This window comes from Myxine glutinosa, chromosome 2 (assembly GCF_964187855.1).
Source record: "Myxine glutinosa chromosome 2, kmMyxGlut1.1, whole genome shotgun sequence".
NCBI classification, from domain to species: domain Eukaryota; kingdom Metazoa; phylum Chordata; class Myxini; order Myxiniformes; family Myxinidae; genus Myxine; species Myxine glutinosa.
The window spans coordinates 237,803,148-237,947,326 of record NC_136262.1 but is presented as its reverse complement, the minus strand read 5'-3'; the positions used below and the strand labels follow the sequence as shown (position 1 = coordinate 237,947,326).

The window sequence follows — 144,179 nt, the reverse complement described above, 5'->3', positions numbered from 1 at the left end:
ATCTAGAACTTAAAATAAAAAGGATACAGGATACAGTGGAGGAGACAAATGCACAACTGCCCTCGAAATTAGGAATGAAAGGGACAGTTGTCCCATCTGATTTCCAGTTGTCTCCCCAAAAAGGACGGTACAGAGAATTTTTTCGTGTTTCGGGAGATAACGAGAGATTGCAGTGGCAACTCAGGGATGTAGAGATGCAGCCCAGCAATACAAGTGCACAGGTGCACAGACCAGGCAACGACAGAAACCGGTGTTTCAAGTGTGGACGGATGGGACATTGGAAAAGAGGATGTCCGTATACCAAAAGGAAGACAAGTTCATAGGGTAAACTAAGATCAAGGGTACCAGTGCTGACCGATACCTCAGACAATGATTAGGCCTTCATTGCGACAAATCCCAAATGACGATTGGCCTCAACAAATTAGATTACTGGACAAACATGAATAACTGTCGATGATTCTTGGGTCTGAAAAGTTTTCGGAGCAAGAATTATTCATTTTTTCTTTTGCTTGTAAGCAAATTGATAATTAATTGATCAAATGCCGAAATTGGATCTTTTATGTTGGGCACAAAATTTTAAATTTACAAAGTTTGGAACAATTGCTTTGCAATTTTTTTTGACAAACCAAGTGACAAGAGTCACATCATGATCAGGTGGGAATTTCGGACTATTGTTCCACACGATTGATAGGTCAGTGGTCGACTGACATACAAATGGGTGGGTAGTCAAATTTGGATAAATTATTGTGGGAACTGAAAGGGTAATGTCAATGTGACGTCATAGGGGTTTTCTAAGAATAAACTTTTTGGTCCATTTGTGTATTAGCGCTTATAAAATTGAAGGACAAATTTTGAGAAATTGAAATAAAGTTGACACCCATCCGGATCTGTAAATAAGGGTTCCAACGCAAACAAATACGCAATATGCATGTGTGTGTGGGTATTTTGTGATGTCAGTGTTTTTTTGTTTTTGTGTATCAATCCTACAAGATTGTTGACACCGACAGTGTGCCTTGTCTGAAAAATAGATAGTTCCATGGGGATGGGATCGCATATCGAGAGAATTCATAAAATAAAATAAAAAAAATAGAAATATAATTTGATTATGAAAATTATCACTTTTGTCAAGGGAGATGGAGAATAAAGATTTGATTTGCTGAGTTATGAGCAGCTATTCATTAATAGTAAAAAAATTGGAAGTAATCTTGGGATTCCATTGTGATCGAATTTATATGAGAATCAAAGCTATTTATGGATATGAGCTTCATAAAAATGTGGGAGTACAAAATTAGCCAAATTTTGGAGAGGTCTTACACTGACTTCCCAGAGTACTCTGCTCATGGATTTTTATATATATAAACTTGAATTTTATCAGCATATAAATTGTGCTGTATGTATGGATGTGGTTTAGGCATAGATGATATGGGAAAATAGTAAAGAAAATTTTGCTGGTTTGAACTATTGTGGGTTTTCAGTTCTGGAGTTCAAACAAAGTCACTGGTTAACAGATGAGAAAGGATAGTAAATAAATTATTCGATGCTGGGCAAATTAAGTACGATATTATTAAGACTTATGAGAGCTATTGTTCTTCCTTACAGCAGTGGAAAATTATTGGAAAAAATTAGATCCAACATAATGAATCTATAAAAGCATGTGATAGGGATAATATCCTCAATTTGTACTAATTATTTGATTGTGGGTAAAGGAATTAATTTATCGTAGTGGATTGTTAACAGCAGCCTGAAAATGTCCTGAGAGTGTGCATCCATGTAATCAGAAATCCCAGATTTGTTTTTACAAACAACATTTTGGTAGAGGTCTTGTGTGGACGAGCACTTCCTTGGTAGATAAAGAACGGTACTGCATGCTGGCAGCCACTTTTGCGGCCAGCTAGGCCAAACAAATTGAGAGGAAATTGTAGTTAAATACGTAAGTTACACATGGCTATTTGTAAAAAGGAAATTTGTTGAGATGGGAAACATTTTTCGAAGGTTTATTAAAGTGTTATAATATGACATGTGGCAAGGCAAACTATTGGATGGGAAAATTAGATCTGGCTATAGAATAAATTTATTGACCCCTTGAAGTTAATTCTTCGAATCATTGTTTCACTGGTATTTTTTGTTCAAATTGGAAATAGTTTGGTAGAGCTTTGGTTAAAACCTTTGGTTGCGGTATCTTGGAACGAATTGATAAACCATAGGAGATTGATAAGAATAGAAACAAATATGGACCCAAAATAGAAAGTTAGATTCATGCCTCTCATTGCAAGCAAGCACATGGGGCTAAGGTGGACGATCCCACAGAAAATGAGGCTGCACCTAGCAGCCCAGCAGAACATTCAGTGGCAGATAAATGATAGTCGTGATTTACAGTCATTTGAATTACATTTTAACACCCCTTGCATTGATAAACATTACATTTTCAACATGTGATATTCCTACTTGGGATAGTGACATTTATTTGCCTACATGACATACAATTACCTGCTGATATTAATACAACATGAGTGAAAAATGTATCACAACTACACTCATGATCAGGGGATTGAGTTCAACCCCGGGAGATAGGGGGATCAGGGTAAGACAAATAATCTGATTTATGTTACATATTAAGGGATTTTCTTTATTTACCTTTTAGGAAGCTTGTTAGTTTGGTATATAATGTTGAATGTCATCGACATATAATTATGTCATAGGTATGAATATATACAAGGAGTAGCAGACTTGTTTGTTGGTTTAGTAGTTATATTGGCAATTGTTTTAGTGGTGGCTTGCTTGAAAGCCTTAGTGATGGTGTGTTTGAATAAGGTAACCAACAACACGATGATAACGCATGAAGTGACAAATGAGGAAAGAAATGTGGAACCAGAAAAGGAAGACTTTTATGGCGACATAAATACTGAGATTAAAAGATTAAATCAAGTGATGTTGCAAATGAATACAGTAGAATTAAGATAATGGCATAACGACAATGTTATGAGTTGTGTCAATTACAATATCAGTGAACTCATATCACCACGAGTGACACACTGTTAAAAAAAAAAAAAAAAAAAAAAAAAAGGGGAAAAGAAAAAGTGGAGAGGAATTATGGTAATAATACATTATGCTTAATTTGTTGGTTTGGGAAAATTTTTGTTGGGAATTAGATATTCCTGTTTGTGATTGTAATCATATACAATTTATTTTCTTAGAGTAGTGCTAAAATACCTGCACAAGTTAATTTTTGAACTATATTAACCTGAAAGCAATTGTGGATGCTATTCTTAGGTTAGTAGTAAAATACATACCTGATTGAATATTATTTGTGTGACGCATATAAATGAATATAACTTTTTGAATGTTGTAAGGGAAAACAACAAATTGTTGAATGTGAAACTGTCGGAAGATATACATGATTATGCTGATTTCATGGTAAGATGTACCCTATCTGATTCAGTGTGTGTGGAAAGCAGATTCAGATGTGACTGAGCATAAGGATAAGACGAGATCACATTTTGAAGGGAGTGCTAACGGAATTGGGAAGAAGTTCGAGAAAGAAAATTTGTGGCTAAAAAATGAAGTTAATCGTGGCATACACCCTCTTTCTCAAAGAATGATGAAGACATTCTCCCGTGTAACTTGGAGATGAATGCTTACCTTCACCAAGGAAATTTATGTGACCATTTGCCTGGATCACACTGCAACATATGAAAGAAAGGCGATCACTTACTCTTGTTCGAAGGCTTCGAACATTCATCACATCAGAAGTTGCAGGACAACGACATTTTACCTGCAACCTCTGTGAAATGCGGGGACATATGTTATTACTTCACCAACGTCCGGGGAACCAGCATGGAGCTGCAAAAAACGGCTGTGCCCTTGTCACAACAGCTGTGCACGATTCTGCTGGTTGCTCCTGGTAAGGACCATGAATGACCTGAACACCATGGTCCCAACATCATTGTGGATGCATCCGGCATCCCTGTTCCACATCTTGCTGGCCAATCAACATTACACCAACACTTGCTGCCCACTCATAATGAGGGAGGAGGCAAGTCGACTACAACTGGGCGAAGGCCTTGTTCAAGGAATCATTATGGTTCACAGCAAGAGTGGCAAGAATGCTACATGGAGAGCAGGGTCAGTCTATGACTCCGCACCGTTACCACAACAGCGAAATCCTACACGAAGTAGTGCAGGTGTTCATAAAGACTGAAGAAAATGTTTCATACCTGAATTCAAACACAAGTGATCAGCCCTTCCTTTCAAACAAAGTCAACATTTGTGTGGAGGCAAACGTTTTTGCCAGATGGTGCAGATGCTTTACAAAACTTGAAAATGAAGTGAAATTGTTGTATCTTGGTGATGGTGAAGTGTTGTTTTGAAAAGATATTTGTGATGCAAATGCAATAGATTGAACAATATGGAAGGAGTCAATGACCAACGAAATGTTTTGTGATTCTTGCAGGCTGACGGTGTATGCCTAAGGGAATTTGATTACCAAAGTTATGATTATTTACTTATACTTGTAATGATGTTTACTTGCAGTGATTGATTATTTACTTATACTTGTATTGATGTTTACTTGTAGTGATTGATTGTTTACTTATATTGATGTTTAGATTAATGGTTAATATAAACAAAAACAAAAAGATGAGGGAATTGTGGAAGTGTAACTCAGTGTAACTTATTGGTTGGAACTGGTAACTAACCAAGGTACGAGCAGGTGGTCGTAAGAATGTCAGGAATGCATCTCGCCCTGTCGAAGCTGGGAGTCCTGTTGTGTAGCTTTAGCACGACCCCGGGCTAACACACATTCCCAAGCCCGTACTATTGTCTTTCATCGGGATGCAAAGTGGATGAAGCAAATTCCCAGCAGGGAGGAGAGCGAGCTGGTGCCAGTGAGGCGACCAGTAACGTTTGCGGAGAACGGATTAGAAGCAGCGGAGAAGGGATTACGATTTCAGCGGACAGAGGATTAACTGAAGTTTGCCGATATAAGCAGAAGAGACTTGGAGTCAAGGAGCACTTGCCACGAGAAGCCCTGCCCGGCGGAATGAACGCGTACCACGGGTTCGGCGCTGCAGCCACGAAAGAGGGACTATGCGGATAGAGTTAACCTGGTCCATTGAGTTAAACGGTATTATTTGGTAATGGAATGAAGTGAATAACCAGTTAATAAAGTTGTGACCTTTTGTAAAACCTGTTTCCGACCATTGGCGTCTTGAGTCTCACCACTTCCCCGACATATCCATAGAAATCGCCACGCATGGCTGGTGGACTTCCTCTCTAGTCGTAGTCAACGTGTGGCCCTGAATGGGTTTCTCTCATCTCCTCTTCCTGTTCAGGCTGGAGATCCCCAAGGCAGTGTTCTGGGCCCTGTGCTTTTTCTGGTCTTCATCAATGATCTCTCTGACTCTCTTGAAAACCCTCTCTATCTCTTTGCTGATGACTCTACTCTCTGCCGCTCCATTCCTCATCCCTCAGATCGGCAGTCTGCAGCCTCCTCACTCTCTGCAGACCAGGACAAAATCACAGACTGGGCAAACAAGTGGAACATGTCTTTCAATCCTGACAAAACTCACACTCTTACGACGTCTCTCCGAAAAGACCGACTGGACAACCCTCCCATCCACTTTCTGAATAATCCTCTCCAAGAAGTTCTGTCACTCAGGCTTTTGGGTCTCACTATCTGCCATGATCTTTCCTGGGAAAACCACATTTCAAATCTGGCCTCCAAAGCCAGTCGCCGACTGGGCATCTTCCGTCGTGCGAAGTCCTTCATTTGCACACCTGAGCTCCTCACCACATACAAGGCTTTCATCCGCAGCTCAATGGAATACTGCTCTCCCCAGCTTCTAAAGGTGGTTCTGTTCTTCCTCTGGGCTGGTGCTCCTGCCTCACACCTAGCTCGTCTTCACGCTGTTCAAACCAAAGCGTTCGGAATCATTGGAATCTCCCGTGATGAAGCTACCTCCGAGGACCTTTCACTTACTCACTGCAGACAGGTTGGTGGTCTTTCTGTCTTCTTCCGACTCCTCTCCGGCCTTGCTCCTCCAGCTCTCTCTGGGCTCTGTCCCCCAAATATTCCTACAGGTCGCACAAGATCTGCCTGCAACCCTCTTATGGTTAAACTGCCAAAATCAAGACTTTCTGCTCACCTTCACTCCTTCATTCCTCTTTTCTCCCGCCTCTGGAACAAACTCCCTCACTCTCTTCAATCCCACTCCTCCCTCCAGGTCTTTAAAACAGCTGTTCACCACCATCTCTTATCTTCCCCCATCCAAAACCTTGATCTTTTCTACCCCTGCTAATTTCACCCCAAATCCACTTTTTTGAAATACCAACTTCTTTCCTGGAAGTTCTTGGTGTCCTTTTGTTTACACTTCTCTCAACCCCCCCCCCCCTCCCCTTCCCACGCCGCCTCCCCCCAAGCCCTCTCCCTCCCACACATTCCCGATGTCCCTGTTCTCAAATGTTGTGTTTATGTGTTTCCCCTTCTCTCCCCATCTTGTCTACCGCTCCCCTTTTGATATACTTTGTTTGTTTGTCTGTTTGATTTGTTTGTGTGATAAATGTTAGCTCTTTCACGAGCCTCGATTATGTATACAAAAAAAAAAAAAAAAAAAAATCACTGTGAACTGTGAACACTGTCCCTGTGAACTTCTGTTGTTCTTCCTCATGCCATTGCCGTTGTTTCTGAAGCCGAAGTTTTACTTTTGGCAACTTGATCGAAACGTTTTCGAGATCCTCTGAAAGGACCTTGTTTTTCACTGTGAACTGATTGACTTGTTATTGTTAATCCTTCACATCCAATCGTTGTGAAAGCACCTCGACCTGTGCAGTAGAAACATTGCGCCCATGAAGAGATGGAAATAACATAATGAAGAAACATCAATAAAGGCTGAACAGTTTACGTTTTGTATGGCAGTGATATGCCGGATCTGGATTCGAAACTGAACCAAAATCTAATCGGCTTGTTCTTGTCACTAAACCAACTCGTCCACCATGTTTAGTCACAACTCGTCCATACCGTTTATATCGCTTTGTTATGTTATATATCGCCCCTGGCGACCAACCAGGAATCGGTGGGCATGGCTTGATGGGGCGTGGCAAGGAACATCTGGCAAGTTCGAGAAAGTTCCACGGGCGTGGTTATAATATCAAATAGGGGCAAATATCATGTTATATATCGCTTTTCACTCGAACTCTCAATGGTGAAGATTCAATTAATAATTAAAGAATTACCATATCCGAATGCCTATTCATATCTTCACCAAAATAGAATCGATTCGTCCTTGTCACACACCCAACCGGTCCACCAAGTTTCGTCCAAATCCGTCCACAACTTTTTGAGATATCCTGCTAGTTACAAACCCATTGCTTTTGCCAGCAAGACCCTCTCCGACGCCGAGCAACAATATGCCTGTATTGAGAGAGAACTGCTTGCGATCGTTTTTGGTGTGGAACGATTTCATACCTACCTGTATGGGCGCAATTTCCATGCAATAACGGATCACAAACCACTCATAATTATCGTGGAAAGGCCTCTTGCCATGGAACCTCTGCATCTTTCAAAGGATGTTGGTTCGTCTGCAATGCAGGGATATACAGTCACGTGAAAAAGTAAGTACACCCCATGTAAAGTTTTGACTTTTTCAACATATTTCAACATACAGCTATTTCATCTACATTTCAACAATATTGATAGATAAAGGTGATATAATATAACAAATATCATGAAACATTTACATTTTGTAGTTCATTGTATAATTTAAATAAACATAAATGCAAATTTCACATGTAGAAAAAGTAAGTACACCCTTACATTTATCACTACTTCAAATACCTAAAATTAGAATCAGGTGCACCAGCTCAGGTGCAAATGATTAGAACATCGTTAGAGAGGATCTTGGAGGAACCTGTCTTATTTAAACCTCAGACATTTAGTTTGGTTTGCTCTTTGTTGTTGAAGTGTGCGGCGTCACCATGCCTAGATAAAAAGAGGTCATTGAGGCCTTCAGAAAGAATGTTATAGATGCCTACGAGTCTGGGAAGGGATTTAAAAAGATCTCCAAACAATTTGAAATCAATCATTCGACTGTCCGGAAGATCATCTACAAGTGGAGAAGATTCCAAACAACTGCCACTTGTTCAGGCCAGGCCGCCCCAGCAAGTTCAGCCCAAAGCAGACCGCAAGATGCTGAAAGAAGTCTCTAAGAACCCCAGAATGTCATCACGGGACCTACAAGTAGCTCTTGCCACTGTTGATGTCAAAGTGCACGAGACTACCATTAGAAAGAGGCTGCACAAATTTGATCTACATGGGAGGTGTGCCAGGAGGAAACCTTTGCTGTCCAGAAAGAACATCAGGGCAAGACTAAAGTTTGCCAATGAACACCTCGGCAAAGACCAGCACTTCTGGAACAATGTGCTCTGGGAAGATGAGTCAAAGGTAGAGCTATTTGGCCACAGTACCAGAAGACATGTTTGGCGAAAACCAAAGACAGCATTTGACCACAAGAACCTGATACCAACTGTAAAGCATGGTGGTGGAAATATTATGGTTTGGGGCAGCTTTGCTGCATCACGGCCTGGGCAGCTCACCATCATAGAATCCACTATGAATTCTTCATTGTACCAGAGGGTGCTTGAGGATAATGTGAGGCCATCTGTCGGGAAGTTGAAGCTCAACTGAAGGTGGACCTTGCAACATGACAATGACCCTAAACATACCAGTAAATCCACCAAGGAATGGCTGAAAAGAAAGAAATGGAGGGTTCTGGAATGGCCAAGTCAAAGCCCGGATCTAAATCCCATCGAGATGTTGTGGGGGGATTTGAAACGAGCTGTGCATACAATAAACCCCTCAAACATTGCACAGCTGAAATAATTCTGCATGGAGGAGTGGGCAAACATTTCTCCCAGTCGATGTCAGTGACTGGTGGACAGTTATAAGAAACAACTACTTGAGGTTGTTTCTGCCAAAGGGGGCAATACCACCTATTAGAGCCAAGGGTGTACTTACTTTTTCCACATGCGAAATTTGCATTTATGTTTATTTAAATTATACAATGGACTACAAAATGTAAATGTTTCATGATATTTGTTATATTATATCACCTTTATCTATCAATATTGTTGAAATATGTTGAAAAAGTCAAAACTTTACATGGGGTGTACTTACTTTTTCACGTGACTGTAACTTCACCTTTGAACATCGCAAGGGCATCAAAAATCAACTTCTGGATGGATTCTCTTGTTTACCTTGTCCGAACAACACCTGCGCAATCGAGCCTGATCTACATGTTGACTTTGTCCGATTTTCCTCAGAAAAATTTCAAATTATACAGCAATAAATGCTCCGTGACCCACATCATTGTCGACTTTGTGATGTCATCATCAATGGCTGGCCTGCTCTCATGAAGGACACACCAGTGCCCCTTCTAGGCTTCTGGAGCTATCGGTTGAAAATGGCATAATTCCAAGGGAGAGCGAGTTGTTATCCCGAAATGTTTACAGCAGGAAATTCTCCAAAAACTCCACTCGGGGCATTTCGGTCACGAGAAGACCAAACTTCTCACGAAAGACACTGTGTTCTGGCCTAACAACAACCAGGATATTGAGCGCATAGTGAGCAGTTGCCAAACCTGCCAGAGGTACCAGCAGTCACGGAGTTCAGAACCATTGCTTCAGGTTGAGGTTCCGTTAAGGCCGTGGAGGAAGTTCGCAGTCGATCTATACCAAGCTGATGGCGCCCAATGGTTCATCTTGTGTGGTTCCTATTCAAAGTTTCCTGTTGTTCGACGACTTCCTGATCCTTACCCGAGCCATGTTGAATTACCGCCAGGCGGGGTTGACTCGCTTTGAATTAACGCCAGGCGGGGTTGACTCGGCGTTGAATTAACGCCAGGCGGGGTTGACTCGGCGTTGAATTAACGCCACCCTGAGTTGACTCGGCGTGGAATTAACGCCACGTGGGGTTGACTCGACGTTGAATTAACGTCAGGCGGGATTGACTCGGCGTTGAATTAATGCAAGGAGGAGTTGACTCAGCGTTGAACAAGTGTTACACCTAGGTCCCCCGTCGGTGAAGTGATGTGAGTTGACAAAGTGGAAGACGCAAGGCGGCCATCTTGGATTTTGACATGGCGACCCAATTTTCAAAAGCGTTCTTCCTTATGCCTAGATACACCCACACACCAGATGAGAAGTTGGTACTTCGCCTATTTTTCAAGATATTCCGCTCACAAGGTTCAGACATACATGGTGGCGGCCATCTTGGATTTTGACGTGGGTTGCACCCACACACCAAATTAGAATTCGGTCCTTCGCTTACGCATGCACGCAAGCATGGACAGACGCACACACGGACGGAGGGGAAAACCATAGTCCCCCTTTCGCTCCGCGGTGCGACAGGGGACAAAAAGCGCAAGGGGGGTTGACTCGCTATTAAATTAACGCCAGTCGGGATTGACTCGGCGTTGAATTGACGCCAGGCGGGGTTGACTGGGCATTGAATTAACGCCAGGTGGGGTTGACTCGGCGTTGAATTAACGCCAGGCAGGGTTGACTCGGCATTGAATTAATGCCAAGCGGAGTTGACTCGGTGTTGAATTACTGAATTGATTTGGGGCAGAGTGGCCAGACGGAAGCCTCTCCTCAGTGAAAGACACATGAAAGCCCGCTTGAAGTTTGCAAAAAAGCACCTAAAGGACTCTCAGACTGTGAGAAACAAAATTCTGTGGTCTGATGAATCCTAGATTGAACTGTTTGGCTTCCGTCTGGCCACACTGCCATAAAGCCCAGATCGGTGGAGTGTTGCAGTGATGGTTGTCCTTCTGGAAGTTTCTCCCATCTCCACACAGGATCTCTGGAGCTCAGCCAGAGTGACCACAGGGTTCTTGGTCCCCTCTATTACCAAGGCCCTTCCCCCCCCCCCCCCCCCCGGTTGCTCAGTTTGGCTGGGCGGCCAGCTCCAGGAAGAGTCCTGGTTGTTCCAAACTTCTTCCATTTAAGAATTATGGAGGCCACTGTGCTCTTGGGAACCTTCAACGCAGCAGACATTTTTTTGTAGGCTTCCCCAAATCTATGCCTCGACACAATCCTGTCTCTGAGCTCTGCAGACAGTTCCTTCGACCTCACGGCTTGATTTTTGCTCTGATATGCATTGTCAGCTGTGAGACCTTATACGAGTATAGACAGGTGTGTGCCTTTCCAAATCATGTCCAATCAATTGAATTTACCACAGGTGGACTCCAATCAAGGTGTAGAAATATCTCAAAGATGATCAAGAGAAATTGGAGGCACCTGAGCTAAATTTCAAGTGTCATAGCAAAGGGTCTGAATACTTATGTAAATGTGATATTTCAGTTTTTTATTTTTAATGAATTTGCAAAACTTTCTAAAATCCTGTTTTCTCTTTGTCATTATGGGGTATTGAGTGTAGATTGATGAGGGAAAAAATGAATTTAAACGATTTCAGCATGAGGCTGCAACATAACAAAATGTGACAAAAGTGAAGGGGTCTGAATACTTTCTGAATGCACTGTAGTAAGAGTGTGAGATTTGTCAGGATTGAAAGACATGTTCCACTTGTTTGACCAGTCTGTGATTTTGTCCAGGTCTGCAGAGATTGAGGAGGCTGCAGACTGTCGATCTGAGGGATGAGGAATGGAGCGGCAGAGAGTGGAGTCATCAGCAAGAGATAGAGAGGATTTTCCAGAGAGTCGGAGAGATCATTGATGAAGACCAGAAAAAGCACAGGGCCCAGAACACTACCTTGGGGAACTCCAGCCAGAACAGGAGGGGAGATGAGAGAAATCCATTCAGGGCCACACATTGACTACGACCAGAGAGGAAGTCCACAAGCCATGCGTGGAGATTTCCATAGATACCATAGGAGGAGAGTTTGGTGAGCAGAGCTGGGTGCCAGACCATATCGAAGGCACGTGAGTAGGTGATAAATGTTGCTTCTGGGACACCTCCATTTAACATGGGAAATCCCTATCTAATGTCATTTACCCCCTTGTCTTTTTCAAAAATCATAAACACCTCTATTTCTCCCTCTATGAACCTATAATCCTTCTCACCTTATGAACCTATAATCCTTCTCGCCTTATGAACCTATAATCCTTCTCACCTTATGAACCTATAATCCTTCTAGCCTTATGAACCTATGATTTTCTTCCTTTATGGATCTATAATCCTTCTAGCCTTATGAACCTGTGATCCTTCTCACTTACATGTAATTTTTACCCTATTCCCCCCACTAGCCCCTTAATGTAGTTCCTTAGACCACTCTACTAATGAGCCTATAAATATATTATCTCTTTCTAACTTTTTAAAGAGTTCCATTCTCCTATAGAACTCATCCCCATCAAGTATATTTATAAAGTATACAGGTTCCTTAACCTTTTGTTGTGAAAGTATAAAGTGGTATGTTTCACAGAGGGTTCTTGTTTGACCTCCTCCTCTCCCACATACCATTTTAAAATTATAATATTTATTATCCGATTGATAACCATTAAAGTTCTCACTCCACTCTAATATATTTTTCTTCCCGCCCTCCATTACCCCACTTAACAAATGAATACGTTTATCCGTCTTGAGAACCTTCTGACCAGTGATTCTCTCAACCTCTTGAATCTGATATTTTTCACATTCGTTGTGTTTTCCATTTATATACCAAGGTTGATTACACCTCCACTCTTTAGTCTGGTTGATACTTGGTTCTATCATTTATGGCGAAACATTGCATCATCTTTTGTTGAGCCAGTTGCCAACGTGGCACAGGAAATGACAGCCTTGCCAATGACTCAGCCTTGCCTATAAAGGCTCTAACCACACCTTGCTTTTTTAAACACACGTTATGTTTCTCTGGAGGATGGAGGATGAAGCTTTATCAGAAGACAGGTAAGTTTTTTTTGTTCTCACGATTAATTATTCATTGTCTTATATGGAACATCATTAACAGCCTCTCAATAATTATTGTTTTTTCTCTTTTACAGTTTATCTTTATCAAAGCTTGTGATTGATGTTGAAAATGAAGTCAATGATTTTCACCAACAAAGGAAGGAGTTGAATGAAACGCTTACAGAATTCACTGAAGTTCGGAGGGGTCTTCATAATGAGATGGTTGAGTGTTTAGAAAGCCTCTCTCACCCGTTAATATTCTCCAAGGTTGTCTCAACAACAGAACCAATGACTGACAACGAATTAAACACCTTGTTTGAAATTCTATGTGAGAGGTAAGAGATATAATTAATTATTCACAAACTTCAATCCATTAATTTTCTCCTTTTTATCAAAGTTGGTGGGTGAATAACTGTGTGTTAAAGGAGCAGCTGGTTGCAAAGTGAGCTGTGTGTTATTTCCTTTAACTAACTGTTTGTTTTATTCCAGCATGAAAAACCAACCAAGCAACATGAAGTTTGATGAAACCCAGGGATTTCACAACTTCGACGACCGGAGGAGTGTCAACCAATTTCCTGCTCATGTGAGTTGTTTGGAGAAATGGAGTTTCTCATTTATGGTCCTAGACTGCCCTCATGTGGTTTTGGGATGACACGGCAGGCAAATACTGTGTTTGGTGAATTTAATTTAAAATCCATTTTGTGCCTTGCAGACACAAAAGAAATTGGTGAAGCCAACATGGGAGACAACATTATGTTGGATTGCCTTGGAAGAAACTGAATTTATGGAAGAAACTGAATTTATACCTCGTGAAAAATGTTTTATTATAATTTTTATGTTTTTAATGTTATTTAATAATTTTGATTTTATTACTGTATTTATACCACATGATACCTTGGAAGAAACTGAATTTATGGAAGAAACTGAATTTATACCTCGTGAAAAATGTTTTATTATAATTTTTATGTTTTTAATGTTATTTAATAATTTTGATTTTATTACTGTCTTTATACCACATGATACCTTGGAAGAAACTGAATTTATGGAAGAAACTGAATTTATACCTCGTGAAAAATGTTTTATTATAATTTTTATGTTTTTAATGTTATTTAATAATTTTGATTTTATTCGCTTTGTCCAGAATTATTTAATTCTTAATTACAAAAAGAGAATAAAGGAAAAAAAGATGGGAAGGTGCACCCCCACCCTTGATCCCCCCTCATCCCACCCCTCCCCTCCCCTTGTGTGTGTGGGGAAGGTGGGGGTGGGATGAGGGGGGATCAAGGGTGGGGGCGCACAGGGGTGGGGGATGATGGGTGTGGTCTGTGTGGGTGTGGTCTGTGTGGGTGTGGTCTGTGTGGGTGTGGTCTGTGTGGGCAGGGTCTGTGTGGGTGTGGTCTGTGTGGGCGGGGTCTGTGTGGGTGTGGTCTGTGTGGGCGGGGTCTGTGTGGGCGGGGTTTGTGGGTGGGGTCTGTGTGGGTGTGGCTTATGATTTTTATTTATTTATTTAATTTTTTTAATTACTACTAATTAAATTAGCTAATCTGGGTGGATGAAAGTATGGATGGTTGTTGTTTAATGAATTATCAGTTTTGTTTTTTGTAATTCTTGTGAGTAAAATGAACCCAAGATTTCTTCCCAATTCATATCATATAATTTGTAAGTCCAAGGCATAGTATCCATTACATCAACGATTTTGAATAATTCATTAGTCCATCTCTTTGTATAACCTTTCTCAAAATGACTTTTCCATCTGTATGTTCTTACAATATCACCAACTTTGAACTTGGGCTTTCTCAAATTAATCTCCTTTTCATATTCTAATTTTGTAAATGTTTCTGATGGTTTTGATTTTGTTGATGAATGAACTGTATTATTGTAATTATCTACAATATCCTGAATAAAATACACCCATTTTTGGGAACCGAGTTGTGTGAATTTTTAATATAATTTCTCTTTTAAAATACGATTAAAACGCTCAATAACAACTGTTTTTCCTTCATTAAAGGTGCTGTATAATTTAATACCCTCCCCCTTAAGAAATTTCATAAATATTTTGTTATAGAACTCTGTTCCCTCATCGGTCCACAGTTTCTTTGGTTTTCTTTTACTTTTATTAAATATCTGTTGGAAGGCTAACATCAGAGTATAACCTCTCTTGTTTTTCAAAGGAACAACCCAAGCAAATCTACTCCTCAAATCAATAACGGTTAAAGCATACTTGTATCCCTTATCATTTTTTAGTTCGATTAAATCAGCGGACCATATGTGGTCGGTGTATTTGGAATAAACTTTCCTTCTTTTAAACTTTGTGATTATAGGTTTATGTAATTCATCAGCCAAAAGCTCCTCAGTCTTGATGACATCATTAGAGCCTAATAGTTTTTTGAGGGTGAATAACCAAGGCCAAGTTTCAATTTAGCATTTATCAAATTTCTCACAATAAACCTATCAACCTTCTCTCTCAATGTTGGATTTTGTATCAAAGACAAATTATACAACATTTCTCTGTCGGCTTTATGTTTTTCAGTCAACGTAGTGGTTTTCCCATAAGCAATATCATGCTTCATACACACTTCGTCAACCCTATTTGTAGGTTTAGACCAAGGTTTAGGATTGTCAGCCTCATCTAATCTTTTATCCAGGTTTGTTCCAGGACCACAGAAAGAATATCCAGGTAGATGTAGTTCCCCTGGAATTCCAGTTGTTGTAAATTTACTTCCTGACAAAAATTTTGTATGTCTCCTCCACTTTTAGGAGAGATGAATTGGCACTTTTTACAGCCACACACTTGACATATTCCTTTTTGATAAACTCTATTATTTTTAGCTTTAACAAAGGAGATATTTTTAGATTTAGTTTTCTTTTTACATTTGAGACAATAACTCATATTTATTTATGAGAAAAAGTCCTACATAGTGCCAAAGCCTTTTGGGTTTTCAACATATACATTTCTATCTTGATTTTTAAAACATAAAGAATCCTTAGGAATGCCTTCACTCTCTCCTCCATTTATTTACAAATAAAACTAACTAAAGTCAATAACACCAACATCATCAACTATATGTTGTATATCTGCTCTCTGAATTTATTATAGCAAATTTAAAAACCAATATCTTCATAAGAGTCATGAGTTCTTTATTTTCCTCTTCGGTGCGTTGAGATTGATTTATTTGTCGTAATAACTTCAATCTTTCATTAATCTCAGGAATGGTCATATTTTTATATTTTTCCCCCCTCTCTCTTTCCTCCCTCTCCTCCTCCTCCTTTTTCTCCCTTTCCTCCCTCTCCTCCTTCTCCTTTTTCTCCCTTTCATCCTTCTCCTCCTTCTCCCTTTTCTCCCTCTCCTCCTTCTCCCTTTCCTCCTTCTCCTCCTTCTCTCTTTCCTCCTTCTCTTCTTCAACTCCTTCCTCCTTCTCTTCTTCAACTCCTTCCTCATCCCTTGCTACCCTTGAGCTTGAGCCCCAAAGAATATTATACATATACTCATCTGGATTTTGAGATATTCTTGTATCTATAATTATTTTTCTCATAATAGGATACCAATAAGATTTGATGACGATTTCTAAAAGAGTTTTATATTTCATAACTTTGAGAAGTTCATTTTTATTTAATATTTTAAACAAGTCTCTATTTGTGGGTTTAGCAATATCAGTATAAGGCCACTTTTTAATGACAAAATTTCCATGTATATGCTCCAAATCATAAGGTATGTAATACCGAGCACCCTTTTCTTGTAGGTATCCCTGAATACAAAAATTATAATTCTCTTGTAGTCTTTTTCCTGCCATTTATGTATCAGAAATATATGTGAGATTAATATTATAACAGGTAATACCACCCCATCTTCCCACTACCAAATCGGTTTGTATTCCTCGGCTTTCTATCCTCATCTCATTACCTTCCTTCTTTGTCATGCTAACCATCGCTATACTATCATATATTTTTCTTTTCTTAAAACCATGTATTTGTTGTTTACTAATTGTACTTCCACATAAATCCTTATCCTCACCAAGCGGATAATATTCTTCTTTACGAGACTGATTCAAATCATGTAGGTCTTCTAAGTTTATTGAAAAATACCAATTATACCCTAAATCAGGCATATCATACCTCCATTTATTGATTCGCATATTAACTATATGTCCTTCTTTATAAAATTCAATTGTAAGCAGATAGTTAAATTGAATGAGGAAAGGTGTATGGTCAGTATAACCGGGTGTTGTGGTTGTAAATTTTACTTGTTTAACAAAACGTGCTGTTTTCTTTAAAAATATATATTGTGATAAATCACTAAATCTAATTAAGTCATTCGCATCTGTCGGGTTTGGATAATTGATTAATTTATAAGTATTCTTCATATTAATATTTTTACTTATACTATATTTTTGTCGTTCAGCCTGTGCCTTTGTATAATAATTTGATAAATCAATATCCTGAGAGGATTTTCCAAAGATAGAACCATCTTTTCCAACATGTCATTTATATTAGATTAAAAATGATATCATAAAAATTTTCATTATTGTTGAGTTGAAATAATACATATAAACATAATTGACCACAACATTTAGAATTAATTTCTTGAACTTGAAATGTTTGATAAACACCATTCTGTAAGAATTGTATTACTTCAACAGGCGGTGGCATACCATAACTATCAAAATAATATTTATCCTGACTATTATGAATACAAACCCAATGAGAACCATTCTGTGTGTCTAAATTCATAATAATATATATTCATTGTATTCTTGGACAACTTTTTAAATTCATCTCTCATACAAATAACCACATTATCAATTTTTAGTTTTTTACAATATTTAGTAAGTTCTATATTTGACGTTGTATTCTTTCCAAATTGTTTAAACCATTTATCCATTTATTTATGAGAAAGATATAACCCATTACCCCTTTTAGTTAGTTTAACACCCGCTTGAGCGATAGAGGAAAGCATATCTCCAACTAACAATCTAGCTTTATCAGGTAGACTTTCAAGTTTTTGAGCAAAATCCACAATTACACCACTTCCACTAATTTGTTTCTCCAACTCCTTGTTATGTCTTTCCAATTCTTTTTGAGCTTTTAGTTGTGCCTTCCTTTCGTTAGCAGTTTTTACCGCTGCTGAAATACCACCAGTCAATGCTCCCGCCGCACTTAAACCAGCAAATAAAGGAATTAGAAACGGGAGAAATCCTCCCTCTTGTATTGAATATTTCTTTAACATAGGTTTTGTCATTTTAATTTTAAGTGAACCAGCATCATTTAGTGTTTTTACCTGCTCTCTTGTGAGTAAAACATCAATTCTTACTGCTCCTTTTCTTTGAATTGTATTAACGTTCATAATACAAGGCTTTTGATTTTGAATACAAGATGTTAATTTATTAAGATTGATTTGATTAACATATACCAGTTCTTTCCTACTCATTTATTTATGAGAAAAAACCTATGTGATATTAATCATAACACCATTATCTGTATTAATCTGTAATTCTGTTTCCTCCAAAAGCAAACAATAAGCATCAACTTCTTCATTCTCTCCTCTTTCAATGTATAGAGAAATATCCACTCTATTAGACTTTATAGTTTCCTTTTGAGAACTCAGGTCAATTGCGTAGATGGTATAAAGTTTTTGAAACGCAACCATATCCAAAATAGGTTCATTATTACCGTTGCTTTCACACACCTTTTGGTAAGACTTGTAGGCTTCCGCATAATCCTTTTTTTCCCAATCAATTTCCAATCTATCTCGCGGATAAAATGTTCCATCAAGAGAAACCCGAAGTTGTTTCACCTTAGCATTATCACTCAGCGCATTATTCTTATCAGTACCCTCCTCTCCATCTGGTTTCTTAAAAATGAGCCATAGGTATCGTGGCTTTCCTTCAAGAACACCCAAATTCCAAGTGTAGGTAGTGTGTTCCAGTTTAACGTGTTGACATCTTCTTTTAAGGTATGATACATTTAGCGGTTTCTTTGAGTTAAGTCTTCTATTTAACATCTCTTCCGTTTTAAGATTAGGAGTATATTCACTAATATACCAACACAAATCATTAATAACAAATTTATTATTGTCGCCAAAAGCATTTTCAACCCCAAAAAGCAACCTATTTACATTATCATTCCTTTGTAGTTGAAATCTAATTTTAAGACCATACAAAACTTTATCATAATCACAAAATCCAAATATACCTTTCAGAGGTACTGCTACGGTAAAACTATTCTCTGCTTTTGTATCATCATTATACATTGACTTCCTTTGACTATAACCAGGGTCAGCATTTGTTCCCGTTGACATATCAGGAATAAAACCTTCAACAGCTCCCTTACCCATTCTATCACGAAACGAATATAGTGTAAATTTCATCATTTCAGATATAGCAGAGACATAATCAACCGCTTCAACCTCTTGTGTTCCAATATACAGGCGGACACTATCAAACATTTTCCAGAAGAAATCATTTACGAGTGTAGCATTAGTATTATTCGCAGCCTTAGTGAATTTAAATTTACACAGCAAGAAACTATCAGCTATATTCAAGTAAGTTTGTTGATTATTTATTTCAAAACTTTTTGTTCCATTTGAATTCCAGTCTGTTCCTCTTATAGCATTTACCTTAAAATAGTCTTCCTTTTTAGTAGAGTTTGAAATGATAATCATATCATCCAAATCATAGATACTATCAATCGCTTCCATACTTGTATTTATATAGCATTAAAATCGTTGAAACCCTGACCCAAGTATTTTAATGATTTTTTGTCGTTCTTGTGAAGATAGTTGAGTTTTACCTTTTTTAATTTATTTGATTGCTTGTAATTTATGAGACTCCTTTTGAGCATCTTTTATACTCTTTATAGCACCCGCAACTGAGCCCACGGCTGAAGCAGTTGAACCAATTAGGTCTTCATGTTTAAGGATGGTTGAACCAATACCCATTAGAGTATCAATTATCCCATCTCCTTTATTTCTAAATTGATGTCCCACACCCCGTTGTCTCTTTGGTTTATAGTATCCTCTACCAAGAAACATACCTTCACCCTTATAGTATGGTGAAAGGAACATCCCATCCCCTGTAATTATTTTATATTTTCCCAACTCGTGTTTTCTCACAATAACCATTATTTATTTATTGAAAAACTTCACGTAGGTGAATTCTGATGGATATAATTTCATCATTAAAGGATATCATACGATTATCTTGGTCGGTTATCCTAAAATTTACTCTGTATATGGTTTTTCCTGACACAGGTAAATACATAAGATTTTTTGGTTCCATATTAAATTTATAACCAATCGGGGTTGAGTATGCACTGAATGAAAATATTGTATTTGTTCTTATTCCATCGTTATAAGCACCATCAATCAAATCACAATGAATTAATACTGAATTTATACCGGAGGATATTTGAATGACATTATCACTGTAAGACGTCCCGTTAGTTTCAATCTTTTTAGAAGAGAAACCCAATAGCTCTCTGAACGAATTTTCAATCGTGAAATCAACTTTATAATTATTTTTAAGTTTAATAGTTGATTTTGAAGTGTGTTTTTGAATATCTATTACAATATTTTTTGGTTCATCACCTTTTTCTTTCATAAGGCGAGAGACTTCTGAAGATATTTGAGAAATCTCGTAAGCACCGGGTGAAACGGTTATAGTTTTATATCCACTTCCTGGATTATAACTAAACTTGTTGTTTTTCTCTGTGATATTAAAAAGGGTATTGTAAGTCTCCATTGACAACAAAGAAGCCTCATATTCTTTTGTGGGGTCAAGTTGTAGTTGATAAGGGAATGAAGCTGTGTAATCACTCGTTGTGAAATTAAAACTAAGAATTGTGCTTCTCATCTTATTTAATAGCTAATAAAATATCTTTGTATTGACATTTATTAATTATTTTCATATTCATCAACTGATCTAAAATGGCGGATGCTTCATTAAAACAATTGTTGTTTCCAGCCTTCTTACTACCTAACAACAATAATAACCTATTAACTAATTGTGATGGGTCATTTGGAAGAAAACTAACACCCGAACCAAGCTTACTTAAAGCATCAATAATATGTTTCTCCTTCTCATTCTTCTTACTTTTACCAGCAACAGAAACTCCATAATCAAGTGCGTTTAGCAACTCAATATACTCTCTATCTTCCTCTCTTTCCATATCAAGCGGTTCATCAAAATAAGGTGAATTAGCATGTCCATCTTTTGTTTGAAGAAACATTAATCTTGGGGTTAATTCAACATTTGGTTGGTCAGAACTTAAGAACACCAATTTATCATTAAATATCAATAACTTTTCTTTCACAAGATGGAACTGTGCTGGTTCTTCTGTTGGAATGAGACCTGCTCTGGTTTTTGAACCCTTCAAATATTCATTGTTTTGAAGAGCTTCTACAATATAATTGGAAAGTTTATTTACCTTCTCAAGATGCCGGAATAATCCTTCATCATCATATTCTAATTCTCCAAGTTCTTGCTCTGTCATTTGACTAAAATCTTTGAGCATTTGAAATTTTTTCGGAGTAAATTCTACCGTGGGAACTGTAGGTGAAATCGTTTGTTGAGTTTTTAAAAGTGGTTTAAAAAATTTCTCTTGTTTTCTTTCAAAGGCTTCTTCACCAGTTAGTTTCTGTCTCCTTTTCTTCTTTATGTCTTCCTGTTGCTTTACAACTTTTGAAACCAACTCTTGATGTTCTTTAAACTTTCTTACTCTTTCTTCGGTATTCATTTTCTGTATTTATTTGTTGAAAAATATCATTTAGTATCTCATCTTGTTTCACAACAATATATTTATATTTTCCAATCGTGTGTTTCATATTATTTTCAAATTCCTTCTTACTACATAATGTAGAACAATTATCTCCAAAAATTATTTGTATCTATTGAATTTAACTTAAATAAAATAAAAGTATTAGCATTGTTTCTTATTGAGCGCCGAGGGAGTTGAAAATATGACTGACTAAGATAAATACAATTACAAGAAGAATGTCTCCCTCTTGTATAGTAGCTATCCATTACTGTTTGGTTTCTCTCATTAACACAATCATCAAAGATAACCGGGTTCTTTTTTGATTTATCTAAATCTTGAGGTGAAGGTATATCATCCGTATTATCACTGAGAATACAAGTTATGGGTTTTGGTTTTGATTTTGATTTCTGTGTATCACAAAATAATTGTATTATATCATCAATATTATAATCATTTAGTTTGTTTTGAAGTTTAAATAAACCGATAATGTCTTCCTTTTTAAGACCCGCATTAAAACCCTGTGAGAGTAGTTGATACTCGGGTTGAAAACTTGACTTTGTAAAAATTATTAAATTATCATAATCTAAAAAATTAGGACTAAGGAGCATCTTTAAAAGTAAACAGGTTTTTCCACATCCGCTTGAACCGACTATTAGACATCTCAATGAATTTGGAAGATTTTTATGGTTATTAAATTTTATCTTTTTTTCCCAAACGGGTAAAAAATCATTCATTTATATATTTGGAAAACAAGTCATCTAACTTTTTTTGAGTTTTTTGAGAAAATCTATATTTTATCCTAAGTTCAGGTTTAATTTCAAAATAAGCCATTATTTTGTTTATATAGTATCTTGTATTAACATTTCCATTAAAATTATTTTGAATAATAAATATCATTAAACCCTTATACATTTCCTCAATACAAATAGTCTCTTCCCTTGTAAGAAATGGTGTATTATCACCATAATACTTAACATTCATCTCTCTTATTAATCTTGTAAAGTAATTCATTTGTGGTTCTAATTTAAAAGAGTTATATATTTTTCTATATTTTTTATTTTCATTAATTAAAATTAAATCACAGAAAATACATTGTTTATATGAACCCTCATTATTAAGCCCTATTCTACCACAATGGTGGCAGATTTCTAATTTATCATATGGAGAATCTGGAAATTCTAAATATCCTTCAGAATTTATCATATTTATATAGTAAAATTATACTTAAAACAAAGTGCCTTTTTTAGAGGCTTTTTTAAAGATGAAACTGTGCTTAAAGTAAAACACAAAAGACAAATTTCAATCAATCTCTACTTCGGTGGAAGATATAGAAAAATATGTCAAAGATGTTAAATTGAACAAAGATAAATACGGAAATTTTTGGATTAAACCCATAATGGAGAATAACAAGTGTCCTTTTATTAAATTTATGGGACAAGCTATGTTAATTAATAACTCTATTAAAGTAAATTTGACAAAAGTTTCTCCACTACTACTAACAATTTACTCAAAGCTTGAAAAGGTCATTGATAAAGAAGCTTTGAAAATGAATGATAAGACCATCAACGATTCTAGAGGAAACATTTGTATATTCTTTAATAGACTCAAAGATGTGGGTGAAATTAATAATATGAATATTAGTGGTGAACTATCATTCCGTACTCTGATTATTAGAGATTATTTGAAAATAACATTTAATGTAAAAAATATTGTGGTTATTAGTTCTAATGAAAGAAAATATATAGATATTGATGGAAGTTTAATGGTATGTAAATGAGTGATATTAACAGTCAATACTCTGAGAGTTATTATACTGAGAGTCTAGGATCTGAAGATAGTTATGATACTAATAGTTTGTGTTCAAATGATAGTTATGAGAGTAGCTTTATTGATGACTCAGATAGTGAAATTGAAATTGATGAACTAGAGTATCTAAACTTTCTGGCTAATACATAGACGCTTTACTTAAAGTTATATACATAAAACGAGTTGAAAAGCTCAAAGGTGTTTTACTTTAAGTAAAGTTATATACATAAAACGAGTTGAAAAGCTCAAAGGTGTTTTACTTTAAGTAAAGTTATATACATAAAACGAGTTGAAAAGCTCAAAGGTGTTTTACTTCAAGTAAAGTTATATACATAAAACGAGTTGAAAAGCTCAAAGGTAAACGTTTTACTTTAAGCACAGTTTCATCTTTTAAAAAGCCTCTAAAAAAGGCACTTTGTTTTAAGTATAATTTTACTATATAAATAAATATGATCAAAGCAACGTATTGCGATGTTTGTGAACAAGAATATAAACAATACAAAAGACACCTTAAAACTAACAAACACACATTTAATCTACTTCACCTACTATCTCCTATTCAGAAGGAAACAAAACACTGTTCTGCATGTAATAAAAATATCCTCAAGAAAGGCTTCGAAATACATCTTAAAACAATTCTACATTTATCAAATTTTATCACAACTAAAAACTCTGATGGCACATTCAAAGGACATATTAAAATAAGAGTCTTTAACTTCAAACCTCCTGAACCAGAGTCTATAGTTGATGCTGTAGAAATAGTTAAACCTGCTGTTCAAACGTTGATTGAAAAAACACGAAAATAAATGAAACCACTTAAATTTTATATGGGAGTAAAATTAGAAATGACAAAGGACGAAGGAGTTATAGATACACCATACATGAGAACTGAGCCACACTTTATATCTTCATATCAAGATTTTAAAACATCAGGAGTCTATGATGAACTTATTAAACAAGAGCAAGATGTGGATAATTCAATTGTAGGAAGTGGATTCAATATAGGAAAAATTATTTACATAGACATTCATATTCTTAAATCAGATCCTCTAAAAGCTTCTTCTTACATTGATTTACCCAGTGTTATCAAAAATAGAAAAGCAGTTATCAATATCAAAAATAAAGACAATAAATGTTTTCTTTGGTCTATTCTAGCACACTTACATCCTCCACATTTTCATGATGAAAGAGTATCTCATTATAAAAAATATGAGAATACATTAAATACGAAAGATCTAAAGTTTCCGATGGCTTTAAATGATATTCCTAAATTTGAAAAGATAAATAATTTATCAATTAATGTTTATGGTCTAACAGAAACAAACAGCATTCAGGTTTTAAAGCTTTCTGACAATTGTAAACAAACTCATATTAATCTTCTATATTTTAATTCAGAGGAAAATTCACATTATACATACATTAAAGATATTGCTAAATTAATAAAACCACAAGTATGTAAAAGAACAAATAAAATATATATTTGTTTGTGTTGTCTTAACTTCTTCCATACACAAGAAAGATTAGATAAACATTCAAATTATTGTGGTGAACATAAATCAACGGTAATCAATATGCCTAAAGAAGGCTCAAATATCACATTCAAAGATGAAAATAAAAAGATCAAACATCCATTTGTTATATATGCTGATTTTGAAAGTATTCTAGAAAAAATAGATACTGCTTCTCCAGATCCAAAAGAATCATACACAAATAAATATCAAAAACATACTCCTTGCGGTTTTTGTTATTATATCAAATCATCCGTTGGTGATAAATATAACAAGTTAGAGGAGTATAGAGGCTCAAATACCCCAGAGGAGTTTGTGAAACGACTAGAAAAAGACTGTGTCCGATTAACCAAGATAATGACAGAAACTAATAAACCAATGTCCTTGACGAGTGAACAGAAAAGGGAATTTAGAAAAAACAATGTTTGTCATATTTGTGAGGAAAAAATTGGTGAAGGTCTAAAGGTTAGAGATCATTGTCATCTCACTGGTAAATATAGAGGTCCAGCTCATCAAAGTTGTAATATTAATTATCAACTCCCCTCTTTCATTCCTGTCTTTCTTCATAACAATGCTCATTATGATACGCATCTATTTATTAATGAACTTTCAAAGACATCTGGACACATTTCAGCAATTCCTAACACAGATGAGAAATACATTTCATTCACAAAAACAATTCACACATCTCCTATTACTCATATCAGATTTCTTGATACATTTAAATTCATCGCAAGTTCATTGGCTAACTTGGTTCAAAATCTAAAAGAGTTTCCATGTCTTTCAGAGTATTTTTCAGATAAAGATTTTCTAACACAAAAGGGAATTTACCCCTATGACTATATGGACTCATTTGAGAGATTCAATGAAACACAACTTCCTTTAAAAGAAAATTTCGATAACAAATTAAACAACAGTCATATATCTGATAAAGATTATGTACACGCACAAAATGTTTGGGAAAAATATAACATCAAGAATCTTGGTGAGTATCACGATTTGTATCTCAAAACTGATGTGCTTTTATTGGCCGATGTATTTGAAGCCTTTAGATCTGTTTGTCGCACTGGATATGGATTGGATCCTGCTCACTACTACACAGCACCTGGATTGGCTTGGAGCGCGATGTTGAAAATGACAAAACAAGGTTTGGATTTGATAACCGATGTCGATATGCTTTTGATGATTGAAAAGGCAAAAAGAGGTGGAATTTCACAAGTATGCTCGAGCAGATACGCAAAAGCAAATAACAAATATCTTCCAAATTATGATTCAACGAAAGAGAGTTCTTACTTGATGTACTATGACGCAAACAACTTGTTTGGCTGGGCAATGTCTCAAGCTCTTCCTTATGGGAAACTAAGATGGGTAAAGGAAAAAGACTACACAAAGGTTTTACAAGATGTATGTATCTCTACACAAAAAGAATTGGATGATTCAAAGGTTGGTTATTATTTTGAGGTCGATTTAAAATATCCTGAAGAACTTCATATCAAACATAAAGATCTTCCATTTGCTTGTGAGAAAGAAAGTCCAAAGAAAGAATGGTTGAGTGATTATCAACGATCGTTTGATATCGGTGAATCAACAGAAAAATTACTTACTACATTATATAACAAGAAAAATTATGTACAAGAAAAATTCGGAACGCTTCAGTAGCTCACGAACAACTGCGTTGTCTGTGATCGGTTGGTGGATAGGCGTGCAGTAGTCGACTGTTGATTTGCTGGGTGGGGGAGAACCAGTTGCAGAGGTGAAACCCCCTAGCCCAGGCACAGGCTGCAGGCCATTGCCATGCCATGCAGGCACCAGGCACAGACCGATCACAGACAACGCAGTTGTTCGTGAGCTACTGAAGCGTTCCGAGGCAGCAACTGCTGAGGTGGGTCAGAGATGGGTCCTGAATACATTTGATCTGGGTGTCTGCATGAAAGCCCTTCCCATCATCTGGCGCTGGCCAAATGAATTTGCTAGTCATGTAGTAACGATTGGACCCTTCCACACATCCATGAACTACATCGGGATGCTCACTGGACACAAGATGCGTGGTTCTGGATATGCAGAGATTCTCTTTGAGGCACAACTAGTAACAAGTGGATCTCTCAAAGGTGTTCTCAGTGGAAAGGCCTACGCAAAGTCCCTCTTTTGCCTCAAAACAGTGTGTGAGGCAATGGAGAGGCTGTTGATGGAGAGATTCACTGAGGAGGAGAACATCATGATCTCTGACCCTGCTGTGCTTCTCAGAATGACCCAGTCTTGCAACCGAGAGCACCTCGATGAAGCCCTCAAAGACCCCTCAACTCTACTCCTCATCAAAAATTTGCATAAAATTTGCATAATTTTGCATAAAATTTGCAGCAGTAATTTGCATAAAAATGGTATGTGGGACATTTTTTCAGCTTGGGGCCATAGCTAGTCATTTTCTACACATTTTTTCCAATCTAGAAACACTGATTAGAAGTATATCTCCGGGGGGTGCAGGGGGACCTAGTCTTCCTACTAGACTAACTACACCAAAGAAATTTGCGACAATATTTATCAAAAGGTCTAAGAGTAGAGAAGATCCGCAGGGTTCTAAAGTTCAATCAAAGTCATTGGTGAAAGGGGTACATTGATTTTAATACACAAAGAAGAACAGAGTCAAAAACAGATTTTGAGAAAGACTTTTATAAATTGATGAATAATGCGGTCTTTGGTAAGACCATGGAGAATGTGAGGAAAAGACAAAATATCAGACTAGCAACATCTTGGGAACAAGCATCAAAATTAATTAATAGACCGAGTTTTACTAGAGCTGAGGTCTTTACTGAGAACTTTTGTGCGATCCATTTGGTTAAAGAGAGTATTGAAATGGACAAACCTATTTACATTGGAACATCAATTCTTGACTTGTCAAAGTCATTAATGTATGATTACTTTTATATTAATCTAAAATCAAAGTATAAGGATAATGTGTCATTGTTGTATATGGATACTGATAGTTTTATTTTGAAAATTAATACTGATGATGTTTATTCAGACATGAAAAAGGACATTAATATCTATGATACAAGTAATTACAGTCCAGAGAGTGAGTTGTTCTCTTCTAAAAATAAAAAGGTGATTGGAAAGTTCAAGGATGAATTGGGAGGAAATGTTATGAGTGAATTTGTGGGATTGAGGTCGAAGGCTTATGCTTATAAATACATTGTGAATAACGTTGAAAAGACTGATAAGAAGTTAAAAGGTGTAAAGAAAAATGTCATTAAAGAAACAATAAACTTTAAGGATTATTATAACTGTTTAACAACAAAGAAAGAAGAGTTTAGAAAGATTAATGGAATAAGAAGTTATAAACATCAATTATATTCAGAAGAGGTGAATAAGAAAGCATTGGGGGCTTTTGATGATAAGAGGTTTATTTTAGAAAATGGAATTGATAGTCTCCCTTATGGTTATATATGTATATAAGTGATAAGATATATATAAGTGATAAGATATAAGTGATAAGATATATAAGTGATAAGATATATAAGTGATAAGATATATATAAGTGATAAGATATATATAAGTGATAAGTTTAAAAGGGGGGTTAGGGATTTTAACGGGCTACCGCCACCTTTTTTCTATTATATAAATGATAGAACCAAGTATCAACCAGACTAAAGAGTGGAGGTGTAATCAACCTTGGTATATAAATGGAAAACACAACGAATGTGAAAAATATCAGATTCAAGAGGTTGAGAGAATCACTGGTCAGAAGATTCTCAAGACGGATAAACGTATTCATTTGTTAAGTGGGGTAATGGAGGGCGGGAAGAAAAATATATTAGAGTGGAGTGAGAACTTTAATGGTTATCAATCGGATAATAAATATTATAATTTTAAAATGGTATGTGGGAGAGGAGGAGGTCAAACAAGAACCCTCCGTGAAACATACCACTTTATACTTTCACAACAAAAGGTTAAGGAACCTGTATACTTTATAAATATACTTGATGGGGATGAGTTCTATAGGAGAATGGAACTCTTAAAAAAGTTAGAAAGAGATAATATATTTATAGGCTCATTAGTAGAGTGGTCTAAGGAACTACATTAAGGGGCTCGTGGGGGGAATAGGGTAAAAATTACATGTAAGTGAGAAGGATCATAGGTTCATAAGGCTAGAAGGATTATAGATTCATAAAGGAAGAAAATCATAGGTTCATAAGGTTAGAAGGATTATAGGTTCATCAGGTGAGAAGGATTATAGGTTCATAAGGCGAGAAGGATTATAGGTTCATAGAGGGAGAAATAGAGGTGTTTATGATTTTTGAAAAAGACAAGGGGGTAAATGACATTAGATAGGGATTTCCCATGTTAAACGGGGGTGTCCCAGAAGCAACATTTATCACCTACTCACGTGGTATGTCAAGGGAGACAGCTCTGATTTCCTGTTTGGCATTGAGGACCTCCATCCATTGTTGAGACAGCAGAAGCAACATGTCCAGTCCAGAGTAGCATGACCTGGTCTAAATCCAAATTGATGATCGGAGATCAAGCCATTGGAGAAGAGGAAGGATTTGATATCCAAAGCAATGATGGATTCCATGACTTTGCTGATAATTGGGAGCAGGCTGATTGGTCTGTAGATGCAAGGATCTGTTTTTTCACCTTTTGTGTGTAAAGCGGTAATGTTTGTTGATTTCCAAGATGCTGGCAGGTGACCTTGAGCAAAAGAGAGGGTGAAAAGAACAGAGGGAGGGTGAGATAGAGCGGCAGAGCAGGATTTTAGGACTTGTGGGCTGATGCCGTCTGGTCCAGTTGCAGAATCAGAGTGGAGGTTTTACAAAAACTTCTCCACCTTGTCAGGAGAGAAGGACACAGAGTCCAGGAGCAGTTGGGTTCGACTGGGTAAGGTGGGAACAGAGAGAGATGGGTTTGGGACACAAGATTTTGAGTCAAACACAGATTTGAGGACAATGACCCCAAGCATACAGTGAAAGCAACACTGGAATGGCTTCAGAACAAGAAGAAAGTTATTGATTGGCCCAGCCAAAGCCCAGACTTGAATCCCATTGAGAATATGTGGAGAGACTTGAAGATTTCTGTTCACTGATGCTCCCCATCCAACTTGACGGAGCTTGAGCAAATCTGCAAGGAGGAAGGGGAGAAAGTCCCCAAATCCAGATGTGCAAAGCTGATACAGACACACCCAAGAAGACTCTAAGCTGCAATCACTGCCAAAGGCTGCCAAATGTTCCCCCCAAATCAGTAGAGGTCTGTCTGAACTACAATCTCAAGAGATGACCGTCGACCCATTTGGGGGCTATTTTTATTATTACAGTGGTTTATTTCATTTCAATTATAATATTTAAGACCCACCTGGCAATAATTCCTTCTCCAGAAGTGGCAGGTCCTCATTTGAGAGCTCCTCCCAGTACGAGTCCAGCAACTCCTCTACATCACCCTCCTCCATATTAATCTATCTATAATTCCAGTAATCTCTGTGTGTATGTTTGTATGTTTGTATGTATGTTTGTATGTTTGTATGTCTGTATGTCTGTGACCGCTGTTTCTCGACAACCACGGGTCCGATATACTTTAAACTTGCCAGGTATATTGCTGGGGACCCGAGGATGTGCCTTTTCAAGGTTTCATATTAATCGGAGAAGTAGTTACCGAGCTATGTCCAAAAAACGATTCAACCAATCAGAGAGCAGCGAGCTATCACGTGTGCCGAACGTGGCGAACAGACTCTGCCTCGGACGGCACATTTGAGAGCGTATTCATTTATTTCACGTTGGCAAACTATGTTGCCGTTAAACTATGTTTTAAAACTAATTAAAACTAATTTGCGATTCATTCGCTTTCCTGCGCGTTTGTGCACGCGATGGCGATTTCTTTACCAAACTCCGCAAGCCGTTCGCTTTGGACCAAACCATTTCATGTAAATAGAGAGGGGGGATTGTCACCGTACTCGCAAGCCGTTCGCTTTGGACCAAACCATTTCATGTAAATAGAGGGGGGGGGGGGGGGGGGGGGGATTGTCACCGTACTCGCAAGCCGTTCGCTTTGGACCAAACCATTTCATGTAAATAGAGGGGGGGGATTGTCACCGTACTCGCAAGCCGTTCGCTTTGGCTTTGCGAATGGACCAAACCATTTCATGTAAATAGAGGGGGGGGGATATAATTTTAGATATATATATAGTACGGGCATGCCCTAGTTATTATTAAAGCCGTTAGTCTTGGCCATTTCGACGATGTTACGTGTACAAAGCCGTGTACAAACTGAAGGCATCACCCATCTATTTATTCATACACAAGCTAACCACATGTCCTGCTTATATCGGGATATATAAAATCCTTCCTTATATTCTTCACACTGTGTTCAAGGCTTTTCTATATTGCGCGGCGAATGATGGCCCCAGCAGAAGAGTCAACTGTAGTGACGCTGGTTTTGGATTTTGGGATTCATCACAATTTCTTTCTAACTTTTCACTCGTTGTGCAAGGTACATGATATTAATATTTTTGAACATATCAAATATTAAAATGTAATTTTTAAGTTGAAAGGGGAAAAGGAAGGCAAAGTATATGTGTGTTACAAAAATAAAATGTATGGGCGTCATGATGATAGTCGTCATTAATTTTGGGGAATACTATTCTAAAACTTAAAAATAAGGCGATGGAGGAAAAGGTGATGGAGCGTCGAATCATCGAGTTACGACTGGCTTCCAAGTTCCAAGACGTAGCCCGTCGTGATGACGTAATTACGTTGCTTCCGGGTGGTCGGGCGTAATTTTTTTCAAGTAGAGTAACTACTTGTTGATCTTTCACAATTGGTGTCACTCTACATGTAATAGTAATACTAGATAAAAGGATATATAGTAATCAGTCGTGATCATGCCGTTTCTGAATTGGCATTAATTGACGCTTTAATCGGTGCTTCATATTTCGCATCGGGCAATTTAATCCTCAGTCTCAGTGCTGTGAGTGTGAGTCCTCAACGCGATGTGTCTCGCGTGCTGTATCGCGCAGGTAAGTACTAGTAGTGCTGGTGTGACGATGTTTTGGGGTTGTGGTGATAAGCATGACCACGATTGTGTTGGAATGGAGTCGTAAAAATGAATTAAATGATGAGTAACCAGGAAGTTGGTGGCCTTACAATTTACATCGAAATGTATTGTTCTGTTGTGGTTCTGGCTCCTAGGGGGTTAAAGTGTCTTTTTCGTTTCAAAGCGTCAAAAGTATGAGGAAAACTTGGTGAAGAAGATGAGCATTAACCTGAAGTAAAGGTGTTTTGGAAGTATTCAAATAGCAAGATGAAGACTAGGACAGGGGTGGATTATATAAATAATAATGGATGCTCACTGAAATCAAGTAGAAAACTAGAACGGCACTCGGTAGAGAGCATATACCTCCACCAATGGTGAAGAATAACTTTTTAAAAAATTCTACGAGACGGATCCGGTTCCGGATCTTCAACAAAATTGAATAGATTCTTCCTCGTCACACACACACATGTCCAACAAGTTTCGTCCAAATCCATCCATAACGTTTTGAGATATCCTGCTATGTATCGTTTTTGGCCCTCTCTCCCAATGGTGAAGAATCACATTAAAAAATTAAATAATTTTCATATCCGAATCCATATTCAGATATTCACCAAAATCGAATCTATTTGTCCTTGTCAGACACCCAACCGGTCCACCAAGCTTCGTCCAAATCCGTCCATAACTTTTTGAGATATCCTGCTGTGTATCGTTTTTGGCCCTCTCTCCCAATGGTGAAGAATCACATTAAAAAATTAAATAATTCTCATATCCGAATCCATATTCAGATATTCACCAAAATCGAATCTATTTGTCCTTGTCAGACACCCAACCGGTCCACCAAGCTTCGTCCAAATCCGTCTACAACTTTTTGAGATATCCTGCTACGTATCGTTTTTGGCCCTCTCTCCCAATGGTGAAGAATCACATAAAAAAATTAAATAATTCTCATATCCGAATCCATATTCAGATATTCACCAAAATCGAATCTATTTGTCCTTGTCAGACACACAACCGGTCCACCAAGTTTCGTCCAAATCCGTCCATAACTTTTTGAGATATCCTGCTGTGTATCGTTTTTGGCCCTCTCTCCCAATGGTGAAGAATCACATTAAAAAATTAAATAATTCTCATATCCGAATCCATATTCAGATATTCACCAAAATCGAATCTATTTGTCCTTGTCAGACACCCAACCGGTCCACCAAGCTTCGTCCAAATCCGTCTACAACTTTTTGAGATATCCTGCTACGTATCGTTTTTGGCCCTCTCTCCCAATGGTGAAGAATCACATAAAAAATTAAATAATTCTCATATCCGAATCCATATTCAGATATTCACCAAAATCGAATCTATTTGTCCTTGTCAGACACACAACCGGTCCACCAAGTTTCGTCCAAATCCGTCTACAACTTTTTGAGATATCCTGTTATGTATCGTTTTTGGTCCTATCTTCCAATGGTGAAGAATCACTTTAAAAATTCTAGTAGCCGAATCCGGATCTTCACCAAAATTAATCATTTCGTCCTTGTCACATATGCTACATCTCTGCCAAATTTTGTCTGCATCCGTCCACAACCTTTTGAGATATTTTGTTCACAAACGGACAGACAAACGGACAAACCGACAGACAGGGGTGAAACCATAACATCCACCCACCTTTGGTGGTGGAGGTAATGATCAAGTGAATGCTGAACTTTTCATGAATTTCTTCAGCAGTGTTTTCGCATTTGAGGACCTGCCCAACCTGCCAGAAATTGATCACAAGTTCAATGGCCCAGCTTTAGAGGATGTTCAAATTAGAGGCCAGAGTTCCAAAAAAAACTCATGAACTTGAAGGGATGCAAGTCTGCAGGGCCGGACTTCATACATTCACGTTCCCTGAAGGAGACCTTTCAGGCTACCGCCACTGCCATCGCCAAACTGGTACACGTCTTTGGAAGAAGGGAGATTGCCACAAGACTAGACGATAGCAAACATTACTCCCATCCATAATAAAGGTTGTACAGAACTACCGCCCAATTAGTTTGACATCAGTAATAGGCAAGCCGATGGAAGGTCTCCTGCGTGATGTGTTAACAGACCATATGATGATGCATAACCTATTCGCTGATAGTCAACATGGGTTTACGCCCAATAGATCATGCAACACCCAACTATTGCGTGCGCTGGAGGAGATGACTTCACTGCTCGACAAAGGGAATCCGGTAGATATTCTCGATCTGAATTTTCTTAAAGCGTTTGATGTAGTCTCTCAAAGATGACTTATTGACAAGGTATCAGCATATGGCGTAGACGGGAAGTTCATCAGATGCATTACAGCATTCTTGACAGGGAGACAGCAGAAAGTAACCATCAAATTTTAACCAAAAGTACAAGCTGGATAATGTCTGGTCTCAATATAGATTCCAGACCGCTAGTCTTTAGCTCATGCACAGTTAAAAGTTAACACTGTAGTAGAGACCAAGATATTACAGGATACTGAAGGAGCTGGGGCTCCCACGTCGATCGGAAGAATGGACGCGACAAAAAGCTGGAATTCATCCGAGTTGCTTTAATCAAACCAAACACTCAGGCACTCTGAAAAGCCCGTTTATCGGGCAGCAATATATATACATATTATCACGGAGCGTTTGCCCAGGAAAGGCGAGAGGGGGCGTGGCCCAGCATCCTGGCTGCGGCCTGGCAAGTTGAGGGCGAGCCTGCCCGGGCATGCCCGGGCGTCCCGACCGAGGCCTGGCAAGTTGAGCGCGGGCCTGCCCGGGCGTCCTGGACGAGCCCGGCATGGTGATCGCTCCGCGTCCTTGATAGGTGCAAGGCGATTGTGAAAACCCAGCGGCAGCCGCTACACACGTCCCCCCAGAATCGACTTGCACCGGCAGGGTCAATTTGAGGGGGGTCCTGATGACCCAGCCGAAGCGACCCCTGGCGGGTCGTGGGAGGGGGTCCGGTGTGGTGGTGGGCGGTCGAGTGGGGGGCACCGTGGACAGGGGGCGGCCTCGCCGCGGCGGAAGGGCCACCCGTGGTGGGTGGTCGACGTACACGTGCGCCGGCTTGAGGCGTTTCACCGCAATCCGGTCCGACCTGCCGCCGATGTCGATGACGAACGACTTGTCGTCCCGTCGCAGCACCCGGAAGGGCCCGTCGTACGGCGGCCGGAGTGGCCCCCGATGTGCGTCGTGACGCACAAAAACATACTCCGCTGTGCGAAGTGCTGGGGGGACGTAGGACTAGGGGTCACCGTGGTGGGATGTTGGCACGGGGGCAAACCGTCGGGCGGCCTCCTGGAGGTCCGAGCGCTGGTGAGCTGCGGACCAGGGACTGGTAGCGTCGGGCATGAATTCGCCCGGGACGCGTAGCGCCTGGCCATAGACAAGCTCGGCGGTGGATGCCTGGAGGTCCTCCTTGGGGGCCGTGCAGAGGCCCAAAAGGACCCACGGCAGCCGGTCGGCCCAACCGCCGTCTTGAAGGCCGGCCATGAGCGCGGCCTTCATGGAGCGGTGGAATCGCTCGCACAACCCGTTTGCTTGGGGGTGGTAGGCCGTAGTACGGTGGAGCTTGACCCTCAGGTTGCGGGCGACCGCGCCCCACAGCTCGGAGGTGAACTGTGGTCCGCGGTCTGACGAGATGTCCGCCGGTGCGCCGAAGCGGGCGACCCAGGTGGCGATGAAAGCCTGCGCCACGTCGGCGGTGGTGGTGGAGACGAGGGGAACGGCCTCCGGCCACCTGGTGGTCCTGTCCACCATGATGAGCAGGTGTGTGAACCCCCGTGACGGGGGGAGGGGGCCCACCAGATCCACGTTGACGTGGTCGAAACGTCGTTCGGGCACGGTGAAAGGTGCCAGCGGGGCCTGGGTGTGTCGGTGGACCTTGGCCCGTTGGCAGGCCGTGCAGGTGCTGGTCCAATCGCGGACGTCCCGACGAAGGCCGTGCCAGACGAATCGCGCCGACACCAGCTTCTGGGAAGCTTTCCGGCCCGGGTGGGAAAGGCCGTGGAGGGAGGCGAAGATGCGGCGTTGCCAGGTGACGGGCACGATGGGGCGAGGCTGGCCTTGGGAGACGTCGCAGAGCAGGACAGTGTCCGCGAAGGGGATGTCGGCCAGGCGGAGGCCCGTGGCCGCCGCCCAGAGGGCTTGCACCGTGGTGTCGGTGGTTTGGTCCGCCGCCATAAGCGCAAAGTCCACGCCCAGGTGGACCGCGTTCGCGCTGGCCCGGGAAAGACAGTCGGCCACGGCGTTGTTTTTGCCGGCGACATGCCGGATGTCCGTGGTAAACTCCGACACGGCGGAGAGGTGCCGCTATTGGCGGGCCGACCACGGCTCTGTGACCTTGGCCATGGCGTAAACCAACGGCTTGTGGTCGACGAACGCCGTGAAACGTCGGCCCTCCAGGAGGTGGCGGAAATGGCGGATGGCCAGGTGTAGGCCGAGGAGCTCCTGGTCAAACGTGCTGTATTTGAGCTCGTTCGGCCGGAGCTGCCGGCTGAAAAAAGCGGGTGGCTGCCAAACCCCGTTCACCCATTGCTCATGTACGGCGCCCACCGCGTAGTCGGAGGCATCCGTGGTGAGGGCGATGGGAGCGTTGAGCACCGGGTGAGCGAGCAGTGTTGCGTCGGCGAGGGCCCGCTTTGAGCTTTGGAAGGCCGCATCCATTGCTGCGGACCAGGCGATGTCGTGCTTGGCCGGCTTGCCCCGGAGGGCTTCGTAGAGGGGCCGCATGAGTTGAGCAGCGCGGGGCACGAAGCGGTGATAAAAATTCACCATTCCCAGGAATTCCTGCAGGGCCTTTATGGTGCGGGGACGCGGGAACGTGGTGATGGCCTCGACCTTGGTTGGCAGTGGCACGGCCCCGTTCTTGGTGATGTGGTGGCCCAAAAAATCAACGGCCATCGTGCTGAAGTGGCATTTGGCCGGGTTGACGATGAGGCCGTGCTCGCTGAGGCGCCCGAACAGTGTTCGGAGGTGGAGGAGGTGCTCGGCCCGGGACGTGCTGGTGACGAGGATGTCGTGCAGGTAAACGAAAAGGAACGGCAGGTCACGCAGCACGCCGTCCATCAAGCGCTGGAACGCCTGAGCCGCGTTCTTGAGACCAAACGGCATCCGCAAGAATTCGAATAAGCCGAACGGCGTGATGACTGCCGTTTTAGGGACGTCGGCCGCCCTGACAGGTACCTGGTGATATCCCCGTATGAGATCAATTTTCGAAAAAATGACCCGTCCCGCCAGACGGGCGGAGAAGTCTTGGATATGCGGGATCGGGTACCTGTCGGGGGTGGTAGCGTCATTGAGACGGCGGTAGTCGCCACACGGGCGCCATCCACCCCCCGGCTTTGGCACGATGTGCAGTGGCGAGGCCCACGCGCTATCGGAGCGCCGCATGATGCCGAGGTGCTCCAACGCGTCAAATTCGGCCTTCGCCACGGCGAGCTTGGCTGGGTCGAGGCGGCGGGCCCTGGCGTAGACCGGCGGGCCCGTGGTTGGTATGTGGTGCTCGATCCCATGCCGTACTGCGGCGGCCGAAAACGTCGGCCGCGTGAGGGCCGGGAACTCCGTGAGCAGGCGAGCAAACTCGTTCGCCGCCGGGACGGCGCATGCCAGCTCGGTCGGCGCGGAGCTGCTCAATGTGCATACCAGGGAGCTGAAGGTTTCGGCGTTGATTAAACGACGCCGTTGGACGTCCACCAGCAGTCCGTGTGCGCAGAGGAAGTCGGCGCCTAGCAGAGCCATGGGCACGTTTGCGGTTACAAACGTCCAAGCAAAGCGTTGGCCGCCGAAGCAGAGGGTGACGTTGCGCGGGCCGAAGGTGCGGATGGTCGATCCGTTGGCCGCAACCAAGGAGGGGCCGCAAACCGCGGATTGCCTGTCCTGGTCAGAGGCGGGTATGACGCTCAGTTGTTGGGCGCCGGTGTCGCACAGGAAGCGCCGTCCGGACGCTTTATCCATGATGAACAGTAAGTTGCCCGTGTGGCTGGCGCTCATGGCTGGTAATGAATGCCGGCCCGGCCGTTTCCCGGCCTGCCGAAGGTGCACGGGGGTCCGCATGTCCGGGCCTTCTGTCCGAACCTGGCATGATAGTAACACCACGCTTGGTCAGGTGGAGGCCCCGGTCGTCGTGCTGGAGGTGGTCGGCTCGGTGTAGCGGCCGCCAATTGCGTCGGCAGTTCGGTCGTCGACCGTGCCGGGTGCTCGGGCGCCATGGGTGTTGCGTCGGACGGCGGTGGGTCCCATGTCGCCGCTGCGATGCGCTGTCCTGCGGCGGAGATCTTGTCGGCTTCTCTGGCAAGGGCCCGGGGATCTGTGATCGTCGTGCTTGCCAGGGCGAGGCGTACCGGGTTAGGCAGCTGACGGAGGAACAGCTCCCGGAACAGGAATGCCGGAGAGTGCTCGCCGAGCAGTGAAAGCATGTAGTCCATTCGCTCGGAAGGGTGCGTGTCGCCGAGCTCGGGCAGGTCGAGCAGGCGCCGTGCGCGTTCCGCCGATGGGAGGGCGAACGCGTCGAGGAGAAGCTTCTTAATCGCGCCGTATTTGTCAGCAGCTGGCGGGCTCTCGAGGAGGCTCAGGGCGCGGGCCGCGGTGGCCGAACCGAGCGCTGTTACCACATGGTGGAAGCGGGTGTCGTCGGCTGTGATGCCTCGCAGGGCGAACAGGGAATCCGCCTGTGCGAACCAAACCGCCGCGTGAGCCTCCCAGAAGGTAGGCAGTTTAAGGGCGACTGCCGTGTCCATGTCGGTAGGTCACCAATGAAGGAGCTGGGGCTCCCACGTCGATCGGAAGAATGGACGCGACAAAAAGCTGGAATTCATCCGAGTTGCTTTAATCAAACCAAACACTCAGGCACTCTGAAAAGCCCGTTTATCGGGCAGCAATATATATACATATTATCCCGGAGCGTTTGCCCAGGAAAGGCGAGAGGGGGCGTGGCCCAGCGGCCTGGCAAGTTGAGGGCGAGCCTGCCCGGGCGTCCCGACCGAGGCCTGGCAAGTTGAGCGCGGGCCTGCCCGGGCGTCCTGGACGAGCCCGGCATGGTGATCGCTCCGCGTCCTTGATAGGTGCAAGGCGATTGTGAAAACCCAGCGGTAGCCGCTACAATACCACCTACTTTCCCATAAACTGATATGTGATTATGGTATTGTACCACATGTGCATACATATATGTTGCATATGTATTAGATAGATCGGCTTTCCCACCCATAGTATTTCTTTTCCATATCGCATTTTACTCGCATCTTTCTTCCTTCCTGAACCGGTTCAAACCGGCTGCTTCACATCCTGTCGAGTTTTGCTCGCCTTCTTCTCTCTCCTTGACCTGGTTAAAACCAGCCGATCACCTCTGCCATGTCACTGTGGTTTCACGTGGTTCACGAAACAGTTTCGGATCAAGAACGGTACACCCAGCCCACTCCTCCCTCCCCACCCACCCCCTGCCTTTCCTGCCCTCCCCATTGAGCAGGACGAGAGAGAGAGAGAGAGAGAGAGAGAGAGAGAGAGAGAGAGAGAGAGAGAGAGAGAGAGAGAGAGAGAGAGAGAGAGAGAGAGAGAGAGAGAGAGAGAGAGATAGATAGATAGATAGATAGATAGAGATATATAGATGTCTAGATGTCCACGAGATTTACCACACGCAATCACGTTACAGTAGGTAAGGACATGCGTCAAACATCCAGCCAATGGGATCTGGGTAATATGTAGATTTTTGAGATCAAAGGGAGAAGGGGTGGAGTTGCAGGTGATGCGAGGAGGATAAAAGACTGTGGAATTACGCAGTTTGGAGCTGTCCGTAAGTCTGTCTTGGATCATCCTCGTCTCTGGTCTTTTCCTGTCTTGGATAGTCGTCTCTGGTCGTCGGTCTGTCTTGGATCATCATCGTCCTCGTCTCTGGTCTTCGTTACCAGCACGATACTCGCTCGTACCAGGAACTTCCATCTGTACGGTAACACAGCTCTGGATGTGGGATCCGGCGGGAAGTTCCGGGGACGACTGACTTTCATGATCAGTTAGCATCCTTACAAACCCGTCCCAAGTTTTTAAGATGCGGCTACCGTCGCTGTATGTTATGTATGTATGTATGTATGCATGTACGTATACACTCTGTCAAAATCACAAAGTGAGACAATTGTACGACTTGAGCACATGATTCTGGAAGCACTAAAACTACTGTAGTCCTGCCTTACCTGTCATCTATTTTTTTCAGATTGCCTGTTGCTTCAGCTCTGCAGCATGCTCGCTATGCTGTGCCTGCTGCCCGAGCATCAAGGAGTCGACTGGCACTCGCATTATGTACACAGGCCTGCATATCCTGGGGACCATTGTCTGTTGCCTAATGCTAACAACAAGCATCTCATCATCTTTGGAGAAAAATGTGAGTGATGTGATTATTTTTTTTGCCTTTAACTTAGTCGATTTTTCACGACACAGGTTGGCTTGACTAATGAGGACACGATTAGGATTTGCTTCTTTTGAAGAGCTGTGGGCATCACAAGTTGTCGATTTTGACACTTTTTTTTGGAGGCATTTTATCAGTGGGTGAATCTTCTGTTGAAAATTGTCCAATAGCATCTTCTTCTTCTTCTCCTTCTCTTCCCTTTATAAGGGGTGGAGGTCCAATGGCACCGAGCTTCTGCCTGGCCTTGACCACTATACTCCTCCACTTCCCCTTGTCCTCGGCCAACTCTCCACTCTCCAACCACCCTCACATTACTGACATCCCTCCTCACACAATCTTCCCATCTCAACCGTGCTCTACCTCTTTTCCTCCTACCTTGCTCCTTCAACCTATCTTCTCTCTTTGCCATTCTCTTTTCCCCCACCCGCATCAAATGTCCAGCCCATCTTAGCCGGCATTTGACCAATCTCCCCATCAAGCACATCTGCACATCAATCTCTGCCCTCACTTCATCCATCCTCCTATCCACCCTCTTCACTCCCACAATCTTCTTGATCCTGTTGTTCTTGCAAAACTGCAGCCTCTGTTGTTGTCTCTCTGTCAGTGCCATCATTTCCAGTCCGTAAAGGTAGGTCGGCGTTAAACATGACAGCAGAAGCTTCCTCTTCAAGTTCCTTGATATCTTTCTGTCTGCCATTACTCCAACCACCCTTCTCCAGGCATTCACGCTCTCCTGAATCATTCTCCGCACTCAAACCTATTTCCCTGTCTGATCTCCTTCCACAATTGTTGCGGATTCGGAGTACAGCACTCCCGTTACCAAGGGGGGGTTAATCCCCTTGTCCTTTAAGCTGGCCGTCTCCGATCCTAGAAATTACACGCTCCTTTGCGGGGTTGAGATTGACCAGGGTGACTGGTCAACGGGTTCCCAGATACCTTTGCCAATCTCTCCGCAAAGCAGGGATATAATTCCCAGCTCGGACCCAGACAAGATGGAGTTTGCCGAGCGGTTAGCAGTCCGAAATCCGAGCCGTTAGCAATAAAACTAACCCGATCCCGAGCGTTGGCCAAATCGTGCCACGTATACTCAATTGGGGACAGGACGAAAGCGATCGGATGAGAAGAAATCAGATGGGTGAAGGAAGAACAAATATGATTTATTAATTACACTAAATTACAATTGAGTACCAGTTCACTGGTAATTCCCTGCTTGTCGTAAAAGGCGACAAAAAGGGTTGGCGGCAGGAAGGGCATCCGGCCGTAAAACATTGCTTCAAAAAGGGGACCGAAAAACAACAACAACCACGGTCCCCGAAAAAGGCCAACCCCCGCTTTGCGGGGAAAAATGGCCTCTAAATGTGGTTATTTATTTATTTATTTTTTAATTACACTAAAAGAGGAAATGAAAGGCAAGAATATACAAAATAATGAAATAAAAGGACATAGGGCAACCTTATACACTCTTATATTAGCACTCCCAGGACAGAACAAACACACTTACACGAATGGGGAATAGCAGGAAGAAAGAGAAGGGTCAAGCAGATGGTTCCAGGCTCCGGGTCCGCCGCGAAGAATGGCAGGCAGCTGGTGTCGTTGGCGCGCGACCGGACCTTATAGATATGCGAGGGACTGGGATGCCGCGTACATAATATGCGTGCCAACTCTCTCTCTCCCAATGTCCGTATCAGAGGGTACCCTCGCGCAGATCAGATCTCGTCTCCTCAATGTTGCAATCAGACGTCTCCGTCTGATCTCCGTCTCCACTACAGCCTGGTGTTGGCTTAGCGGTTAGGGTGCCGGCTTGGGATCCCAGGATCCTGGGTTCGAATCCCGGTCGATCGCTGAATTAACACCAGGGGGGTTGACTCAGCCTGTCATCCTTCCGAGGTCGGCAAATTGAATACCAGCTTGCTGGGATGAATGATCCCGGTGTCTACCCCGGTTTAGAATAGGTACACCGTATCCCTGCGCATCGTAAGAGGCGACTAAGGGTTGTCGTCAGGAAGAGCATCTGGCCATAAAAACATTGCCTCAAACAGGGAACCATGATTGTCATGGGGCCCGCCAGGCTAACCCCCGCTCCAGCGGGGAAAATGGCCTCAAAACGACCATTCATTCATTCATTCATCTCCTTCCGCTCCAACCTGATATTCAATTATTTTCTCTGCTCCCAACCCACATCACCTCCATCTTCTCCATGCTCATTTTCAGCCCATGCTTCCAAAATGCCTCCTTCCACTCCCCCAGTACATCCTGCCTCTCCCACCCACTCTCCACCACAACAGACAGATAGTTCGCATACAACATTCTTCCCCAAAAAACCCTCATGTTTACCTTCCTGCATACCATCTCTGCTACCATGATAAACAGGAGTGGGCTGAGAGTTCTTCCCTGCCTCAAACTGATGTTCACATTAAACTCATGCGACATCCCAGGACCAACCAAAACTCTTCCCTTTGTTCCCTTGGACATCCTGTCCACCATCCTAACTTCTGAGTCTGGCATTCCCATCCATCTCAGTGTCACCATCATCATCTCTCCCGAGACTGTCATAGACCTTCTCCAGGTCCACACATCCCTTCTCCAGGTCCACACATCCCTTCTCCAGGTCCACACATCCCAATGCCATTTCACCTTGCACTTCCAACCTCTTCTCTACCAGCTGTCTCAGCATGAAGATCCCATCTGTCATCTCCGTACCCTTTCTAAACCCACTCTTCTTCGATCTCTGTCTCCACACTTTTTTTCTTTTTTTTTGTATACAGTCGAGGCTCGTGAAAGAGCTAACATTTATCAAACAAACAAATCAAACAAACAAGTAAACAAAGTATATAAAAATGGGAGCGGTCGACAAGATGGGGAGAGAAGGGGAGGAAGCACACAAACACAACATTTAAGGGCAGGGACATCAGGAGATGTGTGGGAGGCAGAGGGCCTGGGGGGAGGCAGGATAGGTATAAAACGCAAGGACACCAAGGACTTCCAGGAAAGAAGACAAAAGTCACCTCAAAAAAGTGGATTTGGGGTGAAATTAGCGGGGGTAGAAAAGATCAAGGTTTTGGATTGGGGAAGATAAGAGATGGTGGTGAACAGTCGTTTTAAAGACCTGGAGGGAGGAGTGGGATTAAAGAGAGTGAGGGAGTTTGTTCCAGAGGCGGGAGAAAAGCGGAATGAAGGAGTGAAGGTGAGCAGAGAGTCTTGATTTTGGCAGTTTAACCATAAGAGGGTTGCAGGCAGATCTTGTGCGACCTGCAGGAATATTTGGGGGACAGAGCCCAGAGAGAGCTGGGGGAGCAAGGCCGGAGAGGAGTCGGTAGAAGACGGAAAGACCACCAACCTGCCTGCGGTGAGTAAGTGAAAGGCCCTCGGAAAGTAAGGCACTCTTCCTTATCTTCCTTTCCAGAATCCTCTCCAACACCTCCATGACACTATAAAAAAAAAAAAAAAACCACCTTTAGAGGCCATTTTTCCCCGCAAAGCGGGGGTTGGCCTTTTTCGGGAACCGTGGTTGTTGTTGTTTTTCGGTCCCCTTTTTGAAGCAATGTTTTACGGCCGGATGCCCTTCCTGACGCCAACCCTTTTTGCCGCCTTTAACGACAAACAGGGAATTACCAGTGAACTGGTACTCAATTAGCCGACCTCGGAAGGATGACAGGCTGAGTCAACCCCCCTGGCGTTAATTCAGCAATCGACCGGGATTCGAACCCAGGATCCTTGGTATCCTAAGCCGGCACCCTAGCCGCTAGCCCAACACCAGGGTTTCCATGACATGACATTATATTATATATATAACTTATATTGACATTATATTATATATTATATATTACTAGCGGGGTCACCCGTGGGAATCCCACGGGCATGGATGTGTGTGACATTTCGACATATTGAGTTCGATGCTGCACCTGCACATTCAGTTATATAAAATGGTTTAAAAAACTTTCTTCTGATATTTGTGATTTATTTCAAACAAACTGTATTTCCCATCTACACGGGCATGTATTCCTATTAACGTTATGTAAAGTACATAAATTGTGTGGATTACATCATTTGTGGATGTGATCAATTGCCAGTAACCATCTTATATAACTGAATGTGCAGGCGCAGCATGTAACTCAATATGTCGAAATGTCACACACATCCATGCCCGTGGGATTCCCGCATGGATGTGTATGGCGAATTTTAAATATATGTCGACTGTTATTTTAGGCGGTGTATTTTCGTTTATCATCATGGCGCGATTTAAAAAAATATATCTCTGCATTTTCCTCTCCAATACCTCCTCACACTTTACACACACACCGGCCCATGTTTACATATACACACACACACACATATACACCCACACACATATACACATACACACACACGTACATCGACACACATGCACACACACACACACACACACACACACACACACACACACACACACACACGTACAGACACATATACACATATGCACATATGCAAATATGTATACACATATGTATCCACATATACACATATATACACATATATACATCTCCACACACACACACACACACACACACAAAAACAGACACACACACACACACACGTACAGACACATATACACACAAACACACACACAGACATGTATATACACATACAACAACAACATGCATTTTAAGGCCATTTTCCCTGCTAGAGCGGGGGTTAGCCTACATACACATACACACACATATATACACACACACACATATTCACGCGCACACACGCACACACACACACACACACACGTACACACACACGTACACATGTCCCACATGTATATATCCCACATCCCACATGTATATACATGTTTAAAGTGTACGTGCCCTTCCCCCCTCCCCCGCCCGGCAACGCTGGGTACTTCTGCTGGTAACGAATAAAATAAAAACGAAGAAATAGGTGGAATTGGCTGAAATTCGCTCGGTGAATTCACGCGGTGTATTCGGTTCGGCTCGGTTCACTCGGTTTAAAGAAAAAGCGATAATGTCGACATGTTGCTGTCTGTGTCATGTTGGGCGGTGTATGATACTCGTTGGCTGTTGGGCGGTGTATGATACTTGTTGGCTGTTGGGCGGTGTTGTGCGGTGATGTGGTGTATTTTTAAAAATATATCTCTGCATTTTCCCGCGTTGGTGACACCGAGTCGTTCTTCATCGATCGTCTCATTCATTTTGGAAATGGAAGTTTCCACGCAACGCATGAATTGTCACGATCCTCAAGAGGAATTTGTCTCGTAATCATCAAATGATAAATGGCAAGTAAATTATATTGTGGAAAATTAAAGATTTCAAATAAACCTATTTAAAGTGTATGCGCACATAACTAATAAAAAAAACGAAGAAATATCTCTCGGTAATTTCCTGAAACATATTTTACTTCCGGCTAATATGTTGAATGAAATAAAAACGAAGAAATATATGTCGGCATCATTGTTGACGTTTTTGTGACGACTATCATCAAACGAAATAGTAATATATCATAACGGAAAAGCAAAAGCGAATTTTTAATATATATCGACACATTGCCGGCGGTGTCATGTTGGGCGGTGTATGATACACCATGACGCGATTTTAAAAAATATATCTCTGCATTTTCCCGCGTGTGTGGATTGTTCTCAATTATTGCTGACACCGAGTCTAAAAGTAAAACCATCGATAAAAATGAAATCATATGGTGAGTTAGATTGGAGATAAAGGCGTGAGAGAGACTCAATGGCCTTGAAGTTACAGGCCTTTGAGAATTCATTTCGTTCTATAAACGGCAACTTTCATTGGATTTTCTTCCCGTTTTTTTTCAACCGAGTCTAAAACTATGTTAGCGACTGTGAAAAATGAAATGATTTATCGAATTTGATTTGAAATAAAACTGGGGGAGAGCAAGACACCACGGGCCTACAAAACAGGACTCAAAGCTATGCGAGTTAATAAAATGGTGGATATTTGTTTATAGCCACTCCCAGAATGGGTGGAGCTATGGGTGGAGCTACTCTGCAAACCGAGTAAGCCACACCCCGGACAGACACCCAACAGATAGACAGACAGACAGACAGACAGAATCATCTACGGCTATTATAATATAGATATTATTATTATATATTATATTATATATTATATTATTATATATTATATTTTAGAGCCACACACTTGACATATTCCTTTTTGATAAACTCTATTATTTTTAGCTTTAACATAGATATTTTTAGATTTAGTTTTCTTTTTACATTTGAGACAATAACTCATATTTATTTATCAGAAAAATTCCGACAGAGTATCAAATTACTCTTCACACATTATCATCAGACATCACATACATCAGACAGACAGAGTATCAAATTCAAATCAATCACAAGACAGACACAAGACACAAGATCACAAGAGACAAGAGACACACAAGACACAAGAATCACAAGAGACAGAGTATCAAAATGACATGACATTATATAACTCCATGACACTATAACGGAGCGTAATGCTCTTGTACTTCTCCCGATATTGAACATCCACCTTCCCCTTCCATAACGGCACAATTAACCCTGTCCTCCAATCCTCCAGAATCTAGCCTGGTGTTGGCTTAATGGTTAGGGTGCCGGCTCGGGATCCTAGGATCCTGGGTTCGAATCCCGGTCGATCGCTGAATTAACGCCAGGGGGGGTTGACTCAGCCTGTCATTCTTCCGAGGTCGGCAAATTGAGTACCAGTTCACTGGTAATTCCCTGTGTGTCACAAGAGTCGACTAACAGGGTTGGTGGCAGTAAGCGCATCCGGCCGTAAAACATTGCTTCAAAAATGGGACCATGGTGCCCGAAAAAGGCCAACCCCTGCTCTGCAGGGAAAAATGGCCTCTAAAGGTGGTTCTTCTTTCTTCTTCTCCAAGCCTCCAGAACTGAACCATCTCTCATAAATACATTCACCAGCCTCTTCGTCCAACTGACTTCTCCCGTTGCAATTATCATATCGGTACATACCACATCAATATCTTCAACCTCTTAAATGTACAAGATCAGACAATAAAATGTTTTTGACATAAATTGAAAATGCATAAGGCACAAAAATGTTTTTGTTTGGAAAAGTTTTCTATGAATAGAAAACAACATTCGCCCGACCTGGCTCGAGGGTATTGGGCATTTGGGAAAGGAAGGGGATTTGTCAGCAATCCCACTTCCTTGTATGTATGTAATGTAGGCGCCCTCTTCGGTCAAACATGCAATTATTGCTACTGATCTTCATCACTTTTATGCTGTGAGAAATGTCTTCACAGGATGTTTGAGCAATCTATAAGCATAGCACACCAGGAGTGGCCTTTAGCATGGTGAGAATGGTGGTGGTGTATGAGTGAGGAGGCAGGTGCTCTGTGTTCATGGCTATACATGTTATTCCTTATGTTGCTCTTACATCTCGGGGTCATTGTAGTTCAATCTAATTCAAATTTGTTTTCCACTGCTTTTTTGTCTGGGAGCTGTGTGTTCATGTGACTGCCAAGGGTCATTATTCATGGACAATTTTCTATTGTTGAAGAATGCAAGAATCGCAGTTGTGCTCCTTGTATTATACAGCAATAGCTATCTATCGTTCTGCAGTTTCACTTGCGATGAGAACAATGTGAGGGGTGAATCCAGGATTTTTGTTTGGGGTTTGGGGTGTGGTTTTGAAAATGTATCACGAAAGTTAATTATCACTCAATTTATCACTAATTTTAATTATCATTAAAATCTGTAAAATCACCCAAAACAAGACATGAAGCCACTCGAGGTGAGAGGCTGCAGGAATATTGGGTAAAATTAAAGCAAAACAAATAAAAAGAGAGGAAGATACAGTGCATTCAGAAAGTATTCAGACCCCTTCACTTTTTTCACATTTTGTTATGTTGCAGCCTTATGCTGAAATCATTTAAATTCATTTTTTCCCTCATCAATCTACACTCAATACCCCATAATGACAAAGAGGAAACACGACTTTAGAAAGTTTTGCAAATTTATTAAAAAGAAAAAACTGAAATATCACATTTACGTAAGTATTCAGACCCTTTTCTATGACACTTGAAATTTAGCTCAGGTGCCTCCCATTTCTCTTGATAATCTTTGAGATGTTTCTGCACCTTCATTGGAGTGCACCTGTGGTAAATTCAATTGATTGGACATGATTTGGAAAGGCACACACCTGTCTATATAAGGTCTCACAGCTGACGATGCATGTCAGAGCAAAAACCAAGCCATGAGGTCGAAGGAACTGCCTGCAGAGCTCAGAGACAGGATTGTGTCGAGGCACAGATCTGGGGAAGCCTACATAAAAATTTCTGCTGCATTGGAGGTTCCCAAGAGCACAGTGGCCTCAATAATTCCTAAATGGAAGAAGTTTGGAACAACCAGGACTCTTGCTCGAGCTGAACGCCCGGCCAAATTGAGCAATCGGGGGAGAAGGGCCTTGGTAAGAGAGGTGACCAAGAACCCGATGGTCACTCTGGCTGAGCTCCAGAGATCCTGTGTGGAGATGGGAGAAACTTCCAGAAGGACAACCATGACTGCAACACTCCACCGATCTGGGATTTATGGCAGAGTGGCCAGACGGAAGCCTCTCCTCAGTGAAAGATACATGAAAGCCCGCCTGGAGTTTGCAAAAAAGCACCTAAAGGACTCTCAGACTGTGAGAAACAAGCTTCAACGCTACTAGGCCCATTTGATAGCTAGATCGAAGATTTCTTGATTCCAGATTCAGCGCGCGACTTGCCTGATCAGGACGATGGGGTAGAGGAGTGCCATATCACTCTGGGCTTACCTCCACTATTCCTTCCCAACCACAAATTATTTGAGCAGTCCATCCGAGAGTCCATCGAGGCCTGCCTCTTCCTCCCTGTAACTCCTCCACCTCACTCCCACACCTCTCCCGTCCCAACAAGCAATCCCGGCCCTACATTTGGTGAGAACCCCTGTAACTGTTCATTTAATTGTCCATTTGTATTTCTTTCTTTCTTTTTTGAAATACATAGTCGAGGCTTGTGGAAGACTGAGTACGAGCACACTGAACGGATCAGGATACAACAGGACTAAAGGAACAGTAGAGAGAGGGGGGGGGAAACACCACCAGCAGAGCTGAAGGCCAAGACAGAGGGAGGCAGACATACAATCATTTGTGTACTTTTTTGATTTGTTTAATATTTGTCTCTAATATGTTGTTAAGTGAAGTTAAAGTTCTGTTTGTGACCCAAAATGTGCCCTGCGAGCGCATCGCCCCCATCCCCCCCATTATAACATTACATCTGTGGGAATATCTCATCTACTTGACTTAGTTTTACTTAATGCCACACTTTTTAGGAACACATCCACGATGTTGATTGGAAATTTACTGTAGTGTGATTTCAATTAACAATTATACAATTTATTTCAGAAAATATCACACATTGCAATTGTTACGGATTTATGTGAATTTATGTGAATTACTATTCAGGTCATTGCTTATTAATGTTTCGTCGATTAAAGGTTGTTGTGATTAAAGGGTCAGGAGCCCTTCTGGGGAAAAGGAGACCGGAAACGGAAGAAGAAAAGACACGAGGTCCTGGAGAAGCGGCGATCTTCCTCTTCCTCGCCGAGCTCCGACGTGAGCGGTATCGATATTGAGCAGCGTGGGGGGACGCTGCGTTTGAAAGCCCGTCTGGCGCAAGGAGTTACCTGCGCGGGGTAATTACCCATTTACACGTCAAGTCGCCGTGGGTTCGTGCACGGAACCAAGCGTCCGGCACAGTTCGCCTCACCGTCTACAAGAACGCGTACGGGTCGCACCTTGGGCCTCACGCGCATTGCAAGCCGCGCTTGGTTTTGCGCCGTTGCTTGGCAAGGAGGTGTGCGCTGCAGCAGCTGTCCCCGGTACGCGACGTGCACGTTTGGAGCATGTCCGCCCGGGGTTCGTTCAACCGCCCGTGGGCGGAGAAGCCGACCTTCACCTAGGTCTGGAGGGGCCCAGAGACATTGTGAGGGACAGTGACCAAAGGGGTCGTGAGTGGGGAACGGGGGGGACACATATGTAAGATGGCCATCTTAGTGATTGATTGTTGATTGTTGATGGTTGTTGATTCCTTGGGGGAATATATTATTGATTACTCCGGATCCTTGGTGTGGGGTTTCTTATTGACTGGAATTCATATTGATTGCGTTACGAAAGCGTATAAATCATATATCTTTCTGGCGGGGTGCCTCCCACGGTCCGGGGGTCACCGAGACCAGGTAGTTACCGGGAGGACCATGTAACACAATGTAATTATATGAGTATTATATTAGTATTATATGAGTATTGCTTCATTTACATTTATTCCCGTTTGCAGGTTTTCTTTTACAATGACTTCTGCAAAGCTATCAAGGCAGGAGAGAATTGTGAGATTTTTGTCGGATATTCTGCTGTGTACAAGGTCTGCTTTGGGATGGCTGCATTCTTCTTCCTCTTCTCACTGATTCTCATCAATGTCAAGACGAGCCGGGACTGTCGGGCCTACATACACAATGGGTATGAGTTGATTGTGACTGGACCCACCGTGGTGCTGTGTGTAATTCTGTTTTGTGCTTTTGCTGGCTTTAGAGTGGCCTTTTATTGCTTAAACGTGTCAATAAACCATATTCTTAATGTCCAAGCAAATGAATTTGCATTTCATGTGAAAAGGATTCTTTATCGAATAGAACATGAGTAGAAAGGGCAACAATGCAAATCCCTATTGTGCCACTCTTTTTATAGATAGGCCTACAATGTTTGCCATCAGCAAAGTGGAATAGCATTGATTCTTTATCCTTTTATTTCTATATTTTATTACTTGTGAAATCCAAGATTCACAAGTGCAGTATATCTGCTTCCTGAGTATGCTGTTTGTCTGTCAGTCATCTACAGGTCACAATTCCAGACCGATATTCACGGAACTTAACCAACTGGTAAAGCCAGTCAAAAGTTGCATTGTTTTTAGGTCAAACGTCAAGGAAACAAAATTGTCAATTTTCACCTGATTTTCTTGTAATTTGAACAGAATTTTTGAATTCAGTCACTGAATTGATTCACCAAAAATCAGAATGATCAATTTTGCCATTTTGACATGTCAGTAGTGTCGTGAAAATCAAGCTCAGACACGACTTGACCTCTGGGTAGGTTTAATATCATTTAGATCTGAAGTAACATCCTGTAAAAATACATTCATGCAACAGGCATTAAAATCAGAGTATTTCATGGGCAAGGGTCGATTCCAATAGAGAGAGCAATCAGCGCAGCATTTAGGGGCGTACATACCATTCAAACTACAGGACTATGTCACAGTGAGTGCCGCTGGAGTGTACGGGCGCCCCGGTAGTCCCAGGTCTTATAGACGCCCCTTTTGAAGCGAGCACACCCTGGGTTCACCTTGGTATAATTTCACTACAAGTAGTTTCCATGCCAACAATTTTATCCCATTATTAAATGGAACTTCTTGTGATTCCGTTATTGCCGTATTTCAAAACATTTTCGAGATGTCAAATGTAAACTTGCACAGCTTATTTGTATGCATGTGTAGTATATGTCCATTAAATTTGGTCAAAAGTAGTCGAATGTCAAGGCCATCCAAAACATGTAAAACACCTTATTAGGCCACAGTTAGAAAATGTATCGGCTATATTTGTTCTGCATAACAACAAACAACAACAACAGGCATTTTAAGGCCATTTTCCCTGCAAGAGCGGGGGTTAGCCTTGCGGGCCCCATGACAATCTTCTCCATTTTGCCCTATTTTCTGCATCTCCCCTTGTTAACCCCCTTGCCTGCATTTCTTCTTCGACCATCTTTAGCCAAGTCTTTCTCGGTCTTCCTCGTCCTCTACTTCCTTCTACATTCATTTCCATCACTCTTCTCAACCAGTCACTTTCATCCTTCCTCAACACATGACCAAACATGTGTAACATGTTCTGCATAACAACAAATAATGTAAAACACTTGATAATATATACAGAACACTTGACAACAATAATACACTTGAAACACCCCGGTGTGTGCCCCGGTTTAGAATAGGTACACCGTATCCCTTGCGTGTCGTAAGAGGCGACTAAAAGGGTTGGCGTCAGGAAGGGCATCCGGCCAGAAAAATATTGCCTCAAAAAGAGAACCATGACAATTACAACTACATATGGGAAGGGTACAGCCTGAAGTACCCCATGGGGGTCCTCACCCCCTCTCGGCAAAAATCAAGGTGGGAAACCCGATCGAAGCAAGGGTGGAAATCTCTCCATTCATGATGACCATACGTCTGATGCCCCACGTGGAGATCGGTTTCTGAGGTTTGGGACATGGAATGTAGGGACAATGACAGGGAGATCAGGAGAAGTGGTGGAAGTATTGGTCAGAAGAAGAGTGGACATATGTTGTGTGCATGAGACGAGATGGAAGGGAAGTGGTGTGAGAATGGTGAAGGGTAGGCAGGGACAGAAATACAAGTTTGTGTGGCAAGGGTGCCCAGAAGGCGTGCATGGTGTTGGTGTCCTATTTTTTGAGGAGTTTGTAGACAGTGTGGTGAGTGTGAGGAGTGAGTGAAAGGTTGATGATGGTGGAAATGATGATTGGAAAGATCTTGGTGAACGTCATCTCGGGATATGCTCCGCAGGTTGGTCGGAGCAATGAAGAGAAGGACAAGTTCTGGTGTGCAATAGAGAAGCTGATGGAAAACCTGAAAGATGAGGAAGTTGTTGTGGTCGGAGGAGACCTAAATGGACATGTGGGAAGGCGTATAGGCAGTTTTGAGGGAGTTCATGGGGTTACGGATATGGTGTGAGAAATGGAGAAGGTGAAAGGAATTTTGGAGTTTGCTGATGGAGCTGATTTGTTGATTTGTAATACTCAGTTCCAGGGAGTGGATAATAAGCTTGTTACATACACGTCAGGTGAGTCGACGACAACTGTTGACTACCTGATGGTGCGTAGGTGAGATAGGGGGAACCTCTGTGACACAAAAGTGATCCCGGGGGAAGAGGCTGCTTCACAGCACCACTTGGTTGTCTGCGACATGAGGGTGAAAGGTGCGAGGAGAGCTCGGCAGGTGAAGTACCAACCGAGAATGAAGGTGTGGAGGTTGAAAGAGGTGACAGTGAGGGAGGCATTAAAAGAGAGGCTGAGTATGGTAGAGGATGATGTGCTTGAGCTTGAAAGTGGTTGGATGTCAATGAAAGATAGTCTGTTGGGAGCCGTTGGTGAGGTATGTGGATGGACAAAAGGACCACCGAGGCGCTCGGAAACATGGTGGTGTGGTGATGAAGTTGGAAAGAGGATTGATGAGAAGAGGAAGAAGTTCAAAGAGTGGCAGAAGGCGAAGGGTACGTGGGCAGAAGAGGCAGAGCATGAAAGTTATAAGGCAGCCAGGAAGGATGCAAAGAAAGTGGCAGCAAAGGCACAGGAGGCATGTATGAAAATGTTCGGAGAACGCTTGGATTTGGAAGAGGATTAGAGAGCGGTATTCAGGATTGCAAAGCAGATAGCGAAAGAGAGGTGTGATGTGATGGGGGTGAGTTGCTTGAAGGATGAAGTGGGACAAATTGTTGTGGACCCAGATGGAATTAAAGGAAGATGGAAGAGATATATGGAAATGCTGTTGAATACAGAGAATGAATGTGAGGGCAACATAGAGAGTAACCCAGAGTATAAATGCGGGCAAGGGGATTAACAAGCGGAGATGTAGAAAATAGGGCAAAGTGGAGAAGATTATCATGGGGCCCGCAAGGCTAACCCCCGCTCTACCAGGGAAAATGGCCTTAAAATGCATGTTGTACTCGTATGTCCAATTTTTGAATGACTAAATTGCTGTTTCCATGGCAACTATTCTTTATTTGGAGTTTGTAAGCAGTGTACTGTGCACGACGTCTCTCTAGTTCATTTTATTTTTACCTCTCCATTGCTTGCAGGTTCTGGTTTTTCAAATTGCTCATAATGGTGGCGATTTGTACTGGAGCTTTTTTCATCCCAGATCAGAATACATTTTTGAGAGGTAGGTCGTCATTCCTGTACACCTGGTTATTCCTGTACCCAAATAAAGCTGTTTGTGACAGAGTACATACTGAGAACTGTAAGCAGATCTTTTGTCATAATCCGAAGCACTGACTGATCCCAAGAGATCACGTTGTAATGGACATCATGTGACCCTCAGCTTAGCTTTTGTATGACTCCCATTAACAACTATATTGCAGATTAATGATCTGAATGTTTAAGAATTATTTTTGTTTTACCATAATACTCTATTTGGTTAAAACTATTAACCAACATTGTGGATTATCTGCTTGTAATATTTTATTTAGGTTATCTTTAAAATGTAATCGCATTTTTGATCGAATCCTGAAGACATGATTATATTCTAATCCCATTTCATCAGCCCTTGTGAAAGTTGCAAAGGAAGATTTTTGTGAGATGTATTTTAGATACCGTACATTCAAATTCAAGTATTTGAGATACCCACCTTTGCAGCAACGACAACTGTCTCACAGGCATGATATAAATACCACAACTGTATTATATTTGTTACTGGATTCATTCAGCGATAGATATTGCAGCCTGCTGTCATTTTGTAAATACTTATTTGGTTGTGGTGATGCAAATCCAGTAGGGGGCGGTAGTGTAACGTATTCATTCTTTTGCACATCATTGTAAAATGGCTTCTCAGTTGTAAACTGTGAAGGTTTTATTTTATTTGAAGTAAATTTATATATTTGTATGGAGACTTGTTTACATTAAATAAATGTGAAATGGCTCAGCCTGTCATCCTTCCGAGGTCGGCAAGTTGAGTACCAGTTTCACTGGCAATTCCCTGTGTGTCACAAGAGGCGACTAACAGGGTTTGTGGCAGGAAGGGTATCCGGCCATAAAACATTGCTTCAAAAAGGGGACGACGGTGCCCAAAAAAGGCCAACCCCCGCTCTGCGGGGGAAAATGGCCTCTACAGGCGGTTCCTATATGTGAGCAAAGAGGAATGTATTGAGGAGGAGAGGGATGTTGGAGGGAGAGGAATAAATGAATATTGTGAAAAAGAAAGCAAGGTATATATTATATAGTTGGGGAAAGGATGACAAATAACAGGTGGTTGAAAGGTAAGACAAGAAGTGGGAACAGGGAATCTATATATAATGCAGCAAGTGTTTGTATGTATGTCTGCACCTCACCCATTGGTTGGACAGCTGACCTGACTCCACCCACAAATGCAAGCGGAAATACAGACTTGGCATTTAATATGGAATATTTTTTTTTTCTTGACTTGGGTTTACTTTCTTAACTCAGTATATCAATCTGGTGAGTTTCTTTTACACTTTGGTGATTTATTTGTTAAAAGAACCATGTCACTGATTGTCTGTCGCAGCAAGAAGTCAACAACAGGATTATATCACAGGTGGCGTGGCAAAATGTACGGACAGGTGCATTTGATGATTGGCTTCACAGTTGGGTATACAAGGGTTGTTGCGTTCTGTATTAGTGGAAAACAACTGCTGCACATCTACAAAAGTTATTGCCGCTTCCTCTGGAGATGGTCCGTCAACTCGACAATGCTGTTTGTCATGGAGTGGTGGCTTTACGAAATTACGGCATGAAACAGCGTGCTATTGCGGCAGTATGGCATCACTCAAGGTCAGGTGTCAAAGATCCTGAAACAAAATTCTCAGAGGGGTGTCCCTACTCCTATACCGAGGCCAGGACGTCCCCGCAGAACCACAAGGAGGGATGATCGCCAGCTGCACCGGTTAGTCCGCAATGGCCGTACCAAGTCAGCTAATCGGCTTAGGGCTGAGTGGCAGCAACTGACAAATGTGCCTGTATCCAGAAGACTAGTCAACCAACGACTGGTTCAAGCAGGCTATCGTGCCAGGCGTCCCCTGAGAAAGCCACGCCTGACCAGACAACACCGCCAGCGCCGATTGCAGTGGGCCAGAGAGCACCGTCAATGGCAGCCAGGACACTGGAATCACGTGACCTTCAGTGACGAGTCTAGATTTCTGGTCTATCGTCAAGATGGCCGCGTCCGAGTGCGCAGACAAGTGCATGAAGCCTACAACAAAGATTGTATAGTGCCAAGAGTCCAAGCTGGAGTTGGTGGGGTGACCATTTGGGCTGCTTTTCATGCAGGGGGCAAAACTGACCTGGTTGTTCTGAATGGAAACCTGAACCAGTTCAAGTACAGGGCCGTTCTGGAAGAAACAAGGAGGGATGATCGTCTCTTCAAAGCTGTCCATGCACGCTCGCTTTCGAAGTTAAGTAACTTTTCTCAATTGTGTTTTTGTCGAAACTGGTCTTGTATGTACCTATTGGGGTGTCTTGAATAGTATTCTTGGCGTTGGTTTTTCATACCTGTGTACAGAATCGTCGGTCTCTCATCGCGTATTCTGAGGCCGAAGTGTAGTACTAGGCTACTGTGTCCAACCTTGGCTTGAGGCTTCGTTTTTGTCTCAGCGGTTCTCTGATCGCGCTGCAATTATTTTCCGGTCGCTGTTTTTCACGGTCTTTTCATCCCATACTTCCTTGTTTTAAAATCTCAAAAAAAAAAAAAAAACCCAAAAACATTTCCTTCTGTTCTTATTCGTTTATTCGTTCTTATTTGTTCGTTCGTTCGTTTTTCGACCACGTTGTTTCGTTTGTGATCACGTTGTTAAAAAATGTCTCATCTGACCCCTGAAGACCTGTATTCTGTCATATTCTATAACACCTTTTTCTTCTTCTTCTATAAAAGGATGCTTTCGACTTGCTCACCAAATCCATTCATTCCAAAAAAAAATTCCATCTCTTATAGTGCATCTTTCATTCATTCCCTAAACTCTCCAGCACTCCATCCTCCCTCCAGCGTCCTCAAACGTATTTTTGACTCGAATGTCTCAAGAAACTCATTTTGCAATAAATGTTCGTTTCCCATTAATCGTACATTTTTCAAAATCCCATCACCCCAAAATCCCATTTCCCATCACCCCTCCCCTCTAAATCTACCCCCTTGCCCATCCCCTCCAAATCATCCCCATCACCCATCTCTTTCAAATCTTCCCCCTTGCCCCTCCCCTCCAAATCTTCCCAATCACCCATTCCTTTCAAATCTCCCGCCACACCCCTCCGCTCCGAGACTCTCCCTCACTCCTCCCCTCCTAGACTCCCCTCTCACCCCTCCCCCTCAAAGCGTCCTCCCTGCTTCTTCCCCCTTCCAACTTTCACCTTCATCTCCCTCAACCTTCTGCCTCGCTCTTCCCCCTCGTCAAATAACACCTCACTGCGCCTCTCCCAATCACCATCAAACCTTTTGTCTGCCCCATTCTTCCCTTTCTCCAAGTTATTCTGTAATCTCCGACACACCTTCAACAGCTCTCCCTACCTCTTCCTCCTCTTCCACATCTTACCCTACCGCTCCCCCCCCCCCCCCTGTTCTGTATCCGATGCTCCCCCTTCCTCTTCCTTAACAGTATGGACCTCAAACATCCGGGGCCTTCGCTCAAACTTGTCTGATCTCTCCATACAGGTTGCTTCTGACAAACCAGACGTGATCTGCTTAACAGAAACTTTCCTCCTTCATGATGTCTCTGATTCCTTGGTATCTCTCCCAGGTTACTCCTTCCTCCGGTATGATAGACCTGAGCCTCGTTCTGGAGGTGGGGTTGCTATCTTTATAAAAAAACTCTCTTCCTCACTTGCCCTGCACTGCCCTCTCTCCACCTCACCCCCAGGAATACCTTTGGCTATGGCTTCCCCTTCGCTCCCACCTTTTGTTCATATGTGTGTTGTACCGTCCACCAAATAGTGATGACTCCATCTACATCTCGCTGTCTGAGAATATGGACCAACTTCTATCTACCCATCCCAACTCTCTCTTCCCCATATGTGGTGATTTCAACTGTCACCATGCCAGTTGCCTGGGTGTGGGTACCGCTCTCACCAGCCATGGCTCTTCAGCAAAGGACTTCTGTGACTCACTGGGACTGACCCAATCTGTCAATTTCCCGACCCGGATTTCAGTCAACGGAGCATCTTCTCTTCTGGACTTGGTTATGACTAACTTCCCTGAAAATGTCTGCTGCTCTTCTTCTGCTCCAATCGGCTCTTCTGATCATGTGCTTGTTAAAGTGGACATCTCTCTGACCATTCTCAGAGAGCCTCCTCAGCGTCGACGAGTCTGGCATTTCACTCAGGCCAACTGGCACGGTCTTCAAGCAGCCATCAATCATCTGGACTGGTCTCCCATCTCTACTGCCTCTGACATAAATTCTTCCTGGGAATTCTTCCAAAGCAAACTGCTCTCTCTCATGCACAGATTTATCCCATCTCGTCTTCTGTTTGTCTTACCCTTCCTCCCGTCCATGGTACACGGAATCTTGTGGGGAGGCTATTGCCCAGAAGCAACTTGCTTTCGTCTCCTGGAAAGCAAATTCAACGGAAGGAAATCTCATTTCCTTTCACAAAGCCCGAAACAAGTGTGTGTCCACCCTCAGGAGAGCCAGGAAACAATATCTCTCCGTTCTCAGGACCGAACTCTCTTATCTGTCTCCCTCTTCCAAATCCTGGTGGCGTCTGGTCAAATCTGTTTCTGGTGTTTGTTCCCTCTCCATCCCCTCCCTCACCTCAAATGGCCACACGGCTGACTCCGCGCGTGAAAAAGCTGAATGCCTCAACTCTGTGTTTGCCTCTAAATCTTCTGTCCCAAACCCATCCCTCTCTGTACCCACCGTACCCAGTCGTACCCAGCTGCTCCTGGACTCTGTGTCCTTTCCTCCTGACAAGGTGGAAAAGTTTCTGTCAACCCTCGACTCGGATTCTGCAACTGGACCTGACGGCACCAGCCCACGGGTCCTAAAATCCTGTTCTTCCGCTCTTTCACTCCCTCTCTCTGTTCTCTTCACCCTCTCTTTTGCTCAAGGTCATCTTCCATCTGCTTGGAAATCTGCCAACATCACCGCTTTGCACAAAAACGGTGCAAAAACAGATCCCAGCAACTACAGACCAATCAGCCTTCTCCTAATTATCAGCAAAGTCATGGAATCCATCATTGCTTCAGATATGAAATCTTTCCTCTTCTCCAATGGCTTGATCTCTGATCATCAATTTGGTTTCAGACCTGGACACTCTACTCTGGACATGCTGCTTCTGCTTTCTCAACAATGGATGGAGGTCCTCAATGCCAAACAGGAAATTAGAGCAGTCTCCCTTGACATATCACGTGCCTTCGATACGGTCTGGCACCCCGCTCTGCTCACCAAACTCTCCTCTTTTGGTATCAATGGAAATCTCCACGCATGGCTGGCGGACTTCCTCTCTAGTCGTAGTCAACGTGTGGCCCTGAATGGGTTTCTCTCATCTCCTCTTCCTGTTCAGGCTGGAGTTCCACAAGGCAATGTTCTGGGCCCTGTGCTTTTTCTGGTCTTCATCAATGATCTCTCTGACTCTCTTGAAAATCCTCTGTATCTCTTTGCTGATGACTCTACTCTCTGTCGCTCCATTCTTCATCCCTCAGATCGGCAGTCTGCTGCCTCCTCACTCTCTGCAGACCTGGACAAAATCACAGACTGGGCAAACAAGTGGAACATGTCTTTCAATCCTGACAAATCTCACACTCTTACGATGTCTCTCCGAAAAGACCGACTGGACAACCCTCCCATCCACTTTCTGAATAATCCTCTCCAAGAAGTTCTGTCACTCAAGCTTTTGGGTCTCACTATCTGCCATGATCTTTCCTGGGAAAACCACATTTCAAATCTGGCCTCCAAAGCCAGTCGCCGACTGGGCATCCTCCGTCGTGCAAAGTCCTTCCTTGGCACACCTGAGCTCCTCACCACATACAAGGCTTTCATCTGCAGCTCAATGGAATACTGCTCTCCCCTCTGGGCTGGTGCTCCTGCCTCACACCTAGCTCATCTTCACGCTGTTGAAACCAAAGCATTCAGAATCATTGGAATCTCCCGCGATGAAGCTAACTCCAAGGGCCTCTCACTCACTCACCGCAGGCAGGTTGGTGGTCTTTCCATCTTCTACCGACTCCTCTCTGGCCTTGCCCCCCCAGCTCTCTCTGGGCTCTGTCCCGCAAATATTCCTACAGGTCGCACAAGATCTGCCTGCAACCCTCTTATGGTCAAACTGCCAAAATCAAGACTCTCTGCTCACCTTCACTCCTTCATTCCTCGCTTCTCCCGCCTCTGGAACAAACTCCCTCACTCTTTTCAATCCCACTCCACCCTCCAGGTCTTTAAAACTGCTGTTCACCACCATCTCTTATCTTCCCCCATCCAAAACCTTGATCTTTTCTACCCCTGCTAATTTCACCCCAATTCCACTTTTTTGAAATACCAACTTCTGTCCTGGAAGTCCTTGGTGTCCTTGTGTTTTATACTTCTCCCTCCACCCCCCCCCCCCCTTCCCACGCCTCCTCCCCCCAAGCCCTCTCCCTTCCACACAGCTCCCTGCTCTCAAATGTTGTGTTTGTGTGCTTCCCCTTCTCTCCCCATCTTGTTTTCTGCTCCCTCTTTTTGTGTGTTTTGTTTGTCTGGTTGATTTGTTTGTGAAGTAAATGTTAGCTCTTTCACGAGCCTCGATTCAGTATACAAAAAAAAAACAAACAAAAAAAACATTGCTCCCATTTGCTCGTGCAGCCTTTCGAGGAAACTTTGTCTTCCAAGACGACAATGCATGGCCTCATCGTGCTCGCATGATCCAACACTTTCTTGCTGACCGTGGTGTAGAGCATATGGAGTGGCCTGCCATGTCCCCGGATATGAATCAGATAGAGAACTTGTGGGCAGAATTAACGCGTCGAATCGACAACTTGGACCAGCAACCCACCTCTGTGCGTGAATTGCAGCAGACTATTGTCACTGCATGGCAAGCGATTCCTGTCCAAACCTTGGCAAATCTCGTGAACAGCATGCCTCAACATGTACGTGCTCTCCTGAATGCTCATGGGGGCTACACGAAGTACTGAGCTGTAGTTTTACTGTCCGTAATCCCAGTCGTAATTTAACTTTTGTTTTTGTTAAAAAAATTTTGGCTAATGTGAAAAATAAAGAGATACTTCTGGAAAACGTACACAAGTTTAACACAGTACTGTCCATGAATTGAGTTCGATATCAGTTTACATCACTTTCAAGGATCAATTTATTTGTTTCGAAATGTCAAATGTGGTTTTTGTTTCTTTTAAAGGTCACATTAACAAAATCTAGAATAATTTCAACATAATTCCAATGAACTTTTGGTGCTAAGTCATCTTGAAAAGTAAGTTCACCCCCACAAAAAAAATATTCCATATTAAATGCCAAGTCTGTACTTCACCTAAAGTACCCAGGGGACCCAAAAGACCCCTCCCCCATCCTCCCGAGGACCCAAAATATTGAAAGGACCCCGAAGACCCAAAATATCCTGAAGACCCTAAAAAAACCCAAAGAACCCCCAAAAAACCCGAACACCATGAAGACCTCTCCCCCAACCGTCTCCCTCGCTCTGCCCCCTCCTCAAGCAACACCTCACTGTGCCTCACTCTGTGTCTCTCCATACAGGTTGCTTCTGACAAACCAGACTTAATCTGCTTAACAGAAACTTTCCTCCTTCATGATGTCTCTGATTCCTTGGTATCTCTCCCAGGTTACTCCCTCCTCCGGTATGATAGACATGAGCCTCGTCCTGGAGTTGGGGTTGCTATCTTTATCAAAAACTCTCTTCCTCACTCTCCCCACACTGCCCTCCATAAACCTCACACCAAGGAGTACCTCTGGCTACGGCTTCCCCTTCGCTCCCACCTTTTGTTCATATGTGTGTTGTACCGTCCACCAAACAGTGATGACTCCATCCACATCTCGCTGTCTGATAATATGGACCAACTTCTATCGACTCATCCCAAGTCTCTCTTCCTCATGTGTGGTGATTTCAATTGTCACCATGCCAGCTGGCTGGGTGTGGGTACCTTTCTCACCAGCCATGGCTCCTCAGCAAAGGACTTCTGCGACTCATTGGGACTGACACAATCTGTCAATTTCCCGACCTGGATCTCAGTCAATGGAGTATCTTCTCTTCTAGAATTGGTTTTGACTAACTTCCCTGCAAATGTCTGCTGCTCTTCTTCTGCTCCAACGGCTCATCTGATCATGTGCTTGTTAAAGTGGAGATCTCTCTGGCCATTATCGGAGAGCCTCCTCAGCGTCGCGAGTCTGGCATTTTACTCGGGCCAACTGGCACGGTCTTCAAGCAGCCAACAATTATCTGGACTGGTCTTCCATCTCTACTGCCTCTGACATCAACTCATCCTGGGAATTCTTCCAAAGTAAATTGCTCTCTCTCATGCACAGATTTATCCCATCTCATCTTCAGTTGTCATAACATTCCTCCCGTCCATGGTACATGGAATCTTGTGGTGAGGCAGTTGCCCTGAAACAACTTGCCTTTGCCTCCTGGAAGGCAAATCCAATGGAAGGAAATCTCATTTCCTTTCACAAAGCCCGAAACAAGTGTGTGTCGACCCTCAGGAGAGCCAGGAAACAATATCTCTCCACTCTCAAGACTGAACTCTCAAACCTGTCTCCCTCTTCCAAATCCTGGTGGCATCTGGTCAAATCTGTTTCTGGTGCTTGTTCCCCTTCCATCCCCTCCATTACCTCAAACGGCTACACAGTTGACTCTGCACTTGAAAAAGCTGAATGCCTCAAGTCTGTGTTTGCCTCAAAATATTGTGTCTCAAACCCATCTCTATCTGTACCCACCTTACCCAGTCGAACCCAGCTGCCTCTGGACTCTGTGTCCTCTCCTGACAAGGTGGAGAAGTTTCTGTCAATCCTTGACTCTGATTCTGCAACTGGTCCAGACGGCATCAGCCCATGGGTCCTAAAATCCTGCTCCGCGGCTCTTTCACGCCCTCTCTCTGTTCTCTTCACCCTCTCTTTTGCTCAAGGTCATCTGCCATCAGCTTGGAAATCAGCCAACATCACCGCTTTACACAAAAAGGTGCAAAAACAGATCCTTGCAACTACAGACCAATCAGCCTTCTCCAATTTATCAGCAAAGTCATGGAATCCATCATTGCTTCAGATATGAAATCTTTCCTCTTCTTCAATGGCTTGATCTCTGATCATCAATTTGGTTTCAGACCAGGTCACTCTACTCTGGAAATGCTGCTTCTGCTGTCTCAACAATCGATGGAGGTCCTCAATGCCAAACAGGAAATTAGAGTCGTCTCCCTTGACGTATCATGTACCTTCGATACGGTCTGGCACCCCGCTCTGCTCACCAAACTCTCCTCCTATGGTATCCATGGAAATCTCCACGCATGGCTTGCGAACTTCCTCTCTAGTCATAGTCAACGTGTGGCCCTGAATGGGTTTCTCTCATCTCCCCTTCCTGTTCTGGCTGGAGCTCCCCAAGGCAGTGTTCTGGGCCCTGTGCTTTTTCTGGTTTTCATCAATGATCTCTGACTCTCTTGAAAATGCTCTCTATCTCTTTGCTGACGACTCCACTCTCTGCCGCTCCATTCCTCATCCCTCAGATCGGCAGTCTGCAGCCTCCTCACTCTCTGCAGACCTGGACAAAATCAGACTGGTCAAACAAGTGGAACATGTCTTTCAATCCTGACAAATCTTACACTCTTGCTAGGTGTCTCCGAAAAGGCCGCCTGGACAACCCTGCCATCTACTTTCTGAACAATCCTCTGCAAGAAGTTCTGTCACTCAAGCTTTTGGGTCTCACTATCTGCCATTGTCTTTCCTGGGAAAACCACATTTCCAATCTGGCCTCCAAATCCAGTTGCCGACTGGGCATCGTCCGTCGTGCGAAGTCCTTCCTTGGCACGCCTGAGCTCCTCACCACATACAAGGCTTTCATCTGCAGCTCAATGGAATACTGTTCTCCCCTCTAGGCTGGTGCTCCTGTCTCACAGTAGCTCGTCTTCACGCTGTTGAAACCAAAGCTTTCAGAATCATTGGAATCTCCCGCGATGAAGCTAACTCCGAGGGCCTTTCACTGACTCACCACAGACAGGTAGGTGGTCTTTCTGTCTTCAACTGACTCTTATCTGGCCTAGCTCCCCTAGCTCTGTCTGTGCTCTGTACCCCAAATATTCCTGCAGGTCGCTCAAGATCTGCCAGTAAACCGCTTCTGGTGAAATTGCCAAAATCAAGACTCTCTGCTCACCTTCACTCTTTCATTCCTTTTTACTCTCACCGATGGAACGATCTTCTACATTTTCTTCAATCCCACTCCTCCCTCCAGGTCTTTAAAACAGCTGTTCACCACATCTCTTGTCTTCCACCCCCCCCCCCCCCCCCCATCCAAAACCTTGATCTCGTCTACCCCCGTTAATTCACCCCAGATCCACCTTTTTTTGAAATCCCGACTTCTTTCTTTCATGGAAGTTCTAGCAGTGTCCATGTTATGTGTTTTATACCTTTCCCACCCCAACCCCCCTTCCCCCTTTCCATGCCTCCTCCCCCCAAGCCCTCTCCCTCCCACGGATCTTCCGTTGTCCTGTTTTCTGCTGTTGTACTTGTGTGCTTCCCTCTCTCTCTCTCTTCCATCTTGGCTCCCGCTCCCTTTATTGTATGTTTTGTGTGTCCGTTTTTTTTTGTGATTGATGTTAGTTAGCTCTTACACGAGCCTCGATCTTGTATACAAAAACCAAAAAAAAACAAAAAAAAAAACCCAAATACCCATAAAAACCCTGAACACTGAAAAGACCCCAGCGACCCACTGGACTCCAAAGACCCAAAATACCCGTGTTGTGAAAATCAACCAGATCCACAACTTGTCCCAAAGGTAGGTTTAATCTCAATTAGATCTTTGACATCATCCTGTAAAATACAATCATGCAATAGATATCAGGATCTTGGTATCATACTGAGCAGACCGATAATAATAGACAAAGCAAGCTAGTCTAGCATATATTTGCGAGTCTAGCATATACGTACCTTTCAAGACTACATGTAAAGTAAATGTCACAGGTGTGGCTCCGCGTCGCGGACGTCCCAGGTTTTATAGACGCCCCTTAGTGGCGGAAGCGAGTAACTCTCCTGGGTTCAACTTTGGTATAATTTCACTACATTCTCCCCGCCGTTAGAACTATTTTGCCGCTAGGCAGATCGCAAGCGTGCGTCAGCATTAATTGATTCGGGTGCGTCATTCCATGTCAGTCGGTCCACCCGTAGCGGTCGGGGCGGCGAACTACCCTGCCAGCCCGCGTCCGGAAACTACCGGGTGCAGCGTCCCCAAGCCCGGAGTCACCGTCGGAGTAGCCGCTGGAGGCAGGTGTCAGAGGGGGGACCTCAGAGCCTTCAGGCAGGGGTGTCAGTGACGACAGAGGTGACGGCAAAGGTTCCATAGGGGAAGCTTCGGTAGAGTCCATAGACTCGTAGATCGGTTCGTCGATATCCCTATAAGGGTCGATGACCCCACAAGGGGCGAGATGGCGTACGGAGACAGTGGACTCGCGTCCATCTGCCGTCAGCACACGAGCATGCTCGGGATTAGCCTGGAGTACCTGCACCTTATCCACAAAGGGGTTGTACTTGCTCGTGTGCACCGCTCGTTTGAGATAAGCCGGCTCAGCGAGCCAGCTTTTTTTTTTTTTTGAATACTGAATCGAGGCTCGTGAAAGAGCTGACATTTACTTCACACACAAATCAACCAGACAAACAAAATATGTAAAAAGAGGGAGCGGAAGACAAGAGAATGGGAAGCACACAAACACTTGAGAGCACACAACATTTAAGAGCAGGGAGATGTGTGGGAGGGAGAGGGCTTGGGGGGAGGAGGCGTGGGAAGGGGGGGGGGGTGGGAGAAGTATAAAACACAAGGACACCAAGGACTTCCAGGACAGAAGTTGGTATTTCAAAAAGTGCAATTGGGGTGAAATTATCGGGGATAGAAAAGATCAAGGTTTTGGATGGGGGAAGATAAGAGATGGTGGTGAACAGCTGTTTTAAAGACCTGGAGGGTGGGGTGGGATTGAAGAGAGTGAGGGAGTTTGTTCCAGAGGCGAGAGAAAAGAGGAATGAAGGAGTGAAGGTGAGCAGAGAGTCTTGATTTTGGCAGTTTAACCATAAGAGGGTTGCAGGCAGATCTTGTGCGACCTGTAGGAATATTTGCGGGACAGAGCCCAGAGAGAGCTGGGGGGGGGGGGGGGCAAGGCCAGAACGGAGTCGGTAGAAGACGGAAAGACCACCAACCTGCCTGCGGTGAGTGAGTGAGAGGCCCTTGGAGTTAGCTTCATCGCGGGAGATTCCAATGATTCTGAATGCTTTGCTTTCAACAGCTTGAAGACGAGCTTGGTGTGAGGCAGGAGCACCAGCCCAGAGGGGAGAGCAGTATTCCATTGAGCTGCGGATGAAAGCCTTGTACGTGGTGAGGAGCTCAGGTGTGCCAAGGAAGGACTTCGCACGACGGCGGATGCCCAGTCGGCGACTGGCTTTGGAGGCCAGATTTGAAATGTGGTTTTCCCAGGAAAGATCATGGCAGATAGTGAGACCCAAAAGTTTGAGTGACAGAACTTCTTGGAGAGGATTATTCAGAAAGTAGATGGGAGGGTTGTCCAGTCGGTCTTTTCGGAGAGACATCGTAAGAGTGTGAGATTTGTCAGGATTGAAAGACATGTTCCACTTGTTTGCCCAGTCTGTGATTTTGTCCAGGTCTGCAGAGAGTGAGGAGGCTGCAGACTGCCGTTCTGAGGGATGAAAAATGGAGCGACAGAGAGTAGAATCATCAGCAAAGAGATAGAGAGGATTTTCAAGAGAGTCGGAGAGATCATTGATGAAGACCAGAAAAAGCACAGGGCCCAGAACACTGCCTTGGGGAACTCCAGCCTGAACAGGAAGAGGAGATGAGAGAAACCCATTCAGGGCCACACGTTGACTACGACTAGAGAGGAAGTCCGCCAGCCATGCGTGGAGATTTCCATGGATACCAACAGAGGAGAGTTTGGTGAGCAGAGCGGGGTGCCAGACCGTATCGAAGGCACGTGATATGTCAAGGGAGACGGCTCTAATTTCCTGTTTGGCATTGAGGACCTCCATCCATTGCTGAGAAAGCAGTAGCAGCATGTCCAGAGTAGAGTGACCAGGTCTGAAACCAAAGTGATGATCAGAGATCAAGCCATTGGAGAAGAGGAAAGATTTCATATCTGAAGCAATGATGGATTCCATGACTTTACTGATAATTTGAGAGAAGGCTGATTGGTCTGTAGTTGCTGGGATCTGTTTTTGCACCTTTTTTGTGCAAAGCGGTGATGTTGGCAGATTTCCAAGCAGATGGCAGATGACCTTGAGCAAAAGAGAGTGTGAAGAGAACAGAGAGAGGGAGTGAAAGAGCGGAAGAACAAGATTTTAGGACCCGTGGGCTGATGCCTTCAGGTCCAGTTGCAGAATCAGAGTCGAGGGTTGACAGAAACTTTTCCACCTTGTCAGGAGGAAAGGACACAGAGTCCAGGAGCAGCTGGGTACGGTGGGTACAGAGAGGGATGGGTTTGGGACACAAGATTTAGAGGCAAACACAGAGTTGAGGCATTCAGCTTTTTCATGCGCGGAGTCAGCCATGTGGCCGTTTGAGGTGAAGGAGGGGATGGAAGGGGAACAAACGCCAGAAACAGATTTGACCAGACGCCACCAGGATTTGGAAGAGGGAGACAGATAAGAGAGTTCTGTCCTGAGAACGGAGAGATATTGTTTCCTGGCTCTCCTGAGGGTGGATACACACTTGTTTCGGGCTTTGTGAAAGGAAATGAGATTTCCTTCCATTGGATTTGCTTTCCAGGAGACGAAAACAAGTTGTTTCTGGGCAATAGCCTCACCACAAATTCCGTGTACCATGGACGGGAGGAAGGGTATGACAACTGAAGACGAGATGGGATAAATCTGTGCATGAGAGAGAGCAGTTTACTTTGGAAGAATTCCCAGGATGAGTTGATGTCAGAGGTGGTAGAGATGGGAGACCAGTCCAGATGAATGATGGCTGCTTGAAGACCATGCCAGTTGGCCTGAGTGAAATGCCAGACTCATCGACGCTGAGGAGGCTCTCTGAGAATGGTCAGAGAGATGTCCACTTTAACAAGCACATGATCAGATGAGCCGATTGGAGCAGAAGAAGAGCAGCAGACATTTTCAGGGAAGTTAGTCATAACCAAGTCCAGAAGAGAAGATGCTCCGTTGATTGAGATCCGGGTCGGGAAATTGACAGATTGTGTCAGTCCCAGTGAGTCACAGAAGTCCTTTGCTGAAGAGCCATGGCTGGTGAGAGAGGTACCCACACCCAGCCAACTGGCATGGTGACAATTGAAATCAACACATATGAGGAAGAGAGAGTTGGGATGGGTAGATAGAAGTTGGTCCATGTTATCAGACAGCGAGATGTAGATGGAGTCATCACTGTTTGGTGGACGGTACAACACACATATGAACAAAAGGTGGGAGCGAAGGGGAAGCCGTAGCCAAAGGTATTCCTGGGCGTGAGGTGGAGGGAGGGCAGTGCAGGGCGAGTGAGGAAGAGTTTTTTATAAAGATAGCAACCCCCCCCTCCAGGACGAGGCTCAGGTCTATCATACTGGAGGAGGGAGTAACCTGGGAGAGATACCAAGGAATCAGAGACATCATGAAGGAGGAAAGTTTCTGTTAAGCAGATCACGTCTGGTTTGTCAGAAGCAACCTGTATGGAGAGATCAGTCAAGTTTGAGCGAAGGCCCCGGATGTTTGAGGTCCATACTGTTAAAGAAGAGGAAGGGGGAGCATCGGATACAGAACAGGGGGGGGGGGGGCGGTAGGGTATGATGTGGAAGAGGAGGAAAAGGTAGGGAGAGCTGTTGAAGGTGTGTCAGAGATTTCAGAACAGCTTGGAGAAAGGGAAGAATGGGGCGGACAAAAGGTTTGATGGTGATTGGGTGAGGCGCAGTGAGGTGTTGTTTGAGGAGGGGGAAGAGTGAGGCAGAAGGTTGAGGGAGATGAAGGTGAGAGTTGGAAGGGGGAAGAAGCGGGGAGGACGCTTTGAGGAGGAGGGGTGAGAGGGGAGTCTAGGAGGGGAGGAGTGAGGGAGGGTCTCAGAGGGGAGGGGTGTGGGGGGAGTTTAGGAGGGAAGGGGCAAGGGGGAAGCTTTGAAAGGGATGGGTGATGGGGAAGATTTGGAGGGGAGGGGCAAGGGGGAACATTTGAAAGGGAGGGGTGATAGGGAAGATTTGGAGGGGAGGGGTGAGATTGGATTTTGAAAAATGTACGATTAATGGGAAACGAACATTTCTTGCAAAATGAGTTTCTTGCGACCTTCGAGTCAAAAATACGTTTGAGGACGCTGAAGGATGGGTGGAGTTCTGGAGAGTTTAGGGAATGAATGAAAGAGGCACCGTATCTGTAAGAGATGGATTTTTTTTTTGGAATGAATAGATTTGGTGAGCAAGTCGAAAGCATCCTTTTATAGAACAAGAAGAAAAAGGTGTTATAGAATATGACAGAATACCATTCTTCAGGGGACAGATGAAACATTTTTAGCCGCGTCGCAGACGCTGGTCATAGAGTGCCCTCTGCTGTTGTTGTTCTTCTTCTTCTTCTTGTCCTTCTTCTTCTTCTTGCAGAGAAGACAAAACCTCAAAGCTCCACCCATTCTGGGAACCATAGCTCCGCCCATTCTGGGAGAGGCTTCATATAAACAAATATCCACCATTTTATTAACTCGCATAGCTTTGAGGCCTGTTTTGTAGGCCCATGGTGTCTTCCTCTCTCACACAGTTTTATTTCAAATCAAATTCGATATATCATTTCATTTTTCACAGTCGCTAACATAGTTTTAGACTCGGTTGAAAAAAAACGGGAAGAAAATCCGATGAAAGCTGCCCTTTATAGAACGAAATGAATTCTCAAAGGACTGTAACTTCAAGTCCATTGAGATATATTTTTTTTAAATCGCGGCATGGTCAGTCATACACCGCCCGAAATAACAGACGGGAAAATGCCGAGATATATTAAAAATTCGTCCATTTGATGACAATCATCACGATGAAATATTTAATTTATACGTCGTCACAATAATGTGGAGAGAGGAGCATAGCTTCGTTCACGTGTCGCCACATACGGGAAATTGCCGAGATATATATTTTTTAAATCGTGGCATGGTCAGTCATACACCGCCTGAAATAACAGACGGGAAAATGCCGAGATATATTAAAAATTCGTCGCCACACACGGGAAATTGCCGAGATATATTTTCACTTTGCACAAAAATAACATCAAGTAATCGAATCAATAGGAATGTCCTGTGCCTATAACATCGACGTTATAGGCACAGCTGCATCTAGGTATTGTGTAACATCGACGCGGGTTTTGTTTTAATTAAAACTTTTTGTACTTGTTTAATGACGTGAACACGTGATCACGAACAACGTGGTCAAAGAACGAACGAACAAATAAGAACGAAACGGATAAGAACAGAGAAGGGAATATATATATTTTTTTTATTTAATTTTTTTATATTTTTTTGTTAAGTTGAGATGAAAACAGAGACAGAGACCGAACGTGAAACGTGAAAAATAGAGACCGAAAGGAATTGCGAGCGCAATCGAAGAAACCGCTGAGACAGAAACAAAGCCTCAAGCCAAGGTCAGACACGGTAGCCTCCTAGTACTACACGAGGCGTCAGAATATGCGACACGAAATGTACCGACGATTCTGTACACAGGTATGAAAAACCAACACCAAGAATACTATTAGGCTGCTGGGCCATAGAAGTTCACGGTTCACGTTTCACGGTTCACGTTCACGTGAACAATCGGACCCTGGGCCATAGGATTTCACGCTTGGCTGTTCACGTGTTGCGCGCCAGTTCTGCTTTGGCCGAGTAACCGTCAACATGTACTCTTCGGATGAAGAAGATTGCCTCATTCTGCTTCTACTAAGACGGAGGAAGAGAAAAAGGCACAGAATTTGGAGCCGAGAGCACTTCCTTCTGAGAGAAACCCGTGGTGAATTCCACCGAACATTCCGTTATCTGCTTGACAATCCCGATGAAGAACTGTTTTTCAATTATACCAGGATGTCATACAGGACTTACGATGCCTTGAAGACCCTCGTCCTGGAACATCTACAGCCAGGTCAAACAAACTGGAGAAATAGATCGAAGCAGAACAAAAGCTCATCATTACTCTCAGGTTGGTACCTATTAATTTGGATAATGTGGTGTTGGTCGTGATGATCTAGGCTAGGGTAATTTGTCTAGTAGTCTAGCGTCAGTCTAATGTCAGAAATTTGCCCGGATGTCAGTCTAAAAATAATCAGGTCGACCGAGATCTCCGTTTTCACGCATAGAAAAAGTGTGCATGTTCATTCCGCCTTTCACGCGTGAAACGTGACACGTGAAACGTGAAACATGAAAGGCGTTCTATGGCCCAGAGCAAGTCATACTACGTTTGTCCACTTTTCTTTACACGCGTGAACCGTGAAACGTGAACCGTGAACTTCTATGGCCCAGCAGCCTTAGAGACACACCAATAGTTACATACACACCGAAAGAAAGATAAAGTTTCGACCTGTGGTAAAGCCGGTATTACGACAAAAACACAATTGTGAAAAGTTACTTATTAACTTCGAAAGCGTGCGCGCATGCATAGCTTTGAAGAGATGTGACGTCACGTGACTTCCCGAGACGAGAAGAGACGTGAAGAGACTTTGAAGATTTTTTAAAACGTTAGACAAGTGGTCGATGTTCGGGGAAGCTAGGGGGAGAAGAGAAAATCTAAGAAATAAGCAATACAGCGAAGGAAAGAACTTAAATTCGCAGAACACCTATGAACACCGATGGGCCGAGATAAACTAGGCCGCTCACGCGGTGGGACAGAAAAGGGTTAAATTATACAAAAGTTTGCAAGAATTGCAATTCAACAGCAACTGGAAAACACCCTGCAACACATGCACAATAAAAAACGAGTAGAAACTTTAGCTGGGTAAAGATCGGATACTACCCGAAGCTCGATCCGGGCTTCTAGGGTGGTGGAACAGTCGTTCGTGAGGAGTCTGGTTGGTGGCCGTACATAGGCGAGCCCGGATCGAGTTCAGAGCCGCAGGTAGCGACCAAGCCCATTTATCGAGACCCTGGCCGAGGGTCCGGAGGCTTAGCGTGACGGCCCTCCATATAATCCCATTGAAGCGTTCGATCTGCCCATTCGCCTGGGGTCTGTACGGTGTGGTGTAACTCGAAGCAACATTATTTTGGAGCAAATAACCTCTCACCTCCTGCGACAGGAACGCCGCACCCCGATCGGTATGCACGTAGGCCGGATACCCAAACGTAGAAAACAAATTCTGCAGGCACCGTATGACCGTGGCAGCCGTCATATCCCCGCGCACGTAGCCGGCCTCGATAAGGCGTCGGCGACCAGGTTATCCTTCCCCGGGCGGTATTTGATGGTGTAGCAGAAGTCGGCGAGTTTGATACGCCAGCGAGTGATTTTCTCATTCTTAATACGTTGAGCATGTAAGGTGTCGTACGTGAACGCAACGCTTTGTTGGTCCGTGATGATTTGGAAGCATCGCCCGAGTAAGTACAGTCGCCACCGCCGAATCGACTCGACGATCGCATACGCTTCCTTTTCGACAGACGAATGCCTCCGCTCGGCGGAGGTGAGAGTCCGCGAAAAGAAAGCCACCGGGCGCCCCCCTTGGGAGAGAGTCGCCGCTATCGCATGATCCGAGGCATCACTTTCTACGACGAAAGATTCGCTCTCGTCGATTGTCGCCACAGCGGCGCCAGCGATGTCGGCCTTAAGGCCCCCGAAGGCCGCCAAGGCCGCCGGGCTCATGGGGAACGTGTCGCAGGCCACGAGGGGGCGGAGCTTCGCGGAGAAATTTTGCACCCACTTCGAATAGTGGGCGAACAGCCCGAGAGCACGCTTCAGCGAAGCTCGATCGCCGGGCGGGGCCATATCGAGCAAAGGTCGCAGACGCTCCTTATCCGGAGAGACGGAGCCATGGGTCACTGTGTACCCCAGAAGATCTATCGTGCGTTGAGAGTAACGACACTTACCCTCATTCATGGTTATGCGATACCTATGCGCGACCTCGAGGAAGCGCCTCAGATTAGCATCGTGATGCTCCTGGTCATACCCACAAACCGTAAGATTGTCCAGATAGACAAAGACATCTGTCAAGTTCTCCTTAGTAACGAGGTCGTCCATAGCCCTCTGAAAACAGGCAACCCCGTTCGTTACCCCAAAAGGTAATCGGGTGAACTGGTATAACCTTTGACCCGATTCACAGGCGGTGTAGATGCGATCAGCCCTAGAGATGGGGATCTGATGATACGCTCTATGCAGATCGAGAGTGCTGTAGACAGAGTACTGGGCCACCAGTCGTACTAGAGCGTCCATCTCCGGTAAGGGGTAGGCGTCCAGCTGTGTAAAGCGATTAACCGTCTGTGAGTAGTCGATTACCATGCGCCGGCGATGGGCCTCATTTCGCACCACTAAGACCTGGGCCCGCCACGGCGACCGGCTAGGTTCGATAATACCGTCCTTTAAGAGTTGGGCCATTTCTTCCGCAATGAATTGCGCGTCCGCTCATGAGTAGCGCCGCAATTTTACAGCTACAGGAGCGCAGTCAGTGGTCAGGTTGGGGAACAGCGAAAGAGGCTCGATTTCCATTTTCGCGAGTGCACACACAGCAAGCGTGTCCGTCCCACCGAATTCAATTTCCAAACGTCCATGTCACTTAAGGAAATCGTGTCCTAACAGGATGTCAGCACATAAGGCAGGCAAGACCATGAGATGTACATCGGAAAACATGCGTCCCTTTATCACAAGTTTTAATCGGCATTCCCCCTTCGTGCTGAGCCGACGTCCCTGGGAGGCCATGAAGATCCGTCGTGTAGTCCCGATGACCGGCCAACCATGTTGATGCACCAGCCGCTGATCGATGAAACTATCCGTAGATCCTGTGTCGACTAGGGCCCGTGCAAAAATGCCTTCGACCAAGAGCGGGATAATGGCCTGATCAAGGCCAGAAGATCCGGCAGGTAGTGCGCCGTCCGAGCGAGAAGATCGCGCCTCACACGTGGATCCCACACCGGCTGCAGTTTTCCTGTCGTCGAAGGAGCCTCCGGAGGGCCCCCGTGCCAAACGCATAGTTGGACGTGCCGATCCAAGAGCGTGTAGTTCGTACGAGCCGCCGTCAGATGGCGCTCGTGTCACGTGCGAAAGATCGCAGTCTCCATGTGCTCGATCAAGAGCGTGTAGGTCGTACGAGCTGCCGTCAGAGGGCGCTTGTGTCACGTGCGAAAGATCACAGTCAATTGTACTTTCACTGCCGTCAGATGGCGCATGCGCATGCACAATAGGAGGAGCTTTCAAAGCCGGAACTTTTTGTTTGTTTGAGGAAGGCGTTCGAACGCCAGTCAAGGTCGATTGCTCCGCGGCCGGTCACGTTCGCGACATTTGTTGTGGCGCCCCGATGTATTTCACCAAGGACATGCGTGCAGCCAGGGGCCTGGGAGGAGGAGGACAGCTCATCAAGGCCGGGTGAGGCGCCCCGCTCTGTGCTCGGTCCGCTGGCTCGGCGATAAGCCCGTTCAAGGTCGCGCGTGCTCGTGTGCCCCGCGCGGCCTTCTTGCAGACTTTAGCAAAGTGTCCTTTTGTAGAACACAAATGGCATATGGCTTCCTGAGCCGGACACGCTGACCTGGGATGCTGTCGGTTGCCACAGAAGTAACACGTCGCGTTCCGGTCAGGCCTGGGCCTGGCTGCTGTAGCTGCTGCTAGGCCGGAATCTGAGTCCACCTCGGGAGCGGCCAGGGGCTCGGCCGTAGTCGAGTCTGCACCCGCATCCTCGGCGGTAGCCCTCTCCAGTCGCGCGAGTTGAGTAGTCCCCGCAACGACCCGTGCGTGGTCATATGCCGTGGATTGTTTCCGGGCCTCAGTGTAAACGTTGGCCACCCGTAGAGCCTCCGCGAACGTCAGGTCAGCCGTCTCCAGGAGCCTGAGTCTTAGATATGTAGAGCTGATTCCAGAGACGAAAGCGTCTCGGACAAGATCGTCTTGGACTTGCTCGTGTGTCCGTACCTCTTGAGTACTGTCCGCGAGGAGGTACCGCAGCTCCTGAGCGAAGCGGTCGATCGACTCGGTTGGCTGTTGACGTCGCGTGGTGAGCAGATGCCGGTTGTACACCACGCTCCGTTTCTTAATGTAAAGGCGCTTTAGTTCTGCCACGGCGGTATCGTACGTCGTACATCGAACGATGCTCCTGTAAACGTTGTGGTCGACTTTGGTCTGTAGCACAGACAGCTTTGTTTCAGCGGTGGGTACGGCATCCTGTGCGCCGAACTGGTTCTCCAGCGTTTTGAGCCAGTGAGCGAACACCGAGCCCGATTCCTCAGCTTGTGGGTCAGAGCCGAGTATCGGTACATTGATCATCTTGTGTCCCGTCATTTCCGAAGATCTAATTGAGATTAAGTGTTGTGAAAATCAACCAGATCCACAACTTGTCCCATCGATAGGTTTAATCTCAATTCGATCTTTGACATCATCCTGTAAAATACAATCATGCAATAGATATCAGGATCTTGGTATCATACTGAGCAGACCGATAATAATAGACAAAGCAAGCTAGTCTAGCATATATGTGCGAGTCTAGCATATACGTACCTTTCAAGACTACATGTAAAGTAAATGTCACAGGTGTGGCTCCGCGTCGCGGACGTCCCAGGTTTTATAGACGCCCCTTAGTGGCGGAAGCGAGTAACTCTCCTGGGTTCAACTTTGGTATAATTTCACTACAACCCGAATACCCCAAATACCCTTAAAGACCTTAAAGACCTTGAAGACCAAAACACCCAGAACACCAAAGAGACCCCAAAGACTGAAAAGACCAAAAAGACCAAAAACACCCTAATGACCAAAAATACAAAAAAGACCCAAAAGACCCTTAAAGAGGAACCCAAATGCAAAAATTAATTTATTCTGTAAACCATTAACTCATTAATCACTGTCTAATTTGAAGGGAAGTTCATTTTATTTTATTTGTGAATCACAAAGTGCTGAAAAAAAGCCCTCGAGTGTCGATTTTCGAGTTTGCCAGTGACATCACATTGTGAACTCTCTGTGATCCTGCCGGCGACGGTACATAGAGACAGTGCATGGGCTCAAATTCCTATAATGATTGGGGATGTTGGAGGGGGCAGGGTGTGTGGGATGGTCGTGGGTATTGTTAGCTAGGGGGATGGTGTGGGGTGGTCGTGAGTATTGTTGGCTAGGGTGATGGTTGTAGGGGGATTGTGAGGGCATGGTGGAGGGGCAGGGGTGTGGGGGGGGGGGGGAGGGAGGGGAGGTTGCAGGTTGGTCGTGGGCACTGTTAGCTCGGGTGATGGTTGATGGTTAATATTTTGTTTTTTGGAAAATTGGGATGCCTCGAAAACCAAGGCCACCTAAGTTGAACAGAGAGATGGTGTGGGGTGGTGAGGGGTAGTCGTGGGTATTGTTAGCTCGGGTGACAGTTAAAGGGGGATTTTGAGGAGATGGGGGAGGGGAGTGTGGGGGGGGCAGGTGGGGAGTTGTTCTGGGTATTGTTAGCTTGGGTGATGGTTGATGGGAGTTTGTGAAGAGATGGTGTAGGGGAGCAAAGAAGGTGGTGTGGGGTTGGCATGGGTATTGTTAGCTCGGGTGACGGTTGAGGGAGGTTTATGGGGGGATGTTGTGGGGTGGTCGTGTCTATTGTTAGCTAGGGTGACGGTTGAAGAGGGATTGTGAGGGGATAGTGGAAGGGGGGGGGGGGGGTGAGGGAGGTGTGTGGGGTTGTCATGGGTATTGTTAGCTAGGATGATGGTTGAAGAGGGATTTTGAGGTGATGGTGGAGGGGGGGGGGGGTGGGGGGGGTGGTTGGAGAGAGAGGAAAGAGGTGAGTGTGGTTGATGTTTGTTTGTTTTTCTGGAAAATTGAGATGCCTCAAAAACCAATGCCACCTAAGTTGAACAGAGAGCCAGCAATATTACCAAAGGAAATCATCAAGAAATCCAAGTCAAAGCAGTTGTATCAGCAGAAAATATCCTCAATAAGAGATGGCAGAAAATGTGTTGTACACTTGGAAAAAGATCGCCCATAGGGTCGCCCAATGGGTTGCCCGTAGTGCGGTACTCTGCTAGTGTATATAAATATAGATGGGATGGGGTCTTGGGAGGGGGCAGTGGAAAGTGTCAAATATTCTGCCACTTTTGCGTATGCAATATGTAGATGACCTCTCTGTATGATTTGATCATTGTTGTTGACTTTTTTCATCGATGAAAGAAACCCCCCTGGGCTTGGGCCTTCATGCACTATTAAGCCATCACATTTGCTATACCAACAACGTTTTTATTATGCCTCCGCCGCCAAAGGTGGCTGAAGGCATTATGTTTTTGGGTTGCCCGTCTGTCCGTCCTTACGGCTAAACCTCGTTTTTCTCAGCAACCACATGTCCAATTGAGACGAAACTTTCAGGATAGGAGTGACACCCATGCAGAATGTTTTTTTGATAATTGTAACATCATAGGTCACGTAGTATAGCAGCCATCTTGGATTAAACGCAAATAATTCGAAAAATTATTTCTCGGAAATCGCTGAATGGAAAAATTTGAAACTTGGCACTTTGTGAACTACTCTGAATGCGGGACAAAAGCACGATAATGATGACATCATAGGTGAAGTGGTATACCAGCCAAAAATGTTTTTATCGAATTCCTTATCCTAAAAATCTGAAATTGCATGCACATGATCTATGATCCATTTGTATTGAAATATTAAATTTATGACATCATAGGTCACATGGTTTGGTAGCCATCCATATTGGATATAACCCAAAACCTTTAATAAAAAAAAACATGTTCTCCCAAGCCACCAAATCGATTGACTCGAAACTTTACGTATGTCATTGACTAGGCATGGCGATTAAAAGATGATCAGGAAAACATCATTGGTCACATGGTGTGGCAGCCATATTGGATTGAAGGAAAATATTAAATAATTATATCTGAAACCGCTTACCCTATCAATGTGAAATTTTACAAATATCATCTAACACCACTGTTGCATATAGTTTGAAAGTGATGATGGCATAGGTCATGTGGTTTGGCAGCCATTTTGGATAGAAAAACGAACCTTATCCGATCAACACAAGACTTCACAAATGTGATCCCATACCCACACATTTGCAGAGTGTACATTTTTTAAGGTCATATGTCATGTGGTATGACAACCATATTATCTTGAAAGGCGATATTTAAAAAAATCCCTTCTCTGAAACCGCCTCACTGATTGATGTGAAACCTGTCATGGCTGGTGAAAATGTGATACTTGAAAACAGCTGATGGGATTTAAATTCAACTTGTTTATTTTTAGGACAGTAAACGAGGGCATCTACCCGTTGTGGGACTATGCGGATTGCGGAGGCATATTTTTGCCACACAGTCGCGTTGCTCTCGTTAATTATATTTGCTAAAATGTTGTGCAGAATGATGTGCGAACTGCTATTGACACAGAGCGATCTGCTATTTGCAGTGTGGTATTACATTGGAATTACCGGTGGCTTCATTTTCATCCTGATCCAATTGATTCTGCTTATCGAATTTGCTCATGTCTGGAACAAGAACTGGTATGAACTTAACTGAAAGCTGGAAATGCAGATTTTTTTTTAATTTTAAGTCAAGTTAACATTACATCTCCATTTTCCAGTTATTTTGTTCACTGCATGAGCCTTAAGCTCATGGAGCGCTGTTTCATTCCAAGCTCCACCCCGATATCTGCAAATACCAAAAAGACAACTGCAATTACTTTTGTCATTGTGTTTAAACAAAAGTGCCACAACCCTCAGGCAGCATTGGTTTTTGTGCTGTTGTTTCTCATTGGCTTTTCACTTCTTCATCTCATAACTTTGCATTTTTATTACATTTGCACAGATTTAGATTTTATTTTCAGAATATAATGTCATAGCTGCTTTTTATAGTGTAGCTTCCATGAAAAAAGACCATGTGCAACCTTTATGGATATTCATCTTCCTCTTCTTCTGCTTCATCATCTTCTTCCTATTTTTCTTGAGTATGCAGCACAAAGCTGAGTAGCATCATTGGCTGAGGGAAAAGCTGAACCTCTGATGCAATTTCCTCTACATTTGGAATTTGTTTAGGATGCCGGCAATAGCTCACCTACTCTTCATTAAGGACACTGTGACATCTTTAAAATCCACCAACTAATGCTGGTAGACATTGTGTGGTGCTGACGCACTACTCACATAGGCTACTTCTACGTATTAACAATCGGGCTGCTTTTCATGGTTTGCGTGGAATTTGCAGAGATGTACAGCGACTTCTAGGACCCCCTGTAAACAATGCATTTAGCGGCTAACGTGGCAGGTCTAAAGGGATCCAAGCGGGATGTAAAAGTGTCCAATGAACAATGCCATATGATTATTTTTGTCTCTCAATTTACACAAAACTGAGTAGTAATATAAAGGTTGTCATGACACTGTTTGACTTGCTGAGTTTTTGTTTTTTTTCTCCCCCCCCCATACCCCCCTCTTCTCTTTTTACTTGTTAGGCTTACAGGAGCTGAAGATAACAAAAGCTGGTATGCTGCATTAGCTGTCGTCATGTTGCTCTTCTACGTGGCTGCCATCACAGCTTTTTCCTTGTTGGTCGTTTACTACACCGATCCAGATGGCTGCGCCCTTAATAAGGGCCTCCTTGCCTTGAACTTCATCCTTTGTGTCATCATCTCTGTGCTGGCCATCTTACCTGCTGTACAAGAAAGTATGTTTTACTCTACTTTTCACATGCATTTGACCCAATTGTCCCAACAGTTTGCATTGAACAAACCGAATGGATATTTGAATAGTTATTTACAACTTATGATAACACAGTTTGTGAAGCTTAAACTTGTCACACATTTCTTTCATTAATCTAGGAGTGAGACTTCTGAGTACCTTCAGAAGCCCTGTCATTGGTCGTCGTGTTTACGGGAGAGCCGATAGCTGCACCTATTAATCAGCCACACCCTGTTTCTGCCATATTAGCGCTTAAATCAGTATATCTTTCTTGCTGTTGATTTGACTTTTTGATTGTCTAAATATCGGTACAGATCATCCGAGTAACTTTTTCTTGGACGCAGTACAACATGAAAGTAGTTTCAGATAATATGGTATGGGCATAGTATTTTTATATTGGGAGGGAGAACACAAGGTGGTAGTGGGCAGTAGACTCTATGTCCTGGAGGGACGAACATACAGGAGACACAAAGACGGTTTTACTTGTGAGAAAAGAGGTGAATGAATAGAGGTAAGCATTACACTTTGACTTCGGTAGGATAAGAACTGAAAGGATTCTGATATGATGAGGTCTTCCCCCTGACAATTTACTTCCAAATATGTTTATAAATGTTGATTCATTATCAGGGAGTTATTTTTGTATGGTTCAAGTGTAGTTGTATCATAACCTTGTAGGCCCCAGTTCCCTTTTTGTCAGTTCAAAGCAATTTGCCTGAAAACGAGTCGATTGTTTAGTGGAATAATACGTTTTATGGAAAGAAGACAAATTCTCTCTGCTGAAGGTATCGTAACAACTCGGCTTGTTTTTGAATGTTTATTGAAATGGACAATTTAAAATCATGATTTGTATTTCTGGATTAAAAAAACACTCATTTTCAAATGCAGCATGCAGGCAACCCTCTATATTCGTGAGGTTCGCTTATTCGCGAATTGGTAAATGTATACGGGTTCCACATTTGCGACCCATGTATTCTCGAGTTTGCAAGCTCCCACAACTTACCCCCACCTCGCCCTTTCACCCACCAACCCTTTCACCCACCAACATCAGCAACAGGAAGGGGAGGTACGCAGATGTTGATACTGTACTGTATTTGGTTCTCGAACCGCAAACACCTCACTGTGCCTTTCAACTCGCTGGCTGTTGTTGATTTCTAATCACCGTTAATCATGGCCTCTATGCAAAAGATGATATTGTTTTTGCCATTGAGAGCATGTTGGTTTTGGGAACGATACGGCATTATTGACTTAACTACGTAGTGTCCCTTGTAGCGTTGGCACAGAGAAGACACCCGGTCCTTAGCAGCCTTGAAGCCCGATGCTGTCCTCTTTCACTTTGAGATGAAAGTCATCGTGGGCATTTTCTTCCAGAACAGGCCGGTCTCATCTGCAATGAAAACTTGCTGTGGTACATACCCCTTCTCAATGCGCTAGGCGAACTGAGAAAGGAATCTTTAAGGTGCCCCGTGGCCCTCTGAGGCATTCTCACCTGCAAGCTTTACGTTGCGGAGACCATACGTACCGCTCCTTGAGGCGGGGGAAACCTCCCCTGCTGGCTTGGAAAGTACTGGGGCCACTCGTACCCACATCACTTGTACTTGTATCTCTCGTACCTGCATCACTCTTGTTTGCAGCACCCTCCACGCCAGCCAGATGATCGTACATACACTTAGCCTTTTCACAAATCCACTTAAAAGGACGTTTTTCTGGGAATTGTCCTCTACCCACACTTAAAGCCTTCTCCATTGCTTCGATGTGGCCGTCCTGGACCTGTGTAATACTTTAGTGCTGAGTACTGCGCACACATATTTATTTATGCACTTCTTTATGTAGTGCACAGTCGACTCGTTCACACAATAATGCCTGCTAACAGAGGCTGCACTCTCACCCCTTTGTAGTCAGTCAAGCAGCTCCACTTTCTGGTTCAGGCTTATGACTTTTTATGCCTCTTGGGACTAGACACATCTCGTGCAGTACGCCTCCTACGATTAGAACCCATGGTCAAATGATGTGCGCAAAAGTTCACGAGCACGAGGAATCGGAGCAGGTCAAGGCAGCAGAACAACCAATGAGCACAAAAAGAACGAGATACAAATTATGCACATAAATAGCCGTGAACGGCTCATCGATAGATTGAGGTGGGGCCGGTCGTGCGTACATTATTTGTGGGGGATGTCGGTGGTGCAGGAGGGTAAACGCACATGTATAGTTGCTGTATCATAAAGATTGTTTTGGAACTGTTATGTGCGCGTCTTGTGGCAAATGGTTTGCATGGGTGGTGAAAGATTGCTTTCGAACTATTATGCGTGCGGCTCATGGAAGATGTGTTGTTTTTTGCGCCCGCGAAAAACCGCGAATATGCGTGGGGCACTGGGCTGCGAATGTCAAAGCAGGTCACAATGTATGAACCGTGAATATGTGGGGTCTGCGAATGTCGGTGTCTTAAGGTATTTTATTGGTTATTTTTCTTTCTGCAGTCATCTTGAACATTATGCTGTAAGTATTTTAACTTTGACACTTCATTTTACCATTTTCTTGTTAAAAATTAAATAGTTAACTTACTTCCTTACCATTTCTATGTCCTTCGTATTTTTTTGTTGTCAACATTTCACTTTGATGTACTTCCAGGACAACCACGTTCTGGCCTGCTGCAATCCTCCATCATCTCTTGCTATGTAATGTACCTTACATTCTCTGCACTCAGCAGCCGACCTACAGAAACTAGTAAGTCTGTTCGAACCAAGGCCTTGCGCTGCATGTTCCTCTGCTCCTCACTTCCCACCACTTCTTGACTCTATTGTACTTTATTTTCTTTTTTTTGTCAGTTTTGTTCTTCTCTGTGTCTCAGCCTCTATCTTTCCAAACGTTGTCATTTTTTTCTCAGGTGCTTGTGTACTTTCGCAAGAGCATACTAGATACATACTCGTGTTTTTTTTTTACTTCAAAGGAAAACTTGTAGAATTTTGAATACTGTACTAATATTTGTTTGATCTCATCATTATCTTTTATTTTTAATTTTCCACCTTACATCCCTGTATTCAAGTTGTGTACACTGCCATTTCTGGTTCACAATTGGTTTTTTAATGCTTTCCCTGTCCTCAATGCAATTGTATGTTTACAGTTTCGAGTTTTTTCATGAAAAATGTCATGGATATGGGCATGGATACTAAAAGTGCAATGCATTAGATCCTTGTGCGAGACTACTTTGGTCACAGCACTCACTCCCTGTTCTACTGTGATGGAAAACGTGTACATCGTCATACCCTCTGTGTACTGTTGTTTCCAGTTGGCCGTCATTGAAAAATTCTCGTTTTTGGTGCTTGAAATATAAAAGGGCCCCACATGCATCGATCAGGTTAATAGCCCCCATTGGACAAAACGGGGGCTTATGGATTTGGTCTTGTCCGTGCATCCGCAACCATATCTCTGAGATTTATAGACCGATTTTGTTCATACTTGGCATGAAGACAATACATGACGGTGTACATATGCACATTATTTTGTTTCACGATGCGATCAAAGATGGCAGACTGGTGGCCATTTTAGTTGTAAAACTAGAACGGCACTCAGTAGAGAGCATACCTCCGCTTGGTTGGCCATATCACCCAATGGTGAAGAATCACTCTACTAGCTGGATCTGGATCCGGATCTTCACCAAAATTGAATCGATTCTTCCTTGTCACACACACAACCTGTCCAACAAGTTTCGTCCAAATCCATTCATAACTTTTTGAGATATCCTGCTATGTATCGTTTTAGCCCTATCTACCAATGGTGAAGAATCACTTTAAATATTCTTGTAGCCGGATTCGAATCCGGATCTTCACCAAAATCGAATAATTTCGTCCTTGTCACATACGCTACATCTCTGCCAAATTTCGTCCGAACCCGTCCACAACTTTTTGAGATATTTTGTTCACAAACGGGCAAACAGACAGACAGACAGACAGGGGTGAAGCATAACCTCCATCCACCTTTGGTGGCGGAGGTAAAAATCCGACGTTGAACCAGTCCTCAACCATTTCTCGGATGTGCATGGACAGATTTTCTTCAAACTTGACACAGAGGCAATCAATACATGAGTATAAATATGCAGAAGATATTTTTTTTGTCATCCACCAAACCAACGATGGCCTACTGACAGCCTTCAACTCCGTGCGGCAAAATTACTGAAACCAAGGTGGGGGCTAAAACATTTTATGTCTTTTTATTCTTGTTCTGAATCTTCTTTGTTGCAGTTTCACAAGCTCTTGAATGCTAAAGTTCCACAATGCCGTCGTTAAAATGGTTTCTCGAGCAAAATGAAAAAGTATTTGAAGAACCCGAGTTGTCGGACATATTTCTGGTAAGCTTCAATTTCAAACAGCATTTAAATAACCCCACATGTCCTCCAACCTTGCAATCATGAAGGCAGGCTTTTTACCTCCGCCACCAAAGGTGGATGGAGGTTATGTTTTCACCCCTGACTGTTTGTCTGTCCGTTTGTCTGTGAACAAAATATCTCAAAAGGTTGTGGACGGATTCGGACGAAATTTGGCAGAGGTGTAGCGTATGTGAAAAAGACAAAATGATTAGATTTTGGTGAAGATCCGGATACGGATCCGGCTACTAGAATTTTTTATGTGATTTTTCGCCATTGGGAGATAGGGCCAAAAACGATGCATAGCAGGATATCTCAAAAAGTTGTGGATGGATTTGGACGAAACTTGGTGGACCGGTTGGATGTCTGACAGGACGATTAGATTTTGGTGAAGATCTGAATATGGATTCAGATATGAGAAATATTTAATTTTTTTTAAGTGATTCTTCACCATTGGGAGATAGGATCAAAAACAATACATAGGATATCTCAAAAAGTTATGGATGGATTTGGACGAAACTTGTTGGACAGGTTGTGTGTGTGACAAGGACGAATCGATTCCATTTTGGTGAAGATCCGGATCCGGATCCAGCTGGTATATTTTTTTACGTCATTCTTCACCATTGAAAACCTTTCCCTGGTGTTGGCTTCGCGGCTAGGGTGCCAGTTTAGGATCCTAGTATCCTGGGTTCGAATCCCGGTCGATCACTGAATTAACGCCAGGGGGGTTGACTCAGCCTGTCATCCTTCCGAGGTCGGCAAATTGAGTACCAGTTCACTGGTAATTCCCTGTTTGTCATCAAAGGCGACAAACCCGGTTGGCGGCAGGAAGGGCATCCGGCCGTAAAACATTGCTTCAAAAAGGGGACCAAAAAACAACAACAACCACGGTGCCCGAAAAAGGCCGACCCCCGCTTCGCGGGGAAAAATGGCCTCTAAAGGTGGTTTTCTTTTTTTCGTTTTTTCTTTTTTTTCTTCACCATTGAGTGATATGGCCAACCAGGCGGAGGTATGCTCTCTACTGAGTGCCGTTCTAGTTGTTGTTGTTTTGAGGTCATCCCATCAAAAAGATGATCTGTAGACTCGAGCATGATATGAAGTGGTAGTTCAAAACAATTCTCTCCCCCCTCCACCAATGTCTTCCCGAAATGTCTCCGCTTTGTTCTTGCAATATAATGTTAAGAGTGATCATCCCGATCAAATTTCTGGCGAATAAACGAGTTGCAACATTTAGATCCATGACCCAAATGCAAGAGGGAAGTGAACACTCTATTACCATCCTTGCCTTGTTTCTTAACTCTTTCACAATGTTACAACGGTCACCTAGCATCCATTAATTTTTGTAGAAGATTTTGATGTGTGCTCAATACCGTGATCTGAATACAATTATATTTTTCGGCTCTATCGCTTTTAGTGATGGTTATCCAACCCATTCTGGCTGTTATAATGAAATCAGACAAGTCTGTTTTCAAAGATGCCACATTATTGATTTTGCATACCTCTAGATAACGATCACTAAACTGGGTAGAAGGCATATTTATGAATGTACAACTGAATTATTTATTGTACACCGCTCCTTTCCTATGCCACCTCCAGGCATTGCAAATCGTCATTGCCGGGCACCGAAGGGGGCTTGGCAGTGACGCACGCTGAAAGAGAGTACTCAGTTTTCACTCTGGTTTCTTGTTTGTTTGTTTTCTTGTTTCCTTGGTTGTCCGGACGATATCTCAGCCATCCTTTGAGCTAGGAAGCTGAAATTTCGGCACAATAGTGAGCAAGTCCTTTGTCAAAAACGGTATTTTTTGTTTTTTGATTAATCAATTAATTGAGGAGTTATTTAATTATTAGCGTTTAATTAAGTACTTATTTAATTAATTAAATTTCATTTCTCTTCTGACCATTATTAACTCAGGCACCTTTTGAGTTAGGAAGCTGATATTTGGACATGCCAATGACCAGGTGATTTGGCTGCAAAGGATATTTTTGATTTATTAATTAATCAATTAATCGATTAATTATTTAATTATTCGATTAATGACAAAAAAAATTTTTTTTTTAAAGTTACAGATTCTGATGAAATAGTGGTAGTTTATGTGTTCTCTGACCAAATTGATTAATAATTTAATTTTTTTATGATTATTATTTATTTATTTTCATTATTAATCATTTATTTATTTTCTTTCTCATTTGGCCAATATCTCAGGCACCTTTTGAGCTGGGAAGCTAATATTTGGACATGAGTGACCAAGTGATGTGGCTATCAAGGATATTTTTGATTTATTGATTAATCATTTCATCTATTAAGTATTTATTGATTAATCGATTAATTATTTATTGAGTAATCAATTAATTATTTAATTTTTTATAAATGACTTATTTAATTAAATTTCTAAAAGATACATCTTCGGATGAAGCACTAGTGCTTTAGGTATGCTATTGTACACCGCTCCTTTCCTATGCCATCTCCAGGCATTGCAAATCGTCATTGACGGGCACCAAAGGGGGCTCGGCAGTGACGCACGCTGAAAGAGAGTACTCAGTTTTCACTCTGGTTTCTTTCTTGTTTGTTGTACACCGCACCTTTCCTATGCCATCTCCAGGCATTGCAAATCGTCATTGCTGGGCACCGAAGGGGGCTCGGCAGTGACGCACGCTGAAAGAGAGTACTCAGTTTTCACTCTGGTTGATTTCTTGTTTTCTTTCTTTCTTGGTTGTCCGGACGATATCTCAGCCATCCTTTGAGCTAGGAAGCTGAAATTTCGGCACAGTAGTGAGCAAGTCCTTTGTCAAATACGGTATTTTTTGTTTTTTGAATAATCAATTAATTGAGGAGTTATTTAATTATTAGCGTTTAATTAAGTACTTATTTAATTAATTAAATTTCATTTATCTTCTGACCATTATTAACTCAGGCACCTTTTGAGTTAGGAAGCTGATATTTGGACATGCCAATGACCAGGTGATTTGGCTGCAAAGGATATTTTTGATTTATTAATTAATCAATTAATCGATTAATTATTTAATTATTCGATTAATGACCAAAAAATTTTTTTTTTTTAAGTTACAGATTCTGATGAAATAGTGGTAGTTTATGTGTTCTCTGACCAAATTGATTAATAATTTAATTTTTTTATGATTATTATTTATTTATTTTCATTATTAATCATTTATTTATTTTCTTTCTCATTTGGCCAATATCTCAGGCACCTTTTGAGCTGGGAAGCTAATATTTGGACATGAGTGACCAAGTGATGTGGCTATCAAGGATATTTTTGATTTATTGATTAATCATTTCATCTATTAAGTATTTATTGATTAATCGATTAATTATTTATTGAGTAATCAATTAATTATTTAATTTTTTATAAATGACTTATTTAATTAAATTTCTAAAAGATACATCTTCGGATGAAGCACTACTGGTTTAGTTATGCGATTAGCCAATTGATTATGAAAATATTTTGTGATAATCTTTTATTGATTTTAATTATACAATTAATCAATCAATTAGTGTACACCTCTCCCTCCCAATGCAGCCTCAATGAGCTGCACTGCGGTATTGCCGGGCGCCGGAGGCGCCCCGGCAATGCCGCGCTGCAGCATATTTAATTATTTGGCATGGGGCGGTGTACTTTGAATGTATGTGTACTTGTTTGTTTTCTTGTTTGTTTGTCCGGGCGATATCTCAGCCATCCTTTGAGCTAGGAAGCTGAAATTTCGGCACAGTAGTGAGCAAGTCCTTTGTCAAATACGGTATTTTTTGTTTTTTGAATAATCAATTAATTGAGGAGTTATTTAATTATTAGCGTTTAATTAAGTACTTATTTAATTAATTAAATTTCATTTCTCTTCTGACCATTATTAACTCAGGCACCTTTTGAGTTAGGAAGCTGATATTTGGACATGCCAATGACCAGGTGATTTGGCTGCAAAGGATATTTTTGATTTATTAATTAATCAATTAATCGATTAATTATTTAATTATTCGATTAATGACAAAAAAAATTTTTTTTTAAGTTACAGATTCTGATGAAATAGTGGTAGTTTATGTGTTCTCTCACCAAATTGGTTAATAATTTAATTTTTTTATGATTATTATTTATTTATTTTCATTATTAATCATTTATTTATTTTCTTTCTCATTTGGCCAATATCTCAGGCACCTTTTGAGCTGGGAAGCTAATATTTGGACATGAGTGACCAAGTGATGTGGCTATCAAGGATATTTTTTATTTATTGATTAATCATTTCATCTATTAAGTATTTATTGATTAATCGATTAATTATTTATTGAGTAATCAATTAATTATTTAATTTTTTATAAATGACTTATTTAATTAAATTTCTAAAAGATACATCTTTGGATGAAGCACTACTGGTTTAGTTATGCGATTAGCCAATTGATTATGAAAATATTTTGTGATAATCTTTTATTGATTTTAATTATACAATTAATCAATCAATTAGTGTACACCTCTCCCTCCCAATGCAGCCTCAATGAGCTGCACTGCGGCATTGCCGGGCGCCGGAGGCGCCCCGGCAATGCCGCGCTGCAGCATATTTAATTATTTGGCATGGGGCGGTGTACTTTGAATGTATGTGTACTTGTTTGTTTTCTTTCTTGGTTGTCCGGACGATATCTCAGCCATCCTTTGAGCTAGGAAGCTGAAATTTCGGCACAGTCGTGAGCAAGTCCTTTGTCAAATACGGTATTTTTTGTTTTTTGAATAATCAATTAATTGAGGAGTTATTTAATTATTAGCGTTTAATTAAGTACTTATTTAATTAATTAAATTTCATTTCTCTTCTGACCATTATTAACTCAGGCACCTTTTGAGTTAGGAAGCTGATATTTGGACATGCCAATGACCAGGTGATTTGGCTGCAAAGGATATTTTTGATTTATTAATTAATCAATTAATCGATTAATTATTTAATTATTCGATTAATGACCCAAAAAAAAATTTTTTTTAAGTTACAGATTCTGATGAAATAGTGGTAGTTTATGTGTTCTCTGACCAAATTGATTACCAATTTAATTTTTTTATGATTATTATTTATTTATTTTCATTATTAATCATTTATTTATTTTCTTTCTCATTTGGCCAATATCTCAGGCACCTTTTGAGCTGGGAAGCTAATATTTGGACATAAGTGACCAAGTGATGTGGCTATCAAGGATATTTTTGATTTATTGATTAATCATTTCATCTATTAATTATTTATTGATTAATCGATTAATTATTTATTGAGTAATCAATTAATTATTTAATTTTTTATAAATGACTTATTTAATTAAATTTCTAAAAGATACATCTTCGGATGAAGCACTAGTGGTTTAGTTATGCGATTAGCCAATTGATTATGAAAATATTTTGTGATAATCTTTTATTGATTTTAATTATACAATTAATCAATCAATTAGTGTACACCTCTCCCTCCCAATGCAGCCTTAATGAGCTGCACTGCGGTATTGCCGGGCGCCGGAGGCGCCCCGGCAATGCCGCGCTGCAGCATATTTAATTGTTTGGCATGGGGCGGTGTACTTTGAATGTATGTGTACTTGTTCCACTTTTATTTACTCCACAACTGAATTATTCCAAGATCATGTTTTTTTCACCCTCATGCTTGGTATGGTGAAGCCTTGAAAATATTGTAAAGGTAAGTAGATACATTTAAGTATTACATGTAAAATTACAAAAAGGAGAAGGTGTGTGTGTGTGTGTGTGTGTGTGTGTGTGTGTGTGTGTGTGTGTGTGTGTGTGTGTGTGTGTGTGTGTGTGTGTGTGTGTGTATCACACTTCATTCTAAAGGGTTCCTGCTGTTGCAGAGTAATAAAAATGGTGCCGTTGTAAAGCGAATAATCAATTTATTTGGAAAAAAAACATTATCCATTTAATCATAAGGATACCTGTTTTAAAAGGCTGTTTCTCTGCGTTTGAAAAAGAAGAAGCGATAATAGGAGCTTAATGCAGCGGTTCCAGCGGCAACATTTAGTATTCTATGACAGCATGAACCCTTTTGAAAACACGGAAGGAGCACACAAAATTATATATAATAATACTTCTCGAAGCATGAGAAAATATATAACAGTACAGGGAAGAAGCACAAAAGCCAACAACGTGTTGTAAAAGATCAATTTTTTTGTGTGTTTCACTTCATTTACATCCTCATTGAGATTCACAGACAGACATTCAATATGTATGTAAAGTACAACATGCTGCCTTTTGATTAAACCCTACAGGTAGGCACACCTAGTATTTATGAATGTACAACATAATTATTTATTCCACTTTTAAGATTACTTCTTCACACTTGCACTTGGTTTGGTGAGGCCTTTAAGATCTTGTCAAGGTTTCCTTTTCACAGCATTGTGTTTATTTTATTGTTTTGGCCTGTATCTTTCCTATTCCGTATAAATTACCTGGCTGTGCAACACATTTAACATTAAAACCCTTTTCCCTATTATTACCCTATTACCACAGAGAGAGAGCGGGAAACTTGCTTACAGAATACACCTCTGACGTTCTTGAGGCCTGAGCCTTGATGTACTGTAATCTCTATACTCTACAGAGGATAATCACATGGCCCGTCCTGCTGCTCCTGCACAGAGTGGATGTACTAGTTGCCTGAAACCAGAGCAGCTGTCTGTCAGACTTGTAATTGATATTGAACCAAACCATGAAGACCCTCGGAGATGAATTTTATAATATACCTTCAACAGCACGGATGAGGGAGTTGAGTGGACAGAAAATATATATTTTGTGTCGCAGGATGTGACCACAGTGTGGTCATTCTTGTTATGGTAATAAATATGGATTAAAATAACCTGATCGTCGTGTATCGAGGACCTTGGACCAGTAGTGTGGTACTGGTCATCCTGTTTGACAGTGTAAAGTAGACACAAATAATTAGTTGGTCTAGTAAAATCATTTTGAAAATCTGGGAACAAGGTGAGGTGTGCATTGAAGAATGAAATATATTGTTGTGGAAATGGCTTCCAGGGGTTAAAATTGTATATCTTAATTAGCAATAGTTATTTCCATGTTTTGCACAAGCGTGAGTTAATTTAATTGTGATATAGGATTATGCATCGGTGTTTGTATGGAAAGCTGTTGTCTTCCCTCTGTAATGTTTGTCTAAAACCATTTTTGAATGTTTTCTTTTGTAATCCGTCATAAATATCCTTTAAAGGGGAATTTTACCAATGACGCGAAGGTCAAATTTTGGCCTTTGGATAGGAGCAAACAGGTCCTTGATCCAGCCCGGGGTGTCTCGGCTGTTTGGCCGACGGGACTGCCGTGAATGTATAATTGTGCAAGCGAGTATTTCAATCGGTTGTACTTGAAAGTGATTTGTATTTAATTTTTTTATTTATTTCATGGGAGATTTGTGTGTATTAAGCTACTTACTTCCTGCTATTGAGGAATGTTCAGCAGTTAGCCTTTTGCCTTCAAGCATCTCTTCTTGTCCCTGCAGTCCTGCGAGGAAACAGCAATGTGACCATCTGCATTCCCAATGCAGGAGAGAGCCAATATGCGGTTGACACCACCACGGCGGTTGTGGGTAGCCTTATTATGTACGGCTGCGTTCTCTTTGCCTGGTACGTAACCTAGCGTGCGAGTGCAAACACACATGACACATTTGAGTGAAATACGCGTGCCATTGACTTCACCATCTTTCGGTCTTTACTGGGCCAAGTTTCTTTGTGCAGTGCAAGGATGTTATTGTTTATTTTATTTTTATTTTTGATGCTTTCGTGATGCTGCAAGCAACTTGGTTTTCCTTCACTCCATTTTACAAGAACTCGTGTAAACATTTTTTGCGAATATACTCAATATTTTGTAAAATACTGCAATGTATTTGAGTAAGGATGTACCAGGCCTTTTGTAAATGAGGGATTGTGAACTTTCAGAAATGTCAACCTCACCTCTGGAAGTGTTCTCCGAGCAGCAACGTGTGAGGTTTATCGGTTGATTATTGAGTTTTACAGGACTCATTTACTCGTACTTTGAATTGACTTTGTAAAAAAGAAAAAGAAAAAAAAACATCGATTTTAAATGCACTGTTTTGTCATTTCAATTAACACATATTGTTCCCAAAATATTTAATTTGCAAGCGAGTAACTCATTTTTATTTATTTATTTATTGCCAGTTTTGTGGCTTCCTTCTGGAATGTTTTTTTTTCTTCTGTTGTCGAGTTGACATTTTTACTCCCGCCAGGGAGTAATACATTCACTCGTGTCCATGTGTGTGTGTTCGTGTGTTTGTGAACAAGATATCTGGAAAAGTTCTGAACGGATTTGGATGAAAGTTGGTGGGATGATTGCCCTTGGGATAAGGAAGAATTGATTAGTTTTTGGTGAAGCTCAGGATATTATTCCCGATCCAGGAATTTTTTGAAGGATTTTTTTACCATTGGAAGATAGGGCTCATTTTTTTTTTAACGTTATCTTCTATATATTCTATATTTAACATTGTGATATGAAAATAATTTTCATATTTGTTGTAAATGTAGTTTAAACTCGTGGTTATGCGTTAGAGCGGTGTATTTTTTAGCAGCGTCGTCTTCAATGTTCATTTCTTTTTCTAATAAAGACATATTCTGTCATTTTAAAACCACCAAAGTGTGTCTTAGGTTTTCCTGTTTCATAAAATGTATTGTTTGATACGTATAATGCTTTAAAACTTTTTTTTTTCTTTTTTTTTTTTACCTCAGAAGAGATATCAACATTTAGCTCAGTGAATGTCATTCGCGGTGTCAGTATTTGATGAACTTATAAAGACTTAGATCCAGATTTGTCAATGGCTGAGGTATATTAACAAACGAATAAAACAAATTTGGCCAAATTTCAACTTTTTTTTAAAAAGATCGCATATTCACCCCGGTTGTGAGGTTGAAGCAGAAGAAACCTCACATGGGCTTCCCAGACCAAAGAATAATTCTGGCTCTGCGATTTTCAGGTTTATTTATCTATATATATATATATATATATATTTTTTTTTTTTAATGAACAGGATTAAATAATTAAATTGATATATTTGGGAAAATTATGTGCCCAGAACAGGAATCGGACTCAGGTCCTCTGGTGAACCGTACCAGTGCTCTGCCATCTGAGCTATCTGGGCGACCCTGACTGAGTATGCAATTTCCCCTCACATATGATTGCCACTCTCTTTCCGTCAATGCTTCCGGGGCACTCGCTGCCAACCATAGCAGCATCAACGGCCTGAACATGAGAGGGTCTTCCTCCAATGGCGGGACAAATCCATGTCCTCTATTATAAACACCACTGGGGGCGAAGTGAAGCAATTAGATTAAATTGATAACTGGATTAAAAAATTAAATTGATATACGTTTTAAATTTATATATGGTAAATGTATATAATTTTCCCACATATATCAATTTAATTATTCTTAGTTTTTGTTAATATTTGTTTTACAACACCATAAAGTTATCCTCATTATTCCTTTTAATTTTAACCTTTCCACTTACTGTAATGTTGTCTGTCACTGTGCCTTTGTCTCCTTGTCTCTTCTATCTACTGAAGCAATGAGGCTTCTTATCTTGCTCAAGTCTTTGGACCATGCTGGGTGCTTAAAGTTTATGAATACGAATTTCAAGTAAGCAAATGTGTGTGCGTACTTTCGTGGCAATATCTTCACCCCACGTGATTTCCTAGCTGCATCTCGCATCACAATACCTGAGTTTGCTTTTCGCACTATAGCGCACTACCTTAAGCTGAGATTTAGGCAAAACTTGTATATTTTTACAACACTCTGGCTCAAGGTCAATAAAAAGGAAAGATATTCATTAAAAAAAATTATTTCCTGAAGGCAGTTGTTGCAGATTGGGTGTGCGAGATGTGGTTATGATCATAAAGCATATTTTCCTCAATCTCGTCAATTTAACCAGTGTTCTCGGTTAGTGAACAGCACGATGCTATTTCTGGCGGTGGATGCTTTCGGCCAAAAACATTACTGTTGCTCGAGTGAAATTTTATTTTTCCAAGTCTGAACTGGAAAGTTGGCCTCATTTTTCTACCGTACATCCTCTCAGCATTCCTTATTTGTTGAGCTTCGCCGTCATTCCATGTTATGTCATGGTATGGCATTAATGTCGACAACATTTGACATACCAGCTGGCCTTAATAACTTGGCTGCAGTTTCTGCATAATAATTTACACATTATTTTGAAAGCACTGCATTGTTTTTGGCTTTTAATCATTTCTAGATGGGCCTTACTGTTTGCTATGTTTTCCTAAGCTTGTAGATTAGTACCTTTTGAACCTGTTGCTATCCTTGCGTACAATGCCTTCCAAACTTCCTGACTTATCCTCCTTTTCCTCCTGCTTTTTGTGTCGTGCTTTGACCCTCTTCCCAAACTGACCATTCCTCCACTGGCCTTTGCTTGCGCTAGTGCCCGCTCCACTACCAACTCCTCCGCCGCAGCCTTGGGCATTGGTGAAGGCGAGGCTTCCGGCCCTACTGTGAGTAATTCAGAACGGTTTTGAAATCTGACTTACCTGATTTGTGATCAGATCTTTAAATTTTATTGTGAGGTTTGAGTCAAATTTCTGCATTGATAAAAAGCTGTGGTTAAAAAGGTTATATGGATCTCACAATTTGTACAGTCGTTTACTTCCTCTCCAACTACCTCCATCGTAATTACCCCAAATTGATTTCTGGTGGTTGATATTGGAGTTTATGAATGAAGTTGGGAGTGTTTTTTTCCATTTGGGAATGTTTTTTTCCATTTGGGAGTTGGGAGTGTATTTTACATTTCCAAGTTGGGAGTGTTTTTTTCCATTTGGGAGTGTTTTTTCCATTTTTCCATTTCCATTCATACAAACTACCTCCATTGTAATTACCCCCAATTGATTTCTGGTGGTTGATATTGGAGTTGATGAATGAAGTTGGGAGTGTTCTTTAGGAAGCTCTGATGCTCATTTTATTTCATAGGCGAGAGACATTTGAGCTCTAAACAATTACTTATAGATTAACTGATTTTATTTTGTTAATTGAGAACCTCTTGTTCGAAATTTGAGAAGCAATCGTTCCAAAAGCACCATTCCCCTTGATGTTGGAGAACCATTCCCTCCCCTTGTCTTGTGCAAACAACAGTTAAAAAAATTATTCTTCTCTTCTACTTTCCATTCATATAATTTTCAATTATCACTCTCCTATGGAGATCGATGTAGTTTCTTTAGTTTTTTTTTTTTTGTCGACAATAGTTTCATATTCGGTATCAATCTGACTTTCATTCCACTTTATTTTTCAGGAGGCATCCTGTTGTTTTTGTTGCATCTCGGATGAGGAAGGTATGATACTTCAGTGGTTAGATAACAAACAATTTGTAATAGGCAAGGCTTGCCTGAAACCACTGTTTATAACTTGTGTTATGCTTCTGGTTGCTTTGATTACCCACAGGAGGATACGAAGAGACTGATAATGGGCAGTCACAAAAGGTCATCCACAATGAAAAGGATTCTGTCGTGTACAGCTATTCTTTCTTCCACTTTGTCTATTTCCTTGCATCCCTCTACGTCATGATGACTCTCACAAACTGGTCCAGGTGAGAATTCCAAATTGTTACCTTTGTCGCCGTGGGGGCTATCTATTTATTACATATGTAAATGTGGCGTAATATTGAATCCTGCTCCCCCTAACCCATCCCCCATTCCCCACATGCCTCTTCTGTCCCCTTACTCATGTCATCCCAAACTTCTTTCCTTTTTCTCCTTGCTCTTTCCAGACCCCTCTAATCTCTTTTCTCTCTTTTGTGAAAACTCTCGTAGGATCAAACATTTTTTTTTTTTTTTGCCGAAAACACTCCCTGACACTCACTGATGAAGTTCTGGAACTTTGACAAAGATCCGTTTAGCCATCTGTGAGAAAAATGGCAGGATACACAGGCAGACAGACTATAGTATGTATAGATGGGGAGGCTTATAGCTGCTGAAATGTTTCTTTCTGCAATTAGCACCCCCCAATTTTAATGTTACCCCAGAGTTTCTTAGACCAGAGGAGTACTAAAACCATCACTTAGGTTTTTCTCCCTTTTTTGTGCCAATTTCCGAGCTGTATCTCAAATCTGGGACTTTCGAAATAAACGTTCGCATCAATAATGGGAATAAAAAGTAAGCATGATTGACATTTTGACCTTGACCTATTTTAAGGTCATGACCTATTTATAGACATTTTAACATTTTATGCCAATTCCGACGAAGGTGCCGGAGGCATTATGTTTTTGGGTTGTCCGTCCGTCCGTCCGTCTGTAATAGGTTTTCGTTCCCGCGATAACTTGAGAACAGCTGAAGGGATCCGAGTCAAATTTGGTGCAGGTATGCATAATCAGGTAAAGATAAACTGATTAGATTAGATTTTTCCTGATCTCTATAAAATTTCTCATGAAGATCCATCTTCAAATGGTTAACATCCAAACAATGATACAATTGTTGCATTCTGGGGCTGTTTTCGAGTCTTGCTTTCTTTGGAAATTGTCGAGAGTATTTCTCCCACAAAACTTGGTTTGTGACATCGGTCTCATTTTTCACCCAGCGTCCACATTTCATCAGGTCATGTCTTCCTTTCAAACAGTTCACCATTCAAGGGGCGATGATAAAAACTCACCAACTGCCATTGTGTTCTATTTTGTGTGGGTTTTTCAACGGACAGTCTGAGTAAACATGTCTTTACATTGTAAACAACTTCCATTTTGATTGACAAAATTTATTCCTCCCCTACTCAACAAGGTGCCAAGTTGGCTTTACCAGTTTAAACATGGTCCACTTTTTTTACAATGACCAAATCTCATCCACAATCTTGTAAGAAATTGTCACGATGGACATATCAATATCGTTCAATTTTTTTTTTCGTGTCTCGTTTTCGGTATTCATCGACACAGACGTTCATATCTCACTGGCTAGTTCATATAAAGTATTCGTCAGTTTCATTTTCTTTTCTCAGAAGTTAACTGATATATTTGGACAAGGTATTTTTATCTCTCCGTTGACGAAGTTGCCAGAGGCATTATGTTTTGAGGTTGTCAGTCCGTCCGTGATAGGTTTTCGTTACCGCGATAACCTGAGAACGGCTTAAGTGATCTTAGTCAAACTTGGTGCATGTATGTATAATTAGGTAAAGATAAACTGATTAGATTTTGGGGTCACGAGGTCAGAGGTCATGTTAGGTAAAAATTCTGTTACCACAATAACTTGTGAATCAGTGATGGGATTCTGACCAAATTTGGTACACTTATGTAGAATGATGTAAAGATGAACTGATTAGATTTTGGGGTCAACAGGTCAAAGGTCAATGTCTGTGATATGTCTATAACTTGAGAATGGCTGAAGTGATCCAATTCAAACTTGGTACAGGTATGTATAATGATGTAAATATTAACTCTTTACACTTTGGGGTCAAAGGTCAAAGTCTGTAATATGTCTATAATTTGAGAACTGCAAAAGGGATCTCATTCAAACTTGGTACAGATATGTATAATGATGTAGAGATTAACTGAGTAAATTTTGGGTGCAAGAGGTCAAAGGTCAAAGCCTGTAATAGGTCTATAACGTGAGAATGGCTGAAGGGATCGAATTCAAACTAGGTACAGATATGTATAATGATGTAAAGATTAACTGATTAGATTTTTGGGTCCTGAGGTCAAAGGTCAGATGTCATGTCAGGTAAAAATGTGATAACTTGTGAACAGCTGAAGGGATTGAAATTAAACCTTGGTACTCATCCAACGGAAGGAAATCTCATTTCCTTTCACAAAGCCCGAAACAAGTGTGTGTCCACCCTCAGGAGAGCCAGGAAACAATATCTCACCATTCTCAAGACCGAACTCTCTTATCTGTCTCCCTCTTCCAAATCCTGGTGGCGTCTGGTCAAATCTGTTTCTGGTGTTTGTTCCCCCTCCATCCCCTCCCTCACCTCAAACGGCTTAACGGCTGACTCCGCACGTGAAAAAGCTGAATGCCTCAACTCTGTGTTTGCCTCTAAATCTTGTGTCCCAAACCCATCCCTCTCTGTACCCAGCGTACCCAGTCGTACCCAGCTGCTCCTGGACTCTGTGTCCTTTCCTCCTGACAAGGTGGAAAAGTTTCTGTCAACCCTCGACTCTGATTCTGCAACTGGTCCTGGCGGCATCAGCCCACAGGTCCTAAAATCATGTTCTTCTGCTCTTTCACTCCCTCTTTTTGTTCTCTTCACCCTCTCTTTTGCTCAAGGTCATCTGCCATCTGCTTGGAAATCAGCCAACATCACCGGTTTGCACAAAAAAGGTGCAAAAACAGATCCCAGCAACTACAGACCAATCAGCCTTCTCCCAATTATCAGCAAAGTCATGGAATCCATCATTGCTTCAGATATTAAATCTTTGCTCTTCTCCAATGGCTTGATCTCTGATCATCAATTTGGTTTCAGACCTGGTCACTCTACTCTGGACATGCTGCTTCTGCTTTCTCAACAATGGATGGAGGTCCTCAACGCCAAACAGGAAATTAGAGCTGTCTCCCTTGACATTTCACGTGCCTTCGATACGGTCTGGCACCCTGCTCTGCTCACCAAACTCTCCTCCTTTGGTATCCATGGAAATCTCCACGCATGGCTGGCGGACTTCCTCTCTGGTCGTAGTCAACGTGTGGCCCTGAATGGGTTTCTCTCATCTCCTCTTCCTGTTCAGGCTGGAGTTCCCCAAGGTAGTGTTCTGGGCCCTGTGCTTTTTCTGGTCTTCATCAATGATCTCTCTGACTCTCTTGAAAATCCTCTCTATCTCTTTGCTGACGACTCTACTCTCTGTCGCTCCATTCCTCATCCCTCAAATCGGCAGTCTGCAGCCTCCTCACTCTCTGCAGACCTGGACAAAATCACAGACTGGTCAAACAAGTGGAACATGTCTTTCAATCCTGACAAATCTCACACTCTTACAATGTCTCTCCGAAAGGACCGACTGGACAACCCTCCCATCTACTTTCTCAACAATCCTCTCCAAGAAGTTCTGTCGCTCACGCTTTTGGGTCTCACTATCTGCCATGATCTTTCTTGGGAAAACCACATTTCCAAGCTGGCCTCCAAAGCCAGTCTCCGACTGGGCATCCTCCGTCGTGCGAAGTCCTTCCTTGGCACACCTGAGCTCCTCACCACATACAAGGCTTTCATCCGCAGCTCAATGGAATACTGTTCCCCCTCTGGGCTGGTGCTCCTGCCTCACACCTTTCTCGGCTTCACGCTGTTGAGGCCAAAGCTTTCAGAATCATTGGAATCTCCTGCGATGTAGTCAACACCGAGGGCCTTTCACTCACTCACCACAGGCAGGTTGGTGGTCTTTCTGTCTTCTACCGACTCCTCTCCGGCCTTGCTCCCCCAGCTCTCTCTGTGCTCTGTCCCCCCAATATTCCTTCAGGTCGCACAAGATCTGCCTGCAACCCTCTTATGGTTAAACTGCCAAAGTCTAGGCTCTCTGCTCACCTTCACTCTTTCATTCCCCTTTTCTCCCGCCTCTGGAACAAACTCCCCCACTCCCTTCAATCCCACTCCTCCCTCCAGGTCTTTAAAACAGCTGTTCACCACCATCTCTTATCTTCCCCCATCGAAAACCTTGATCTTTTCTACCCCCGGTAATTCACCCCAGAGTCCTTGCAGTGTTCATATGTTTTATTCCTCTCCCACCTCCCCCCAAGTCCTCCCGATGTCCCTGCTCTCAAATGTTGTGTTTGTGTCCTTCCCCCTCTTCCCCCTCTCTTTTGTGTCCTTCCCCCTCTCTCCCCATCTTGTCTGCCGCTCCCCTTGTTTTTTGTGTTTTGTGTGTCGGTTTGTCTTTTTGTGTGATTAATGTTAGCTCTTTCACGAGCCTCGATCTTGTATACAGTACAAGTATGTATAATGATGTAAACATGAACTGATTCAAATTTGGAGTCAAGTGGTCAATGGTCTGAGGTCATGTCAGGTAAAAATGTGATAACTTGAGAACAGCTGAATGGATTTAAAGCAAACTTGGTACAAGTATTATAATGATGAAATAATGTGGGCGGAGGCATATCGGTCGATGTCATGACGTTGAAGAGTGTTGTTGAAGTTCTTTTTAAATGAGGCTCCATTAAATCACTTGTTTTTTTTTCAGATTTTCATTTTTTTAACTCGGTCGTGTACAGCTATAACTGGTGTGAAATCAAAATGATTGTCATTCACCCTCACCCACCCCAGTTATGAAAATGCCAAGTTTGACATGGTCGGTCATAGTAGCTGGTCCACTTTCTGGGTCAAGATGTCCTCATGCTGGATCTGCATTGTACTCTATACATGGACTCTGGTTGCCCCTCTATGCTTCCCCGACCGGGAGTTTCCTCAATAGGACAACCGTTCGGCTTTCCCTGAATCCAAGACATGTTTTTCCTTCGGGTAAATTAAGTGAATATTTTGTAGTATTTTGAGACCAGACAGTTTTACCCCACTTTATGACTTGTACAATGAGACATGTAGTTTTACTATTTGGACATGGTATGTGTTGTGCAGCCTAATCTGTGCTTTTGCACAATGTGCCGTTGGCACGTTGTTGTAAAACATTGATTTGATAATTCTATAAGTTCCTTTAAAGTGCATTACAAATTGGCGAACGTAAGGAATCCAAAGAGTATGCATGAGTACACTCGTACAAACAGGAACTGCAGGTCGACCATACAAATTAAATGTTGGAATTTGTTCTCATGGGGAAATTCCCACGGAGGGAATTTCGTTAAAACAAATTTTTGATAACGACTGTTCAACAAATCGCGTATCTTTTACTTGTAAAGATACTCGACTGTATATTGTGCATACGTCGAATGTAAAAACGAATATTATTTAACATTGTGTTATGTGATGTTTTACTTCAGACTAATTGTTATACTTTATCAAGCTGGGAAATGATTGGTATTCAGATTGAAGCTTAGGATTTTTTCCTGTCATGTAACTGATGTGCAGGTGAATAATTTATTTTGCATTGGGGAATTTGTTTAAACGCTATCTCTAAAACGGAAACGCAGGTAAAAAGCAGGTGTTACATTTTTTAATTGGAACAAGATGCAATAAACAGTTCAAGATATGTCGGTATTTATTTTCATTTTAGGAAGTATCGTATACACAAATTGTGTGTGTGCATATATGCTTGAGTGCCTGTGTGCGCGCGTGTGTGTGTGTGTGTGTGTGTGTGTGTGTGTGTGTGTGTGTGTGTGTGTGTGTGTGTTATTTGCAGCTGGGAGTTGTTATAATGATTGATATGTTCTCCAACCTCTATAAATCGAGACCGATGACCCGATGATTTATGTCCGATCGAGATCTACCCGATGATGATGATGATGATGATGATGATGATACATCGAGAGATTCAACGTTTCAGTCACAACACAAATTCCATGCATCCACTGACTTTCATCAGGAATGAAATCGCCATTATCTTCCTCCCATCTAAACACTGTGGGTGAGCCAAGTTGGAAGACCAATCACAAAGCTCTGTTGCCAGATCTTATGATCACCTGCCAATCCTAACGAGGTTAACCAGCCAATGGTGAGTCTGTTTGCCAAAGACCCCATGAATCTTGAGAGGTACGTTGTGTTTTTATGTGATGATAGGGAAGGATAACAGTGGCAGAATATCTCAAGTATGTTCAAAGAGATATGCCAAAGCAAACAACAAATGTCTTCCTAACTATGATGCTAAAAAAAGATAGTTCTAACTTGATGTATTACATGAATGAATGAATGAATGATCGTTCTTAAGGCCATTTTCCCCGCTAGAGCAGGGGTCAGCCTTGCGGGCCCCATGACAATCATGGTTCCCTGTTTGAGGCAATATTTTTATGGCCGGATGCCCTTCCTGACGCCAACCCTTGGTCGCCTCTTACGATGCGCAGGGATACGGTGTACCTATTCTAAATCGGGGTACACACCGTGATCATTCATCCCAGCAAGCTGGTGCTCAATTTGCCGACCTCAGAAGGATGACAGGCTGAGTCAACCCCCCTGGCGTTAATTCAGCAATCGACCGGGATTCAAACCCAGGATTCTAGGATCCCAAGCCAGCACCCTAACCGCTAAGCCAACACCAGGCTTTACTTACTACGTTATATGATAAAGAGAATTATGTTTTACATCAAAGGAATTTAACAAAAATAAATGGACCACTCAAACACAGATGTCCCTCAAAATAGGTTGTCAGCGAAATAGTCAAGTCTCGTTGTTACCTCCGCCACCGAAAGTGGATAGAGGTTATGTTTTCACCCCTGTCCGTCTGTCTGTTTGTCTGTGAACAAGATATCTCAAAAAGATGTGGACGGATTTGGACGAAATTTGGCAGAGGTGTAGCATGTGTTACAAGAGCGAAATGATTAGATTTTGGTGAAGATCCGGATTCGGATTCGGCTACTAGAATTTTTAAAGTGATTCTTCACCATTCGGAGATAGGGCCAAAAACGATACATAGCAGGATATCTCAAAAAGTTGTGGATGGATTTGGACGAAACTTGGTGGACAGGATCTGGATCCAGATCTTCACCAAAAAGGAAGCAACCCATCCACTAAGTTTTGTCCGAATATGTCCACAACCTTGAAATTTCGTTATATATGTCGTTTTTGGCCCCGTCTCTCAAAGATGAAGAATCAATTTTTTAAAATTCTGTAATCTGGATCTGCATCTTCACCAAAATCTTATCATTCTGTTACATACCCAACCTCTCCACCAAATTTCGGCTGAATCCATACACAATGTTTAGAGATATCCACAAAAAAAATACGGGTGAAAACATAACCTTCTCCTACCTTTGGTGGCAGAGGTAACGAACTTTGTTGTACAAACCTTAAGAAAAATGTGGTGCAGAACTGCTGGTGCTGTTTGGTTCTTGCCTTTTACACCTTCCATTGAAGTCTGATTGCATCCGTAATCAAATTGGTTCCGAGTAAATAGACATGTACTCATGGGATTGGAATCATATTTATTGGATTTAAATTCGTCCATTCAGGACTGATTTACGTTTCACCAACAATAAGACAGATTGCCTGAGCTGCAAACACACAGTAAGGGGTGTATAGGAAAGGCTACACGAGCTACTGGCACGTAGCATGTATGGAGACATTGACATCTAGACTTACTCTCACAACCGGTCACAGCAATGTGCATACGCAATCGAGGCCCACTTCAGACAGTTAGTTACAAGAGGGAAAATACCAGCGAAATTGTCCTTGCAAAGCAGTCGGTGATAAACAACAGGACAAAGGTTGTTTTAACAAAATCGCATTTTCACTGATGCCAATGGACACAGATTGCAAACCGATTTCATTCGCAGAATGTCCGTTCATCCAATAACAACTTGTTGCTGTGATTTGTACAACAAATTAACACTGCCAATATGCTTGAACTGAGGATGTGTACAGATATTTGGAATGTGCATCAAAAAACGTGATATATTATTCACAATTAGCATTGCAATAAACATCAATAAATATAGGGAAAATGTAAACATAAACACTTTATTCAACATGACTATTGATGTACATTTTTATAATCCAAATGTAAGTCGAATTTTTTTGCTTTAATCCTGCTAGTATGCATGTATATTGTACATGTGTATATATTTTATATATATATATATATATATATATATATATATATATATATACACACACACAATACATATATATATATATATATATATATATATATATATATATATATACACACACAATACATATATATATATATATATACACACACAATACATATATATATATATATATATGTACACACAATACATACATATATATATATATATATATATATATATATATATATATATATATATATATACACAATACATACATACATATATATATACAGTATATATATATATATACAGTACATTTATATATATATATATATATATATATATATATATATATATATACATACAGTACATATATATATATATATATATATACAGTACATATATATATATATATACAGTACATATATATATATATATCTGAAGAAGAATGGTGAAAAATACACCGTTTTAAAAGAAACAGTGTCGACGTTTTAGGCATAACCCTTTGTGGGGGGGGGGGGGGGGGGAGGAAAACTTTAATTGTTATGCCCGAAGTAAGGTAAGTTTTGAGTTTGTCTTTTTTTGATAAAGGGTTATGCCCAAAACGTAGATCATGTTTCTTTTAAAATGGTGTATTTTTCTTTTCACCCTTATCTTTCTTTTATATTTCACAAACGCAGATTATCCTTTTTTATAATAGTGTGTGTGTGTATATATATATATATGCATACATCATACATATATATATATATGTATATATTTGCGTCATGTCTATTTTTCCGAAGAATTAAAGAATAATGTTAATCTCTGAGCAAAGTGCCCACCCAAAAAAGACATTAATCTCGTAATAAATAATGTACGTATGCATCGACGTATTTTCTGCTTTGCAAATAGTTATGCATTTTGTTGATTTCAGATTATGTATACAAACTTAAGCAATGACAGAACGCAGCTCATACGCAGGTTCACATTTCCTACCTGTAAAGAGAAGGACATGTGTGGACATGCCCCAATTTAAGTCCATGTGGCTTTTGATTTCAGCCATTATTCCTTTTTCGTTATTCACATCATTTAAAGTAACACAAATAAACGACCAATCTGGTACGATACGCACTAAGCAACATCCACACCGTTCATGACTATGGATTTGTTTCATGAGTTTACTGTTAGGAAGTTACACCTACCAGCATTATGAGTGCTCCAACTAAGCAGGCTGTATTATATATATATATATATATATATATATATATATATATATATATATATATATATATATATATATATATATATATATGTATTATATATGTATTATATATATATATGTATTATATATATATATATATATATATATATATATATATATATATATATATATATATATATATATATATATATATATATTCTTTCGACAGTAAAGATGTAGGGTCGATAGTCTGCCAAGAAATGAAAATAAAAACCATCTGCCAGGTGTCTTTATGGAAATAGTGCCAACTTCGTGACGACTTGCTACTCAGGAGGGAATAACATAATTTGAACCCTAGGGTAACCTGTGCCCCAGAGTTTGACTTCGATGTGCTCGTTTTTGGCAGCACGCCTGCCTAGTTCTCTACCGTTTGCAAATGGTACGGGATCTCGAACCTGACATATGAAACTTTCATCGTGGTGTTCCTGTTCAAGTGAACGTTTATTCACACATTTAATTGTATGCATCGGCTAATAGTGTTCCTTATCACTTTGAATCGTATATAAATTGTAAATGAACATATATGATTCATATATTTCGATATGACATTTATGATTCATATACATTAATGTACACAATCCTTCATTTGGGGCCCTTAAAATAAAGTATAAATGCGATAACTTTGAGTAATAAGGCTAACTTAGTCTAATATGAACGTGTTGTTGTTTGACCGATTAGTTTCATTAAGCATGTGAAGTGCAAGAAGGGACCCAAAACAAAAACTCCTCGATCGTTTATCTTTGCCTCTCTTTTCAGCTTTTGCTCTTTTTTTTTTTTTTTTTTTTTTTTAAGAGTAGCCACTTTCCCTGAATGCAAACGTGCACGTAAAGCCCATTGTAAAACGGGCAGGAAACACATTAACTGTTGTGGCTTGCTTTGCAGAGCACGCACATCCATTGTTTTTCCATCATATACACACGTTCAACTGGATGTACAGTATTATATATGCTCACGATCTGGGATGATCATGCAGCAGGGTGAAGGAATGTGCAAAAGAACGTTGTCATTTTGTTTTTCATTGGACAAACCACGAACATTAATAGGAACAGCTCGACTAAAAGCGTGCACAAAATCTGAGATGTCTACCAACAAAACCCAACCTCCAAATGAAACGCTTTTTTTGTTCCAGTTTATTTTGGCTTCGATGTGTCTGTCATAGGAATGGCATGCAAAGTGGGCTATTTCACTTTGGGGGAAACACACACATATTGAACCTGATCTCAGATAAAAAGCACAGGCTTTAAACGTCCTGAAAGTCCCCCAGTCGCTGGAGTCGGACTCGACATACAACTCTTAACATTTCGGTCAGCAGGCGAGGGGATGCGTAATCACCATGATTCGACATTTACTTAGAGGCAATACATCACGTCACAAATAGTTATACCGACTACTTCCCCAATGAGTTGTGCCCATCGGGATGGGTTGTACAAAGGAGATTAGGAAGCCCTGTTTTCAACCTCAACCCCGTTTTTTACGATAGGACTAAGCACGATGTCACAAAACCAAACATTTAAACTTGTAGGGTAAGAGAGCTGCATTTGTAATGGGGGGAAAAAAATTATTGCACTTATCACGTGATGTCAGGTTGTAAATGTACTCGTACCGTACAAGATGTTACAATTATACAGAACATGTTGAAAAACACCTTCTGATTTTCAGTCGTGAGAGTTGGTTTCTTTGTGTTCTCTGCCACAATTATAGTTATTATTGGTAACGACCATTCTCAATGTGTTGGCACAGTATTTTCCCACCTATATCCCATTTGAGTCATTAAAAAGTGGGGGGAAAATAATTCTGTGGGTGCAACACAGGCCATACAATTAAACTTTGGTGTTCTGTAAACAAGTCGTATCATAAACCTGCCGGCATCGTTGAAATGTGTTTCAATTAATTCACATGATGTCTCGTTAAAAAGTTATCATGTGCTACAATGCCATACACTTTCCTTATGTTTATCGTATTCTTTTGGCCCGAATTGATATCTCCGAGTAGGTGTCTTCCCAAGCAACATAGTCACTTATTTCATGCTCCATTTTTCAACGCCATCTCTTTCTCCAGATGTGACTCCCTTTTTGAAAGTTGTAAAACTGTGGTTTTAAACATGTGGAAAGTTTTATGACTGTGGAAACTGTGGGGAAGTTTTAAACATGGTAGCATTTTCGTCATTGGATGAACAAAGACATTTGCTGATGAAAACCCATGGATGACGAGTGTGGCCTTTCATTGTGAAGTGGGATCAGGTTCTAATGAGAACTTGGATTGCCTTTTGGTTGAATTACAAGCTAAGAAATATGGAAAAACAATCGTGTGTTTTGTGTGCAAATTAAAGAAGGTAACTATAAATCCAAACATCCTCTTGAAGATCAACCATGAAGCCACATCCACTGCAACTCCCTGCCCTGCATTCCGTGGGGCAGCAGGCATAGCGTTGCCATCATGGTGGTCACATGAGGACTTGTGTTTGGGTGTCAGGAAGGCGCAGCGATGTCAGCCCGCCGCTCACAAGCACCGAGGAGGCTAGTAGCACAGCAATCGTCTTCGATACATCCACGCTCGCATCGAAGATTATGTTGCCAAAAACCGCGGCCAGTCGGCTAATTGCATTGAGGAACCCGAATGCTGTTGTTCTGAAAAGAGTGAAATCCCATGACCATGTCGATTAGATTGCTTGATCTCAGGCAATGCGTATTTATGGCACATTGAGACCATGTAATTAGGATGCATGCGTAAGACAGGATGTTGAGAGAGAGAAAAAGGAATGAGAAAATAATAATGGGAGGGGGTGGGATGGGAAGGGGTGACAAAAGGGATCTTTAAAATCAAATAAAAAAAATAGAAAAAGGATATTTAAAGGTAAAATTGAGGAAGAGGACAGAAAAGATAGTGGAGGAAATACTGGAGGAAAGGTGATAGAAAGATATACTATTTTGTGATTGGTGAGAGCTATAGATAGCAGCCATTTCCACATTATGAATATCAGTGGAAAACACTCATGTAATTGATTCATAATTGGATGCATCATCTCTTGGGAGTGTCAAAACAAGAGAAAGAAGAAATAGAGGAAATGTAGAAAGAAGAGAGGGAGAAAGAGAATAAAATGAGGAAGTAGAAGAGGAGCAAGAAAAAAAAAGAGCAATAAAAAACTAGAGGAGGAGGAAGAAAAGGTGAAACAATCATTTATTAACAAAAATGAAGCTTTAAAGGTGAACAGAGCTCCAGAGAAAAAGAAGGATCCAACACGCCATAGCTTAACATCAGGTCCATTTGAGTACAGAAACAAGTCGGTATACTCCCTCCACCTCTAAAATCATAGTGTTTCTACCACAATCCAGAGTAGTATTTTTACCCCGTGTGCACGAAGCGTAAAGCGAGGTTAAGCTATTTGTTCACTTTGTCTGTTTGTCTGCCTACAATTGTCACTTTATTATTGAGGAACAACTTCATTTCAATCGAATGCTATATTTTCAATATTAATGAGAAAATGAACATGCAGTTTAACAATACTTTCGCTCTGAATTTGTCTCAATCATGCATGTGCAGAGAGGAGTTAGATTATATTTTCACTCTGTCTGCCTGTCCGGCAGTCAAACAGAATTGAAAATCATTCCAAACAGGAATCTTACTGTTTTTACCGACATCATAGATGGCACAAGCAACAGGCATTAATAACTAATGTAACATGTCAAATAAGGTGGTGTAAAAGACGCTGCATCAATAGCAGTAAACTTCGGAATTTTGTTTTCTACAACATTTAAAATCTTTATTTAATTTCAAATGAATTGTATACTTGAACAATGTAGAACACAAATTGCCTTGTTTGAATTTCATACTACTGAACACGATTGTGGATTCAATCACAGTGATATGGTAACGAAATAGAAAGAAATACTCTGACCTTTTGATCAAGAAATGAGGATTATACCGGAACCATTATTTTCATACTATGAGCATGATAAAAGAGCGAATCCGTCCACAACTTTTTGAGATATCGTGCTATATATCGGTTTTTGCCTCATCTCTCAGTGGTGAAGAATCACTTTTTAAAATATTATCGAATCCAGATCTTCACTAAAATGTCAACATTTCGTCCTCTTCACACACCCAGCCCCTCCACCAAATTTTGGCTGAATCCATCCGCAACCTTTTGAGATGAGATATCCTGTTCACAAACAGACAGACAAACAGGACAAGAAATATGCCGTGCATAGCACGATACTTGCAAAATCCCTAAAATAAGTTGTTGGCCGATGATGACCTGAAAAATACTTGGTGGTTTAATTCAGTAATCTGGTATGCAAATCCTCTTAAAATTTCAAGTTAATCTGATGAAAATTGAGGATTTTAGAAATGCGGCCTATGTTCACCTTTTGGCCTATGTTGACCTCAAAAATACTTGGTGGTTGAATTCGGTGTCCAGATGTGCAAATCCTCTTCAAATTTCATGTCAATCGGATGAAAATGGAGGATTTTAGAAATTTTTAGATTTTTAGATTTTAGTCTCTGTCTGTTTGTCTGTGTCGCCATTTTTCTCAGACATGGCCAAACTGATATTTGTCAAACTTACAGAGGTTATTTAGTGAGTGCTGGGGAGTGTTTTGGGCTTAAACGTTTTTTTTAACTTAAAAAAAAAACAGTTGGATTTTAAAAAATCGCTCTATACTATAATGATTACGCCTTGTGAAATGTAATATTAAATGATCCCTGATCCCTTTCCTTCGTGGGTGTAGGGAATTGTTTTCAGCCCCCACAGAAAAATAGGAACAAAATTTGATTTCTTCAAAATGCCAACGCCAACATGATTAGACCAGCACTGGGCAATGCCGAGCACCCTTGCACGAGTACAAACTAAATTAGACACTGGGTTCCACAAGACACTGTCTCAATGAACTACAATGGTGAGAAAAAGTTTGTGAACATTAAGAATTTTTTGTATTTCTGCATAAATTTGACCTAAAATGTGATTAAATCTTCATTTAATTCCTAATAATAGATAAAGAGAGTCTAATTCAACAAAGAGCACACCAAAAAATATTCTTTCTCATTTATTTATTGAGAAAAATGATCCAACATTCAATTTCTTTGTTGGAAAAAGTATGTGATAGATGTGCATGAACGATGATTGAGAATAAATCAATGAACATCATCTCTCAAACTGTTTCAATCTCGATGTCAGCACGTTTTTTAAAGAGTTTCTTCAGCGTGACTAAATCTACATCTGGGATTTCAAAAAGGGTTTCAGAATAATTGTCCACGGTTCTTTAATGTTTTTTTCTACTTTTAGGGTTATCTTATTATAATAGAGCAAACGTATATGGTGATGTTTGTATGTTTATTTATGACCAAAACGTCTTCTTCTTCATCAAATAAAATTAACACCCAAAACAGTCCGTGAACTCTTAATTAAGTACTGTTGGAATATAACTTTTGACCCTTAAGACTGCCGAGACCCCTCAGACCTTTGACGACCCTTTAAGTCCCCCAATACCCTTAAGACTACCAAGACCCCTGAATATCCAAAATACCCTTAAAGACTGCAAAGACCCAAAATACCATGAAGACCCAAAATACCCTGAAGACCCAAAATACCCCGAAGACCCAAAATACCTAAAAGACTTTAAAAACCATTCAGAGGAACCAAAAGACCCAAAATACCCCAACAACAACAACATGCATTTTAAGGCCATTTTCCCTGCTAAAGCGGGGGTTAGCCTTGCGGTCCCCATGACAATCTTCTCCATCTTGCCCTATTTTCTGCATCTCTCCTTGTTAACCCCCTTGCCCGCATTTCTTCTTCCACCATCTTTGGCCAAGTCTTTCTCGGTCTTCCACGTCCTCTACTTCCTTCTACATTCATTTCCATCACTCTTCTCAACCAGTCACTTTCATCCTTCCTCAACACATGACCAAACCATCTCAACCTGTTCCTCTTCACAACATCAATCACAGGCTCTATTCCCATCATTTTTCACAATTCATCATTTGTCTTCCTCTCTCTCAACGATACCCCGCACATCCATCGAACCATTTGCATTTCCACCCTTTCCAACCTTCGTTGCTGCTCTACGTTCATTACCCATGTCTCGCTCCCATAAATCATAACACTTCTCACACATGCAGCATACACCTTTCCCTTCAGCTTCAACGACACTCCCCTCCTCATCAGCACGCCACTCAGTTCCCGAAACTTCTTCCATGCACATCTCACTCGAGCAACCGTTGCCGAGTCTGATCCACCTTCTCCATTCAGCATGTCTCCGAGGTAGCAAAATGTTTTCACACCTTCCAGCTTCACGCCGTCTCCAAGATCCAACTCAACATTTCCTCCATCTGCAGCTCCCTCTGTGCACACCTTACATTTGAATGTAGCTGCCACACTGGTTAATGACCCTCTCAGACCACTACATTTTTGATGAACCCACTCAGCGCACATTGTACATTGAATGGAGTTCACTCCGACACCGTTCCTGCACACAGCACAGGGCCACTTCCCAGTTCTTTCCAACTCACCACATGCTTTACCACTTGCCACCACCTTCGTCTTTTCGATATTCACCTTCAGACCTTTTCTCTCCATACATTCCTTCCACTTGTTCATCTTTTCCTTCAGTCCATCCATACTTTCTGCAATCAACACCAGATCATCTGCATACAACAACTCCCACGGTAAACCCTCCTTTACATTCTGAGCCAGCACCTCCATCACAGCTACAAATAGTAGTGGACTTCGTACCGACCCCTGATGCACTCCCACCTTCACCTCAAACTCACCACTGTTCCCATCCTTCGTCCTTACAGCTGTGCGCGCTCTTTTGTACATCGCCATCACTACTCTGATCAACCATTCCTCCACTCCTAACTTCCTCATTGCCCATGTCAATACTTTGCGTGGAAGCCTATCGAATGCTTTCTCCAGATCAACAAACCCAAGAAACAACTTCTTGCTTTTCTCCATGTACTTCTCCTGCAACTGCCTCACAATAAAGAGCGCGTCTGTCGTTCCTCTTCCTGGCAGAAATCCAAACTGCATTTCGTCGATCTTCACCTTCTTCCTTATCCTCCTCTCCAACACCCTTTCCAATACCTTCATTCCATGCTCCAATAACTTTATCGCTCGGTACAAGCCACACTCCAGAGGGTCACCTTTCCCCTTGTATAGAGGGACGAGGGTACTCAGTTCCCAATCCACTGGAATGCGACCTTCTATCACCAGCAGATTACAGATCTCTGCCATTCTCTTCACACCCCAACTTCCTGCTGCCTTCAACATATCTCCCACAACTCCCGTCGGCCCTCTCGCTTTTCTACTCTTCATTGCTTCTATCGCTTCCTCAACTTCCTTCTCAGTTATCTTCTCTGCCGGTCCTAAAACTGGGTTACTCTCTATGTTGCCATCCCATTCATTCTCTGTATTCAACAGCATTTCCATATATCTTTTCCATCTTCCTTTAATTCCATCTGGGTCCACAACGATTTGTCCCACTTCATCCTTCAAGCAACTCACCCCCATCACATCACACCTCTCTTTTCGCATCACGGCTGCGGGGGCCCGTCAGCACCACGCCACATTTGCCAGGTCAGCACCACGGCGGCCCGGTCAGCACCACACCCAAAATACCCCAAAGATCCTTAAAGACTCAGAGGAACCAAAAGACCCAAAAGCCCGAAAAGACCCCGGATACTCCAAATACCCGAAACGCCATTAAAGGCCCAGAGGATCCAAAAGACCCTGAAGACCAAAATGGCCCTGAATACCGAATATACCGAATACCCTGAATATCCTGAAAATGGCCTCCACCTCACCCCGAGGAGTACCTCTGGCTACGGCTTCCCCTTCGCTCCCACCTTTTGTTCATATGTGTGTTGTACCGTCCACCAAACAGTGATGACTCGATCTACATCTCGCTGTCTGATAACATGGACCAACTTCTATCCACTCATCCCAACTCTCTCTTTCTCATGTGTCGTGATTTCAACTGTCATGCCAGCTGGCTGGGTGTGGGTACCTGTTTCACCAGCCATGGCACCTCAGCAAATAACTTCTGCAACCAACTGGGACTGACACAATCTGTCAATTTCCCGCCCCAGATCTCAGTCAATGGAGCATCTTCTCTTCTCGACTTGGTTATGACAAACTTCCCTGTGAATGTCTGCTGCTCTTCTTCTGCTCCCATCGGTTCATCTGACCATATGCTTATTAAAGTGGAGATCTCTCTGGCCATTCTCAAAGAGCCTCCTCAGCATCGACGAGTCTGGCATTTCACTCAGGCCAACTGGCACAGTCTTCAAGCAGCCATCAATCATCTGGACTGGTCCCCCATCTCCACTGCCTCTGACATCAACTCATCTTGGGAATACTTCCAAAGTAAATTGCTCTCTCATGCACAGATTTATCCCATCTCGTCTTCAGTTGTCTTACCCTTCCTCCCGTCCATGGTACACAGAATCTTGTGGTGAGGCAGTTGCCCTGAAACAAGTTGCCTTTGCCTCCTGGAAGGCAAATCCAACGGAAGGCAATCTCATTTCTTTTCACAAAGCCCGGAACAAGTGTGTGTCCACCCTCAGGAGAGCCAGGAAGCAATATCTCTCTACTCTCAAGACTGAAATCTCAAAACTGTCTCCCTCTTCCAAATCCTGGTGGCATCTGGTCAAATCTGCTTCTGGTGCTTGTTCCTCCTCCATCCCCTCCCTTATCTCAAATGGCTACACAGCTAACTCTGTACGTTAAAAAGCTGAATGCCTCAACTCTGTGTTTGCCTCAAAATATTGTATCCCAAACCCATCTCTCTCTGTACCCACCGTAACCAGTCGAACCCAGCTGCTCCTGGACTCTGTGTCCTTCTCTGCTGACAAGGTGGAGAAGTTTCTGTCAATCATCGACTCTAATTCTGCAACTGCACCAGACAGCATCAGCCCACGGATCCTAAAATCCTGCTCTGCCGCTCTCTCTCACCCTTTCTCTGTTCTCTTCGCCCTCTCTTTTGCTCAATGTCATCTGCCATCAGCTTGGAAATCAGCCAACATTACCGCTTGACACAAAAAAGGTGCAAAAACAGATCCTTGCAACTACAGGCCAATCAGCCTGCTCCCAATTATCAGCAAAGTCATGGAATCCATCATTGCTTCGGATATCAAATCCCTGCTCTTCTCCAATGGCTTGATCTCTGATCATCAATTTGAATTCAGACCAGGTCACTCTACTCTGGACATGCTGCTTCTGCTGTATCAACAATGGATGGAGGTCCTCAATGTCAAACAGGAAATTAGAGCTGTCTCCCTTGACATATCACGTGCCTTCGATACGGTCTGGCACCCCACTCTGCTCACCAAAATCTCCTCCTTTGGTATCCATGGAAATCTCCACACATTGCTTGTGGACTTTCTCTCTAGTCGTAGTCAACGTGTGGCCCTGAATGGATTTCTCTCATCTTCTCTTGTTCAGGCTGGAGTTCCCCAAGGCAGTGTGGGCCCTGTGCTTTTCTGGTCTTCATCAATGATCTCTCCGACTCTCTGGAAAACCCTCTCTATCTCTTTGCTGATGACTCCCCTCTCTGCCGCTCCATACCTCATCCCTCAGATCGGCAGTCTGCAGCCTCCTCACTCTCCGCAGACCTTGACAAAATCACAGACTGGTCAAACACGTGGAACATGTCTTTTAATCCTGACAAATCTCACATTCTTACAATGTCTCTCCGAAAAGACCGACTGCACAACCCTCCCATCTACTTTCTCAACAATTCTCTCCAAGGAGTTCTGTCACTCAAGTTTTTGGGTCTCACTATTTGCCATGATCTCACTTGTCTCCGGCCTAGCTCCCCCAGTTCTATCTGTGCTCTGTTCCCCCAAATATTCCTCACACAAGGTCACACAAGATCTGCCAGCAACCCTCTTCTGGTGAAACTGCTAAAATCAAGACTCTCTGCTCACCTTCACTCTTTCATTCCTCTTTTCTCCCGCCTCTGGAACAAACTCCCCCACTCCCTTCAATCCCACTCCTCCCTCCAGGTCTTTAAAACAGCTGTTCACCACCATTTCTTATCTTCCCCCATCCAAAACCTTGATCTTTTCTACCCCTATTAATTTCACCCCAGATCCACTTTTTTGAAATACCGACTTCTTTCCTTGAAGGCCTAGCAGTGTCCATGTGTTTTATACCTCCCCCACCCCCCCCCCTTTCCCATGCCTCCTCCTCCCAAGCCCTCTCCCTCCCACAGATCTCCCGATGTCCCTGTTCTCTGCTGTTGTACTTGTGTGCTTCCCTCTCCCCATCTTGTCTCCCGCTGCCTTTATTATGTTTTTTTATGTGTCCGTTTGTTTTTTTGTGATTAATGTTAGCTCTTACACGTCCTCCATCTTGTGTACAAAAAACAAAAACAAACCTTGAAGAGCCAAAACACCCCGAAAACCCAAATTTCTGTGATTAATGTTAGCTCTTACACGTCCTCCATCTTGTGTACAAAAAACAAAAACAAACCTTGAAGAGCCAAAACACCCCGAAAACCCAAATTACGCAGAAGACTCAAAAGATCGTTAAAGACACTGAATACCCTGAAGACCCTTAAATAACCAAAAGACCCCAAAGGCCCAAAATACCGAAAACACCCTGGAGCTCCAAAAGACCCCGATGACTCGAAACACCCTGAAGACCCAAAACACCCTTAAAGCCACTGAAGACCCTTGAAGACCCAAAATACCACAAAGGTCCAAAATACCCTGAAGACCCAAAACACCCCGAAGATCCAAAAGACCCTTAAAGACTCCAAAGAACCAAAATACCCAAAAGACCCTTAAAGATCCAGTGGAACCAAAATACCCCGAAGGCCCAAAAGACCCAAAATACCCTGAAGACCCAAAATACCCCGAAGACCCAAAAGTTTCTGAAGACACAATTTTGGCCACTCTCCCCCACCATTCCTCCATCACCATTCACCCCATCCCACCTCCACCATTCCCCCCACGATCCCCAATCCACCATCACCACCACTAACCCCCACCCACCATTTCCACCATCCCTCACTCCATGAGAAAGCAGACATGGTCAAAGATGCCTATTCCTCTGAAACGAGGTGTGGTGAGGCACGTGGAGCGCGCCGAGTCACGCTAGTTCTATACAATTATTGAAAGTTCCAGTTACATGAGAAACAACAAAACAGAAATGTTATAAATATGTATTCCCTTGCACATCCTAATGTAAAACCTTTCTTTCAGTAAACAAACGTAGTAAAAGTGTAAAAATAGAGCTGTGTAAATAGCAGTCCATTATTTCCGACCATACTTTCCACATCAATACCAAGACACCAAATCCATTGCCAACAACAGAAAGACACTTGAAAGCAATCTGATGATATGAAAGAATAAAAAGAATTATGAATAAATATAGCTCATATTACCTCTTGTTAGTTGAGTACATTTCCACCGAAATAACGCTGAGTGCATTCCATGCAGAGATGCTCAGACCATTGAAGAGGCAAAGCAGACCGATCATGGTGGCCTCACTGTTTCCAAACCAAAGGAAGAAGCAGCTTATTCCAGATAGAATCAAAGACCCACCTGCAGCATGGAAGGACAATATCATGCTAAGTTTGATTTTTTTTTGGCCTTTATAAATGATAATGAAGCTTCGTGTTTGGCACGTAGATATACTGTACATTTTATGGGATGGTGTTTGGAATGCCTAGTATGTTTTTGCTGCTGGAGCATCAGAATACATCAGTTATAATGTAGCGATACCATATAATGAGACCAATGTTCAAAATTTAAGCATCAATACCTTCAACTTTAACCTTCCTTTAAATTGAAGCACCTTTCTTCCTTGATTTTCCCTCAACCTTTATGTTATAGAGAAAAAAGAAACCTGAAGTTCCTCTTCCCCAATCCTTTATTCCTCCTATTAAATATATATTTACATTCTTCGATTATTTGGCCGAAGCTTGAAGGTCGAAGATTGATAATTAATATTTGAGCACTGTGTGGTTGGTTATAACAATTCAAGAAAAATAAGTGTTCTAGTGAGGTGGGAGCGTATAAAGCCTACGTTTTACGGACACAGTGGGTTAACAGGATGTCCTGTACGCACACTCCCCCTAAGCTGTCGAGCCTGGGTTTGAATCCCGACCCAGCTATAAACTGTCATCCCAGTGTTTCACAGGCTGGGTGATTCATCAATGTGTGTGTCGTCCCCTTGGATGGATGTTAAACTTGCATCCCAACTCCAGCATTAGTTGCCAGACGTTAAATATTCCACGGTGCCTTCCTGAGAGTAGGCGAGCTATCGCTGGCACCATCGCCAAGTTACAGATTCCTGCCCTGACCAGCAGAGGGCATTGCATCAGCGGCACAGCCGCACCCTCAGCCAATAATGCCACCCTGTAGTCTTGTGCTGCATATGAATGAACAAACCCACACGCTGAATTTAAAAATTAGCCGAGGTACCAGCACAAAGGTCTTCCTTTTGCAAAATATACTGTGGGCTCTTCAATCATAATATAATTGAACTAATACTTATACAGGGCCTATAGGGACACCTGAGGGTGTCCACCCTCAGGAGAGCCAGGAAACAATATCTCTCCGTCCTCAGGACCGAACTCTCTTATCTGTCTCCCTCTTCCAAATCCTGGTGGCGTCTGGTAAAATCTGTTTCTGGTGTTTGTTCCCCCTCCATCCCCTCCCTCACCTTAAATGGCCACACGGCTGACTCCGCACGTGAAAAAGCCGAATGCCTCAACTCTGTGTTTGCCTCTAAATCTTGTGTCCCAAACCCATCCCTCTCTGTACCCACCGTACCCAGTCGTACCCAGCTGCTCCTGGACTCTGTGTCCTTTCCTCCTGACAAGGTGGAAAAGTGTCTGTCAACCCTCGACTCTGATTCTGCAACTGGACCTGACGGCATCAGCCCACGGGTCCTAAAATCATGTTCTTCCGCTCTTTCACTCCCTCTCTCTGTTCTCTTCACCCTCTCTTTTGCTCAAGGTCATCTTCCATCTGCTTGGAAATCTGCCAACATCACCGCTTTGCACAAAAAAGGTGCAAAAACAGATCCCAGCAACTACAGACCAATCAGCCTTCTCCCAATTATCAGCAAGGTCATGGAATCCATCATTGCTTCAGATATGAAATCCTTCCTCTTCTCCAATGGCTTGATCTCTGATCATCAATTTGGTTTCAGACCTGGACACTCCACTCTGGACATGCTGCTTCTGCTTTCTCAACAATGGATGGAGGTCCTCAATGCCAAACAGGAAATTAGAGCAGTCTCCCTTGACATATCACGTGCCTTCGATACAGTCTGGCACCCCGCTCTGCTCACCAAACTCTCCTCTTTTGGTATCAATGGAAATCTCCACGCATGGCTGGCGGACATCCTCTCTAGTCGTAGTCAACGTGTGGCCCTGAATGGGTTTCTCTCATCTCCTCTTCCTGTTCAGGCTGGAGTTCCCCAAGGCAGTGTTCTGGGCCCTGTGCTTTTTCTGGTCTTCATCAATGATCTCTCTGACTCTCTTGAAAATCCTCTCTATCTCTTTGCTGACGACTCTACTCTCTGTCGCTCCATTCTTCATCCCTCAGATCGGCAGTCTGCAGCCTCCTCACTCTCTGCAGACCTTGACAAAATCACAGACTGGGCAAACAAGTGGAACATGTCTTTCAATCCTGACAAATCTCACACTCTTACGATGTCTCTCCGAAAAGACCGACTGGACAACCCTCCCATCCACTTTCTGAATAATCCTCTCCAAGAAGTTCTGTTACTCAAGCTTTTGGGTCTCACTATCTGCCATGATCTTTCCTGGAAAAACCACATTTCAAATCTGGCCTCCAAAGCCAGTCACCGACTGGGCATCCTCCGTCGTGCGAAGTCCTTCCTTGGCACACCTGAGCTCCTCACCACATACAAGGCTTTCATCCGCAGCTCAATGGAATACTGCTCTCCCCTCTGGGCTGGTGCTCCTGCCTCACACCTAGCTCGCCTTTGCGCTGTTGAAACCAAAGCATTCAGAATCATTGGAATCTCCCGCGATGAAGCTAACTCCAAGGGCCTCTCACTCACTCACCGCAGGCAGGTTGGTTTCAACAGGCAGGTTCCGTCTTCTACCGACTCCTCTCTGGCCTTGCCCCCCCCCAGCTCTCTCTGGGCTCTGTCCCGCAAATATTCCTACAGGTCGCACAAGATCTGCCTGCAACCCTCTTTTGGTTAAACTGCCAAAATCAAGACTCTCTGCTCACCTTCACTCCTTCATTCCTCTTTTTTCCCGCCTCTGGAACAAACTCCCTCACTCTCTTCAATCCCACTCCACCCTCCAAGTCTTTAAAACAGCTGTTCACCACCATCTCTTATCTTCCCCCATCCAAAACCTTGATCTTTTCTACCCCCGCTAATTTCACCCCAATTCCCCTTTTTGAAATACCAACTTCTGTCCTGGAAGTCCTTGGTGTCCTTGTGCTTTATACTTCTCCCTTCCCCCCCCCCCCCCCCCTTCCCATGCCTCCTCCCCCCGGGCCCTCTCCCTTCCACACATCTCCCTGCTCTCGGATGTTGTGTTTGTGTGCTTCCCCTTTTCTCCCCATCTTGTCTTCCGCTCCCTCTTTTTGTGTATTTTGTTTGTCTGGTCGATTTGTTTGTGAAGTAAATGTTAGCTCTTTCACGAGCCTCGATTCAGTATACAAAAAAAAAAAAAAAAAAAAAATAGAAAGTCTACACCCCCTTTCAAAATTTTCACCTTTTGTTGCCTTATAGCCTGGAATTAAATTGCATAAAATCAGACTTTGCCACCTTTATTTACACATTGTATGCCACAACTTCCAAGTCAAAAAACAAATTCTACAAATTTCAGAAAATTAATAAAAAATACAAAACTAGAATATCTTGGTTGAATAAGGGTCCACCCCCCTGAGTTAGTACTTGGTGAAAGCACCTTTGACAGCAATTACAGCTGTGAGTCTGTTGGGATAGGTCTCTCCCAACTTTGCACACCTTGATTGGGCAATATTTGCCCATTCTTCTGTACAAAACTGTTCAAGCTCAGTCAAGTTGCATGGGGAGTGTTGATGGACAGCAATCTTCAAGTCATGCCACAGATTTTCGATTGGATTTTGTTTGGGGCTCTGACTGGGCCACTCAAGGACATTTATCTTTTTGTTCCTCAACCACTCCAGTGAGTGTAGCTTTGGCTGTGTGCTTCGGGTCGTCATGCTGAAAGGTGAACTTCTATCCCAATTTCAGCTTCTTGCAGAGGGCAGCAGGTTTTCCTCTAGGAAATATATATATATATATGTATGTATGTATATATATATATATACACCTTCAACATTGATCATTTGACATTTTACATCACACAAATTTCAGTTTGGTCCAGTAGGACAAAATGTGGTTATACTATGTCACACAAATAATTCTCAAGTGTACAGTGTGTCGCAGAAAACATACCACTTTGTGGAAATATCACCACTTTAAATTTAAAGAAAACTGTAGCGAGAAAAGTGTGGAGAGAAAATCAACGTCATAAAAATGGCATTGCTGGTACCCAGAGTTCTCTAGGAACTGAATTCACTTCCCCCTATCTCAGTGGCTGTACTTGTCTAAAGTCGAGTCTGGTGATGTCCATGTATTTGTCTTCATGATTTGTATTGCAACTCTTCCATAAACCTTATATCCTGTCGAAGAAAACTCCATTATACTCTACTTAATGTAATCTTTTGATTTTTATTTTTCCTAAAATTTAATTTGCTTCCAAACTTTCAAGCTGTAGAGCATACCGTATTTTTGGAGTCTAAGTCGATGTGGAGTATAAGTTGATTTGGAGTATAAGAAGAAGCAAAGTCAACTACAGTAGTTAGCCAAACCATCAAACAGAATAATAGAGGTGTTATCGCAATGCTGATTGATTTTGTCGGGGAGAAAAGATTCCTCCCTGCCATCACAACCATCGCATCGCTGCCTATTTTCAGGGTCATGAATATTAATGAGTGTTTTTTTGCGTATTATTTTAACTAGCAACGGTACCCACCCTATGGGCGGGGCTTCAATTGGGAAGCCCAAATGAAAAGGCAAAATATCAGAAATTGAAGGTTTTTTTATTTTAAACGATTCATATAAACATCCGTTGAATCATATCACACGCAAATCATCAAAATCTAAACAGTACATGGCGCCCATTTTGAAAAAAATTGGACGTTTATGTGTGAAGAGTGCGCGCCGAAACTGTAACACGGAAGCGGCCGCTACACCTGTTTCTCAGTCGCTTTGCACACGCTGCCGTGTTACTTCGGAGCCGCACATTTATTTCGGAAGAGTTCGTCAGGAGTCGATCTACTCTCTCCTGGTACGTAGAATAAACAATATTTGTCGAATTTCAACAAAAGCCACATCACTGTTCATATCGGTAAATATTATTCCATCGTGTTTGGAAAAATTGGAAAACTGGAAAATTGGAAAAACAATATAGCCTATTTTACTCCAGGGGGTCCCAGAATTACCCACCCAAAATATCGTTGGATCGGTTCAGCCGTTTTTACGGTGCCTTCGAATGGACAGATGGACATTTGGTGAATTCTAGTAAGATTACTTTGTGTTAATTACTTCTTTTTTTTTTTACTTTTTAATGTTTGTTACCATATAGAGATACAGTATTTAAAACAAGCTCCATTTTGTCAATCCCAAACAGTTTTCACCGACACCGTATATTCTATGTGCAGCCTTTTTCCCACCATTTTCCTTTGAGAACTTAACTCCCAACATAAAAGCGGTCGTGCACGACTTGCGTGACTTTACTGGTAACATTTTGAGATGGCATCATGAGGATGGATACATATGATAATGATTGAAAGGCATGGATCAAATGCAATTGGTGAGTGCGTGCTCGTTTTTGATTGGATAATTTCGCATAACGGTTAATTGCTCACCCAATCGGCAAATACTCCATGGAAATTATTTAAGTAGCGTGTTTTAAATTAACAATTATTCAATTAATTTCAGAAATTATCATACTTTGCAAGTTGGCTTCATTTACGCAATTCAACGTCTTAAACATTAAATAAGTTGATTCTGCGTAGAAGTCGAGGTCCGGACTACCGAGAAAAAAATATAGATTTGTACACTGAAAAATACGATGTATATCCTTCAGCATCTATAAAATGCATTGCGTATCTCGTGCTCTCATGTTACAATGGGGAATGTAAAATGCCACAATAATGACTTTCAGGGAGACGGTATTCTGCCTACCATGCCTGATTTCCTTGTGATGCCAGGCCACACTTGGTGGTTGTCTCTTAAAAGGGCTAAAAACGGCAGCATAACTGTAAAATACTCTCATTCAGTATTTATAAAAACTGTCCCTTGTCTTCCATCAAAGATCAGATAAAAATGTATATTTCCTCAAATATAAAGATATTCTCTGAAATAGCCCAGGTTACTTGGCTTCGGTGGCTGGAAACGGTGCGATCCTTGGAACTCCTTGGCCTCATTATTAACCATAATCTACGCTACATGACCAAAAGTATGCGGACACCCCTTCTAATTAGTGGATTTGCCTATTTCAGCCATACCCATTGATGACAGGTATATATAAAAATCAAGCACACAGCCATACAATCTCCATAGACAACCATTGGCAGTAGAATGGGTTCAGTGACTTTCAACGTGGCACTGTCATAGGATGGCACCTTTCCAACAACTCAGTTTGTCAAATTTCTGCCCTGCTGGAGCTGCCCCAGTCAACTGTAAGTACTGTTATTGTGAAGTGGTAGGCCACACAAGCACACAGAACGGGACCGCCGAGTGCTGAAGCGCGTAGTGCGTAAAAATCGTCTGTCTGCAGTTGCAACACTCACTACCGTGTTCCAAACTGCCTCTGGAAGCAGCGTCAGCACAACAACTGTTCGCCGGGAGCTTCATGAAATGGGTTTCCATGGCTGAGCATACAAGCCTATGATCACCATGCGCAATACAAAGCATCGGCTGGAGTGGCGTAAAGCTCGCCGCCATTAGACTCTGGAGCAGTGGAAACGCGTTCTCTGGAGTGATGAATCACGCTTCACCATATGGCAGTCCGAAGGACGAATCTGGGTTTGGCAGATGCCAGGAGAACGCAACTGCCTTTGAATGTATAGTGCCAACTGTAAAGTTTGTTTGAAGCATCTCTTGTTTGTCTGTCTCCGTATATTTTGTCCCTTCGTCATGTTGTTGGCGTTTCCTCTCTTCTACTTATGCTCTTCCTTTTGTTATGTTGAGTTCTGATCCATTCTGTGTTTTAGCTCTTCCACAAGCCTTGACGATAAAAATAATTATAAGGCATTCATCCAAAAGTACGAATAAATATATCTCCCCAACTTGAGATAATGCCCTGTCCTCTCAATTTACCTCCTTCGCAAGTGGTGGAAACCAAGATTCTCAGTCCCAAAGGTATACATTGGATGGATGCTGAGTGGTAGGTCTTGTTCCTCATTCGCAGCATAGAGGTTGGTGGCCTTACTGTCCAATAACACCCAAAAGTCTTTCTCTTCAAGCCCTGTCAGCTATACGTCCCCACTCACGTCCTATATGTCCACAACAGTTATCCAGCAGCCAATTTTTGTTCCCATTCTCAGGTATAAGCATTCTGATCATGATTAATCCTGGAACATTATTTATTCTTGTCGTACAATCATCTCACAAAGTCTGCTCCATGTGCTCTTCCCTGCAATCATACAAAACTGCAAATCATCATCATCGTAGCTCTTTTACTCCTATTCAATTGTCGGCATCATCTGTCCACTTAAATGTCTGCTCTTGCTGAGCCCATGCCCCTTGTCTTCCTGTTCCACTCTGCCAATCTATTAGTTTGACAACATTCCTCCTGTCTTTAAGCTCCACCATGACTTTTGTACGAAAGATTAAGCTTCGACGTTTGTTTAAAAATATACCGTCAGAATTGCCCCTTTTATTTTCACATCAGATTTGTGGAGTCTTAATACTCTCACAATTAAAAATATTTTCAAAACAGACTTTGTTATTGAATTCTAAAACATATTGAGGTGTTATATTCTCAAACCTGTATTATATAAAATGGCATATTTTCTCACTTTTACATTTACTAGTGACGAACCCATCCTTATGGATGAGTTGGTGGTGGTGATTTGTATGTAGCCTGCGGCTGCTGTTTGCATCATTTTCTGGGGGTGCAGCTGTGCCGCTGATGCAATGCCCCCTTTACCAGCAGGTGGTACACATTTTGCCGACATCGGAAGGATGACAGGCTGAGTCAACCCACCTGGCGTTAATTCAACAATATGACAGTGGCTCAAACTCAGGTCTCTAAGATATCAAGCCGGCCACCTTAACCGATAAGCCAACACCAGGCTATAGATGAGTTAATTCCCCTGTACTTATGGGGAATACATTCACACACACGTACACACACACACACACACACACACACACGACAGCAGAAGCAATAGCTCAACAGTAAAAATGGACAGTAGAAAATTGGTGTTAATATAATTTGTGAGTGTGGTCTACATTGCCTAGATATTAAAAATGCTGCATTCGAAGTGGTGGGAACTTGAATTGGTATGCGTCCACTGTAGTTATCCTGAAACATTTACTCAGATAAATGAGTATGGCACAGTGTGTTATTATCTGCTGGTACTTGCAAGTGCCCTCGCTGCCATGTTGATTAAAACCGTCGTGTAGAATGGTAGTGTAGAGTTTGATAAAGCATTGCTTCTTTCAGTGTAGAAAATGGGCTGACAGGATGGCATAGATTATATTTCTGGACTCACCTCTAAGCTGTCTCGCATGTGTTCGAATCTTGATCTAGCTATATAATGTCATCCTGGTGTTTCACAGGCAGCGATTTATTAGTGTGTGCCATCCCTCGATAGACGTTAAACTGGCGCTCCGTTTGCCGGCATTCGTTGGTAGACTTAAATACCCCACGGTGTCCTTTGTGTAACGTAGGCGAGCTATCGCCGGCACCCTGATTAAATTCCTGCCCTCACAAGCAGAGGACACTGCATCTGCGGCACAGCCATGCCCTCAGCCATTGAAGCTACCACGCAGCCTTGTGCTCCATCCGAACGAAGAAGAAGTGCAGCAAATATATCAAATGCAGGTTGGGAGTGTTCATTTGAAGTTTGGGTTTATTGTCCAAATACTTTTGGTAATGTAATGTAGGCAACATTAAATAACATCTACCATGATGAGTTTACGCTTGATAATTTCAAGATGATTATAAAAATGTATCTGAAAGCCAATTGTTACCTGTCATCTTGATACGTCCAAGTTTGTCCATGAGGAGAGCAGAAACAATGTTCCCAGGAAGCACAGCCAGGGAGCCCAGAAAACTGACAAAATATACCCAGTAAGCACTATAGTCCTCAGCGAAGTCAATATGGCAGCCTTTCTTGAAGTGAAGGAACGTGGAGTTCAAGAAATTGCTGTTGATGAACTTGTATTGGAATAGATCTGGGAAAGGAAAATAAAGCATAATGTTGTGTGCAACACCTGCGTACAAACAAGTAAGCATAATGTAACTAAAATGAGAACTGCTAATAGTTTTACAGAGAGAGAACGTTGTGTACCTGCATAAACAGGTATGGAATTGCAGTATCAAGTGAATGCTAAATGTTGGAAATACTCTTTTTATGATAACAAAAAATTTGGAAACACTTTTTATCATCAAAAAATAAAATTTGGAAACACATCAAAAAATAAAATTTGGAAACCCTTTTTATCATCAAAAATAAAATTTGGAAACTCTTGTCATCAGAAAATGAAATTTGGAAACACTTTTTTATTTTTTATCATTGTCTTCATCAATGATCTCTCTGACTCTCTTGAAAATCCTCTCTATCTCTTTGCTGATGACTCCACTCTCTGCCGCTCCATTCCTCATCCCTCAGATCGGCAGTCTGCTGCCTCCTCACTCTCTGCAGACCTGGACAAAATCACAGACTGGGCAAACAAGTGGAACATGTCTTTCAATCCTGACAAATCACACACTCTTACGATGTCTCTCCGAAAAGACCGACTGGACAACCCTCCCATCTACTTTCTGAATAATCCTCTCCAAGAAGTTCTGTCACTCAAGCTTTTGGGTCTCACTATCTGCCATGATCTTTCCTGGGAAAACCACATTTCCAAGCTGGCCTCCAAAGCCAGTCGCCGACTGGGCATCCTCCGTCGTGCGAAGTCCTTCCTTGGCACACCTGAGCTCCTCACCACATACAAGGCTTTCATCCGCAGCTCAATGGTTTACTGCTCTCCCCTCTGGGCTGGTGCTCCTGCCTCACACCTAGCTCGTCTTCACGCTGTTGAAACCAAAGCGTTCAGAATCATTGGAATCTCCCGCGATGACGCTATCTCCGAGGGCCTTTCACTTACTCACCACAGGCAGGTTGGTGGTCTTTCCGTCTTCTACCGACTCCTCTCTGGCCTTGCTCCCCCAGCTCTCTCTGGGCTCTGTCCCCCAAATATTCCTGCAGGTCGCACAAGATCTGCCTGCAACCCTCTTATGGTTAAACTGCCAAAATCAAGACTCTCTGCTCACCTTCACTCCTTCATTCCTCTTTTCTCCCGCCTCTGGAACAAACTCCCTCACTCTCTTCAATCCCACTCCTCCCTCCAGGTCTTTAAAACGGCTGTTCACCACCATCTCTTATCTTCCCCAATCCAAAACCTTGATCTTTTCTACCCCCGCTAATTTCACCCCAAATCCACTTTTTTGAGGTGACTTTTGTCTTCTTTCCTGGAAGTCCTTGGTGTCCTGGCGTTTTATACCTATCCTGCCTCCCCCCAGGCCCTCTCCCTCCCACACATCTCCCGATGTCCCTGCTCTCAAATGTTGTGTTTGTGTGCTTCCTCCCCTTCTCTCCCCATCTTGTCGACCGCTCCCCTTTTTATATACTTTGTTTGCTTGTTTGTTTGATTTGTTTGTTTGATAAATGTTAGCTCTTTCACGAGCCTCGACGAAATCGCCATCGCCTCCCATCACCAAAAAAGAAAATTTGAAAACACTATCATCAGAAAATGAAATTTGGAAAATTTATCATCAAAAAATAGAATTTGGAAACTTTTTATCATCAAAAAAGAAAATTTGGAAACACTTTTATCATCAGAAAATGAAATTTGGAAACATTTTTATCATCAAAAAAGAAAGTCATGGCATTAATTAATGGAAACTCTTTTCATCATCAAAAAAGAAAATTTGGAAACTTTTTATCATAAAAAATAAAATTTGGAAACTCTTATCAAAAAAGAAAATTTGGAAACACTTTTATCATCAAAAAATGAAATTTGGAAAATGTATCATCAAAAAATAGAATTTGGAAACTTTTTATCATCAAAAAAGAAAATTTGGAAACACTTTTTATGATCAAAAAAGAAAATTTGGACTGTTTTTATGATCAAAAATAAAATTTGGAAACTGTTTTTATCAAAAAAGAAAATTTTAAAATACTTTTTATCCGAAAATGAAGTTTGGAAACACTATCATCAAAAAAGAAAATTTGGACTTTTTATGATCAGAAAAAAAATTGGAAACTTTTTATCATCAAAAAAGAAAATTTTGAAACACATTTTATCATCAGAAAATGAAGTTTGGGAACACTATCATCAAAAAAGAAAATTTGGACTTTTTATGATCAGAAAAAAAATTGGAAACTTTTTATCATCAAAAAAGAAAATTTTGAAACACATTTTATCATCAGAAAATGAAGTTTGGGAACACTATCATCAAAAAAGGAAATTTGGACTCTTTTTATGATCAAAAAGAAAATTTGGAAACTGTTTTATCATCAAAAAAGAAAATTTTGAAACACTTTTTATCATCAGAAAATGAAGTTTGGAAACACTATCATCAAAAAAGAAAATTTGGACTCTTTTTTTATGATCAAAAAGAAAATTTGGAAACTGTTTTTATCATCAAAAAAGAAAATTTTGAAACACTTTTTATCATCAGAAAATGAAGTTTGGAAACACTATCATCAAAAAAGAAAATTTGGACTCTTTTTATTATCAAAAATAAAATTTGGAAACACTTTATGATCAAAAAATAAAATTTGGAAACCCTTTTTATCATCAAAAAAAATGGAAACCCTTTTATCATCAAAAATACAATTTGGACAACTTTTTAATCATCAAAAAATACAATTTGGAAAGTCTTTTTATCATCAAATATATATAATTTAGAAACTCTTTTTATCATGAAAATAAAATTTGGAAACACACCCTTCTGGAAGACGCCTCCACATTGTGTCATACAGTACCTCCATCCCAATGCCAGGTATCCATCAGCTATGTCGCTGCGAATCTAGAAGTGATTCGATTATGGTCTAACAAATGTCGCTCGTCTTTTAATCGTGGCAAATCTCACTGCCTCATCCTGTCGCACCGGAAGGGTTGTCAATTAAACTCGCCAATCTATTAACATGGTTAGCCGTTGCCTCCATTATTCCAGTTTCATTATCTTGACCTTGTGGACTTCAACATGAGCAACAGCTTCTCCTGAGCTGATCAAATAACAAAAGTTGACTTCCAAAGCCAGCCACAAACTGGGCATCTTCCGTCGTTCAAAGTCGTTCCTTGGTAAAGGTAAAAGTCTGACATGGTGCCCCTTCACAGCACATAACTCCAACCATATTATTCTCATGTCTGTAGTCTCTTGGGCCTCTTTTATTTTTATTTGTATACTCGAGGCTCGTGTAAGAGCTAACACATAGAACATATAATGAAGGGAGCGGGAGACAAGAGGGGGAGAGAGAGGAAAAACCAACAACAGTAGAGAACAGGGACATCGGGAGATTTGTGGGTTGATCTGTAGGTTGAAGAGAGGGTTGGGCGGGGTACACAGGATAAACCCGATGGACACTACATGGATTTCAAGAAAGGAAACGGAATTTGAAGGAGGTGGATTAACGGGGGTAGAAAAGATCAAAGTTTTGGATGGGGGAAGATAAAAGATGGTAGTGGACAGCTGTTTTGAAGACCTGGAGGGAGGACCTTGAAGATGACTGTTGGAGTTTGGGGAGAGGAGGCGGATGGGACGTGGGGGTAGAAAGTGGGGTGGGGGAAATATCTGGTCGTTGATGTGAAAACAGAATTTTTCTGTTAGTCTATATATATATATTTAGGTGGGGTCAGGGGAATGTGGGGTGTGTAGGGGGAGGGTGGGAAGATAGGGGGGTAGGGAGTTGTTGGAGAAGCCAGTCAGAATGCAAAATCATCCTGGGGGAGTGAACACTTGATGCCAAGTTTGAGCACCATGTGTCAAAGGATGTGACTGGTAAATCATAAGAAACACACACAGTAGGGGTAATCGGGATGGAAGTCGGGGCAGGAGCTATCCTGGGGGAGTGGTCACTTCATTCCAAGTGTGAGTGAGCCCTGTTGGTGAAAGGGTGTACTCTGTATATGGAAGGAAACACATGGGGGTGGTTGGGTGGGTCGGGGGTAGGAGTTTATATTACACATCCACCCTGGGGGAGTGAACAGTCTTGATGGCAATTTTAATTTTGAGCCTAATGGGTCAGAAGGAGCGGCCGACAAATCTGAAAAAAAAAAAAAACACACACACACACACACACACACACACACACACGTTTTACTTACTGTTACATACCAGTATTGTAAAATATAGTTTCATCGAAGGTGCAGTTTTTGAAGAATGTATTCGTTGATGTGACGTCTTCAAAGAAACAATCTTTAAAAAGGGAGTTTTCAAAGAGCACAGACTTGAACTTCATGCCGAGAAACCTTCACCAACACAGAAAAACATGTTGGAGATTCGTGAGAGAAAACACATAAGAGAGCTATAGAGGGAAATGTGATGTGGAGGAAGAGGAAAAAGAGAGGGGCAATGAGAGAGGGAAAAGGAGGTGCGGGTGGGAGAGGGGTATGAAGGGTACTGGTTCTGAGCATTCAGAGACCGTATGGTAAAATTTGCCCACACAAATGAAACCAAGGGCTCAGTTTTCTGAGTTTGTTAATGGACTACTTAATAAATTTTATCTTATCTTGACCAAAAAAATAACACAAATGCTTGTTCATACCCTCATTATATCTCATTTGGATTGAGACAACTTTCTCCATGCTAGCTTCCGTCAGTATTCTATCAGACATTCACAAATTCTCGAATTCTGCAGCAACAATGATCACTCAAACCACCAATGAGAGATGGCACCAAAAACAATATATAACATGATGTTTCAAAAAGTTGTGGATGGATTACGACAAAACTAGGTGTGGATGAATTGGTTAGATGTCAAAAACAAGCTGATTAAATTTTGGTTCATATCCGGATCCAGATCTGGCTAATCAGTGGAATACAAAACATAAACTCCTTACTGCTGAGCCTGATGGAGGTATGTACTTTACCTAGTTTCCCATGCGATTCAAAACATTCGGTGATCACATTATTTCAACTTGTGCTCCCATCTGTAGAATTATCTTCCAGTGGAATTACGTATATGCGTCTTCTATCCCGGTTAGTTTTGTGTTCTGACCCTCTGACAAGATCGGAGACAGAAGACATTCAATTGAGCTCCGTCCGACCGATCATCTGTCCATGTACTTTAGTGTACGCGTTATTTCAGAAACTGTTGAACAATTAACTTTCATCTTACACAGATGTCTATTCCTCGTGACATTGTCTGAAGCTGATGAGATCACAGCTGCAATTGTCTGAATTCTGTTGCCATAGCAACCATCTCAGAAATTTGGCTTGTGTACAATATTTTTGAGGCTCTTCTTGCCTTGTCTCTTGTTAAATTGTGTGTGTGTGTGTGTGTGTGTGTGTGTGTGTGTGTGTGTGTGTGTGTGTGTGTGTGTGTGTGTGTGTGTGTCAACCCAAAAGCCAGGGACCTAGAGTATCAGCTCCTTGTTAAATCAAAATTGAAAATCTTTCAGAACAAGCCTCTCTTTATAATTTCCTGGCATAAAAAAAATGCAGATCTTGAAATTTTCTTTTCATTTAAAGTGTCTTGAAGCAAGTTAGTGTGAAAGGCGACATAACTATAGTACTGTATTCAAAAGTGAAGGCATCGTCAAGGATCTTGCCAACTACTATATAGTATCAAATTTTGGTGATACTATAAAACTACTAATCCTCTCTTCTTCTTTTACTTCTTCTTCGTATTATCACGAATATAAAAGGGGAATTTTATGATGACATCATGCAAACTCACTTCGATCGTATTATTTTGCACTCAGCTCTTCCTTATAAGAACAGGTACTTGGAATGAGTGCTTGATGTCAAAGTGAGAACAACTAAGTGTGCATCAATCAACAATGTTGTTTTTTTTCCACTTGATTTATTGGAGTGCTCACTTGTCATTGATGTACTCCCCGTCACGATGAAGCATGTTCTCGAGCGTGAAGTTGAAGGTGAAGCCCTCGACGTGCTCCCTGTCAAACAACTTGGTACGTCTGTGGTAATCCTGCTCCTGGAGTCGCTTGATCACCTCCGGAAACCACACTGTCAAGCCGTAGAAGCTGTCCACACATGCTAATTGAGTGACAGCAATGGCAGTGCCTCTGATGCAGCTGTAACAACTCAAGTATTTCTAGGAATCTCTCTTCTATTGCTCAGCCAATGAAAAGGTAAGTCACAGCTTTCCTTACCTGAAAGCAAGAGATGCCCAAACCGACATCAGTTTGAGTGTATTGCGCTTTAAAGGTGGAGAGAAGCACTCCTTAAAGGTGACCCAAATCTGGTAAAGATGCAAAGAGAGAATAGCAGTCACTGTCAATACATTCATAGTATCCATCATTCTCTGACTTTTAGTTTTTTTTCGAGAAATTAAAATGGGTTGTCATTAAAGGTATTTCATGGCAGAAATCTTTTGGTCATGACGATGGGGTCGGTAGTATTTTTCTCCTGAAATCAGCACATATCCAATGAACAATAGAATATACACTTAAGAAAAAGAGAAAGAAATAAGAAAGAAACAAGTTAAAAAGGTGATAAAACAACTACTTTCGTAAACACATTGAACACAGCATTTATGAAAGATACGCGGCAAATACGCAACAGCAATACAAATCACAAAACGTTCAAATAATCTCAACTAATGCACCATATAAAGCACAACGTCAGTTTGTCTGTTTGTACAGATGTCTGCCCGCCTTCATAAGGGTAGGTATTAAAGGCCAATCTTTTAACATGAATGTGTGTTCACTAGGGTCTATTTTTGAGGATAAAACAAATTCGAAAAAGATTTCACATAAAAGATTAATTTTGTCTCTCCTATTGGAATTGTAGACGATGGCTTGCAAACCGAGCCTCAAGAGCGGAGTACAGAAGCGTTTTTTATCACAATAAATACAAGGCGCAGGGAGGTGAAATTCACTGCACGTGATGTGCAACGAGCGCAGAGTAAAACGAGTGTTCATTTGCAACTGTATTATGTCTACTAAATAAAGAAGATATAAGCACACTCGACACTAGGCCGAGGCTTCAAACTTTGGCATGCTCACGAGGCTGCACCGTTGAATAAACTGTTCCAACCCGTCATATTTGACGGGCTTTTTACCAGCTTGTGGAATAATGTCTGGTTGTGGAAGGATAGCTCAGAAGCAGTGAGCACATTCACCTCTGGGCCCTGATGTCGTCTAGGTTTGATTCCTGACCCAACTATCAAACTATCATCCTGGCACTTCACAGACAGCATGACTCAATGAGGTTAAGCTGGGTGTCGTATCTGCGAGCATGCACTGGTTGACATTAAAGATCCCACAGTACCTTTTGAAAAAGGTATGTCCATTGTGTGTTGGTACCACACCCAAAACCCTGCCACTACTGACTCTAGCTGATTAGAGCAATGGCAAACAACCCAATGCCTTACATCTGCCTAGTGACTGATTCGCCACCACCAATTATCTGGGAAGAGCATGGTCATGAATGGAAGGGAGCAAAAATCATATGTCAAGGTATAACAATCGGCTCTTTGGCTTATACCATAAGGTAGCTTGTTGGCGCGTCATCCACTAGAGTGATTCAGTTTTGTAAATCCCAGGATGACGAATAATCCAAGGGTGATGAACACATTCCCATGATATGCAAATAATGGAGAGAAAATGATTTTCAGAGCAAATCAGAAACACACAAGGGCAAGATAAGTTATGGCATGGCTTCCTCTATCAATATTACGAGGAAATTTACTACAGTTGCATCAACAATTAAGGTGTGTTTCTTTTTTCTAATAAGCACGTGAACTGAAATATTCAGTTGCAATCAGATTGAGTAATTCTCACCTTAGGCAGTTTGAGTTTAGTTTTTCAACTGAGACAATATATATATATATATATATATATATATATATATATATATATATATATATATATATATATATATATATATATATATATATATATATATATGTGTGCTCGTATAATGGAGGGAAAGCATGAATGTTTCATCTATTTCTCAGAGATTTGACTGAGGAAGCTGAAACTTTCAGGGAGGGTGCAACAACAAACAAGTGCACCTTGAAGTTGTGTATGTGCATTTTTCATTTGAATCCATCAAATTTTAGGGATTTTTTTTTGCCCATCTTGGTATTTAACTCCTTTGGAGGGGGAGGGCAAGGGTCACAATTTAAAGTCTGACAAGGAGGCCTAATTTGAGAAAAGTTGCAGGAAATGATCGATTTTGTGAGGGGAGCTATTCGGATATTGAATATATTGAATACTTTGGCTGAAATTCCTGGGAAAAAATGAAGAGAACATTTATTTTGAGAAAATATAGTTTGCAGCAAAAATGAAATTGCAATTCAAACAACTGCATCACAATGGCAATACAAAATAAAGCCCAAAACAGCACAACAAGAAAAAGATTCCATTCCATTAATCAGAATGCAAGACAGAGGCATCAACAAGATTCCGAAATATTCTGCCCGCAGGCCGCGTATTTGCTAGTACATGCAATTGTCATATAACACCAGTCAGGTAATCTGATGTGAAAATATTGGTAATGGAGGCAATGTAAATCAGTGAAGAAAAACATTTTCTTGAATACACCAGTTTGAACAATACAAACAGAACTGTGTTTCGGTATCAAACAATTCCAAGATTGCTTTGAGAATAGCATTCGTCTCACTTCTGAAATGTTTGCCATGTATGTTTTTTAAGGTTATCGAACAACTTTAAAAATTGTACCTGCAAAGAATGGGATCATCATCATCGTTACTGTAACTGCACGTTTGCCTGATGACGTGTGTGGACCCAAAGTGGATAATTTTTTGGGATTTCCTCAAAGTTACATTTCCCTGGGATTTTGTTCATATTCTTCTATGTTCCTTTGTTAATTACATATCCGGTCAACAACTGTAACATGGATGGAGATGACCTTCATTTGCCAAATTCTGGTTATTTCAATCTCAAGATCTTTATACTTTGGACAGTTTCACAGCTTATTGATGGCGATGTTTCTTTCTGACGGAAATGTTATGTCAAGCAATTATTGACATTTCTTCTTGTTTTCCTTCAATATGATGTCTGGTCTATTGGTTTTAATCCGTGTGTGTGTGTGTGTGTGTGTGTGTGTGTGTGTGTGTGTGTGTGTGTGTGTGTGTGTGTGTGTGTGTGTGTGTGTGTGTGTACACAAGAATGCCCCATAATATTGTTACGATTGTCGAGTAGGATGCCGTAGTTATTTTAAGGTCATAGATGCCATGTGTGTGTGCATGTGTAGTTTTAGAACCCTCATCATGTATTAAGTGTGTATGTAAGGGGTATGCAGTCTTCAGTATTGCTGGTGAGGGGATGGGCATTGTCTAATTTAGGGGTCTCATCTTATAAGGTGTCTCATACCTTCTGTCAACTGAGAAATGCTGGGCAAGTATAGAGGGTCCATGCTTCCCTCCCACCTACAGGGAAGGAGGCGAGGGAGGGTGGGGGGTGGAGAGGTGGCCCCACCCAACTGTCTGAGTGTGTGGGCAGTGGGCCTTAGACCAGTCATGGTCCATGATTGGTTCAACTCTTGGGTCAGTGATTGCTCTGCTATGCCTCGGGGTGACAGGCCATATTGGATACACAGCCATCTATCCATTTGAGGAACACAATGATTAGTCCAGTGATATTAGTCAGTGGGTGGGGTAGGGGAACGGAAGTTAGGAGGGAATGCCATAAAAGTGTGTGCTCACTTCTTGCTCGAGTTCTTGCTGCCGGAACTGCTTTAGCTCCTGCGCCTGCTCTCTGTGTTGCACCTGCTCTCTTTATCGCTGGGTCTCCTGCATAGGTCTAGCTCTGACGGACTATTGGTTGTCACTGGTAGAGTCTGCAAGCCTGCTTTTCACCTTCAACCAGACTCTGCCCTATGCTTTGCCCTGTATGGCTTTTGACAGCTGCTGGTCTACTTGTTCTAATCCGTTCGGGCATTGGTCCCGGACTCAGGTCCAGAGCTGCACATTCACACCCTGCCACCACCGACGAGTGGCATTCTGCACTTGCATCTCTATCCTTTAGCTCAGTTTGGTGTGTGTGTATGGGTGTGTGGTTAGATTAGATTGAGAGGTTAGATTTTGCTATGTAGTTAATTGTACACCGCTCCTTTCCTATGCCATCTCCAGGCATTGCAAATCGTCATTGCCGGGCACCAAAGGGGGCTCGGCAGTGACGCACGCTGAAAGAGAGTACTCAGTTTTCACTCTGGTTTCTTGCTTTCTTGCTTTCTTTCTTGTTTTCTTGGTTGTCCGGGCGATATCTCAGCCATCCTTTGAGCTAGGAAGCTGAAATTTCGGCACAGTAGTGAGCAAGTCCTTTGTCAAATACGGTATTTTTTGTTTTTTGAATAATCAATTAATTGAGGAGTTATTTAATTATTAGCGTTTAATTAAGTACTTATTTAATTAATTAAATTTCATTTATCTTCTGACCATTATTAACTCAGGCACCTTTTGAGTTAGGAAGCTGATATTTGGACATGCCAATGACCAGGTGATTTGGCTGCAAAGGATATTTTTGATTTATTAATTAATCAATTAATCGATTAATTATTTAATTATTCGATTAATGACAAAAAAAATTTTTTTTTTTAAGTTACAGATTCTGATGAAATAGTGGTAGTTTATGTGTTCTCTGACCAAATTGATTAATAATTTAATTTTTTTATGATTATTATTTATTTATTTTCATTATTAATCATTTATTTATTTTCTTTCTCATTTGGCCAATATCTCAGGCACCTTTTGAGCTGGGAAGCTAATATTTGGACATGAGTGACCAAGTGATGTGGCTATCAAGGATATTTTTGATTTATTGATTAATCATTTCATCTATTAAGTATTTATTGATTAATCGATTAATTATTTATTGAGTAATCAATTAATTATTTAATTTTTTATAAATGACTTATTTAATTAAATTTCTAAAAGATACATCTTCGGATGAAGCACTACTGGTTTAGTTATGCGATTAGCCAATTGATTATGAAAATATTTTGTGATAATCTTTTATTGATTTTAATTATACAATTAATCAATCAATTAGTGTACACCTCTCCCTCCCAATGCAGCCTCAATGAGCTGCACTGCGGTATTGCCGGGCGCCGGAGGCGCCCCGGCAATGCCGCGCTGCAGCATATTTAATTATTTGGCATGGGGCGGTGTACTTTGAATGTATGTGTACTTGTTTTCTTATTTAATTAATTGTGTTTTGTCACTTGATCGAGATTCCATTCCACATGCTCTTATGTGTTCATAAATTATTTCTCTCTTAGACGGTGTGCACCTCATCTTCCCACCAGTTTTTCACATCCCTGGAGGGTTAAATTGTTAACAATCCTGAACTCTACCTAGTGAGGTATTCGTCCCCACTGGACTATGGGCTGACATTCAATGCTTGGGCATTGGTCTGTGTAAAATCTTAATAGCTTGGCTATTCATGGAAAATGGCTATTTAATAGATTAGCCTCCAGCATGGTCGGCAACCACTTTGATTGTGGGTATGTGCAATTTTCAGGTGGTTGATGTAAACGCGACAATATTGTAATTTTCTCATTTTGTGCTCATATTGTGGATAAATGCTCTGCACTGTCCTTGCAGATGATTCAAAGGTGATATGATTGTGACGCGAAGCTTTAGACTTAAGCTATTATAAGTCCTTCTGTCTCGGACTTTAGACTTAAGCTATCATGATAATTATAATCACTATTATTTTTATTATTGTACACCGCTCCTTTCCTATGCCACCTCCAGGCATTGCAAATCGTCATTGCCGGGCACCGAAGGGGGCTTGGCAGTGACGCACGCTGAAAGAGAGTACTCAGTTTTCACTCTGGTTTCTTGTTTGTTGTACACCGCTCCTTTCCTATGCCATCTCCAGGCATTGCAAATCGTCATTGCCGGGCACCAAAGGGGGCTCGGCAGTGACGCACGCTGAAAGAGAGTACTCAGTTTTCACTCTGGTTTCTTGCTTTCTTGCTTTCTTTCTTGTTTTCTTGGTTGTCCGGGCGATATCTCAGCCATCCTTTGAGCTAGGAAGCTGAAATTTCGGCACAGTAGTGAGCAAGTCCTTTGTCAAATACGGTATTTTTTGTTTTTTGAATAATCAATTAATTGAGGAGTTATTTAATTATTAGCGTTTAATTAAGTACTTATTTAATTAATTAAATTTCATTTCTCTTCTGACCATTATTAACTCAGGCACCTTTTGAGTTAGGAAGCTGATATTTGGACATGCCAATGACCAGGTGATTTGGCTGCAAAGGATATTTTTGATTTATTAATTAATCAATTAATCGATTAATTATTTAATTATTCGATTAATGACAAAAAAATTTTTTTTTTTAAAGTTACAGATTCTGATGAAATAGTGGTAGTTTACGTGTTCTCTGACCAAATTGATTAATAATTTAATTTTTTAATGATTATTATTTATTTATTTTCATTATTAATCATTTATTTATTTTCTTTCTCATTTGGCCAATATCTCAGGCACCTTTTGAGCTGGGAAGCTAATATTTGGACACAACAGTGACCAAGTGATGTGGCTATCAAGGATATTTTTGATTTATTGATCAATCATTTAATCGATTAATTAATTATTGATTAATTGATTAATTATTGATTAATCAATTAATTAATTATTTTTTTTATTGACTTATTTAATTAAATTTCTAAAAGATACATCTTCGGATGAAGCACTAGTGGTTTAGTTATGCTATTAGCCAATTGATTCAGAAAATATTTTGTGATAATCTTTCATTGATTTTAATTATACAATTAATCAATCAATTAGTGTACACCTCTCCCTCCCAATGCAGCCTCTATGAGCTGCACTGCGGTATTGCCGGGCGCCCGAGGCGCCCCGGCAATGCCGCGCTGCAGCATATTTAATTATTTGGCATGGGGCGGTGTACTTTGAATGTATGTGTACTTGTTTGTTTTCTTGTTTCCTTGGTTGTCCGGACGATATCTCAGCCATCCTTTGAGCTAGGAAGCTGAAATTTCGGCACAATAGTGAGCAAGTCCTTTGTCAAAAACGGTATTTTTTGTTTTTTGATTAATCAATTAATTGAGGAGTTATTTAATTATTAGCGTTTAATTAAGTACTTATTTAATTAATTAAATTTCATTTCTCTTCTGACCATTATTAACTCAGGCACCTTTTGAGTTAGGAAGCTGATATTTGGACATGCCAATGACCAGGTGATTTGGCTGCAAAGGATATTTTTGATTTATTAATTAATCAATTAATCGATTAATTATTTAATTATTCGATTAATGACAAAAAATTTTTTTTTTTTAAAGTTACAGATTCTGATGAAATAGTGGTAGTTTATGTGTTCTCTGACCAAATTGATTAATAATTTAATTTTTTTATGATTATTATTTATTTATTTTCATTATTAATCATTTATTTATTTTCTTTCTCATTTGGCCAATATCTCAGGCACCTTTTGAGCTGGGAAGCTAATATTTGGACATGAGTGACCAAGTGATGTGGCTATCAAGGATATTTTTGATTTATTTGTTTGTTTTCTTGCTTTCTTTCTTGCTTTCTTGTTTGTTTGTCCGGACGATATCTCAGCCATCCTTTGAGCTCGGAAGCTGAAATTTCGGCACAGTAGTGAACAAGACCTTTGTCAAAAACGGTATTTTTGTTTTATGAATTATCAATTAATTAAGGAGTTATTTAATTATTAGCGATTTAACTACTTATTTAATTAATTAAATTTCATTTCTCTTCTGACCATTAACTCAGGCACCTTTTGAGTTAGGAAGCTGATATTTGGACATGCCAATGACCAGGTGATTTGGCTGCAAAGGCTATTTTTGATTTATTAATTAATCAATTCATCAATTAATCGTTTAATTATTTAATTATTCCATTAATGACAAAAACATTTTTTTTTTTCTACTTACAGATTTTGATGAAATGGTGATGGTTTATGTGTTCTATGACCGAATTGATGAAGAAATTAATTTTTTAATGATTATTATTTATTTATTTTCATTATTAATCATTTATTTATTTTCTTTCTCATTTGGCCAATATCTCAGGCACCTTTTGAGCTCGGAAGCTAATATTTGGACATGAGTGACCAAGTGATGTGGCTATCAAGGATATTTTTGATTTATTGATTAATCAACTAATCGATTTTTTATTTATTGATTAATCGATTAATTATTTAATTTTTTATTCATGACTTATTTAATTAAATTTCTAAAAGATACATCTTCGGATGAAGCACGAGTGGTTTAGTTATGCTATTAGCCAATTGATTAAGAAAATATTTTGTGATAATCTTTTATTGATTTTAATTATACAATGAATCAATCAATTAATTGTACACCTCTCCCTCCCAATGCAGTCTCTAAGAGCTGCACTGCGGTATTGCCGGGCGCTGTAGGCGCCCCGGCAATGCCGCGCTGTAGGATATTTAATTATTTGGCATGGGGACGGTGTACTTTAAATGTATCTGTACTTGTTCGTATTATTATTATTATTATTATTATTGGCAAAGTACCCATGCTAATGGACGGGGTAATTCCCACACTTCTATGATGTAGTAATTCCGGATCCCACCTGGTGGCACTATACACATTTACATCGAGAATTTCCATCCTCCCCCGAATCTCGGCATCCTCCTCTCACCCCAAACCCTCAAATTATATTGTGTATGATTCAGAAACATCACATATATACAACAACTAGTAAAAGGTCATTCATTACCCGTCCAACCTCTGTAGCGAAGCGCACAAACCATCGCTTGTACCACGTGCCCGTGTCTGATTGAATCTCGATGAACTCATCCAATTGCTTGGGTGTCGTAATACTGGTTACCTGTAAGAAATGCAACAGGTCAAACTGAAGTGAGAGCATTCAGGAGCTGATTTTAAAAATAAATGGCTGCAGTTTCTGTTTTCATGGCATGCAATATGTATGAAGACAGACTTTTTTTTTTTTTTTTTTTTTACAATTTTAAGAGTTCTTTCAGGTTGAATGTTTTGAATACAAGATTATTTGCCCTTTAAATAATAAGACCACGTTATTTTAGGTCAATAAAAAAAATCAACTTGAGAACTTAAAGAGCCTTTGAATAAAGGACCCAAACTTATATCGCATCCTCCAGAATGAAAGTCTGTTCCAATGAAAAGCTGCAAAAGAGATACTTCAAAATAAAGCGACAAGAAAAGGCCAGGGAGAATAAAAAAAAAAAATTGATTTCATTTCATTTCAGCTTTCATCCGCAGCTCAATGTAATACTGTTCTCCCCTCTGGGCTTGCGCTCCTGCCTCACACCTAGCTCAGCTTCACACTGTTGAAACCAAGGCTTTCAGAATCATTGGTATCTCCCATGATGAAGCTGATTCTGAGGGCCTTTTACTCTCTCACCGCAGGCAGGTTGGTGGTCTTTCTGTCTTCTACCGACTCCTCTCCGGCCTTGCTCCCCCAGCTCTCTCTGTGCTCTGCCCCCCAAATATTCCTGCAGGACGCACAAGATCTGCCAGCAACCCTCTTTGGTGAAACTGCCAAAATCAAGACACTGCTCACCTTCACTCTTTCATTCCTCTTTTCTCCCGCCTCTTGAACAAACTCCCTCACTCTCTTCAATCCCACTCCTCCCTCCAGGTCTTTAAAACAGCTGTTCACCACCATCTCTTATCTTCCCCCATTCAAACCTTGATCTTTTCCAACCCCGTTAAAACACCCCAAATCCACCTCCTTCAATTTCCAACTTCTTTCCTGAAATTCCCTGTAGTGTCCATCTTGTTTATCCCATGTACCCCTCCCCAAGCCCTCTCCCTTCCACAGATCTACCAACGTCCCTGTTCTATACTGTTGTTGTGCTTGTATGTTTTCTTCTCTCTCCCCCTCTTGTCTTCCGCTCCCTTTAGTTATTGTATGTTTTATGGGTCTGTGCCTCTTCTCGTGTGTAATGTGTTAGCTCTTACACGAGCCTTGACTCTGTATACAAATATATATCTGAGGGATGAAACGTTTTACTGGGTTATGCATATTGGGAAGGTTATTTTGAAGGTTGGTGTGCTGTTCCTTTGCTTTAGCTAATACATTATGTACAGTACAAAAGAGAACTTATTAGAGTTGTAATAAGAAAAAGCCTTTGGTCATCACTCATTTTCCCGAGAGGTGGATTGGATTGCCTTGGTATAAAATAGATGGGATTAAAATAAGCTTCATTATGAAGGAGAGGGCGAATGAGGAAAAAGAAAAGTAAAAGAAATGCAACATCGTATGAAAAACGGTATCTCTGACTCAGTAAGACAGGGAAACGAGGTTTTACACGAGAATTGCATTTTTTGCTGTACATTTTAATCCTGATTTTAAACTTCTTTGATGAGAAGACTCCTACCAGACTTGGTCGCATAATTGATAGACCATCTGCTCTGACTCTTTAGAGGTTGGCATTTATGATTCTGACATTGGTTGAGTCATAACAAAGAAATTAAAATGTTACATGCTCCTTTCTTGCTCGACACTAAGCATTTGGAGGATAGAACACAGAAACACCCATGGTTTGGAATCCAATTAGGCTTGCGAGGGGGGTTTCTCAATTTCCCCGTTTATTGCGTAGAAGTCGAATTGATAATTTCTGTGGGATTTGATTTTATTGTTTTTAATTGTGGATTTGATTTCATTATTGCTACTAAATATATAAATGGATTGGATAGTTCCTTTGAGGTACACCATTGTTTTTATCTGCGATGTGTTGCAGGTCGACAAGAGCTCTGCATAGTTGTTGTTGTTGTTGTTGTTGTTGTTGTTGTTGTTGTTGTTGTTGTTGTATAGCCCGGACAGTTCTCTTGAACAAGCCCGCTGCAGGGAGACAGCCGATCGATCTCCTAGGAGCGACCCAGAGATCCACCACATCCAGGATTATGTACCCCCGCCTTCACGAAGTCAGGGCCATGACAGAGTTAGAGAGATAAAGAGAGAGAGAAGAGAGAAGAAGTCCATGGAGACCGATCGGCACTCTGACCATGACCACGCTGCTTTGATGAATCCGGGCAGCAGGGAAGATTGGGGAAGATTTTGCCCCTGACTTATGTTGGAGGGGTACAACCACTGTGAAGAGGTGTCCCCGGTAGTTGTGCATGGTTGTTGTTGTTGCTGTCGTTGTTGTGGTTCTTGTTGGTGGTCAATTTTTGAAATGTGTACCCATTGGTCGGACAATTGCCGGACCCCACTCACATTCGTCACTTGACTCCACCCACCATGGCACCAAGACTAAATATTATAGCACGCCATTTAGATTTTCTGGTGGGCCTAAGACATCAGGCCTGTAGGCCTCTGCTGATTATACATTGCCTGGGTTTGGTGCGTCAAATTTCCATTGGCTTCGTTTGGGTTGAGTGTTACTCACGATGAGGGATCCCAAAAAATCTAAACATATGTCGAATAACAATAATTAGCAAGGTTTAATCAAGCGCGTCAGCATGCACGGTGCATGCGGGCCTCCCTAAAAATAGCGGCACATAATTTTTGAACAGCCCCATATTGGGGTTAAACAATCCGTGACCTTATGATGAAACGGATCATTCTGATATGACGTGGTGAAGGCTGACTTGGATAAGACGTGTCGAGTTAATCTTTTAAGAGTGCTGTAAATGCGCATTTCCCAATCGGCCCGTTACTGTATTTTGTCGCAGGTTGTGGCCACAGTGCGGTCATTCTTGTTATATACAAATAGCATATCACTTCGCTATCACAGACAGGTCAGTGGTCTCTCTGTGTTCTCCCGCCTCCTTTCTGGTCTTGCACCCTCTGCTCTTTCCTTCCTTTGTCGTCCCACCCCGCCCCCACCCCCACATTTCTCCCCAGGTTTCTGCAGGGAGCACGTGGTCCATCAACCCCCTTCTGGTGAAACTACGTAAGTCTATGATCATGCCTCGCCTCCACTCATTTGTTCCTCTTTTTTCCGCCTGTGGAACCAACTGCCACATCCTCCATTCTATGTTCTAGCTCCTCCATGAGTCATGACTTTGTTTACAAAAACAAAACAGTTCCACTTCAAATGAAAGGTTTGTGTTCATCATTATTACAAGGAGCATTCAAAGAGTTCAAGGAATAAGCTACTTGCAATAGTCAATGACATACCGATGTTTTTCTTTCTTTCTGTACGCAAGTGTACCTCATTAACAAGAATTTATTTTTCCAACCAATTACATATATTTATATATTGACAAGTACATATAAAAACATTGACACATCTTAGACTTTTGTCATTTTCTTGTTAGTCAATTTTTTTGAATGCCAATAGTATTTGGCCTTGCTACTGCAGCATGAATATATACACTACCAGTCAAAAGTTTAGGTACACCCAACATTTTTTGATATTTTACTGTTTAATGTGCAAAATGAAAATAATATGTGAACAAAACTCTTACCAAATACATATCTGCTTATCTACTGATAATATATTGTGCTTCAATGCATCTTCTTGTGCAAAACGTCTAATGTCTAACAATCTAATGAGTGTTTTTTGTGTTTCAGATTAC

General features: G+C 41.9%; 2 protein-coding genes across 3 annotated transcripts in view; one reads left to right on the top strand and one right to left on the bottom strand.

The window, feature by feature from the left end:
- The first annotated feature begins 31,663 nt into the window (after positions 1-31,663).
- LOC137420734 (serine incorporator 5) lies at positions 31,664-101,514 on the top strand. The gene is made up of 12 exons (XM_068106065.2): positions 31,664-31,962; positions 40,164-40,331; positions 50,673-50,851; positions 54,250-54,332; positions 78,810-78,903; positions 79,845-80,056; positions 82,696-82,791; positions 91,907-92,030; positions 94,849-94,918; positions 95,710-95,749; positions 95,859-96,003; positions 100,638-101,514. Exons 1-12 carry the CDS (start codon positions 31,936-31,938, stop codon positions 100,783-100,785), a joined length of 1,386 nt encoding a protein of 461 aa, XP_067962166.1. The 5' UTR covers positions 31,664-31,935; the 3' UTR covers positions 100,786-101,514.
- Positions 101,515-106,040: 4,526 nt separating this feature from the next.
- The window catches only part of LOC137420731 (synaptic vesicle glycoprotein 2C-like), a 111,345-nt gene continuing 73,206 nt past the window's right edge, over positions 106,041-144,179 (bottom strand). For both annotated transcript variants that reach the window (XM_068106059.2, XM_068106060.2), the window contains exons 7-13: positions 140,392-140,502; positions 131,839-131,927; positions 131,545-131,709; positions 129,839-129,972; positions 125,482-125,685; positions 116,639-116,798; positions 106,041-107,878 (exon numbers count right to left, since the gene is read on the bottom strand). In XM_068106059.2, coding sequence (XP_067962160.1) covers positions 107,695-107,878; positions 116,639-116,798; positions 125,482-125,685; positions 129,839-129,972; positions 131,545-131,709; positions 131,839-131,927; positions 140,392-140,502 — 1,047 coding nt within the window. In that variant the 3' untranslated portion in view covers positions 106,041-107,694. The remainder of the gene's footprint in view (positions 107,879-116,638; positions 116,799-125,481; positions 125,686-129,838; positions 129,973-131,544; positions 131,710-131,838; positions 131,928-140,391; positions 140,503-144,179) is intronic.

What these genes read in the sequence shown, in the direction of transcription:
- LOC137420734 (XM_068106065.2), top strand. Translation starts at nt 31,936, where the DNA reads ATGTGTCTCGCGTGCTGTATCGCGCAG. An exon ending in CGGGCCTACATACACAATGG is followed by an intron (nt 50,852 to 54,249) that starts GTATGAGTTGAT and finishes CATTGCTTGCAG; the next exon opens with GTTCTGGTTTTTCAAATTGC. An exon ending in GGCTGCGTTCTCTTTGCCTG is followed by an intron (nt 92,031 to 94,848) that starts GTACGTAACCTA and finishes TGCTTGCGCTAG; the next exon opens with TGCCCGCTCCACTACCAACT.